At 36.5% G+C, this 144179-nt stretch overlaps 3 protein-coding genes across 6 annotated transcripts in view; all 3 read left to right on the top strand.

The window, feature by feature from the left end:
* The first annotated feature begins 30373 nt into the window (after positions 1 to 30373).
* Positions 30374 to 78007, top strand: LOC149817857 (endonuclease/exonuclease/phosphatase family protein). Its single transcript, XM_089983946.1, has 11 exons — positions 30374 to 30606; positions 31327 to 31707; positions 33012 to 33126; positions 33375 to 33614; positions 33902 to 33987; positions 60126 to 60241; positions 63652 to 63732; positions 72347 to 72547; positions 72630 to 72781; positions 75855 to 76570; positions 77701 to 78007. Exons 2-11 carry the CDS (start codon positions 31600 to 31602, stop codon positions 77776 to 77778), a joined length of 1893 nt encoding a protein of 630 aa, XP_089840072.1. The 5' UTR covers positions 30374 to 30606; positions 31327 to 31599; the 3' UTR covers positions 77779 to 78007.
* Positions 78008 to 84246: 6239 nt separating this feature from the next.
* LOC149817858 (E3 ubiquitin-protein ligase Os03g0188200-like) lies at positions 84247 to 84672 on the top strand. The gene has a single exon (XM_089986102.1). It carries the CDS (start codon positions 84247 to 84249, stop codon positions 84670 to 84672), a length of 426 nt encoding a protein of 141 aa, XP_089842228.1.
* Positions 84673 to 141625: 56953 nt separating this feature from the next.
* Positions 141626 to 144179, top strand: part of LOC149817859 (translocase of chloroplast 120, chloroplastic-like) — a 5497-nt gene continuing 2943 nt past the window's right edge. For 2 of the 4 annotated variants that reach the window (XR_016426955.1, XM_089983968.1), the window contains exons 1-3: positions 141626 to 141724; positions 141987 to 142484; positions 142589 to 144179. The exon at positions 142589 to 144179 is cut by the window's right edge. Coding sequence is in view for 1 of the 4 variants with exons in the window: in XM_089983968.1 (XP_089840094.1) it covers positions 142025 to 142484; positions 142589 to 144179 (2051 nt within the window). In the remaining 3 variants the exon portion in view is untranslated. Of the gene's footprint in view, positions 141725 to 141912; positions 142485 to 142588 lie in introns of those variants that run through there. The other 2 variants (XR_016426957.1, XR_016426956.1) reach the window with 2 other exon arrangements.

Below are 144179 nucleotides of genomic sequence, written 5' to 3' on the forward strand. Positions count from 1 at the left end.
TTTTAAAAACCTTTATTCTAACCTCTTTAAAAACCAAATGTGGGGCCCACCTGAGTGGCGCCACATTTGTAAGTTTCCAAACTTCCTTAGGATTTTAATTAATGTTAAAGTCAAAACTCTTTTCAATTAGAACTCTATAAGGGGGTCGACCTCTCTAGAGTTATCCTTTTTAGAGTTCCGACCAAAATGGAACTCTATAAACCAAAAGACCAAAAATATTATAAATACCTACCTCTAGGGATGACCCCCTCATCTCTCTCAACTCCTTCATCTCTCTCAAATCCAACAGCTCCTTCCTCCATTAAATCTCCAAGGTAAGGTCTTCTTCTTCTTCTTTTTATTTTATTTAGTTTTATTAATTAATACATTAATTCCTCGATTGCCGCCCCCTTATAGCAAGCTTTTCTTTCTTTTTACATTCAAGAATTCATATGCAGGCTTCAAGAAGACGATCAACTGAGCCTTGATCAATCTTTTTATAATTTTATTCCATGGATCATGCTTATATTTCGTTTATTTTGTTAATGCCCACATAAAGAAGGTGATTCAACCTTCTATAGGTCGAATCCTCTAGATGGCTAAATCAAATTCTTAACCCATGCTCCAGCAAATTTTTATTTATTTTTTTATGTTGTGTTTACGTTATTTTCATCGTCTACATGTTTAAGCATGATCAAGAACCCTTGATCTCACGTTTTTATGATTTTCGCATGCATAAATTAGAATAGATCATGATTAGGGTTTTATTTCTGAGGCATTCAATCTTGGACATTTTATAATGATGTAGTTTCTCCTATTTTTATTTATTATTAAAAGCTGAATTTTTTATGATATAATCACGCATCTGTCTATGGGTTTCCAGTAAAAAAAGCAGATTTTTTTCAGTTTTGTAACCCTGTTTTCAAAAATCAAAGCCAAACCTGTTTTCTGCACCGTCAAAACATTGTGCAGAATCAGGAGCGACTTGTCAGAGTCGTATTTCCCTAACAAGAGATCGTATTTCACATCCGTAAAAAGTGGCATCTTTGTTTACATGTCCAGTTTAATATGTGAAATTTTTATAATTTATATGGTTGTTTACTATTTTATTTTCATCCGACATCAGAACCTGTGTTTCTTAAACCGACAGGAACAATTCAAATCCAGGTTCATCTTGCTGAAATGATATTTTCCTAACTAGAGATTGTATTTCCGATTCGAAAAAAGTGATTGATTTGTCTGTGTGTCTACTTTCTGTGGTGTGATTTTTGTGATTTTTTACTATTGTTTTCTATTTTCTTGAAACTTGGAATCAGATTCTATGTTTCTTGAATTGTCTCGCATGATTTGAACCCTAGGTCATATTGCCGAAATGAATTCTCCCTCACCGAAGATCATATTTTTGATCCGTAAAATAGGTTTTTCTCGTCGTTATATCTTGTTTGTTTTTGAAAAAAATTATAAATTTTGATGACTATTTACTATTTTTTCTTAAACCCAAAACCGGGTATGTCTTTATTGCATCGTTATGCGTTGACCAGACTCAAGTGTGTTTTGTCAGAGTCGTATCTCTCTAACCGGAGATTGTATTATTGATCTGTAAAAAAAGTTGTTTTTATTGATTTGTTCAGTTTCTTTTTATTAAATTTCGTAAATTTTTATTTCTGTTTGATATGTGATTCTGGTCTGACACCGTGATAGGTACAGAACAACAGGTAAAATAGCATATTTTCTTTTTTTATTTAATATTTATATCTAGAATAATCATAAAAATTTATTTTTTTATTGCATATTATTTTTAGGGTTGTTAGCAGTGTTCATGTCGATTTTTATGATTTTTGGAAGTCATTTTATATGTTACTTAGTTATTTCATAAAAACAGGATGCACGTAGGGTCCTCATTCAACTGAAATACGGGCAAAAATCAATATTTTTCTATTATTTCATCTTTTTCATGAAAAGTTTTATATTTTTAGGATTTGGTCATCTTCGTAATCATATCAAGGTGTTCTTCACCCGATTTGGCATTGTTTTGGATTCGTTTGGTCTTCGGATTAAGCATATTACAAAATTCTTTTCTGAAAAAACCTCTTTTTAACCTTGTTTTGCAAATAATATCAATTTTCAATGGTATTTTATTCATTTTTCCTCAATTCTGAATTTCTAATTTATTTATTTTTATTATTTATTTAGTCATACATCATTCTTTATTTTATTTATTTTATTTTATTTTACAAAAGTATAGGAAAAGGCTTATATCCGGATAAATCCCTCAATTTCTAGATATTGTTGGATAAATCCAGAAAAGCCTACATATTTTTACTAATATGTTTGCTAATTTTGTAGGAAAGCTAAAGATTAGATTTTCTTTTATTCCTCCTTTTTCTTTTATTTATTTTATTTTAATTATTGATGTAAATTGTAATTGTAATATTAGAATAAGAATTTTTCCTTTATGCATATATTAGGGCTGCATTTGTATATAGTTTATTTTTAATAATTAACTGTTATGGATAATGATTCATATGCATATTTCAAATTCCATAATGGTCAACACGAATGGCACGTGCACCTGCTTCTAGGGAATTGACAAACTCAGTAGATTTCGTATTTGTGGCCATAGTCAAAATACGAATGATACTCAGATTTATCATCTTCTTTTAAGTTACAAACGGCCTACACTCTTAGGCTATCTTCAGAAATCATTGCATATTTTCAAAAGCTTTTCCAAGTATCTTTCTTTTTAAAATCAAATGAGATATATTCAATACATATTCGTGGCCATAGTCAGGGATATGCAGTGAATCTATCTTATCTAAATTCTATAAGGCACAGAAATTGTTTTACAAATAATTTCTCTCAAATCCTTCAAAAAATATTTTCACAAACTACATCCATGCATCATCTAGGTTTAGATTGCATCATGAAAGAGTTCATAGGGCCACATGCCCATCCCTCTTGATTTATTTTAGAGTTCAATTTCAGAAAAATTGATTTTCTCAAAGTTACTCGGGTTTTCTTCAAAAATCGATCTGGATTTCTTATCTTCAAAAATCAATTTTCTCATAATACAATATTCTAAGTTTGACTCACGATTTTCCCAATTCTCTTTTTCAAATATTTCTCTAAATCTAATTCATAATTTTCCTAAGTTCTCCTTTCTTCAAAGTGTTTTCCAAATATTTTTCAAATATTCAAAGCATACATCATGTTTTCAATCTGCATGTTTCCAAGCCATAACACATGTCTGCTTCTTTGTGCATTTAGGAATAGAATAATGATTTAGATAGTTGAGCAAAGCACAAGATTGATCCTTGGTTCGATTACCTCCGGTTATGGCATAAGAAATGGTTAAACCTCGTACCGACAGGTGAGTCTCATTCTACAAAAATTTTCTGCATTTTCAAAATGGAGGCGAGTTTTTCTTAATTTTTTTTCAAATGTCAGTTTGACTTGCAAAAGTAAATTTTTGCATGATAACAGGTTTGACGACCGAGATGGGACCTATCTTCGCATGATCAATCATGTGTCTTGCTTTGTTCAATTCTCAAAATTGTTATTCTAATCAATGTCAGCTCTATTTCATGTGAACCTATGACCCTATAATCAAGCTCAGCTGACATGGAAAGCATGTAGACTTAGGCATGGTTTGGTAGGACCAATGGAGGAGGCATTATTCATGCTCACATAGTCTTAAGTCACATACAACCCTCCTCAATCTAGGATCTGATTGAAAACATTTTTTGCTTCTCATAATTTTTCAAAATTCTACTTCTTTAGGTCATTAGAGTCTTATGTTTTCTTGCATGCTGATCATATTTCAAAAACAATCTCACCTATTTTTACCTGGCTACCACGTTGCTGGGCTTTCTTCCAAAACCATAGTTTGGATCAAAGCCTCAACAACTGGGCCACCTATTTGGGTCGACCCCTCTACCATGTACCGAGGGACATAGTCCAAAGTATATCGGCAGGCGCTCAAGGATGTTGAAAAACATGAGCCTAGAACCAGAGAAAATATTTTTTATGCCACGTATATCGACCCTTAGCTTGAGTATATCGACATAGCATGATTGAATACAGATGATCTAAGCCTAGAGTTAGGATTATGGTCCTACAACTATCAAAACTTGTGCATTTAGAGTCAACCTTTTAGGGAGTGTTGTATGCGTATTCTTGTTTATGCAGGATGTGTGAATGTATCTCTGCTATTTTCCCTTTATTTCTCCCTTATTACCTTATATTCTCTTTTATTTTCAAATCTTGTATGATTTTTCAAATACTCTATTTTTCTTCAAAACTCCAGGCGATTTTTTATCCTTCCTTTTTCTTGAATCTTGAATTTTCGACCTTATTTGATCTTGCCTGCTATTTTCCTTAAGAAAATCGTGTATTTTTCTCCTAAATTTTGATCCTTTAATTTCAATCTTGTAATCTGTTTTCAAGATTCGTCTTCTTCATATTTTCCAACGATTTTTCTCTATTGTTACAGTGAAAATTTGTCTGCCTACCTTCCTTTTGCTCTCTTTTTATTCCAAAAAAAAATCTTTCATGAATCATCTCGTCAAGAGACATCCCTTTTCAAAAATAGCATTCTTTCATGGTTGAAGACCTCGCCTAGGTAACAAGGCATATTCTTGTTGTTTATTTCCTCTCACGAAATAACAACGTAATTATCACAATTCTAGCAACGACCCAATCTTTGGTAATGGGATATTCTTCTAATTGTCAGCCAAATTTTCAATTGTTTTGGAAACAATATTTTCATCTTCATCAGAGTTGACGACCTTGCCTGGGTAACAAGGCTTACCTTAGTTGTTTATTTCTTTCAGAGTAACAACGCAATTGTCACAATTCCAACAACGACCCAATCACTGGTATGGGATATCTTTTCAAAATTGTCAACCTGATCTCATCATTTTTCTTTTACCCTTTTCATCAAAATTGTTGCCCTCAAAAATTTTTCCATCATTCTGATCATCTCGTTTGTCCTACAGAGAGTACTCGCATTGTTGAATGGTTCAGACGAGATCCAGAAAAAAAGCATTACCACTTCAGTACAACATCAGTAGCAGCAAGCAAGAGAAGATGAGTTCCCCATGTTTGACCAAAGGACAGAGCCAACACAACATCGATGACATCGATCCTGCCATGTATGAGTTATTCCAGAAAATGATGGCCAAGATGCAATCAGAGCAAGCCGGGGTAGGCTCAGAAAAGGTGTCATCCCAAAAAAAATCCAAGGGCAATCTCGTAAAGAAGCACATCAAAATCGCCCAGAGGAAGGTTCAGCATGACAGTGAGTCAAAAGAGGCAGATTCAGCAGAAGAGGTCTCAGATGAAGAGCAAGAGGCGTATCTCCAAACTTCTCCCCTGTTTCAAAAGCATAACTCTATCGATCAGTCAAAACCTCCGCTAGCATTCAAGGATCCGATCCAGCTGCAACTCAAGGAGATGACTTGCATGGTCAAAGACCTGCAGGCCCGTGACAAGGGAAAGAAGGTCTACACCAGTGAGGATTTCTATGATGGCCTCGAAGGGAACGATAGTCTGGAAGATCTTCCTCGGAAACTCATCAAATTCGACAGAACTGGTGACCCCAAGGCTCATTTGTCCATGTTCTTTGCATAGTGTAACCGATTTAAAAAGGACAACAGGGCCCTTTTCAGATGTTTTCTTCGCAGTCTAGAAGGCACAACAACAAAATGGTATGCAACATCAATCCAATCGAATTGCGGGAGTTTGACAAGGTTGTCAACTTGTTCATTGAACATTTTCTCTTTAACACTGAAGCTTTATCAACATTGAACCACCTCTACAACCTCAAGCAGAACGAAGACGAAAAGGCCAGGGACTTCATTCACAGATGGAGATCCACCTGCAACAAAATGAGGAATCCAATATCAGAAGAATATGCATTGTCAATCATTCTGAACAATTTTTTTCAACCTATGAGGGACCTTATTTCTACCTCTCCATTGTGATCTTTCATTGAATTAACAGAATGAGCAGAATGACTAGAAATGGGGATGGAAAATGGTGTGTATGAGAGCCTCATGCTCTCAAAGAGCTGTCAAGACACCAAGAAGAAGGCACCTGTCACCTTCTCCATGAACACCACTAGAGGCAACAACGATGACAATAGAGGTGGTAGCAGCACAGGAGGTTCTAAGCCTGGTAGAAGCAACAATGAAAGCAGAAAGGGCAACATCTTCAAGCAGAACGATGAGCCTTTCCAGTCAAGCTCTCATCAGAAATTAGAAACTCAAGAAAAGTGGAAGCACGACAACTGGAGTTTTAACTGTGACTTTACTCTCCTAGATCAACCGCATGAAGAAGTCTTTGAGTATATGTTGGCCAAGGAGACAATTAAGCTCCTAAAAGTCACTGATCCTTCTGTCTTTAGGAGAAGGTTTAATGATCAATTCTGCAAGTTTCATCAGGCAATGAGGCATGATACTGAGCATTGCTTCATTCTCGAGAATATCATTCAAGACTACATTGATAAAAATCTTCTTGTGGAAGGCAAGGAAGAGGACCAACCGGCCAGCTCATCAACGCCTTAAGAGCAACATGACCAATGCTCTCTCATTCCTTCCGTTTTGCTTTTGTCATTTTGTAGGGACAATGTAGTCTCAGTTCCTTTTATGCTCTTTGGCATTTTAGCCCCCAATCATTTGTTATCTTTATCCATCAATAAAGTGTTAGTTTTCTTCATATGCAGGGTGTCTAACATCCCTTTCCTTTGCTACACTGGGGCATCTTTATTATGAAACTTTGTTTTCACCCATAATATATTGTGGTCAAGCAGGATCGAGAGATTTTTCATCATCAATTTTTGAGATATCATGATCAATTTATTTTTTTTCCCATTCAGGATAAGGGACAATCTTGAGATCATTCATAAGAGCGATAGGACTACCTATAGGGGTCTGTCCAAAATTGTGAACCTTTTCAAATCAACTCTAGGGTTGAACAGTCAATCAAAAATCTATTTTTTACTAGTCGAACTTCTCCAAATCTAGTTTTACACTGGTCAAGCTTTCCAAATCCAGTTTCACGTTGGTCGAACTTCCAAAATCCAGTCTTCGCACTAGTCGAACTTTCAAAATTCAGCTTTTGAGTCAATAACAATCTTTTCAAGGTCCAATCTTTAGTCATGGATTTATCAATTTGATATCAAGCAATTCTTTCACAAAGGATCACAAAATTTATTGCCAATTTGTTACAAAAAATATTTGTTGATTTCAATTTATTGCACAAAAAATTCACCCCAAACTACCTTCTGTATTCTCTTTAAGAGGGTGAAACTTTTGCGCGATAAGAAGAAAAATTCAAGCTTTGTTTCTATTGGTCAACCAAAAGGATGAAGGAAAGATCCTCAATATAGTCGGCAGAGGAAAATTCAATAAGGTTGAAAAGCCATAAGTGAACGGATATTAATCATAGCTATGACATATTTTTAAAGACTATTCTTCTGGTAATAAGACAGTGGAAATATCTCGCACGATAAAAAGAATCCACTTAATCTCCTCAATCAATCAAACTACAATTAACTATATGCAAAAGTGACCTCTCAATCATCGTCAAGTTGAAGACTGATGGATGAGTTAGACCCCCGGGGCCAAAGAAGACTCGGATCATCTCCAAGTTGAAGGAGTATGTGATGTGTTCTTTCAGGGAAAATTTAAATTATTGTCAAGTTGAAGGTTGATGCGATGAACTTCCCGCCAATCCCTAAAAGATATTCAATCATCAAGAGATTTTAATCAAAGAGACAATATTATCAATATGATTCATAGGACCAAAGAAGACTCGGATCATCTCCAAGTTGAAGGAGTATGTGATGTGTCCTTCCAGAGAAAATCATAACATCACCAAGTTGAAGGCTGATGTGATGAAATTCTCCCCAAACCTCAAGAAAAACTCAATTTTCATGTCTTAAAAGAGTGCAAAAAGATCATCATAGGTAACCCCAGATATCAAATTTCCCAAACTACCAAGAATTATCTTTATTCATATAAAATTCTTTTATCAATATCCTTTCATATGTCGCTTTTATGATACTAAGAGAAAATTCCTTTCTTTTCGTATTAAGGAAATTGATAGCTTCCTTGAAGAAACCCAATAACAATAATTTGAACTTGATTCTTGATTTCACGGAGTTAACCCAATTGGAGGTAATACTCTAGGTAGAAAAAAGGAATAATTTTTTCACATACGTGCACACATTTTCAATCATTTTGAATCAACTGCAACTTTTACCTTATTGGCAATGTTTTTCAACTATCTTGACATGAAGTGAGAACTTGATGTCTATTTTGATATATCTTGGCATTGTTTTATACCTCATTAGGACTTGATAACAAGAGTTTTCAAGATCCTTCCATTCTTTTTAATCTGAGTGACCAGGCTCTCAGATTCGCACACTTCCCTGTGTCCCCCACTGTCCTGTCATAGACAGTTCATTTTTTGTTCAAGGTCGAGCCAACATCTATATTTTCAGCAAAAGGTCACCTTAAAAGTTATTTAGTCTCAGCAATAAGGTACCCAAGATCGATCCATTTTCAAAGCTTTAGGGAACCCCATTTTCTTCCTTTTGCAAACCCCTCTCGGATTCTTTATGCGAAATCTGAAGGTTCCATCATGGTTTCTTTATTCAAGAATTTCATTTTGCCTTTCCATTTAGGTTAAGAGTTAAGCTTGAGCCTCATTTCATGAGGTGTTTTTCTTCCCATTCAGGTTAAGGGTCAAGCTTGAGCCTCATTCCGATGAGGTGAATCTTTTTCTCCATTCTCTATTCCACAACTACGATTATCACCAGAGCCAATTCCTTCATACCCAGACAGATTTTCTTAACTGAAACATTTTTATAGCCCAAATTTGGTGTATTTTTCTTTGCCACTAAGCTCAGCTTTCAACCGAGTTATCAGCAAAAGGGGACATCTCTAAACACCCTAAATTTTTTAGGTCCATTCCAGATACCCCTCTTTCACAGATGCCAACCCTGTAGATCAGTGTAGGAGTCTAACCCTAGGTATGTCCCAATATAGGTATCACTTCACCCCATTTTATCAACAAAAATTACCATTTTACCCCTAGGTCACCTTAGATCCTCGTCAGTCATACTCAACCAAGCTCATTTTAGGTTCATAAGAGTTAGAATGCCAGTCATTTCTAGCTCACCTGAGCTCGCAATGAGAAGACCCTATTCATTTCTGATTATTTCAGCTAAAATCGATTCATTTCTCGAAAAATGAACTCATTTTTATCTCAAATTCAAGCCAATTATCTCTGAGTCAGTTAATTCTAATTGACTTGATTTCCTTGAGTCTAACTTGAGCTCACCAGGAGTTCAAGCAATCTAGTTTCAGTTCAAATTTTTTTCCTATATTGCTGGAGTTTACTTTAGTCCATTTCAGCTCATTTTAGCTGAAATTGAGCTAAGTTCAGTCAGTCCAACTAGTGTTTAAGCTCTAGATTTAGTTCATCTCAGTATAACTGATCTTCATTTCAACTCAAACCCAGTACTTTTTTGTGATCCACGTCACTCTGGTGTTCATTTCTCACCATTTTCCTGAGAATGATGTCATTTCTCGATCATCCAGTCAAGGAGTTTAGTTAAGTCAGTGTCTTTTTAGTTCATCTGAGTTTAGAAACCCTGGAATCCAGTTCAATTCAGTTTAAACCAGTTCAAACCTCATTTTCCAGTGTCACTCTTTGCTCTGTAGGGGAAAAATCATTTCTCAGGTCATTTTTTTTCAGAACATCAATTCTATCATTTTCCAAGCCGGTATCATTTTTCAATTTGGGCTTGGATCAATTTATTTTCTGAAATTTTAGCTATATTCGAGATCTAATTCATATTTGGATCGGATCCAATATCAGATCTGATATCCAATACCCAATTTATATCCTCAGATGAGATTTCTCAATTCCTTGTCTCTGCCAGGGGTGTGGGACTTCAAATCCCTCATCCAGGGTTTGCATTTCGCATGTCATTTTATCGTATTCCATGTCATTGCATATTATTTTTGAGATCCAGCATTCTTGTTTTCAAAATATCAAATTCAGACTCGATTTTAAAACCTTTCTTTCGAAATTGATTTCAAAAACCTAGGTTTTCGAACCAATTTTTGCCATTTGGCCAACCCCCAGGGCTTTATATCCCCTTATTTCAAAGCATTTTCCTTAGAAAAGTGATCTGCGTTCGTTTTAAATTTGATTCCTAAATCGATTTCCAATTTTTACCAATTTTCTTCAAGTAGGGCCCATCCTACAGGGGATGCCAAACCCTAATCTCCATTTTCATTTAATTTCCATATTTTATTTATTTCAAAAATACAAAAAAAAATTACAAATATAGGTTTCTTTTAAAGTTTCTTGAAAATCTTATTTTTAACCCCTTTATTTTCACCTTTTTAAAGTTATTTTTTTGAAAAAACCAAGTGGACCCACATAGGTTGTGCCACATTTGAGAAGTCTTTTAAATTATTCTAACCCCTTTAAAAACCAAATATGGCGCCACCCAAATGTGGGGCCCATCTAGGTGGCGCCACATTTAGAAGTTTCCAAACTTCCTTAGGATTTTAATTAATGTTAAAGTCAAAACTCTTTTCAATTAGAACTCTATAGGGGGGTCGACCTCTCTAGAGTTATTCTTTTTAGAGTTCTGACTAAAATGGAACTCTCTAAACCAAAAGACCAAAAATATTATAAATACCTACATCTAGGGATGACCCCCTCATCTCTCTCAAATCCAGCAGCTCATTCCTCCATTGAATCTCCAAGGTAAGGTCTTCTTCTTCTTTTTATTTTATTTAGTTTTATTAATTAATACATTAATTCCTCCATTGTCGTCCCCTTGTAGCAAGCTTTTTCTTTCTTTTTACATTCAAAATTCGTATGCAGGCTTCAAGAAGATGATCAGTTGAGCCTTGATCAATCCTTTTATAATTTTACTCCATGGATCATGCTTATATTTTGTTTATTTTGTTAATGTCCACATAAAGAAGGTGATTTGACCTTCTATAGGTTGAATCCCTTGTATAGATGGCTAAATCAAATTCTTAACCCATGCTCCAGTAATATTTTTTTTTGTTTTTTTATGTTGTGTTTACGTTATTTTCATTATCTACATGTTTAAACATGATCAAGAACCCTTGATCTCACGCTTTTATGATTTTCGCATGCATAAATTAGAATAGATCATGATTAGAGTTTTATTTCTGAGGCATTCGATCCTGATAATGATACTGTTTCTCTTGTTTTTATTTATTATTAAAAGCTAAATTTTTATGGTAAAATCACGCATTTGTCTACGGTTTTCAGTACAAAAATCGTTTTTTTTTTTCCAGTTATGTAATCCTATTTTCAAAAATCAAAGCCGAAACTTGTTTTCTGCACCGTCAAAACATTGTGCATATAAAGAAGTGATTTGTCGGGGTTGTATCTCCCTAACCAGAGATTGTATTTCAAATCCATATCGGCGTCTTCGTCTACGTGTCTAGTTTAATCTGTGAATTTTTTATAATTTTATATGGTCGTTTACTATTTTATTTTCATCCGATATCAGAACCTGTGTTTCTTGAACCGACAGACATGGTTTAGATTCAGTTCATCTTGCCGAAACAATATCTTCCTAACTGAAGATCATATTTTTGATCCATAAAAAGTGACTGATCCGTCAGTGTGGCTACTTTCTGTAATGTGTTTTTTGTGATTTTCACCATCGTTTTCTATTTTCTTGAAACCCAAAATCAGAGTCTATATTTCTTGAATTGTCAGACATGAGTCGAACCCTGGGTCATATTGCCAGAATGATTTCTCCCTCACCGAAGATCGTATTTCTGATCCGTAAAATGAGTTTTTTTCTTCGTTATATCTAGTTTATCTCTTGAACAATTTATGAATTTTGATGACTATTTGCTATTTTTTCTTAAACCCGAAACTGGGTTTGTCTTTCTTGCATTGTTATGCATGAGCCAAACTCAAGTGCGTTTTACCAGAGCCGTATCTCCCTAATCGGAGATCGTATTCTCAATCTGTAAAAAAGGTTATTTTCATTGATCTGTCTAGTTTTTCTCTATTAAATTTCATAAATTTTTATTTTTGTTTGATATGTTTTTCTGGTCTGAGACCGTGATAGATATAGAATAATAGGTAAAATAGCATATTTTCCCTTTTTATTTAATATTTATATTCAGAATAATCATAAAAATTTATTTTTTTATTGCATGTTATTTTTAGGGTTGTTATTAGTGTTCATGTCAATTTTTATGATTTTTTAAAGCCATTTGATATGTTACTTAGTTATTTCATAAAAACAGGATGCCCGTAGAGTCCTGATTCAACTGAAATACGAGCAAAAATCAATTATTTTCTATCATTTCATCCTTTTCATGAAAATTTTTATATTTTGAGGATTTGATCATCTTCATAATCATATCAAGGTTCTCTCCACCCGATTTGGCATCATTTTGAATTTGTTTGGTTTTCAGATTAAGCGTATTATAAATTTCTTTTCTAAAAAACCTTATTTTATATATAATATCAATTTTTAAGGATATTTTGGCCATTTTCCCTCAATTCCAAATTTTTAATTTATTTATTTTTATTATTTTTTTAGTCATCATCATTTTTTATTTTATTTTATTTATTTTATTTTACAGAAGCATGGGGAAAAGGCTTATATCTGGATAAATCTCTCAATTTCTAGATATTGTTGGATAAATCCAGAAAAGCCTACATATTTTTACTAACATGTTTGCAAATTTTGCAGGAAAACTCAAGATTAGATTTTATTTTATTCTCCCTTTTTTTTTTATTTCAATTATTGATGTAAATTGTAATTGTAATATTGGAATAAGAATTTTTGCTTTTTACATATATTAGGGTTACATTTGCATATAGTTTATTTTCAATAATTAACTGTTATGGATGATAATTCATATGTATATTTCAAATTCCACAATGGTCAACACGAATTGCATGTGCACCTGCTTCTAGGGAGTTGATAAACTCAGTGGATTTTGTATTTGTGGTCATAGTCGAAATACGAATGATACTTAGATTTATCATCTTCTTTTAAGCTACAAACGGTCTACACTCGTAGGCTATCTTCAGAAATCATTGCATATTTTCAAAAGCTTTTCCATGTATCTTCTCTTTTAGAATCAAATGAGATATATTCAATACATATTCATGACCATAGTAAGGGATATGTGGTGAATCTATCTTATCTAAATTCTATAAGGCACAAAAATCCTTTTACAAATAATTTCTCTCAAATCCTTAAGAAAATATTTTCACAAATTGCATCCATGCATCATCTAGGTTTAAATTGCATCATGCAAGACTTCATAGAGCCATACACTCATCCCTCTTGATTTATTTCAGAGTTCAATTTAAAAAAATTTGATTTTCTCAAAGTTACTCGGGTTTTCTTTAAAAATCGATCAAGATTTTCTATCTTCAAAAATCGATTTTCTCAGAATACAATATTCTAAGTCTGACTCACGATTTTCCCAATTCTCTTTTCTAAATATTTCTCTAAATCTAATTCACAATTTTCTTAAGTTCTCATTTCTTCATACATCATGTTTTCAATCTGCATGTTTTCAAGTCATAGAACATGCCTTTTTCTTTGTGCATTTAAGAATAAAATAACGATTTATATAGTTGAGCAAAGCAAAGCACATGATTGATCCTTAGTTTGATTACCCCTGGTTATGACATCAAAAACGGTTGAACCTCGTACCGACAGACGAGTCCCATTCTACAGAATTTTTCTGCATTTTCAAAACGGAGGCGAGTTTTTCTTAAATCTTTTTCAAAGATCAGTTTGACTTGTAAAAGTAAAATTTTGCATGATAACAACTTCAAGTTGTAGGTGGGAACTGGCAATTTGGATCTTTGTGATCCAAAATCTGAGGGGTTTGGGTCTCAAATAGGGGCTCTAGGGTCTACCTAGGGATGTGTGCAGAGACAAAGCCACGTTAAGCCAAGGGTGAGCACATGCCCACCTTGACCCGCCAAAACTCCCCAAGAGGGTATGGGTCAGGGTGAGCAGTGTCCATTGGTACCCTGCCCTACAACCATAAGTTTGGGACACCCCTCCTCTTTAAGTTTTCCCTAAACTCTCTCTCTCTCTCTCTCTCCAAGACCCTCCACAACTCTGCCCTCCCCGCAACCTCATTGTGGTCCCCTCCTTGCCATGACCCCACATCCAGGCAACCCAGACCCCCACTCTCTTCTGATTTTGGGGCTCTACCCTCCCCGCACCCTAGGTTATGGACCTATGGCCCCCTCTTCGCAGCTTTGCACCTTCCCGTGAGGGCGCGACCCCATACTCAGGCCCCCACTCAACCACTTTACCTCTCTTTATTAGCTCTTGGCCTTTGCTCTCCCTGCGATCCCACATGTGGTTGTGACCCCCTTTTTTATGGCTTCGCCGTTGCTTGCTATCTCACAACCAGATCTTCACTTGCCCTCTCTTTCTCTCTTGTTCCCTCCTCACGATCCCACCTATGGACTCCTCTCTCTCGCTCTTTACAATTTTGCCCTTGTCTGTGTCCTCACAAGCCACAGGTTTACAGTAGCAAGCTGACCCCCCACCTCACTCTCTCTCTCTCTCCCCTTTTTGAGTTTCTCTGTAGTGCCCTCCTCTCGGTGGCATAGTCGTTCAGCGCACCGTGCATGCTGTTGTTGTAGCATGCACGAGGTCTACTCTCTCTCTTTTATATTTAGGGAATAAATGTGTAATTGATTATATAAGAATTAATGTTTCGATTAACATTTATGCTTAGGGTCTTTTGTATTTTTTTATTAGCATTTAGGTTTTTAATGTGATAAATATTAATTAATTAATTAATTAATTTTTTAAATCAATATTATACATGATCTATATACTTGATTTTAGTTAAAAAATTAGGGGTTTTATTATTTTTTGTTTCAATTAGTTTATATATGAAAACTATGAATGATGTTTACTAGGATTGAGGTTTTTATTTAGTTTTTTTTCATGAATATTTAATTGGGTTTTAAAGTTTTTTGTATTTTTAATAATATTTAGAGTTTTATTTTGTTTTTAAATAAGACAAATATTTAATTTATGCATTTATTGTGTTTTTAATTAACATTAAACATGATTATGCATGCTGGATTAACGTAAGTGTATAAGTGATGATGTAAGAATTAGGGTTTTGATTAACATTTAGGTTTAGCGCTTTGCACCACTTTGCCCCCAAAGTGGGAGAGACCACGACCTAACTGATTAGTCGTTCCACCCAAATCAAGTATGTAAACTTTGTCCTTGCCAAACACCTTGGTCATATATTCCATCATTACCGCCAAGAAGTCTCACTTGATGAGCTCTTTGCTTTTAAGCCATTGGACTTTGAGTACTATAAGAATTTCAATTATAGGTGCTTTGCATATCAATAAGCATGTCTACCTCATGGCTTTGCACCTTGCCATAGATCTGCACTAAATTTGGTGATAACAGCCTGTGAGAGCGTGATAGGGGAGGTCATGAGGTGATTCCACCTCAACGTCCTCATTACTAGACTGGCAATTTCAACTCACTACCATATTCTCAAACATGAATTGGTGGTTGGTTTGGCCTCTGAATAGCTAACACCTTTTGTTGTTTTTCTTTGCACAACTTTACTAGCATGTAGGCCTCCTCTAGCCTATGTACACCTGCTGTGAAGGCCTCAATTTAGAGATCTTCCCCATCACTGACCTGACTAATGGTCTATTCAGCAAACACACGACATATGGTGCTTTGACGATTTTCCGAACAAGGTAAGCTTTCCTTAGGATAGATCCCTTTATAATTTTCTCATGCTTCCCTCATGCGAATTCTGTATCTGCATAATCTAGACGTGGATAACTTGCACCCCCAAATTAGTATATTGAACACACTCTTATGCACATGCTGAGCCGCATCATTAAGACGTCTTAGGACGTTAGTAGCTTGCATGTTCATCTCTTCGGCTAGATGTTCCCTAATTACTACATCAACACAAGGACCCACCTCTATTACAGTGTTCATCGTCATCGTAGACAATTTTCACTTCAATGCTTTCATATTTAACTCTAGGCATGTAAGATCAAGATTCCATTCAGTATAAAAATGATAAAGGTCACAATTTTTCATGACTAAAGATGGGTTTTCTAAGAGAAACATGTCAGTCACAATCAAGAGAAATTAGGTTGCGGTGAAAAAATATATCTCAAGATTTTGACCATAATAAATTATGAAATTTGTTTAGTATTTGGCCAACAAATATACAAGCTCACACACCAAATTTCATGCTAAAACTCCCAAGTGTTGGGGCTCAGTGATTTTTTTTTTAAATTGGGGGTCATTATCAAGACTAGGCCCAAACATTAGATCTAATTGGGTTTGGGTATTGGAATTTTGTAGGGCAAACAATGCTAGATCTTGGCCAAATTTTTTGATAGCATATCCTCACCACGTGGGGGAGATAGAAAATATTTTTTGGGGATTTTTTATTGCACTCATCCGATCAAACTTTTAGGAATTTAAGCAAGTGTCTAGACTTGAACCGAAATCTAATCTCCTACCGAAAATCTAGGCTTGACTTGCGAGGGGTCTAGCAAGGTCGATACAACTCCGATTTGAGAGAAATAAAATTCTAAATTGATGATCAGAATGCGCAAAATCTGTACAAAAATCTCATAGACAATAGACTCCTTTGTAGGACATGACAACTGAAACAAATTGAGTTGTTGGGAACACCATGATGAAACATGGTCTATCGGCTATGGATATGATCTTTGATGGCCAGATCTCTCTTGTCGTCCCTAGATCTGGGTGTTGACAGTTGTAATATATCATGAAATTTCTCAGGTTTCACTTTGATACTACTTGTTGCATCCCAAATTTCAGGCACACAATTTTGATCCTAGAACCTATGTGTTATGGGTCGTGTGCACAAGTTGACTACAAGATGTAAGTGAAAACCGACAATTTGGATCTTCATGGTAAAAAAATCTGAGGGGTTTGGGTCTGAACCAAGAGCTCTATGGTCTACCTAGGATGTGTGTATAGGCTTAGAAGAGTCAGTTATGGTCTGAAACATGTGAAAAAGCTAGAAAAGGTGCAGAACAATCACACAATCCAAATAAGACCAAACAACTAAATTAGGTAGACCTGTTTTAAGTAGTTGGATTCTATGAGTGAAATGTTGAGTCAATGGCTCAACCACAACTTGGTTGAGTTAAGGGAGGTTTTAGGGTCATTGAAGAAGGTTTAAAGAGCGGTTGAGATGTTGGGATAGGTGCAGGTCAGTTTCAGAAGTCAAAACTATCTCGATACGCGAACAACCTCATTCATTAGGTATGATTTTGAGTTGTTCTAGTAGTTTTGAGTTATGGAACAATTCAAAGAGGCTCTAAAAGTTGTGTCAAGTTAGGTATACCTCTAAAAATATTAGCAAATGACTGAACTAGCAGCACTAAGTTGGATACCAGAATGAACAACACCTCTAGATGATGTCTAGGAGTTAGAAGTGCTTGGACTCTTACAAGGACTCAAGAGGAATGACAACCAGCTTAGGGGGGTCCGTCTTCATGTAGATCACAAAGAGGAGAGAGAAAACATGAGAGAGGAGAGAGATAAGAAAGAGATTTAAGAATCAATTTCTAATTCAATTATTCAATAATGCATAAGGGGATTCTCAAGCTTCTATTTAGAGATTTTGGGGCCTTAGGTAGAATTCAATTCTAATTTCTAAACTAAAAATAACCCATAAACCCAAAACATCCTCTAGTTGCCAAAAAAAAAAGTCCTACTTGACAACAAAAACTAAAATAAAAAACAGACTCTTGTGTATTTTCTTAAAGGAACTCTCTATTAAGCCTAGTTTCTTAAAATAATAAAAAATAATAAAATAAGAATAATTAGAATCTACGAATCCTTTTCTTCTTGAAAGGAGGGCGATGCTTCTAGAGGCAGGGAGATGCCGCCCTTGTGGGTCTTGTTGGCTTGCTCTCCTTCGCTATGATGTTGAAACATAACATGTACTAGATATGCCATCTCAATTTCAAAAACTTCATAGGAAGCTGACACTTGTCTTGAGTAGGGCCCACTCTTGATCTGCCATATCAGCATATGTGGCTCTTATACAGTTTGGGTTGTCCATCTCAGCATTGGATTTGGGGCACCATCCAGATCTGGATCATTGGTTGAATCTGAATATTATCTTGAGTCAGAAGCTTTAGTTTGATTTGGGTTAGGGACAACTATTGGACCTTGATCCGTATAGACTTGACCCAATTATTTAAAATTTAATGGGTCAAATACTAACATCTAAACCCCAAAACCCGCTACACCCGATTGATTGGATCAAGAAATCAAGACATTAAATCTCACTAAAATCAAAAGAACACAAAAGTAAATTGAGGTTGATTATGAACCCTAACACACCAAAGAAATTATGCTTGGCTCGCCCTTGCAGTTAATGTGTGCTGTTACTCGGAGAATTTGATAGAGTTGGAATAATTTCTAAATTACTCTTTGTGGCAGGAAAATTGTTGGCCGAATTTAGCATAACCAGGTTCCAATTCCACCTAATTCCATGAATCCAAACACACCGTAAAGGTGGAAATTTTGCAGCAAGCAATTCATAACTATCGACGACAACTTAATTCTTAGAAACAAAGATGTCTAACTAGAGGGGTGGGTTCGCCAAAAGAGTGCAAACTTAGTTTTCTCTTTGGCTAGGAATTCTTGAATCTTGACAAGGAGCCATACTTGCCAGTCTCGTTCTCAAGAGTTTCTTGGCAAGGAAATTCTTGTGAAATCATGAAAAATGTTCATTTTGAGAAAAGACCAGATCTTATTAAATCTAAAATAAAAAGGAAATATGAAACTGCGTAAATAAAACGCATAAAAACTCCGGAAACATTAGGCTAAAATCACAAAATTGTGATATTTTAAACTCAATAATTTAAGTTTGTTACCATTTTAACATGATCTGATATTTCCTGAATTTAGTGATTCACCATGATAAATTCAAACTACTACCTGAGTTTGTGACCATTATAGTATAAGTTGTTGGCTCCAAGAGGTTGATGATACCACTCCCTCATCTGAGATGTCCATTAATGTGTAGAAGATGCATCTGGTGCCATTGCCAACCCCATGCAGCTTTGATGATTCTCGATGATGATAATGATGCTCATGGTGCCATTTGCACATTGTTTCCATCCATTGTGACAAATATAGCCAGAAATATACATTTCTCACGAACAAATCACGATATATTCATTAAAAGATAAAACTGTATTTTAGGCTACATTTTGTATTTCTTGCAAAATTAACTTTTTTTGACAAAAATACCACGTTATTTTTTTGATAAATAGAAAATCTCACGAAAATAACAGAATACCTTTTGTTTTGTTTTGGTTTTTTCACCCAACGATTTTTTTTTTAACTTCTGCATATTTTAGTTCCCAACTTTAATTCATTATATTTTTACTGATTCTCTTTTATCAAAATGTAAAAAATGAATGCCTATTGAAAAAAAATGTCAAAAAATGAAAACGGCAATTTCTCGTGAGAATTTAGCTGCCACTGTTTTCCCGTTTTAGACTTATCACTTTGCATATGTATAAATAAACTCACTTAGTAGACTTTATTTATTTTTGCATGTAAATTTTAATTGTATAATTAGTTTCTTTTATTTGTTTTTAAAATTTTTTGAGAATTTTTTTCCCGAGAATTTATCATTATAAACTAGCTAAATATTTTTTGAAAAACTCAAGAGAAATTCATAGTCCATAAATTGCCATTTTAAACTTTTGTCACTATGTTTCCATCTATATGGAGATTTGCCATTTGTAGTTTTTTTTTATATTTACATAAAGAAACCGCCTCCCAGGACTAGAGACCTAGCCACACCGACTTTGCCTGCCATACTTATAGTCGTTGTCCTTACAACTCTGTGGACTTACCCGTTGCCTCCATGGAATCGCCACGCTTCGGCTTGCCTATGGGATTTGAACCTAGACCACCAGCCTAGCAACCTAGGTCCCATCCCCAAACCCCTTTGGGGTTTCTTTTCTAGTTATATTGTAAATTTTTCCTTTTCTAACCTTTGGATCTAATATCCAAAACCAAAATTTAACCTTTGGATCATGTTTAGTGTGCTTTGTTTACTATTTTCATGTGATAAAGTTGACTCCAAAATGATATTTTATATCGGGTTTAACCCTCCCTTACATTCATGAATTTTAATCCCTTTGATTGTTCGGTCTCAGAAGCCGATATTGTGGTATATCAGACATGATTCAACCTCCTAACATAATATATGAACCATCTTAAACATATCTCTACAGCTCTACGGCTAGATTCATACAAACAAGACTGTATACTATATGCTATCATAATACAAACCACCATATATTTTCTCATGTATATACACTTGTAAAGGTTTATAATCTATCTAAATTGAAATTCCACTAGAGGGGGGGTGAATAGTGAAATATGATTATGATCGATAAAATAAAATAACTAAGTAATAAGGCACAACACATAAAACACAGAAGTTATACTGGTTCGGTCAATATCCAGACCTACATCCAGTCCCCAAGCAAACCACTTGAGATTTCCACTATAACATCCGAGTCACCGGATAAATAGTACAACACCCTCTTCCCAAGAGGTCTTCTTCTCTCAACAGAGAAGGGGCACACCCTCTTCCCAAGAGGTCTTCTTCTCTCAACAGAGAAGGGCAACACCCTCTTTCACAGAGGTCTACTTCTTTAAACAAAGAAGGAATACAGTGGATAAACAGAGTTATAATACTTCCTATAGAACCTTCAGAATGATATGAATGCACGAATGAAGGATTCTAAGAATGTTCTGTTTGTCACTCAGAGGATACTCTTTGTCAAAGAGCTGGACTTGACTTTTTCTCTTTTCTTTCTTTTTCTTTTTCTCTTTCTTTTTCAAGGCTCTCTTTTCAAATCACGAATAGAAAATTTTTCTCTTTGTAAGCTCACACGTCTATTTCATTCCATTACTTGAATAGTTTATTTGTGTGTGTTTATATAGCTTATAAAAAGTAGTCGTTACATTTTGGGATTGTAACTTTTTGAAATGTGAAATGTTATGTCATTTCAAAAATATCTTTTAGAGAAGATCGAGAATGCATTTTTCCATAAGAGTAAAATAGAGGGTACACTAGTCGTTGTATTGTTTTAGGTAATACATATTTTATGTAAAAAGTCCATTTCTTACAATAGTACATTGAACGTTGGGTTGTAGTTTTGTCTTTATTCTAATTAATGATTTGAGGTACATTAGTACTTCTTTGCTTTAAATAAGTGTAAGTACTATGAGTGTTTTGAGATATTTATTTGTACATAGTCATGTCAAGTGTTTTCTTTATGTTGTGTTTTTCAAAGTCTTCAGAGAGAATAAGGACCAAAAGAAGGTCGACATTCTTTGAGAAGGATATTTAACAAGGATTTGTTACAGAAGGCATTTAATGCTTTGTAGAGAGAATGATGACTTCAAGTAAGTCGACATTCTATGGTTATAAAAAATGTAACTAGAAAGAATGATGACTTCAAGTAAGTCGATATTCTATGGTTATAAAAAGGTAACTAGAGTTCTTTTAAAAACATATTTTATTTGTTTTTCTCATGTGTAGCCGATTTATGTTTTTGTCTTCTTCTTGTATTAAGAAACATTTCATTAAATAAGATAACTAAAGTCTTTTCAACAACATATTTTATTTGTTTTTCTCATGTGTAGCCGATTTATGTTTTTGTCTTCTTCTTGTATTAAGAAACATTTCATTAAAGAAGATAACTAAAGTCTTTTCAAAAATATATTTTATTTGTTTTCTCCATGTAGTCGATGTTATGTTTTTGTCTTTTTCCTACATTCCTTTTTTTTATGTTGTCTTGTATATAGTGTAAGGTACAATGACAAAATGTCTTTTTCATAAAAGGTTGTAAGAAGGTACAATTATTATATGACAAAATATCTTTTTCATAAAAGGTTGTAAGAAGGTATAATTATTATATGACAAAATATCTTTTTCATAAAAGGTTGTAAGAAGGTACACTTATTGGTTTTCAAAAATGAGATTTTTGAAACTATCGTATACTTTTATGATATAGTGTTTATGAATGAGTATGTAATATGCAATATGCAAGTTCCTGAAGGTTCTGTTACATATGATTCTAAAGAAGAAAAAATCTTCATCTTGAGGTAGCCGATCTCTTCATTTGAACTTTAGGAAAGCATGGCTCATCAAGCTTTTTCTTCAAGGAGTATGATTGCACCATAGTTGTACTTGAACAGGAAGTCTCCATCCTTATTGGGTGAGATATCCTTGCATCAAATACTCGTTAGATTTATGACAAAACATATTCAGTCATAATATAACATTATTTCAAGAGAACATATTATCATATCATATAAAATCAAATGAGACAGTGTATCATATTATGTGACATCAAAACCGAGTTTCTCAACATTCTCCCCCTTTTTGATGATGACAAAATATGCTCCCCCTGTCAAAAAGACATGATGCATAGAAATAATAATATGATAAAAAAGTGAAATATTGTTTAAAGAGAGAATATTTCTCCAATAATGGAGACAGGTTTTCTCCCCCTTTGTCATGAACAAAAAGGAGGGATCAGAGTAAGAAAGTTATTACAGACCAAAAAGTAATTTAAAAGTTATTACAGACCAAATATAATAAAAAATGAGTTTATCTCGAAGGAGGAGAAGGTGAAGGTGTCCGGTTGGCACGATTCCGCTTGCGAGTCTGCTGCAACAGGGCTTGATTACGAAGAATTCGATCCTGAGTTTGCTCGATATCCATCATAGCAGAAAAGTAATTGAAGGAGGACATTGGATCCGCTTCATCAGAGCCGGGCATGTGCAGGGACCTTAGATTGAAGGTGGTACCATCGAGGACGTGAGAGGGACGGAGGATGACTTCGTTGTGAAGTGGTACTCGGAAGTATTTGAGAATGGGAGTTATAAAACACCCAAAAAGAAGAGGCTCAAATTTCTGATAACGAATAAAGAGGTCGAAAATAATGGATGACCAATTTATCGGAAGAGAAGAAAGGATTGCGTAGATAAGAAGAGAGATTTTTCGAGGAACTAATCCCTGGCGGGGATGCTTGGGATAGATGTTGTGGAGAAGAATCTGGGCAAGTAGCTGAGCATGAGGGTTGAGATTCCTCATGTGCCACGGAAGTTGGTAGCAGTTGGTGCAGAGAAGTATTTTTTGAAGTACCGATCGGTCGATTGGTACTATGGTGTTAAGGTCGGTACCGGTGGAAGGTAGATTTAGAATTCTACCTAGGTCGAAAGCATCGAAAATCATCAGTTGTCCTCGGACTTTGCTGGTGATTGAGGTTTGTTCATGATCAGAAGAGAAGTTGGTGTAAAACAGTCGGACTAGTTCGGGATAGTAGGCAGCTGGAGATGAAGATCCTATGAGAGGTTTGAGTTCAGGGAGATAGGTGTCTAAGTCGAAGAACTTGAAGTCGTCAAAGTTGATCAATTTTCCTTCATGAATGGGGCGAGAGCAGAGTGAGTTGTAGGTGTGAAACAAATCAGGATACCTTAGATCGGCGGAGGTGATCAGATTGGTAGAGGAGGAAGCCATTATCGAATGCCTTGAAAATAAATCACTAGGAGAGAAAGGAGCTAGAACCAAGAGAAAGTTTGTATAAGGATAGAAAAGTTCGAATGGAATGGTAAGAGATGAACCAATTGATTAAATAGAAGGAAGAAAATAATTGTTGATATGAAATGAATGACATTGGAAGTGAGTAACTTTTAGATTTTAGTCACATAAGGAAATCCGTGAGGAGTAAGTTAAGAGACTTGTGAATGACGAATCAAATCAATGTTTGAGGATAGTGTATTATATTAGATTGAGGAGGACATAGTTATTGAGATATATAGATTTTACTATGGATGAGTTTATCGACTAGTGGGGGAAGCCATTAATAGAGTATGGGGTGTCATGTTTTTACAAAAATGATTGATCTTTTAAAAATAATGGCCTAACAAGACAAACAACTTGTTACTCTATGTGAAGGGATTCTAAATTCGTGAATGGAGAGTTAAAGACATAAAAAGGTGATGTGGATATCTAGAGAGGAGAGAAAGAAAATAAAGGACAACATTTACTTGATTTAGATATGACATAAAGTAGAGATAGAATAAATAAAGGTTTGCTTGGAGGCAAAACTTTAAAGGTTCTCGATTTTAGAGAGATATATAATAAGAGAGAGACAAGGTCACGGATGGAAAGAAAGGTCATAGGGTGATCATGTGATGTGTACTTTGAAAGATATGACATTTTAAAGAAAAGAGTGCCCAAAAAAATGTTTCATGATTAATATTTGTAATTTTTTAAGAGTATACGTGGATATGAGAAGGACATATTTTGACTTAGACTAGTGGTGAGAGAGATGATGAGACCAAAAGGAGAAAGAGTTAAAAATATATAAGAATTTAAATAAGAATAGACATGGAGTTATGATTGATATGAATTATTATTTATATTCTTAAAGAAACTCGACAAGGTTAAGTTTTAAATAAGAGTAGACAAAAAACGGAGGCTTAATTTGTATACAAAAGAGATGATAATAGATAGTTTGTTGGGCTATGATATAATAGATGATATAGTAAAAAAAATTACGTGTGAGTATATCAACTAGATCTTTTAAAGGAACTAAATAGTCATTCGATTTTAACTAATGAAGAGTATGAGTTCTCATAAACTAAGTAGGACCATTTATCGTAAGAAAAGTTTTTATAAAAGGACAAAACTAATAAAGGAGTTGAGTGATGTGAACAATGTTATGATGGCTTTTAATATAATTAGTTTTTATATGAACAGATTGATCAATAGATTCACAAAAACTAACATGCATAGATTCTTTAATAGTATTATGACTCTTATTGAAAACTCTGTATGCTTTACTATGACTTGAATATCCTAAGAATATGCCTTCAACAGATTTAGCATCAAACTTATCCAGGCTATCTTTTGTGTTTAGGATAAAGCATTTACATCCAAAGACTTTGAAATAGTTTATTCTTGGAGTTCTGTCATAGAATAGTTCATAGGGAGTTTTATTTAATAAGGGTCTAATGAGAACTCTATTTGTTATGTAGCATGCAGTATTAACAGCTTCTGCCCAAAAAGATTTTGCAAGATTATTGTGTTGGAGCATAGTCCTGGCAGATTTCTGAAGGGTTCTATTCTTTCTTTCTACTACACCATTTTGAGGTGCAGCTCTAGGAAAGGCAAAGTTATGAGAAATACCATGCAAGTTACAAAAATTTTCAAAGAGTTCATTTTCAAATTCTCCTCCATGGTCACTACGGATTTTAACAATAGAACATGATTTTTCGTTTTGTAATTTTTTACATAAGATTTCAAACTGACAAAACGTGTCACTTTTGTTGTTCAAAAATATTACCCAAGTAAATCTTGAGTAATCATCTACAATGACAAAAGCATATCTATTATGATTAAGGCTAGCTACCCTAGAAGGACCAAAAAGGTCCAGGTGGAGGAGCTCTAAGGGTCTTTTACTTGAAATGACATTCTTTGATTTGAAAGAAGATTTTGACAATTTTCCTAATTGACATGCATCACAAAAATAATCCTTTTTAAAAGATATGTTGGGTAACCCACGTACTAACTTATCTTTAGCTAGTTTAGACATGTATTTAGAATTGACATGGCCCATTCTCATGTGCCATAGATGTTGAGTGTCATTATTAGCTATGAGGCAATGTTCTGTGATGTTTTCTAGGTATAGTTCATATATATTATTCTTTCTTATACCTTTTAAGATGATGTTTTCATTTGTGTCAGCTATGAGGCATGCATCATGATTAAAGCTAACATTATAATCTGTGTCACACATTTGACTGATACTTAGTAGGTTATGTTTTAAGCCTTTAACAAGGAGAACGTCTTTGATAAGAGGTTTGTCTATGTTACCAATATTTCCAATACCAATTATCAAACCTTTGTTGTTATCTCCAAAGGTGACGGTTTCTCCTTCTTTATGATGAAGAACAGCAAAAAGGTCTGGATGTCCTGTCATGTGCTTTGAACATCCACTATCTAATATTCATCTGCTCTTCTTCTTTGGAGCCTGCAAAACATTAAGTAAATCTCTTTTTTGGTACCCAATCGGGTCCTTTTTTGTTAGACTTTGGAACCCATATCCATTTGGATTTGGGTTTGTCTATCTCTTTAGAGAAGTTAAAAAGATTAACATTGTAATACTCCTTATTTAGTTCAGATGAACTTTTCACAAACGTGGTCTTTTGATTTATACAAGAAGGTTTTTTGAAATGAGAGTAGCCAATACCATTCTTGTAAAAAGAGACCTTCTGAGATGATAAGAGTTTATCCAAGTTCTCTTTACCTTTAGTAAACTCGAAAACCGTTTTCGTGAGGTTCTCAGTTTTATTTTTTAGCTCTGAAATCTCTACTTGCATATTTTTAGTTTTGGAGCTAGTAGAAGAAATTTCAGACATAAGCAAAAGATTTTTCTTTTTCAACTCAGAATTTTCACTGTTGAGTTTTTTATTTTCTTGAGAAAGCTTTAAATTTTCAGATTTTAAAACTTTATTTTTGAAACTCAATTTTCTAGATTCTTCAAATAGATCTTGAAAAGCATCTAGAAGTTCTTCAAAGGAAAAATCAGAGATTTCACTTACCGAACTTTCGTTTGCCATGAAGCACATATTTGCAGTTTCGGCTTCATCATCACTTGACTCTTCACTAGTGGATGGTTCTGAATCATCCCATTGAGCATGCAGAGCCTTTTTCTTGAAGAACCTCTTCTTTGGTTCCTCAGTTTTGGACTTTCTTTTGAGAAGTGGACAGTCACGTTTTAATTGGCCTGGCTTATTACACTGAAAGCACATGGGATCTTCTTTAAGATCTTTTCTTTCCTTGTGCCTGTTTGGAAGACGGTTCCTTCTCATGAAGCGCTGGAATTTTCTGGTAAGTAGCGCAATTTCTGATTCTTTATCTGAGTCTTCATTCTCAGATAGGGCTGGGAAAGCTAGAGTTTTCTTTACTGGTTGCTCTTTTTCCCTTCTTTTTTTCATGTGGACTTCATAGGCCATAAGATTGCCTATTAAGTCGTCCAATGTAAGTTTAGATAGATCTTGAGCTTCTTCAATAGCAGTAGTCTTTTTTTCCCAATCAGTTGTGAGAGATCTCAAGATTTTCTTCACCTTTTCAGTCTGGGAATATGTTACACCCAGAGATTTCAGATCATTGGTGATGTTGGTGAATCTGGTAAACATCTCTGTGATGGGTTCATTTTTGTTCATTTTGAACAACTCATATTTTCTAACAAGAGATGATATTTTGGCTTCTTTTACTTTGTTGGTTCCTTCATGAATAACCTCCAAAGAATGCCAAATGTCATATGCAGATTCACATATAGATATTCTGTTGAATTCATTCTGATCAATGGCACAATATAAGGCATTCATAGCCTTTGCATTTAGGTTTGTCATTTTCTTTTCTTCATCAGACCATAAGTTATAGTCTGCGGATGGAGATGTGTATGGATGCTCAATAATTTTCCATACAATAAAGTCTATGGATTTGAGAAAGATAGCCATTCTGCACTTTCAATATCCATAGTTGGAGCCATTGAAGAAGGGAGGACGAGATGCGTGTTGACCTTCAATATCACGAGCATAAGAGGTAGATGCCATTTGTGCTGGAAGACTTATTATGTCGAAACCAGCAAACCTGCTCTGATACCAAATGAAATTCCACTAGAGGGGGGGTGAATAGTGAAATATGATTATGATCGATAAAATAAAATAACTAAGTAATAAGGCACAACACATAAAACACAGAAGTTATACTAGTTCGGTCAATATCCAGACCTACATCCAGTCCCCAAGCAAACCACTTGAGATTTCCACTATAACATCCGAGTCACCGGATAAATAGTACAACACCCTCTTCCCAAGAGGTCTTCTTCTCTCAACAGAGAAGGGGCACACCCTCTTCCCAAGAGGTCTTCTTCTCTCAACAGAGAAGGGCAACACCCTCTTTCACAGAGGTCTACTTCTTTAAACAAAGAAGGAATACAGTGGATAAACAGAGTTACAATACTTCCTATAGAACCTTCAGAATGATATGAATGCACGAATGAAGGATTCTAAGAATGTTCTGTTTGTCACTCAGAGGATACTCTTTGTCAAAGAGCTGGACTTGACTTTTTCTCTTTTCTTTCTTTTTCTTTTTCTCTTTCTTTTTCAAGGCTCTCTTTTCAAATCACGAATAGAAAATTTTTCTCTTTGTAAGCTCACATGTCTATTTCATTCCATTACTTGAATAGTTTATTTGTGTGTGTTTATATAGCTTATAAAAAGTAGTCGTTACATTTTGGGATTGTAACTTTTTGAAATGTGAAATGTTATGTCATTTCAAAAATATCTTTTAGAGAAGATCGAGAATGCATTTTTCCATAAGAGTAAAATAGAGGGTACACTAGTCGTTGTATTGTTTTAGGTAATACATATTTTATGTAAAAAGTCCATTTCTTACAATAGTACATTGAACGTTGGGTTGTAGTTTTGTCTTTATTCTAATTAATGATTTGAGGTACATTAGTACTTCTTTGCTTTAAATAAGTGTAAGTACTATGAGTGTTTTGAGATATTTATTTGTACATAGTCATGTCAAGTGTTTTCTTTATGTTGTGTTTTTCAAAGTCTTCAGAGAGAATAAGGACCAAAAGAAGGTCGACATTCTTTGAGAAGGATATTTAACAAGGATTTGTTACAGAAGGCATTTAATGCTTTGTAGAGAGAATGATGACTTCAAGTAAGTCGACATTCTATGGTTATAAAAAATGTAACTAGAAAGAATGATGACTTCAAGTAAGTCGATATTCTATGGTTATAAAAAGGTAACTAGAGTTCTTTTAAAAACATATTTTATTTGTTTTTCTCATGTGTAGCCGATTTATGTTTTTGTCTTCTTCTTGTATTAAGAAACATTTCATTAAATAAGATAACTAAAGTCTTTTCAACAACATATTTTATTTGTTTTTCTCATGTGTAGCCGATTTATGTTTTTGTCTTCTTCTTGTATTAAGAAACATTTCATTAAAGAAGATAACTAAAGTCTTTTCAAAAACATATTTTATTTGTTTTCTCCATGTAGTCGATGTTATGTTTTTGTCTTTTTCCTACATTCCTTTTTTTTATGTTGTCTTGTATATAGTGTAAGGTACAATGACAAAATGTCTTTTTCATAAAAGGTTGTAAGAAGGTACAATTATTATATGACAAAATATTTTTTTCATAAAAGGTTGTAAGAAGGTATAATTATTATATGACAAAATATCTTTTTCATAAAAGGTTGTAAGAAGGTACACTTATTGGTTTTCAAAAATGAGATTTTTGAAACTATCGTATACTTTTATGATATAGTGTTTATGAATGAGTATGTAATATGCAATATGCAAGTTCCTGAAGGTTCTGTTACATATGATTCTAAAGAAGAAAAAATCTTCATCTTGAGGTAGCCGATCTCTTCATTTGAACTTTAGGAAAGCATGGCTCATCAAGCTTTTTCTTCAAGGAGTATGATTGCACCATAGTTGTACTTGAACAGGAAGTCTCCATCCTTATTGGGTGAGATATCCTTGCATCAAATACTCGTTAGATTTATGACAAAACATATTCAGTCATAATATAACATTATTTCAAGAGAACATATTATCATATCATATAAAATCAAATGAGACAGTGTATCATATTATGTGACATCAAAACCGAGTTTCTCAATATAAATCTGATACATTACCTTCGGAAGTAGATCTTAAAGCAGACAGAACCCAGATGTGTTTAAAGACTGGGTTCGTATGGATGGACTCTTTTGGATTTGTATATGGGTTCGTGTCAATATTTTCTATCAGATACGTATGCGGGTCCAAATCAAATCCACACATTTGGTACCTTTTACGTACAAAATACATGCTTTCGACCTATTTATGTTGAACCTTGCAGCACGAGAACTATATCCGGGTCCAAATCTTGACTTCATGGGAGCTGTTTGTAAGTCGGACTTACGGCTTAAATTTTGGATTCGGACTCGGGTCAATCATAATTTGGCCTTTTCCGATCCATGTGCACCACTGAAGGCACTATATTTTCGGCATTACGCAAAGCTTTATATTTTGTGACGTTTTCATGAGTTTCCCTCAAACAAAGAAAAATATATCAATTTATCGCGACCCGAAAAATTCCCGATGCCGAGATTTGTGACATCAGAATCGTTTTTCATATCTTGCTTCTTTCGTGGTAACTGTTTAGGTCGAACGATCAAAGACTGAATTTGGGATCCCTTCATTTCTAATTTTTCGCTCTTTTTCTATATGATTCTTGTTTTTGGAATCCCAAATCCGACAAGTTCTTGAATCCTATATCCTTGATGGTAGAGAGCGTTGAATCAATTAGGGTTTGGATGAGCTAGACTTGCTTCAAATGTTGGAAGGGTATAGTCCATTGGTGCGCTTGTTGGTGCAGTTGTGATTTGAATGGTATCTTTTCCATCCTTGACATTGTTACTCCAAGTTTTTTTCTCTTCTTGGTAATATAAAAGGAAGTTACTTGCCCCTTCTTTTGTATTCTCTTCTTTCATAAGAACTCCTGTTCTTGCCCCCCAAAACGGGGCAAAACACATTCAAGAAAGAACTACTGCAATGAGAAAGTTATTTCAACCCGTCGAACAAACATGGGCATATTCACAAACAATGGGTGAAGAAGTCATGCAGGTCCAAACCATTGTCTTAGAATTAGTAAAATTTTGAGAAAATGGAATTTGGCAGCTGTTTGGGATTATTTAAGAGGGAATTTTTTAGTGCATGTTGTTTGATAGAGATCTAAGTTTTAAGGATCCATCACTTTTATTTAATGTTACATGATAAGATGCTTACCATGACATGCCATGGATGGTAAACCTCTGTTTCACTATACATGCATCAATTTCTGTGTATAGATTTCTCACATATGCACTGAATCAAAATTTCAAGTATTCAATTATCATATACACATTGTTTTTTTTTTCCTGGTACCTTGTTCTATGTTATATGTGGTCTAGCCCATGTTCTTCGCTGTTTCTTTATCCTCTTGTCTTAAGCTTTTAAGTATTATCTCTGTTGTTGGGACTTTGACTTCTTAGGAGGCACGTTGTTAAGTAGTAATATCTGCTCATTTGTTATTATTCAGTCCTAATTAGTTGTTTTTCTCTTGAAACGTAGATTATGACCACCATTTTTGACAACCGAAAGAGCTGCTCATAGTCCAAAGAAACTGATCTGTAAGTGTCTAATGCTGAATGGAGGTGACTGTTGGCAAAAGAAGGAAAAGAAGATAATTTGTCCTTGATTAAAGATTTGAAACCGCCAGCACTTTATTTCTGTTTCATGGGAGCTTAATTATATGAGAATTCCAGATTTCTTGGGAAAGAAGAGTATCCATGTTCTCGCATTATCTTCTACTTAGAGAAACCATGTTCTAATCAGAAAGTGGATATGAAGATTGTTACTTATAATGTGAACGGACTTAGGCCACGTATCTCTCAACATGGCACGCTTGGTAACCTGCTAAACTGTCTTGATGCTGATATCATTTGCTTCCAGGTATGGATATCTGTCTTGATGCTGATAACATAAAAGATGTTCTTGAAGAGAAGATGAGAGTCATCTGTTACCAATTCTAATATCCTTTCTCAAGTTGTGCTTGGTCCTTCACCATGGGCAACTTGGATTTTATTACCAAACCTGAATTTGTGCTAGACCTTTAGAAAAACAAAAACCCAGCAATGTGTTACAACAGATTTTTCTTGCAAGTCCTAACCTTCAATTATTTGTCTTTTGAATTGATGATCTATCTTAATAGGTTTCATACTCCCACGATGATTATGATTTGAAGAGATATTAAACATACTTTGACTAGCACAAAATAATATCAATTTTGTCTTCTCTCTTTCAATGCATTAAGAATGTGTCAATTCCATGTAAAATATGATGTAATTGTTGCCATGGTTTTTTTCTTTCTTTTTTTTATTCAGTGCTTGAGATGTACAGTAACCTCCTGGAAATGCACTTTTACTTGATATACATCTCTTTCATATGAGTCTCTTGCCTAATATGCTTCTGAGAAGGCCATTAAAGTAAGCATGTCTTTGTTTGGTAATGTTCTCCAATATGTCAATTCATTACTTATTGTGCCTTTCAGATATCTTAAGATTATTTTTATTGCATTCGTTTTTTTGTCCATGGCTCATGCCTAACTACAATACCTAGTTCATCACAGAGTGTCTATAAGGCTTTGTGAATGTAAGATATTGGTGGAACCTAGTAGACTTCAATACTTAGTTGCACATTCATACAACTTGCCTTGCAAAGTACTTACCTAATTGGACTTGGAGTGTCTGCTAGTTACAGTCTTTCATGTCACATCTCATCATCAAATTCATCATATATTTGTGAGTAAAAAAAAAGATTCTTTTAATATGGTAAAACATTTCAATTTTTCTAGGCCCTTCATTTGGAAATCTACTGCTTAGAAGTCTTTAATTTTAAATTTCTGATAAGTATGATATCATCAACACAAATAACAGTGTTGTTCCATGTTTACTAATGTAAATAAAAATGTGTATACTAGTTCACATCTTTGAAAACTATGTACTTGAGCTTCTTGTCAAAAAAACTCTCAAACAAAAACTTGATGCATGCTTAATTCAATGACTTTTTTAGTTTGCATTACATGTGTTCTAGTATTACTGTCACTATATCTTAGCTGTTGTCCGTTTGTGCTTGTTTCTTGAAGCTACCATGTCAAGAAGTCCAGTTGGTGAAGATCCCACCATGATATACAACAAGAACTATTCTTTGTGTGGATTTATGTCATGCCTAATATGAAAATGTATGGTGGGTTACAGGAGACTAAATTGTCAAGACAAGAACTTTCGGCTGATTTAGTCATGACTCAAGGATATGAAGCATTTTTCTCATGTACTCGTACTTCAAATAAGGGTCGCCCTATTGGATACTCTGGTAAGCTACCAAAATAGATGATATTTTCCTGTCCTTAGTATGTGCTGCTCTTTCTATATATATACAATTGTCAGGCTGCAAGTAATCAAGTTTTTTTGAATTTGTATGAGGCATATAAAAGAAAATAACTCTATCAATTTATATGTTATTATAAACATGCATGCATACATATAAATACAACCATAAAGTTCAGAGGTTTGACATACATACATTTATATATTAGTTTCAATATTTTGTTTTTGTCACAGGTGTCATAACATTTTGCCGTGTTAAGTCAGCATTTTCCAGCAATGAAGTTGCATTACCACTTTCAGCAGAGGAAGGTTTTACAGGTCTTCTAGATCAGTCTAGGGCCAGAGACCAAAACATGAATGCTTCCCTGCTAGAAATGCCATTGTATGTAGAGGATTCAGAGCTCATAACAGAGAAAGACCTTCTCAAAGTTGATAGTGAAGGACGATGTGTAGTCACAGATCATGGACACTTTGGTGAGTCATGCAGTAAAATGAATCATGGCTAATGGTTCATCTTTTGTTTTGGAAGTAATATAGATGGTTTCACACTTCAATATTTCATAGAGAGGTATTTTAAGTTTCATGTGTATGTGCAATTTTGATGACGTTTCTAGTTTTCACCATCTTTATTGTCTTGGTCTCATGAATATTACTTTTGAGATTAACAGAATGTTGCGACTATTTTTCACTGTTCAAACTCACTGAATAATCTTCAATTTTCAAGGTGCTCATTTTAAGTAACTGATTTTACTTTTTAACAGTTCTATTCAATTTGTATGGTCCTCGCGCTGATAGTGATAATCCAGAAAGGATTCGTTTTAAGATGGTATTCTACACGGCTTTACAGGTATAAATATTTGAAACTAATTGGAAGTTAAAGATCTTGTTCTTCTTGTATCATAAATATGCTCACAAGCAAATGTAACATCACAATGAAAAATATATCCACAGTAAGTGCAACTTTGCATAAACTTATCTGAACTTCCAGTTCTTCTGATGTTTTCTCAAAATGATTAGATTTTAGGAATGATTGGAAGAGTCTCAGTTGTATTCCATTTAAGATACATGCCTGTTTAGAGAGAAAGCTTTTAAAATTTGAGTAGCACAAAGTTGTTACCCATGTTTCCCAGTGACTTGACCAAACTTCCAAATATCTGGCATTTCTTGTCTCCAAGCTGCTATATATTTTGTTTATAGAAACTTTATGAGACTGCAAGTTGGTTCAAATATGCAAAAGCATAATGATAGAAACTGATTTATACTGGAACTGACTGAACTTTTAAATCTTTAATTGTTTGTCCAACAGCTTAATTGGCTTTCATTTTCATGTTTTTCCAACTGTTAATGCTTTTTAGAGATTTTACTAAAATTGAGATATGCATGTTTTGCAGCCAGAGCAGGTTGGTCTGCTACACCGCAGAGCAACCAAATCTTGTGTTATTTTTTGGGTTTCTGGATTTTTATTTAAAAAAAAATGAAAAAGCCACAGATTTTCACGAATGGTTCAATTTCATGAAGTTTCAAGAAATTTCTGCCATATTTTCATGAGAAAAGAGTCTTTGAACAAAATTCCAGTTTTACATATCAAATTTGATTGTTTCTGCTTTTTAGGAATATTGCTCACATTTTCACATGAAAGCACCACGCTTTCTTTACTTCATGTCTGCCTGGAAAAAGAATTGCTGATGTTGTCATTAGTTTGTTGTTTGTGGCTCTTTAGGTGGAATAATAGCAATGTCTTTGACTTTGTTAAGTTATTATAAAATCTTTTAGCTGACTATTCTTTGAGATTTATTATGATACCTCAGGCTTTTTTTTTTGAACTTTTGATGTGAAAATCAAGTTCTTCAACATTTTAAATTAAGGTGTAAACATTTTGTTGTCTCACCATGCAAATGAAGGTATTGTAGTTTCCACATACAAGAGAGGAAGAAGAAAAAAGGAACAAAGAGGGGTGAAGAGAGAATTTCATTAGCTTCAAAAGCAAGCAAAATGCAGCCTTGTAGGGATGTCCCCTTTTCCTACACTACTGGACAAAAAGGATTGACTTTAAGGGTAATATTACATGAACAAGAATACCCTTGATAAGAGTGTAATGTACAAATAAATACATGAGAAAAAAGGGGTAGCACACAAGTAATAATACACTATTGTACAAACTCTTAACACTCCCCCCTCAAACTTGGGGTGATGCAATCTATGTAGTCAAAAGCGCTAGGGCAGTGCCTAGTCGGTAGACCCCTAAAAAGACTAGTCGAGGACTAGATGGGACTAGTCGGTACCCCAATTAAAATATAAAAAAGTACACAAAATATACATAAAAATATGTTTAATTCTTTTACTAATAAGATGTTTTCATTACATAAGTACAAAATTACACATGTTTTCACAAAATATATTAATGTACATTATCAGAATATACATTTAAATAATTGTACACACACACACACATATATATATTCAATTATTCATAACATATTCAGTGTAATCAACAAAATATGCTTTCAACCTTTCACAAAAGCACAATAACACATACATATATAAATAACATATTACATAATTCATAATACTAAACATGTTTTCAGGCTTTTATAGAAAAATTCATCAGAAACAAAGTAACACACTCATATATAGAAAACATAATCAATTAAAATTAACGGTGCATGCTTTCAATGTTTCATAGAAAAAATCCCAAAAGCAAAGTAGTTCACACACACACACACACACACACACATATATATATATATATATATATATATATATATATATAATAACTAAGCATGTTTTCATGATTTTCAGAACAGATCACACAAACATATGCACATATATATAATTATATATAGGTACAATAACAAATGACTAAACCACCCTCATGCTTAAGCGGAGGCAGCTTAGTTGCCGACTAGGTGCCTTAGTCAGTGCCTAGTGGGCGCCTAGTAAGCAAAATTGGTACCTTTTAAGGTACCCACCTAGGAATTGTAAAGCCCAAGCATTTTACTTACGCCTAGACCAACTAGGTAAACTAGTCAGTGCCTAGTCGTGGCTTTTGACTATATAGGATGCAATGGAATTATCCCAAGTTTGAAAAGGAATGTGTTGAAATGCGAAAGAACAAGACTCTTTGTGAATACATATGCAATTTGATCCTTATAGCTCATATGCTCTACAACAATGACACCATCTTCATAGGCCTTTCTTGTATAGTGACAATCTATCTCAATGTGCTCGGTTCTCTCATAAAATTCCAAATTCTTTGTTATATGAATAACACTCATATTGTCAGGGACGACTCTTGATTGTTTCTTACTTTTCAAAGAAATAAGAGTTTCCAAGAAAGATACATAATCCAGTGGTAGAATGGCAATCCCTAGTAGAGCCTTCAAAATCATCATTACAAAAAGCTCATAAAACTATAACCGATGATTCCATAGGAGAGTTAACCTTCCTTGAGTCATTTGCCTTTAATACCAAATTTGTTGCATACATGTTGAGACAAGTACAATCCCTACGTGAATATGCTATCTCCAAATCAAGAACATACTTTAGATGCCTGAAGTCTTTCATCTCAAACATGCCAGCTAAATTCTTCTTAGTACCTCCATTCTCTCTAAGTCATTGGAGTGTTGATTTTTTTAACACTCAAAGTGAGATATGAAAATTTGAAACTTTATTTCGGGATCTCTTCACCTTTATAGTAGCCTTTTGATTCTCAGAGCTTAGATTACAAGAAGAAAAAGAAAAGAGAGAGAGATAAAGGGAGAAGAAGATGAGGGCTTGTGAGTCGATCGGATCCTCGTGTCTTCTTGGGCTTCCTTGAATTCACTGTCACTTTAGCAATTTGCTTTTTCCTTTTCTTTATCTCCCTTTTTTCTGCCTTTCTCCCCCCTCGAACTTACGTAACTTCTTTTATAGAGTTGTTTCCTTAACTTTAGCGTCCCATGATGGAAGTTATTCTATCATGGATACATTTTTTTTGTTGAATGGATGTCATTTGTACTTGGAACCCCCCATCCTCCTTGCTTTTCTACTTTATGGGTACCAGCCACGACATGGGTAGATGCTTGGGAGTTAGGGTGATACGTGACTTATTTACTCCAACCAGCACAAGTTACCCTCCTTTACAGTAACCAACACAAATTACCCTATTTTACTGTAACCTGCAAGGATGATTATCGTAACCAGCACAGGTTACCCTCTTTTACCGTAACCAGCACAGGTTACCCTCTTTTACTGTAACCTGCAAGGGTGATTATCGTAACCAACACAAGTTACCCTCTTTTACTGTAACCTGAAAGGGTGGTTATCATAACCAGCACAAGTTACCCTCTTTTATCGTAACCGGCACATGTTACCCTCTTGTACCTACAAGGGTGGTTATCGTAACCAACACATGTTACCTTCTTTTATCGTAACCAACAAGCACATTAAGAGATGTTTACTATAACTTGCGTATGTATCTTATCATGTGTAAATGAATGTATATTTAATAATTTTGATACACTTGCACATGTATATATATATGTATATATATATAATGTGCAAACAATTTGCCCCTCGATTTCTTTATGTTTGAATGTAATTTCAAATGTAAAAAAACCGCCTTCATTTATTTAGCCCTTATTTTTTTTTGTTAAATAAATTTTATTCATTGGGATCTATCATTCAAAAGTATGGAGAAATTGATGGCGATGTAAATCATAGGATAAAGGTTGGGTGGATGAAATGGAAAAGTGCAACTGGAGTGTTGTGTGATCGTAGAATGCCATTGCGGTTGAAGGAAAAGTTTTATAGGACGACTATTAGGCCCGCTTTACTATATGATACAGAATGTTGGGCTGCCAAGAGACATCATATTCAAAAAATGAGTGTAGCTGAGATGCGTATGCTTAGATGGATGTGTGAAAATACAATAAAAGATAAGATTCAGAACGAGGAGATACGTAAGAAGGTAGGCGTTGCACCCATTGAAATTAAGATGAGAGAGAATCGTTTACGGTGGTTTGGACATATTCGGCGAAGGCCTAATGATGCTCCAGTTAGAAGGATGGAGAAATGGGAAAATATATTAGTTAAAAGAGGTCGGGGTAGGCCTAGGAAGACTTGGATGGAGATGATAGGAAAGGATATGAATGCTTTGAACCTCACCGAGGACATGGCATTGGATAGAAATGATTGGAGGAGAATGATTTTCTTTTTTGGTTCATATCGCCGACCCCAATTGTGTTGGGATGAAGGCGTAGTTGTTGTTGGATCATGAAGTTGACACATGATCCATTCAGATTTAAATTTTCATTTTATTTGGGTTTGAATTTTGATCCATAATTTGTTGGATCTGGGTTCGTAATTTTGTTTTTTTACTATGCTGAATCAACTCTCACTTTTTGGACTCTTCTCTTTTTTTATGAGAAATCTCTAACATTTTATAGGATTCATACCCTTTTTTTTTACGTGTCTTTTCTTATTTTTTAGGGCTTCTTTTAGTGCCCAACATTTTGTATTTTTTGTATTTATTTATTTATTTCTAATTATATGTTTATGAACCAATATGAGAATTTTGTTGGGGCGTTCCCTACTGAGCGACACATTGTACTCTATAGGCCTGGAGGCAGTGATAAATGGGCAAGGGTTGCTAGGTCGTCGCCCAGAAGCGACGCGTCACACCGGTGCCCGGGTGTGGTGTCAAATAGGCAAGGGTTCCCTCACTTTGTTGGACGGGTGGGGGTAAAGAAGATAGTTCAAGACCATAAAATTAGGTTAGCCACTTGGAACATAGGGTTTTTAATTGGTAAGTTGGTAGAGTTAGTAGATGTTATGTGTAGGAGAAAGATGGATATTTTATGTCTAAAAGAGACCAAATGGTAGGTGAGAAAGCAAAAGTGATAGAACCGTGGGGATATAAGATTTGGTATACAGGAATAAACAGGAATAAAAATGGAGTAGGGATTGTTATTAGTCGTGAGTTTATAGATAATGTAGTTGAGGCCCGTAGGAAGGGTGATAGGATTTTACTTATTAAATTAGTATTAGGTACGAATATTATTAATATTATTAGTGTTTATGCACCTCAAGTAGGTTTAGATGATTCCATTAAGTGTTAATTTTGGGAAGATTTAGATGGAGTAGTACAAGGGATATCTTATGGAGAAAAGCTTTTCATCGGCGGTGACATTAATGGACATGCAAGCATTAGTAGGGATGGATTTGAGAGTATCCATGGAGGCTATGGTATAGGAGAAAGAAACGAAAGTGGAGAAAGGATTTTAGATTTTGGTTTGTCCTATGATATGATCTTAGCAAACACTTGGTTTAGGAAGAGGGAATCTTACCTAGTAACATTTAAAAGTGGGGTTAATACGCGTCAGATAGATTTTTTCCTATTTAGAAAGAGAGGTAGGGGTTGTTGCATCGATTGTAAGGTTATACCGGGAGAAAGTGTAGGTACACACCATAGAGTTTTAATTTTAAATCTTAGAATTAGAAAATGCCGCAAAAGGGATAGACATAGGATAGATCCTAGAATTAAGCGGTGGTCACTAAAATGAGCTAAACAAGGAATGTTTGTAGAGCAGGTAGTTAAGGAAGTTGATTGGTGTCTCGAGGAGGATTTATAATCAATGTGGAATAAGATAGCGGGTGGCATGAGAAAGGTGGCTAAAGAGGTATTGGGTGAGTTTAATGGCGGTGCACCGCTAGGTAAGGATATATCAGGGTGGAACGAGGATGTCAAATTAGCTATTAAGGTTAAAAGAGAGTGTTATAGAAATCTAAGTAAGAGTTGTGATAATGAGAATTTGGAGAAGTATATGATAGCAAAGAAGGAAGCTAAAAAAGTAGTTCAAAACGCGAGGGATAAGGTATGTAAGGAGGTTTATGACAAGTTGGATACCAAATATGACGAGAAGGATATTTATAGGCTCTCAAAGATGAGAGATAGGAAATCGAGTGATCGGGGTATGGTTAGATGTATCAAAGATGAAACGCAAATGATTTTAGTCAAAGATGAGGAGATTAAGGAGAGATGGAAAAATTATTTTGATAAGCTATTTAATGAAAGTCATGCTCAGGATCTTGGAGACTTCTCCATTCCTTTTCATGAGATGAATCGTGACTTCATGCGTAAGATTCAAAAGAAAGAAATTGCAGAGGCTTTGAAGAAAATGAAATCAAGAAGGCCAGTTGTCCTAGATGATATACCTATCGAGGCTTGAAAATGCTTGAGTGAGAAAGGTTTAGAATGGTTGACAAATCTTTTTAACAAGATTTGACAGACAAATAAGATGCCTAATGAGTGGAGGAAGAATACTTTGGTGCCTCTATATAAGAATAAGGGTGATATACAAGATTGCACAAACTATCGTGGTATAAAACTCATGAGTCATACTATGAAACTTTAGGAGAGGGTGATTGAGTATAAGTTGATGAAGGTTGTCATGATATCGGAGAATCAATTTGGTTTTATGCCTGGAAGATCAACTATGGAAGTTATACATCTTTTTAGACAACTTATTGAGAGATATAGAGGGAGGAACAAAGATTTGCATATGGTTTTTATTGATTTGGAGAAGGCATACGATAGAGTACCTAGGGATGTTCTCTGGTGGACAATGATGAAGAAAGGTGTTTCTCTAAAGTACATTAGTATAATTAAAGATATGTACGAAGGAGTAGTAACCAATGTCCGCACTTGTGGAGGGGTGACAACCAATTTTCCGATAACGGTTGGGTTACATCAAGGATCTGCTTTAAGCCCTTTCCTATTTGCGATAGTGATGGATGAGCTTACGAGATCAATTCAAGAAAATGTACCGTGGTGTATGTTGTTTGCTGATGATATTGTTTTGATTGATGAGTCTAGAGCTGGGGTTAATGCTAAGTTAGAATTATGGAGACAGACATTGGAAGCTAGAGGTTTTAAGTTGAGTAAGAGTAAGACTGAATATATGGAATGTCGGTTTAGTAAGCAACGAAGTAGTGATGGGAGTGTAGTGAAGCTTGGTGAGCAAGAAATACCGGTGAATGACTATTTCAAATATTTGGGATCTATCATTCAAAAGTATGGAGAAATTGATGGAGATGTAAATCATAGGATAAAGGTTGGGTGGATGAAATGGAAAAGCGCAACTGGAGTGTTGTGCGATCGTAGAATGCCATTGCGGTTGAAGGGAAAGTTTTATAGGACGACAATTAGGCCCGCTTTACTATATGGTACGGAATGTTGGGCTGCCAAGAGACATCATATTAAAAAATGAGTATAGTTGAGATGTGTATGCTTAGATGGATGTGTGGAAATACAATAAAAGATAAGATTCGAAACGAGGAGATATGTAAGAAGGTAGGCGTTGCATCCATTGAAAATAAGATGAGAGAGACTCGTTTACGGTGGTTTGGACATATTCGGTGAAGGCCTAATGATGCTCCAGTTAGAAGGATGGAGAAATGAGAAAATATATTAGTTAAAAGAGGTTAGGGTAGGCCTAAGAAGACTTGGATGGAGATGATAGGAAAGGATATGAATGCTTTGAACCTCATCGAGGACATGGCATTGAATAAAAATGATTGGAGGAGAAGGATTCATGTGGAAGACCTAGAATGATTTTCTTTTTTGGTTCATATCGCTGACCCCAATTGTTTTGGGATGAAGGCGTAGTTGTTGTTGTTTTTAGTTATATGTTTATCCATGACTTTGGTAATTTAGGTTACCAAGTTTAGGATTAGAAAACATGAGACACAACGTCTTTTTTTAAGGTTCTCATCTTTTGAGCTGGTTAGAAACCCAATTAATTGAGATTCCTTTCAGATTAACATTATCACAAGGGCTCTCTTACTTATCTCTTAGAAAGTCATTTATAAATAAGCATCCCTTAACACCAAATAGCAGAAGCCTTCCTTGAGTCAAATTTTGATTCATAATTCGAGGCTACGGTCCAGTGTTGAATTGATCGACGAATGACACCGGTCAGGCCCACTAGGTATGTATGGGAACCTTTTTTTTATTTCTTTTCTGTTTTTTTTTTCTTTCACAATTGTAGATATTGGTTGAGTAGCAGTCCCTATATCCACAAATTTTTTTTTCCGCGATTAAGTCACCCTCTTTGTTATCTTAGAGACCAGAAACTTGCGATCAAAAATTTCTTGGTTATAACCTTCGGTTTGGGATTGGCCATGATACTTAGATTGGATCTTTACCTATTTTCTGAAAGGGTGTAAGGTTTGGATCTATTTTACTTTTTGGACCCAAAACAACTTCAATAGGATCTTCACTCACTTTCCGAAAAGGAGTGAGGTTTGGATCTGTTTCTTTTCTTATTCAACCCGAAAGAGTCAGGGTTGGATCTTAAGTTACTTCTCGAAAGGGCATGAGGCTTGGTTCTATTTCTTTTCTTATTGGACGAGAAATGATTTGAGTTTGATCTTTACTCACTTCTCGAAAGGGCGTGAGGTTTGAATTTGTTTCTTTTCTTATTGGACCCGAAAGGGTCTGAGTTGGATCTTAACTTCTCGAAAGGGCGTGAGGTTTGAATCCGTTTCTTTTCTTATTAGACCCAAAAGGGTCTGAGTTGAATCTTAACTCACTTCTCGAAAGGGCATGAGGTTTGGATCCGTTTCTTTTCTTATTGGACCTGAAAGAGCCTTAGTTGGATCTTAACTCACTTCTCGAAAGGGCATGAGGTTTGGATCCATTTTTTTTATTGGACCCGAAAGGGCCTAGACTGGATCTTTACTCACTTCTCGAAAGGGCGTGAGTTTTCGATCACTTTATTTTTCTTATTGGACCTAAAAGAGCCTGAGTCAGATCTTTACTTACTTTCCAAAAGGGCATGAAGTTTGGATCTATTTTTTTTTAATGGACCCGAAAGAGCCTAGATTGAATTTTTACTCACTTCTCGAAAGCGCATGAGTTTTGGATCCCTTTACTTTTCTTATTGGACCCGAAAGGACCTGAGTTGGATCTTTACTTCTCGAAAGGGCCTGAGGTTTAGATTTGTTTTTTTTATTGGACCCCAAAGGGCTTGAGTTGAATCTTAACTCACTTCTCAAAAGGGCATGAGGTTTGAATTCATTTCTTTTCTTTAGATTCAGTGTTGACAAATCATGGATCTAGACTCGATCCTCAAAAGGGTTCAAGCTGGATTCAAACCTAAACGTGTGTGGACATGGATCTGGGCTCATACCTTATAAGCGTTGCATACTTTAGTCGGGTCCATGAACAATATCAAACTAGTAAATCCAATTTCAATGAGTCAGAATTTTAACTTTATTAGCATCCAGTGAATTTGTATTATCCACCAAGAAGAGAAGCTTCGTAAAGAGCACATTAGTATTTTTATGAGATGTTTAGCTTATAGCTAATGTCGTCATCCACATCGAAGCCAAATTATTCAAGCTATGAATAATTGTTTTTTTCCTTTCTTTTCTTTTTTTATTTTGTATGGAGAATTGATATTTGCATAAATTTTGGAGTGCTTTAATTTCTTTCTTCAAAGCCTCTGCAATTTCTTTTTTTTGAATCTTGCGCATGAAGTCACGATTCATCTTGTGAAAAGGAATGGAGAAGTCTTCAAGATCCTGAGCATGACTTCCATTAAATAGCTTATCAAAATAATCTTTCCATTTCTCCTTAATCTCCTCATCTTTGACTAAAACCCAGAGTTACCAGTCAAGGAAGCGGAAGCGATACGGGAAGCGGGAGCGGGAAGCGGGAAGCGAGGCACTTTCAAAAATTTAGGAAGCGGGGAAGCGTGGGACCACTTAGAAGAAAATTCCGAACCGTCTCGGAAACGACCTAGGAAGCGAACCAGAAGCGAACCGGAAGCGAGGGGAAGTGGAAAAAAATGAAAAAATGGGGAAGCGAGGGGGAAGCGTGGGGGGAAACGTGGGGGAAGCGTGGGGGAAGCGCGCTTCCCATTTATGGGAAGCGCGTTTCCCATAAAAGGGAAGCGCGCTTCCCAAAAAAGGGGGACGCTTCCCCTCACGCTTTGGAAGCGCGACGTTTCGCGCTTCCGAAGCGCGCTTCAGGGAAGCGCGCTTCCCCTTTTGCCTAGGCGCTTCCGGTAACTCTGCTAAAACCTATGTCACATGGGTGCGGGTGCGGGTGCGACACGGGTGCGGCGCAATTTCAAAAATTTTGGACACGGGGACTTGGCTATATATATATATATATATATATATAAGACTCGGTCAAAGTTGTGCCCATTAGGGGACAGGTGATGAGTTGTGAAGGCATTCTGTACACTTTCTTCATACAGGAATAATTCACTTTTGGGCACTTTCTTCATACACTGTAATAATTCACTTTCTTCGTACAGGAAAAAACCACAAAAACTTGAGTTGTGCCCATTCTGTACTTAAAACTTGAAAGTGTACAGTTTTTTTAGTTGTGATGGGTTTTTTTCCTTACAGCTGTAGCCCAGAAAATTAAAAAAAAAAAAAATTCAATTTTTTTTTTCAAAAAAATGGACCAAAATGACCCTGGGTGCGTTGACCACACCCAGGGTCGGGTTGACCGAGTCCGAGCCGCACCCGTGTCGGTGCGTGTCGATGCGGGTGCGGCGACCTTGGAGCCGAGTCCGTGTGACATAGGCTAAAACCCTTTGCGTTTCATCTTTGATACATCTAACCATACCCAGATCCCTCGATTTCCTATCTCTCATCTTTGCAAGCTTATAAATATCCTTCTCGCCCTCTTTGATATCCAACTTGTCATAAACCTCTTTATATACCTTATCCCTCGCGTTTCAAACTACTTTTTTAGCTTCCTTCTTTGCTATCATATACTTCTCCAAATTCTTATTATCACGACTTTTACTTAGATTTCTATAACACTCTCTTTTAACCTTAATAGCTAATTTGACATCCTCGTTCCACCATGATGCATCCTTGCTTAGCGGTGCACTGCCTTTAGACTCACCCAATACCTCCTTAGCCACCTTTCTCATGCCACCGCTATCTTATTCCACATTGATTCTGAATCCTCCTCGAGACACCAATCAGCTTCCTTAACTACCTGCTCTACAAACATTCCTTATTTAGCTCATTTCAGTGCCCATCACTTAATTCTAGGATCTATCCTATGTCTATCCCTTTTGTGGCATTTTTTAATTCTAAGATCTAAAATTAAGACTCTATATTGTGTAGCTACACTTTCTTCCGGTATAACCTTACAATCAATGCAACAACCCCTACCTCTCTTTCTAAGTAGGAAAAAATCTATTTGACTCGTATTAACCCCACTTTTAAATGTTACTAGGTAAGATTCCCTCTTCCTAAACCAAGTGTTTGCTAAGATCATATCATAGGACAAACCAAAATCTAAAATCCTTTCTCCATTTTCGTTTCTTTCTCCTATACCATAACCTCCATGGATACTCTCAAATCCATCCCCACTAATGCCTGCATGTCCATTAATGTCACCGCCGATGAAAAGCTTTTCTCCATAAGATATCCTTTGTACTACTCCATCTAAATCTTCCCAAAATTAATGCTTAATGGAATCATCTAAACCTACTTGAGGTGCATAAACACTAATAATATTAATAATATCCGTACCTAATACTAATTTAATAAGTAAAATCCTATCACCCTTCCTACGGACCTCAACTACATTATCTATAAACTCACGACTAATAACAATCCCTACTCCATTTCTATTCCTATTTATTCCTGTATACTAAATCTTATATCCCCATGGTTCTATCACTTTTGCTTTCTCACCTACCCATTTGGTCTCTTGTAGACATAAAATATCCATCTTTCTCCTACACATAACATCTACTAACTCTACCAACTTACCAGTTAAAGACCCTATGTTCCAAGTGGCTAACCTAATTTTATGGTATTGAACTATCTTCTTTACCCCCACCCGTCCAACAAAGTGAGGGAACCCTTGCCTATTTGACACCACACCCGGGCGTCGGTGTGACGCGTCGCTTCTGGGCGATGACCTAGCAACCCTTGCCCATTTATCACTGCCTCCAGGCCTATAGAGTACAACACGTCACTCAGTAGGGAACGCCCCAACAAAATTCTCATATTGGTTCATATTCATAGGGTGTGACTAAGTTTTTATGCTGGCTGTCACTGGCCTACCACAACCCTTCTCCTTTATCCGGGCTTGGGACCGGCAATGTATAACTAAACAATTATACATAGGCGGAGTTATGATAAAAAAATACTGCATTAACCCTTATTCCTAATACATAATTACACCAATACTCTACATGAATATGTCAATTTGAGGAAAATTAAGAAGCAAAAGGTTGATTAAAGATGGCTATTCCACATATGACATGAAATATGCAAATCCTGACTCAGGATATTACCATGAACAAACTTTACCATGCTAACACCGTGCAATTTAACCATACTATTCATTTACTGATGCATAACTTTTCATTCTTCAAGAATTAATACAGACAATTTCAATGTGCTTGTTCTTTCCATGCTATATTAGAATGATGGAGATGTAACATAGCACGATTTTCATAATACAACAAAAACTGATGTGCTGATGGCGTGATACCCATCTACAGTACCTGCTGCTACAACATGTCACAGGGATACTCCAACTTAATCCCATATCATGTCCCCTTGTAATAGAAAATTTCATAAAAATGGTACCCTGGCAGCATAAAAACTCTAAGGGCTTACCACCGAGGTGGTATCCCATATGGTAAACGGGTCCTGTGCCAAGCTGAAAGCTGGAATCCCTATGCCTCGTGGGGCTTAAGAGATGGTTAGGGTCTGCGACTCTGCCTAACCCTAGCTTGCCTTAAAAAAAAAACAAAAGAAAAAAAAACTCTGAAGAGTCTGAACGAGTCGCCATGCTTGGCTTGTGAAGGGGTTGCAGTCGTGCGATGAGCCTGAGAGAAGAGATGGAGAGAGTGAGAGGAGAGCATACCTGAACATAAGGGGGGAGGGGGAAAAAATCGGAGTCGTGGGAGATGGAGAGAAGATATGGAGGAAAAATGGATACGCGTACCTGAATATCCCCATCGTCGGTCGGTGGAGGTCGCCGGACGTCGGAAAAGGTCGTCGGTCGGTGGCCAAAATCCTGAGAGAGAGGGAGGAAGAGATAGACTCGGAAGAGGCGTGAAAAAACCCCTAAAGCCTCTTTTATGTTTTTTTCGTGAGTTTTTTTAAAATTCCTATTTTGCCCTTAATAAAAAAACTTTCTTTTTTTAAAAAAGGGAAAAATAGTAATAAAGGTCACTCGTACCCCTTTAAAGGGATTCATGTACCCCTTTAAAGGGGTACGCGCTTCCTAATACTTAACTGCGCTTCCCCATGCATTTTGAAAGCGTTGCGTTTTGCGCTTTCGAAGCGTGTATCGGGGAAGCGCACTTTCCCTCAAGCATAGGCACTTCCGGTAACTCTGATTGCAACATTTGCATCTAATCCTGACATATCTTGATAAGACCACACAAACACATCTTGAAATTCCTTTAGTAATGCAATATATTGCTCCACTTTTGTTTCTGTTAAAGATGCACTTATAAAGGTAATATTTGGACCTTCTTTTGTATTAAGGTTTACTTGTAATTCATCAATTGTTGCATGTGTTCCATCTTCGATGCTAGGAGGTGCTAGTTCTTGAATAAATTCTCCATCCTCTTTTGTATCATCTGCACATATGTGATGTACTTCATATTTCTTTTTTAACATGATGGTTTGTTGGTACCTTATTCCCACTTTACTTTTTCGATTTAAGACTCCATCTTTGGCTAGGATCTCTTTTTCTTTAGGTCTAAGATAGGGCTCTAAAGGCTCAATTATTTCTCCAGCCTTTAAGCCTTGAGGGTTATCAAGGTCATATCCCATATTCTGCATCATCTTTCTAGCATTTTGACTATATTTTTTATTAGGGATTTTGACTTGCTGAAGCTCTTTTTCTTTTTAGGGGCATTGTATATTCCTTATTGCAGTATTTTTTTTCTTATAAGAAGCAAATTGCCTTATCTTTCTTTCTTCTTGGAAGGATCATTATGGCTGAAAACTGAACCATTTCTTGATTCATATCAGTCAATGGACAAACTGCTCTGCTTGCTTTTTTAGATAATGATGTTTCTTTTATCAATGGAGAGGCAATTTCATAGAACTTTGCATCAACGAAGTCTGCTTCAATTCCAAAAACTGGGTTAGGATCAGCCTTCTCTGTTTTCACGACTCCATTTTTAATGAATTCGAAACACCGATGTAGTGAAGATGCCACCACTCCATTATCATGTATCCATGGTCTTCCTAAAATGCATTGTATGATGTAGTAGCATCAATGACATGAAATTTAACCATTGACGAGAGCTCTCCAATGGTTAATTTAAGTTCAATAGCCCTAAGGGATTTTTGATCATCTTGATTAAACCATTGAATCATGAGTTTGGATCTCATCAGTTGCCCCCACAGAAAATCCAATATCTGATAAGGCTTTTAAAGAGAGGAGGTTTACTCCGGATCCGAAATCAATCATGAGTCGGGAAATTCTTTGTGATTCAACTGTTTCTGTGACAAACAGAGGTCGATTGTGGGGTTTCTTAACATTTTAGACATCTTTTTCAGAAAATGATGGGCAGGCATAACAACTTAATATCTCTCCAACAGGTTCGTCACCATTTTCCTTAATTTCTGTCATATAACACTCTGGTTGACTAAGTGCTTGTATTAACGATTGACGTATGGTAAGATCAATAAAAAGTCATGTTCTGGATATGGTTTAAAATAACTTTGAGAAGGTCCAAAAGTCATTCTTACCATAAATTACTCAAATTTTCTATTGAGCTCTTCTAGGAAGCTTTTCTCTGTAAGGAATGATCCTCCTCTGGATTGTGATACTGATGATGATTCATGATGAGGATTTGTTCCTTCTTTTTTCATCACTTTACTAAGAAACACATTTATTTCAAGTTATTTTTGTTCTAATTTTTTTCTGAGTAATGCCAATTGCTCTTCTGGGGTTAATACTTGTTCTGCTCCAGCCATCATAACGACACTGCCAATGGACTATTTGGAAGTGAATTAAATCTTCTTAAAATAGTGGGTTTGAATATTCAGATCTAGGAGTATTTTTCCAAAATCCTTTTTTACATGGCTAGTTAGCAGTAAAATAAGGCATGGGATGGTAACTTTTGCCAGTTAATGCAACCTTGCAAGGTACCTCCAGTTGTGTAGGCGTTGAGAGACTTTGGCAAGTAGGTGATGTCATCACTTTATACGTAAGTGTTGGAACACTTTGGCTGGTTGATGATGTCACCATTCTTTAGCCAAGAGTTGCTTGGCTTTGGCTGGTAGATGACATCATATTTCCAAGTGATGGTCTCATCTGTGCTGACATAGGTGCTGATGAAGTTTGGCTGGTTGGTGATGTCACTTTTTCTAGCACAAGTGCTGCAGAGCCTTTACTGGTTGGTGATGTCACCTTTGTTTTAGGTGATGTCACTTTTTCTAGTACAAGTATTGCAGAACTTTAGCTAGTTGGTGATGTCACTTTTTCTCCCGGACATCTTTGGTTCGTTGGTGATGTCACTTTTGTTTTGGGTGATGTTATTTTTCTTTTTGGAGAACTTTGGCTGGTTGGTAATGTCACATTTGCTTTGGGTGATGTCATTTGTCCTCTTAGAGAACCTTGGCTGATTGGTGATGTCACCTTTGCTTTAGATGATATCATTTTTTCTAGCATAAGTGTTGTAGATCCTTGGTTGGTTGGTGATGTGACCTTTGCTTTATGTGATGTCACTTTTTCTAGCATAAGTGCCGCAAAACCTTGGCTGATTAGTGATGTCACCTTTTCAGTCCATGATATTACATTTTTTTGTACGAGTAAGTTCTGGCTGGTTGGTGATATCATCTTTTCAACCTGTGATTCCCTCTGTGCTAGCACAGGTGTTAAAGGGGCTTGGCTGGTTGGTGATGTCACCTTTACCAAAGATGTTGGTTTTCCTTCTTGCGTAACACCAGATCTTAAGGAACATAATTTTTTGGGAACCACCAAAGTCTAACCATCTTCTTCTTTTATGTTAAAGGACTTTTATGTTAAAGGACTTTTATGTTTCTTTTCTTGAATGTAAGGTAAACCTTTCAATATCCCTTTCTTTGAAAACATGTAGGATCCCTTTGACATACACTTTGTAGGAGAGTCTTTTGACATCTCATTTTTTGATAAAAGAGAAGAGTCTTTCGACATCCTTTGCATAAGAGAGCCTTTTAGCATCTCATTTTTTGGTAAAAAATCAGAGCCTTTCAACATCCTTTGCGTAGGAAAGCCTTTCGCCATCTCGTTCTTTGGTGAAAAAGGGAAGCCTTTCGGCATCCTTTGCATAGGAAAGCCTTTCGGCTTCTCATTTTTCGCTGTCGTGAAAATACTTTTCAGCATTTTTCTCTTTGGAGATGCATCAAATTTCAAGGTTAAGCCTTCCAATCTATCGAAGGACGTCGATGTGGCTCTGGCTTTGCTTCTAGTAAAAGGGCCCCTTTATGCAGAAGTAGGCGAAGATTGGTGCCATCTAATTGGCTTGTGAGCACCAACTTGATTTTCGGACTCTTGTTTTTTCCCACCATTGTTGTATTTCTTAGAGGGGGATGAGAAGCAGGCAAAGGTCCCACCGGGCGTGCCAAACTGAAGTGTTGATTTTTTTAACACTCAAATTGAGATATAAAAAAATTGAAACTTTATTTCAGGATTTCTTCACCTTTACAATAGCCTCTGGTTCCCAGAGCTTAGATTACAAGTGAGAAAAAAAAGAAAAGAGAGAGCTACACCGGAACCCCCTCCCGCTCCTCGACTCTCTCTTTCCTCCCTCTTCTTCTTTTTCTTGTCGCCGACACACCTAGACCGATGTTGCCCCTCAGGTATGCTCTCTCTCTCTCTCTCTCGCGCGCGCGCAGGCTCACTGAGCCTCTCTCTCTCCCTCTCTCCTTCTCGCAGTCTCACCGAGCCTCTCCCTCTCTCTCTTCTTCCACCTTGGTTGCCCATGACAGCTAGGGCCCAACCCTTTTCCCCTCCCTGTGCTTTTTGTTGGTCGTCGACCACCTTCCCTCTTTTTTTTTACTCTCAGCAGGAGGGTATTGCCCTCCTGCCCCTCTCTTCTTCCTTGCTAGCTCGACAGCAAACCAGAGCCACCAGCGGTGGTGGCTCTGGCTTGTCAGGTGAGAGGGTGCCTAGCACCCCTTCCTTGACTTCTCATCTTTAGTTGTAGCCTTAGGCTGTTGCTGCCATTTTGGTGGGGCGGTTAGAAGGCGGTGGTTGAGGCCACTCCCCTATCGTCGCCCCCTTTTCTTCGTCTCTACCTTTATTGGAGGCAGAGCTTCTGGAGGGCACGGCTGGGCCACCCTGACGGTGGTGGCCGGTCTTCTCGAACCCTCTCGGCCACGCTACCAGTGGCGGGCAGTGGCCTTCGTCCCTGCTCCGCTCCTCTCCCCTGTTTTCTCAGAGGACAGCAGTTGCCGACTGTAATGAGATGGACTAAATCCAAGAACATCGCTCATGGACAAACAAGAACACACTTCAATCAAGTAGAATACTTATTGAATCATCCAAACCACCCTCACAAGGGTAAAAAATATATATATTATTGTGTGGAGGAACTCTCCAAAAGAGATAACAAATGCAAGGCCTTAATGGCCTATTTATACATGAGCAAGACACAGGGCAGCTCCAAGTGGCTGTTGGGACTACCCCAACGGTCACATTTGTGACTGTTGGGGGAAGCTCCAACAACTATTTGGAGTTGTCCCCTCAGTTTGAAAAAGCTAACAACAGCCAAAAAAATAAATACAAAAACCAAAGAAAATAGAAAAGGAGAATAGTCAGCCCAAGTCAGCCCCTAATGGGCTGACGCCTATTACAAGAAAAGATTGAAATACCCTTGATGGGTATTTCGATTTACATAGAATATAAATACATATATGTATATGTATATACATATACATATGCGTATATGTTTATCTTAACACCCCCCCTCAAACTCATGGTGGAACAACCGAGAGTTTGCCAAGTAGGAAGTGAAATCTAGGCGACGATTGCGCTTTGGTGAAGAAGTCCGCGAGTTGATACTCTGATGGAACATAAGGCAGTGTGATAGTCTTCCGCAGAAATTCTTCACGAACATAGTGACAATCTATTTGAATGTGTTATGTCCTTTTATGGAACATATGATTGCTTGCAATATATACAACGCTCTTGTTATCACAGCATAATCTGGAGGGTTTTGTTATGTGAATTCCCAAGTCCTCCAATAATTGTCGCAACCATACTAACTCAGACGTAATGGTTGTCATGGCGCGATACTCAACTTCAGTTGAGGAAAGGGACACCTTTTGTTGCTTCTTGTATCGCCATGAGATTAGGGAGTCACCTACAAAAACACATAAACTAGTAGTTGAGCGTCTATCATTCACATCCTTTCCCTAGTTAGAATCAGAGTATACAATGACTTCTAACGAAGAAGATGATGACAAAAACAATCCATGACTTATGAAATTCTTAATATATCTAATAATTCTCATTACAACACTCATATGGACTGTAGTGGGAGCATGCTGAAATTGACTGACAGAATGAATAGCATGAGAAATATTAGGACGAGTAATAGAAAGATAAGACAAAACTCCAATCATTTGTCTGGATGGGGTTGGATCTTGCAGAGATTCTCTATCATCTTTCTTCATTTTTGCATTTATGGCCTCTGGAGTGTCAACCCGTTTTTCATCTGAGAGTCCTGATCTCTCAATGATCTTTGCTACATACTTAGTCTGTGACAAAAAATAACCACGAGGTAAGTAAGCCACTTCAATTCCAAGAAAATATCGTAAAAAGCCAAGATTTGTCATATCAAAGTTGTCTTTAAGCACATCTTTGATATGATTTAATCCCTTCTTATCGCCTCCTATGATTATCATATCATCTACATAAAGCAGCAATATAACTATCATTGCATTGGAAGACTTAACAAACAACGCAGTGTCGGTAAAACAAGATTTAAAATGAAGCTGAGACATCACATTACTGAACCTATCATACCAAGCTTTGGGAGCTTGTTTTAAGCCATACAGGGCTTTTCGTACCCGAAGAGTTTTCCCATGTGCTAAATTCAAACCTAGTGGAGGATCCATATAGACCTCCTCATCTAGATTACCATTCAAAAAGGCTTTTTTTACATCCATTTGAAATATATGCTATTTTTTAATTGATGCTATAAAGATAAGAGTTCTAACAGTCGTCATTCGAGCAACTGAGGCAAAAGTTTCATCGTAGTCAATTTCATATTCTTGATTGTATCCCTTAGCAACCAATCTAGCTTTATATCATTCCAATGACCCATCACATTTAGTTTTTATTTTGTAGACCCATCTACATCCTATAGTTTTCTTTTCTTTAGGTAATGTTTGGATTTCTCAAGTTTTTGCCTTTTCTAAAGCTTCTAATTCATCATTCATCACTTTAATCCATTCTTAATGATTTTTAGCTTCATGGTAAGACGATGGTTCTGTACATGAGTGTATAGCCATATAAGACATGATCTATACCTAGGTTCAAAGGAATCATATGATACAAATATACTAGGGGCTTTTGAAATTCTTACCGATTTTCTAATACTAGTAGAATCTATATCTTGATTTTAAGAATATCTTTCTAAAGCACATGGTGAGTGATCTTCGGTACGTCGAGTATAAGTTTGAATGTTATTATGAAATAGGTCATCGTTTACATTCTCACTTGCATCATGAGTGTCTTCATTTTCACTCTCATGCTCATCATGAATGTTTTCACAACTTTCATGTTCGTTGACAAGGTAAAAAATAAATGAATAATCATAGTTCTCTTGGATTTTTTCTTTGCTAAAACCATTTTCATTTCAAGAAAAGTAACATTTTGTGAAACATATAATTTGTTTTGTTATATATCATAACACCTATATCCCTTTTGATTTTCGGCATATCCTAAAAAGACACAAGGGATTGCTTTTGGGGAAAGTTTGTCATTCTTATGAGTAAGAACAAAACATTTACATCCAAAGACTCTCAACCTGTTATAATCGAGAGATGTTCTAAACAATTTTTCAATAGAGGATATATTTTCCATATTCTTTGAAGGCATTCTATTTATCAAGTAAACATCCGTAAGAGCGGCTTCAGCCCAAAACACTTTTGGAACATTTCTTGATATAAGAAGTGTTCTAGTGGTCTCAACAATATCTTTATGCTTTCTTTCGGCTAGTCTATTTTGTTGAGGAGTGTATGTGAAAGATTTTTGATAAATAATCTCATTTAGATCAAGAAAGTTTTTGAATTCTTTTGATACAAATTCTCTCCTGGAATCAGATTTAAAAATTTGAATGTTGGTTTTGAATTGAGTCTTTACATAGTAATGAAACCTTTTAAAGCATTTAAATACTTCTTATTTTTGCTTAAGAAAAAGATCCAAGAATGTATATGATAGCAAAGAAGGAAGCTAAAAAAGTTGTTCGAAACGCGAGGGCTAAGGTATATAAGGAGGTTTATGACAAGTTGGATACCAAAGAAGGCGAGAAGGATATTTATAGGCTTGCAAAGATGAGAGATAGGAAATCGAAGGATTTGGGTATGGTTAGATGTATCAAAGATGAAACGCAAAGGGTTTTAGTCAAAGATGAGGAGATTAAGGAGAGATGGAAAGATTATTTTGATAAGCTATTTAATGATAGTCATGCTCAAGATCTTGGAGACTTCTCCATTCCTTTTCATGAGATAAATCGTGACTTCATGCGCAAGATTCAAAAGAAAGAAATTGCAGAGGCTTTGAAGAAAATGAAATCAAGAAGGGCAGTTGGCCCAGATGGTATACCTATCGAGGCTTGGAAATGCTTGGGAGAGAAAGGTTTAGAATGGTTGACAAATCTTTTTAACTTGATTTGGCGAACAAATAAGATGCCTAATGAGTGGAGGAAGAGTACTTTGGTGCCTTTATATAAGAATAAGGGTGATATACAAGATTGCACAAACTATCGTGGTATAAAACTCATGAGTCATACTATGAAACTTTGGGAGAGGGTGATTGAGTCTAGGTTGAGGAAGGTTGTCATGATATCGGAGAATCAATTTGGTTTTATGCCTGGAAGATCAACTATGGAAGCTATACATCTTCTTAGACAACTTATTGAAAGATATAGAGAAAGGAACAAAGATTTGCATATGGTTTTTATTGATTTAGAGAAGGCATACGATAGAGTACCTAGGGACGTTCTCTGGTGGACAATGTTGAAGAAAGGTGTTTCTCTCAAGTACATTAGTATAATTAAAGATATGTATGAAGGAGTAGTAACCAATGTCCGCACTTGTGGAGGGGTGACAACCAATTTTCCGATAACGGTTGGGTTACATCAAGGATCTGCTTTAAGCCCTTTCCTATTTGCGATAGTGATGGATGAGCTTACGAGATCAATTCAAGAAAATGTACCGTGGTGTATGTTGTTTGCTGATGATATTGTTTTGATTGATGAGTCTAGAGCTGGGGTTAATGCTAAGTTAGAATTATGGAGACAGACATTGGAAGCTAGAGGTTTTAAGTTGAGTAAGAGTAAGACTGAATATATGGAATGTCGGTTTAGTAAGCAACGAAGTAGTGATGGGAGTGTAGTGAAGCTTGGTGAGCAAGATATACCGGTGAATGATTATTTCAAATATTTGGGATCCATCATTCAAAAGTATGGAGAAATTGATGGAGATGTAAATCATAGGATAAAGGTTGGGTGGATGAAATGGAAAAGTGCTACTGGAGTGCTGTGCGATCGTAGAATGCCATTGCGGTTGAAGGGAAAGTTTTATAGGACGACTATTAGACCCGCTTTACTTTATGGTACGGAATGTTGGGCTGCCAAGAGACATCATATTCAAAAAATGAGTGTAGCTGAGATGCGGATGCTTAGATGGATGTGTGGAAATACAATAAAAGATAAGATTCGGAACGAAGAGATACGTAAGAAGGTAGGTGTTGCACCCATTGAAAATAAGATGCGAGAGAATCGTTTACGGTGGTTTGGACATATTCGGCGAAGGCCTAATGATGCTCCAGTTAGAAGGTTGGAGAAATGGGAAAATATATTAGTTAAAAGAGGTCGGGGTAGGCCTAGGAAGACTTGGATGGAGATGATAGGAAAGGATATGAATGCTTTGAACCTCACCGAGGACATGGCGTTGGATAGAAATGATTGGAGGAAAAGGATTCATGTGGAAGACCCAAAATGAATTTCTTTTTTGGTTCATATCGCTGACCCCAATTGTTTTGGGATGAAGGCGTAGTTGTTGTTGTTGTTGTTGTAAAAAGATCCAAGAATGTCTACTATAGTCATGCACAAACACAACATAGTATGATACCCCGCCTTTGGATATAATAGGAGCCGATCCTCTTACATCCGAATATACTAACTCAAATGGATTTTTTTATATAAAGTGTCTTGGCCCAAAGGGTAAAGCCTTCATTTTACCAAAAATGCAATCTTCACGAAGCAAATATTTTTCTTTATAGCTAGTAAGAAATGGAAACAAATGTAATTTGGACACACTAGGATGCCCTAGTCTTTTGTGCCAATTTTCTATATATTTCTTTTCCACAAAATTACAAAAAGAATGTTTTGATAACTCAAGATTGTTCATTACATAGAGATCTCTTCTATGGCCTTGCCCAATCGGCTTCCCAGACTGGAGATCCTGTAGTAAACAATCATTAGGTGAAAATAATACTTTGCAACCATGATCCATAATTTGTAAAATAGATAAAAGATTTAAATTTAATTTTGACATAACTCTAATATTTGGTATGTGAAACTTTGGTTGTTTTTGAAAAAACCCAAAACTTTTGATTTTTAAAGATGTTCAATCGGTGGTTGAAACATAAAAATTATTTGGGTTAGAATGATATTCAGATAATATGGACTCGTTTGGAGTCATATGAAAAGAGGCACCGGAATCTAAAATCCAAGAAGTCTTATCAAGGTCACCATTTGTGGATACGACCGCTCCCGAGAAGGAAGAGGCTTGAGTTTTGAACATTGGTTGTAGTGCTTCCATTAGTTGAGCCAAGGATAGTGAGCCGATGCATTTGGAGTCGTCTACATCATTTCTTTCAACCGAAGCAACTCTCTTAAAAGAAAATGCAGGTTGATTAAAAGAAAATCACATAAATGGTGATGATTCGCCTTCACAGGCAAGTTGCTCGATTTGGTTTAAAAGACCAGAGCATGTACAATGAGTCGTCAGTTAAATTAGAACCTGACATACCCATTTGTCTCTTTGGTTTCGTCAAAAGATTGGATGACATGTTTCAAAAACTCTGATGGATAGGTTGTTAACAACTACGCTTCTCGAGTAGCAATGACTCGGTGTCCCCGGTTATCGAAGTTAGGAGACTGGGCTATCAAAAATTATCCTAGGTAGTAGGTCCCAATGACTTCTGCAGAAGTATGGATGCATCCCCTTTAACAAGTGGCCTCTGAAAATTTTTCTCTCGGTCATTAGTCGTCCCCTTTAGGGACGGACTTAGCTAGTTGTCCGAGGTATTAAAATACATGGGATAACAAACCCCCAAGCAATCTCGATTGTTTCTATATTTTTTCTGTGCATACCCTCAGGATAGGTAATTATCAAAACAAGATTATTATGCTCATTTTGCTTATTCTGAACTGCACATCACGAAAGGAACAATGTATATGTTATAACGTCTTGTTCTGAATTTTGATATCTATGCACCTATCAGATTTTTATAAGTTTCACCCATTTTATTGGGTACAAGTGATGATTAAGTCGGTACGACAGGTGATGGCATGATGATATTAAGATCCCACTATTTCTCTAATGTTTTGTTCCTGAGTACATTTTGAAATTTTGCATAAGGGTTTCTTTTGAAACCACTCTTTTGTATAAACTTTAATAATAAAAAACCTTGTTTTGAATCTATGTAGTTTCAATGCTTATATGAAGATACAAATCTATTGTGTAAATGAAAGTTCGATTGTAATGCGCCCAAAGTCTGTTGACTTATTATTTCAAACATTATTTTTTTGAGGAACTGCCATTTTGAATTCTGAAAAATGTTTGATTGCAAAGCATTTAAATTTCTCTTAAAAGATTACAAGTTTGGGGTTTTTGGGGTGTTACAACAATTTAGATGAATACTCTAAATTTGAATGGCCAGATTCAACTGACAACAGAATATAAATTGGGATTGGCCTCTTCACTTGCCACCTGTTTTCCATCCAGTGGATCTAAGAAAGGGATCTCAACAACGTTTTCATGCCTTTTTGAATAGGTTTGTCCAAACCTACCATCTCTTAGCCGAACCTGCTCTCCTTAAACCTTCACCCTTTCATTCACACCTTCTCTATCACAAAAAAGAACCAAGAAGGACAAATTAAACTCATCTCTTGACTTCTCTCCAACAAGGTTGTAGTATTTGTAACCTTCAAAACCAAGAAAACAAACACTTCATAGCTCGAGGAGACAATTTGTCTCTATATCTATCAGGAAAAAGTACAAAGCATGTGCATCCAAATTCTTTCATCATATCATAATTTAGAGTTCTTCTATACAATTTTTGAAACAAAGATGGCATGTAGTTCATCTGATAGATAGCCAACTGAACTGCTTCCACCCATTAAGTTTTGGGCATTTCACTTCCAAAGAAAAGAGTTTTTGTTGTCTTCAAAATATGTCTATCTTTCCTTTCAACCAGTCCATTTTGCTTAGGAATATTGGGACATGACTTTTGATGATCTATTCTTTTTTCCAGTAAAAACTTTTCAAATACAAAGTTGATATATTCACCATCAGGGTCAGTTCAAAGTTTCTTAATTTTAGTTGCAAACTGATTTTCAATCATAGCACAAAAGTTCTTAAAGATCTCAAAAAGTTCACTTCTATTTTTAATAAAATATAATCAAAGAAATCTTGTACAATAATCTATGAAACTAGCAAAATCTGAGAATTTCTCTTTTGATGAGACTAGTGAAGGACCCCACATATTAGAGTGTATAAGATAAAAAAGATTGAGACTCTATCACTAGTCCCAAATGGTAAGGCATGGCCCTTTACCAACCTACAACTTTGACAATCTCTAACATTTAACTAAGGCCCACCAATATTCTCTGGTGAGAACAACCCATTCTCTAGTGCCACCATACTCATCCATGACAGAAGCCCTAATCTGATTTCAAATCTCCTATGCGTCTTTATATCAAGCCAATCCAGGTAGTATAAGTGTCCTCTCCTATGGCCAGTCCCAATCTTCTTCCCAGACAACTGATCCTTGCACCATACAGTTAAAGGAAAAAAAAATAAAGAAAAAGTAATGGAGACGAAGAAGAAAAGGGAAGAAGTGAGCAAGAAGAAGAAAGAAGGAACAAAGAGAGGGATGAAGAGAGACTTCATTAGCTTCTAAAGCAAGCAAAATACAGCCTTATAGGGATGTCTCCTTTTCCTACACAAGACAAAAAGATTGACTTTTAGGGAAATATTACATGGACAAAAATGCCCCTGATAAGAATGTAATGTACAAATAAATACATGAGAAAAAAGGGTAGCACACAAGTAATAATACACTATTGTACAAACTCTTAATAGAAGGCAGTGTTAGCTAGTTCAAAATCTTATATTACCAAGACTTCCTTTTGATTCAAAGGAGTTTTAAGTTCTCTAACCTTTTGGCATCAAGTGTAAACATGTAATTCCGTCATGTTATCATCTTTTGCATAATGCCTTCTATTATTTTGCTTATGTTGGCATTTAATCTCATGCTGAGTTTTCATGAATCCTGATAATATTTGGCATGGAATCAATATCAAGTGGTATTGCAATTGTTCATATTGGATGACGGCTAAATATTGATTCCCTTTTGTTTTTATTTACACATTAGAGAAAGATGGAATTGTTTATGTTTGATACAAGAATGAGGTCATGATGCTACTTTGGTTTATGTTTATTTCTTTTATAGGTCAGCGAATTCTAATATTTCTTGCTTTACTGTAGAAAAGATGGGAAGCTTTGTTAAATCAAGGGAAAAGAGTTTTTGTGGTTGGAGATTTCAATATAGCACCTTTTGCTATAGACCGCTGTGATGCAGGGCCAGATTTTGAGGATGACAGGTAAAACATGATAGTTAATATGCAGTAGTAAAATATGAAACTTATTAATGTTTAGATACATTTTCATCCTTTATTTTGTCATGGATCATTGCAACATTAGCTGGTTGCTTGTTTCATTGCATGTTCATGATGTTGAAGATCTGTATTACTATCCAGCATGGTACCCCTCTCTTTAAGTGTCTTTAGTACATAGCTTTATTCTTAGGGGTATTCTTTTATGTTTTCCTTATGAAACAGGGGCAAATGTTTTTGTCCTTTTGTGTAGCCAAAGGGGGTCGACCCCTTGTATGTTGTATCGTTTCTTTCAAAGTAATGAAGTTTTCTTCTGGCTTTTGCCTCTTTCATCTTCTCTTGTGCTTATCTCTCCTTCATGCTCTAATATGGTATCAAAGCCATATTGAAGCTGAAAGAGGATTGTGGAAGGAGGTTCTGGAAAGAAGAGACATCATTCTGGGTTGCTGCAAATCTGCCTCAGGAATCATGCTAGTGACATCAGCATTGGGTGTACGGCTGACTTAGTGTCGATTGATTGAGGTAGGATTCTGCTTTGTTTCGATTTTAGATGTTTATCAAATAAAAAATCTGGATGACTGGTGGAGATTCAGATTTATAGTGTTTTTTTTTTTAGATTTTCTGGAAATAGCGTCTTCTAAGGAACTGATTTGGGTTTTCTGCTCATTCTGCGCTAATCAGTAGTTTTGGAGGATCATATACTGTTGCAATGAGGTCATTTTTGGGCCAGACACATTTTAGAAATGGTCTGGTTGTTTGTTTTGATATGTTGAAGGAGTTTTGAGGGTCTATTTGTGGTGGTAACTGGGTTCTTGCATGCTGGGTTATGGATTAAGTATCGGCTGTAATTTCTTGGTGCAGTATATTGTGGTTTTTGTTTTGTGAAGCCTATTTTGTGCTGCTGGTAGCAGTATTGGTGCAGTTTGCGTGGGTTTGGCTCAGTTCTTGGGTAGTTTCGACTCATATAGCTTATCTTAGCTGAAGGTGTGTTGTTCTTGGTGCCTATAGCTGAGAACTTTGTTTAGCCGAGTTGTTTTAGTATTGTGAACAGTACTAGTGCTCCTGTATTGTTGTTTTGCTATGCATATTGGTTATTTTCATGGCATTCAGCTTGTTTCCATGGAACCAAACGGGAAGAACTTGTCACGAGCTGAAGTATATGCCTTGGTGTGCCACTTATGGGCAAAAGAACACTTAGAGAAAATGGCCTCTTATGGGTCAATACATGAGAACACAAAAATGAGCCACCAAGGGCTTGAGAACACACATGAAAATAATGGATATTATTGGGGAATAATCCCTTTTAGAATACATTTAAGAGAAGAGGGGTCTCACCCCTTTATATACAAAAGAAAAGCTCTAGGGAGTCGTTTGGATGGCTAGAATTCTAGCCGTTGGGTAGGGTCCAACAACTCCCTACTCATTTCCCCAAAAGCCCTTCAAGGCTGGGAATAAATACAAAAAAGAAAAAGAATAAAAAATAAAAATACATTTATTTTGAATATACATGTAAAAAGACTAAAATGCCCCTGAACAATATGTGTATAGACCGCATATAAGCATATATATGTTTACATTATATATGTATGCATTAACAGAACTATGCCAATTGGGTTGATTTTATGTCAGCATTAATGGCTAGGAAAGGTCTTGGTGTCTATCTGGATGGTTCAAAGGCCAAACCAAAGACCACAAATCAAAATTATGCTACTCTATTGAATGAATGGGTGGTAAATAATGTGAAAGTGAAGGCATGGATATTGGGCTCGGTGGAGCAAAGAATAGCTATGAACCTAAGTTTTTTTTTTTTTTGAGCAAAAACAATGATGATTGGCATCAAAACAGAATGTTACAATGCAGTAGAAGGGGACGAGATGTCACCCTAATACCAATAAAGAAGCAGAAAAAGCTATAAGATAAACAAAAAATTGACCCATATTCATAGCTTACCGAAAACTTGGTAAATCTATCCAATTCAAGTCCGAGTCTGCCCATTTAAACTTGCAGCACTGCCGAAGTTCCCACTGAATCGTATCAAGAATGATCCTCATTTGTTTGAAGTGCCCGTTAAAAGTCCTTAGCCTCAATGCTAACATCATCCAGCAACGCCTCAAAAAAACCCATTTATGACCTTTTTGGCAAAATTCTTTTGCCAAGAGTAATTCCCTAAAAGAATAGTTGGATGCTATCGGTTGCAGCCCGAATCCCCCCACACCAAAAAATGTAAATCTCTTAAAAATTTACAATAATTAAAGAGATGGTTGGTTGTTTCCTCACCTACACCGCATATCTGATGCTTGCTAGATGAAAGTCCCTTGATTTCAAATTCAAATCAGTTTTGACCTTACCTTGTAAGATTAACCATGCAAATGGATTGGTAGCATACTGCGTCTGGACCTAATGCTCTATATCAAGATTATACCGAAAACTGACCGTCGGAAGAAAGCCTCCATGTGATTCGATCCTCCTGGTCCCAAAGATTTAGTTGGGAGGAAAGCTTGATACTCTCTAGTAGCTGCTGCTGAAATAGATCTACGGAAATCAAAACACCATCCTTCGTTTTCTGACCACATAGTAGCAACTGAACGACTTGAACCATTCATGTGAATTAAGTTAGGGAAGCAGACTGTCAAAGCTTAATCCTCCATCCAAATATGCCACCAAAAGCTCGTAGAACATCCATTCCCCAAGTCTACCTTGGTGAATTCCAAAAAAAATCGGTAAAACTGATGCGATGCCCTTCCAAAATCCCTATCCATTTGTCCATCTTGTGTCTTGAATCTATTGCCATGACAATAGACGACACTTCTCCTTGAGACACTTTGCCACCATACTATCCTCAGTGAATATCACCCACCACCATTTAAAGATAAAGGCCATATTAGCATGATAAAGATTCTTAATGCCCAAACCCCCAATTTCTGTGGGCAATGATACTGATTGCCAACTCACTAAACTACGTGAGTTTTCTTCTAACGGCTAGAATTCTGGTCATTGGAACAGCTAGAATTAGTCAACGTAGGTTGACTAAGATTATATATATATATATATATACATAGAAAAATACATCCATCTTAACATAAAACTCCTTGGGTATTCCCTCCGTGCCCAAGGAAGGTCTCCCCATGGCTTCGGTCTTAATGCAAGGTCTCCCCACTGGCGATGTCCTTCAGCTTGAATGTCTGGAGCCCTTGTGGGTGGCAAAGACTTATTTTTATGATGGTATCAGACTATTTATTTATTAATGATTTTTTCATGGAAGAGGCATATCATGCAAGTTGTCTGAGCTACAAATTTGAATGTAGCATTATGTATTTAGGAAAAAAAAGAAATGTGCATCTCTTTGTGTTTACATAAATTGCTGCATAGACTTATCAACATGTTTCACTCTTTTGTAGGTTCAGAAGATGGCTTAGAACTTTATTGAAGACTGGAGGGGGGCCTTTTATTGATGTTTTTCGGGGAATGCATCCAGAGCGGTATAATTGTCCTGCTAAATTGTCTAATTAGTGTTTTTTGGTCTGTGAACGATAAAAGGGAAAGCCATAGTTAATGCATTTTAGCTGTCTTTGAAAATCATGTGTTGCTGTCAATCATGGATTGAATGGCTCTTGTGATTTTTATATTTATGTGTTCATCATAGTTGCTAGGATGCAAAATGGATACAGGAAGTGATTTGCGAAGCAGAAGCGTGGAGTAGTTTAAAAGTGCGTGAAGCATGAAGCATTTAGGAAGCGTTAATGAATTAAAAGGAGAAGCACCATAGAAGCGGAAACAAAACATAAACAAAAACATGAAAGAAACAAAGCAGAAGCAAAGCAAAATAAATCTATAAAAGGTTAAAAACCATAACACAAAATTTAGCAAAAGCATGTACCACCAAAACAAAATTCAACAAAATCACCAAAATTATGACCCCTAGAAAACTTGATCCAAATGCAAATAGAGTAAAATAAAGAACCTATGAGGATCACTCCATAGAAGTGACTGTCATGAAAGCAAGAGAGACAAAAAGCTAACATAGGCAATACAATCAGCCACTATGGGACCCATGTCATGAAAACAAGAGAAATACAAAAGAGTATGGGCAATACAAAGCACCAAGTCACAAGAGCAAGAACAACAATTATAAAAATGATATGTATAAATATGTTGTTGCTAACCTGTCCAGAACGCGGACAACACACACACACACACACACACACACACACACACACACACACATATATATATATATATATATATATATATATATATATATATATTGCTGCAAACCTGTCCAGAATGCGGACAACACATATATATGTATATATGCTACTGCGAATCTCATAAAAAACGCAGCCAGCACATGTGTGTACACTACATGTGCTGTAAATCTATTCAAGAATGCAAAAATACATGGAATATACATGCAGAAATTTGTAGACACGTTTAGGAATGCAGAAAATTGAATTTAAGCATCAAGAACGATAAAACTATATATGATATGCATGCAGAAATTTTCAGACATGATTAGAGAGGTATAAATTTTGTTTTAAGCATCAAGAACAATAAAAATGTTCATGGTATATATGCAGAAATTTTCAAACATGATTAGATATGCATAAACTTGGATTTAAGCATCAAGAACGATAAAAATCTTTATGGTATATATGCAGAAATTTTCAAACATGATTAGATATGCATAAACTTGGATTTAAGCATCAAGAATGATAAAAGTCTTTATGATTTGCATGCAGAAATTTTCAGACATGATTAGAGATGCATAAACTTGGATTTAAGCATCAAGAACGATAAAAATCTTCATGGTATGCATGCAGAAATTTTCAGACATGATAAGGGATGCATAAACTTGGATTTAAGCATCAAGAACATAAAAAATACATAGTATATACATGCAGAAATTAGCAGTCATGTTCATGGATGCAAAAAATCAATTTTAGCATCAAGAACATAAAAAATACATAGTATATACATGTAAAAATTTGCAGACATGTTCAGGGATGCAGAAAGTCAATTTTAAGCATAAAAAATATAAAAAATACATAGCATATACATGCAGAAATTTGCAGACATGTTTAGGAATGATGAAAGTCAATTTTAAGCATCAAGAACATAAAAAATGCATAGTATTTACATTCCAAAATTTTCAGATATGATCAGCCTGTAAACCCATACGATTTAAGATATGCTAAACCCTCTTCTATCGAAAAAAGAGAGGAACCCGTACCTTGTTTTGCTAAAAATATGTGAAAAGAATAGAAGAAGAAAAAGAAAAAGATGATGTCCTTCCTTTCTTTTTTTTCTCTCTCCTTTTTCTCTCTTTTTCCTCTCCCTTCCTTTCTCTCTCTAGTTGACATTTTTTTTAGAGAGAGGCTTGGCCTCTCTATATAAGAAAAGAGGCTTCTAGGGGGTGATGCCCCCCCCCTTCTAGTACGTGTTATTTAGGGTAGAACTAGAGTTGTCAGTCAAGGAAGTGGGAGCGGAAAGCGATATAGGAAGCGGAAGCGGGAAGCGAGGCACTTTCAAAATTTTAGGAAGCGGGAAGTGTTGGACGACTTAGAAGTGAACCAGGAATCGTCTCGGAACTTACCTAAGAAGCGAACCAAAAGTAACCTAGGAAGCAAGAGGAAAGCGAAAAAAGAGAAAAAAAACTAAAAATACAAAAAAAAATGAAAAAGGGGGAAGTGAGCTTCCCTATTTTTTGGTGTGCTTCCCAGCACGTTTCGAAAGTGCGATGTTTCGCGCTTCGTGGAAGCGTGCTTCCCCTCTCTCAAGGGTGCTTCCAATAACTTTGGGTAGAACTCTACCCTATCATAACTATTTATTATATATATATAATGAAATGGTGATTTTCCACAAAAGTACAAAAGTTTATGACAGGTGTCTATGGGAGACACTACTATCACAACCCACAAAAAAGGTATAAATGGAAGAACACAAGATAAAAATAATAAACTTTATTTCACATGAAAATGCTTAAGAAACATTGATTACAAAGGAGAGGGAATCTTCCCTATATATACAAGAAGAGAGTGGGGGGAGAAGAGCTATTCTCAAAGAGTCGTTGGTGTTAGTCCAACAACTCTATTTATAGCTGTTGGACTAGCTCCAACGACTATAAATCTAGTCAAGATCTAAGTAGATCTTGACTAGATAAAAAGTCTAGTTCAAACTAAACTAGACAAAAAATAAAAAGGACAAAAAAGAAAAGAAATAATAATAATAAAATAAATAAATTATTATATTATATTACATATTTATATTTTTAACAATATACTTATATATACATATATGTTTCTTAAAGTTTTAAATTCTCTTTGTTTTAAAAAGTTATAAATGGATTATGAGTTTTGGTTGGACCCATAATCCAAATCCATATCCATATCCATTTGGATTTCAGCCCATTCATGGGCACTAGTCAATATGGATCCTAGACCAAGTCCAGAACCATATTGATGTCAACCTATATATATATATATATATATATATATATATAAATTCGGTCGACTCCGATCCAATTGAAAAAGACCCAAAATAGAGGTCGGTCTAATTTGAAAATGCATTTTCTGAACCATCCCATATCCAAAATTGCCAAATCGGATCTCCTACGAGTTCTACGACTCATAATAGATCTCACTAGAGTCCTTGCTTCACTTGAACTCTTGATTTTTGCCTTAATTTAACCTAATTTTAACTTGAATTTCGCTCTAATTTAAAAGTTAAAAATGAATAAAATTTACAGGTGTCACATATCATGTGTGGATCTCCTCAATGGGCCCTGGACCCTGTCCAGGCCCATATTGACGTCAGCCCATATTTATCATTTTTTAATTTTTTGACATTAAATATAATTATTTAATTAAAAATTGTATTTTCGAACTTTAAAATATCAGAAAAATTTATGAGATATTACACCAATCCTTTTTATGTTCCGTTTGGTCTGTGCTAGCACATCCTCTTCCTTGGACTGAGCTTTGAAATGTGAGGTCGTAGGAGTTCGTCTCCTAGTGGACTCTCCTGTGCTAGAGTTGTCTGTCTCGTAACCCGCATGAAGGACTTTAAGAGACTGATGAGGGTGTCGTTCTTCAGACCAAGCTTTGAAATGCAAGGGCTTGGAGATTCACCTTTTGGTGGACTCATCCGTGTTATAACTACCCGTCTTGTAACTTGTTTTGAGTACTTTATGAGATCGATGAGGGTACCGACGTGAGCTGGCCTTTTTCCTTTTTCGGTCGTCCTTAGACTCATCAAGGATGTTAGTATGAGTCATTTCTTCAGGATCCTCATCAAATATGATGTTTTGCATCATATGGGGTGGCATCTCCTACGTGGGATTCTCCATAGGTGATTGTTTTGGGATGGATTGAGTTTTAGATTTACGGGCTTTAGATTGGGTATACATTATACCCCAAGCAATTGATTCAAACAAGCCTAAATAAATAATCAAGAGATTTTCAAAACAATTGGTTTCCCTTGAAAGCTTTATCCACTGATCCACGTGGTCTCTTTGGGTTCTAAAGTTTTAGGGCTCCCTTTCGAGTTCACACCGATATACTCCAACTAACAATTGAAAGGTACTAGCGTGAAGAATCCGACTCCAATGATACTGTTTCCTATATACCCCAACAACTAAAAGGTACTAGTGGAGTGATCCGAGGATCCAAATGATAGGACACGAGATTTTCAAATTTTGTAATAAACTGAGGAGCTCTTTTTCTAAGAGAGAAGAAGATCAAAATGAGGAGCATACAATGAAACCAAACAATATCCCACACAAAGCCCTAACTTACTGGAGTTTGTGTTTTTTCTATCTTCTATGTGATCATGCAAATCTTCAGCAAAGGTTTTTAAAATGTGATATAGCCTAAAACCTAATGTTGATGCATGCAACTAATGCAAAGCAACCTATTCGTAAGATGAAAATTAAACGAACCAAAAAGAAGCAAAAGTCTGCAAGCAGGAGGATCTGTGGACGATAGAACCTGTAGATAGCCAAACGTAACTGGATAGCGCTGTCTGGCAGAAGACCGCCAACCGTGTAGATGCGGCGTCTGCGAACGACCATAAGTTGTCGGACGACGCTGTTTGGCAAACCTACCAGCAAACATTCTCAGATGGCTAAAGGCCGGCGGACAGCCAAACTAAAACTTTGCAGACACGCGGGTTTGCAAACAGTGATCAGCAGACGGTGTTGTCAGTGGACGGCCAAAGTTTGGTAGACGACAAAACAGGGATTGTCGTCCGACAAAGGCAGAAAACTCGAAAAACAATTTTTTTTTAAGATTTCCCCTTAATTCAATTCTAGCTATAAAAAGATTAAGAAAAAGTACGGTGTCCCACCGTGATCGCCAAAACAGTTTATAAATTTTTCTCTGAATGAGGAAGAACAAAACTTACCCGAATTACTCAAAATCCTTTGAAATTATGGGGACGTTGTATATGAGTCTGGATCATCCTTTGCCCGAGGTAAAGGTAAAGTCGAGACAAGTTTTCTCAATCTCCATAGCTTGGATCACGTCGCCGTGGATTCCTATATGCAATCAAAGGTAAAAAAATGTGTATAAATACCCAATCAAAAGGAGAAATAAGATTAAAAGAAATAGATTAGGGATCTGGAAAATACATTTTTCGGACTTACGCTCTATCGTTCAAGCTCATTCTTTTGTTCGTTATCACCTTCGTGTAGATAAGAGCGTTCGTCAATGGCGTTTCGACAACGCGTTGACAGCGTTGAGTAGACGTGCTCTTGTAGGGCCAACACTTAGGTATGAGATTTCCAACTCAAGGTATAGGGGTGAGTCCCTATTTATATAGTTCAACACACTCGTCTAGAAGAGTTTTTTCCTTACGAAAACTTGTCCAAAGAAGATTCCTTCCACCCTGGGAGATGTACCAGACGGTTGGAATCCGATAGGGATAAGCTCGAGCGTATCCACGCATCTTCGGTATAGCAGACGACGGACTAACTGTGCCATCCCCTAGCGAACGTCACTCCTTGTTCTGTTGTCCAGCAATGGTTCTGCCGTCCAATAATGGACGACAGTCTTGTTTTGTCGTCCAGTGAGAGGGGGCCCAATTCTTGTGCCTGCACACTTATTTTGAAGAGCATGTTAGCAATTGGACATCGTAAAATTTTGGTGTCTACAATGTTATATGGGATTAATTGTCTCATAGTAGACTTGTAATCTAGATTGAGCTATTTCTCTATATAGCTTACTTGTATTAATAATGCTTGTGGTTGCATCAATTGACATCTTGTTGTGCATATGATTGCACTATATTCAGTCTAAGTTTTTCATCTATCGTTATTGGATTTATTTGAAACTTTGTCTTTTCAAATCGTTGAACTCACTTATTTTGGAAAATGATTGTCATGAGTATTTATTGCCTTTTTATGACATTTGTTGTGTCCATCACAAAATTTTATATGATGCATCATTTCTCTTGACTTTGTTATTATTAAACCAGAGTTTGTTTGTGGGGGTGAATTGTGTGCACCTCGGTTATGTCAGTTTAGATTGTCAACTTATAGTTTGGCTTTACGAGTGTGTTGTGTCATTCATTTGTTTATTTGGCTATTATTATGTTTGATGCTCATAATTATGTTTATATGTGATAGCTAACTTTTTTTGAAGTCTTGGTGTTTCGAAAGATTGTATAAATTGATGGCATTAGTTTGTTTATATTACAAGCTTTCTTACATTGGATGTTTTCTCCTATTACGCCTCTTATCTAAATATCAATATATATAGACAAGAGATGTTTGTTCACACCTTCATGTGTGTTTTTAGCCTATTGTTGGCATTGTGATTATACTCTTGATCTAGTTGCTGATACACTTTATTTTTTATTGCGATTATATGTAGACAAGAGATGTTTGTTCACACATTTGTGTGTATCTTTAGCCCATTGTTGGCATTATGATTATATTCTTGATCTAGTCGCTAATACACTTGATTTCTTAGTGTCTTTATACGTAGACAAGAAATATTTATTCACCTTTGTTTGTGATTTTAGCCCATCGTTGGCATTGTGATTATGCTCTTGTTCTAGTCGTTGATACACTTGTTTTGAGTGTCGTTATATTTTAATAAGAAATGTTTATACACACATTCGTGTGTGTCTTTGGTCTTTTATTGGCATGGTGATTATGCTCTTGTTCTAGTCGCTTATACACTTGATTTATTAGGTTTGGAGGCCTAGTGAGGTAATTGCTTGCGGTGGTCAAACTGTTGTTGAAGTTTGCAAAATATCACTTCTTGATATTTGTGAGAATTTAAATCTCTTCATATTTTTTGCAAATTAGTATTGATTTACAAATATCATTCTCTTTGTTATGTGGGATTTTTTTAAAATTTCTCATTGAAATTTCTAAACTTTTACTACTTGTTTTTTCTTGTACGAAAGATGTTAATGGATAAAAATTTCAAGCATTTTTTGCATACTTGTGATGTTTAATAAAATCTTATTCTTTATATTGTGAGCCTTCTTACATGTGCTCCTTTGTGGGTGTTGAGTGTGTATTCCTTACGAAAACACTTGTGTTGTCCACTTGATATTGGTGGACGCTTTTGTTCGTAATTGAAGGCTATTTGATTCTTTACCTTAAAATCATGCATTTTATGTGTATGTTATTAAAAATAGTTATTTTTATTATCGTCTTATGTGCATTAAATATGCTTTAATTACATGTTGGATATATATGTGTGTTTTATATTGATTATTTTGTTCACATTGTTGTATGCATAAACTCAATTAGCTCCTCTTTTCTTGAGGTCTCCTTTTGACTTATTATATTTTCTATGCATGTTATTTGAAATGCTTAAGATATTGTTTATGTATAATTGTCTATCTCTTCTTAATGATTCATATGTCTTCTAATGATCAAATTTTCTTATGATCAATGTTATGTTTTTCTTGAAAAATATGTTGATTTTAAGATTATGGTATGATTTCATAAAAATTGATCCTCGAGGAATACTCCTCTTATCTTTCTTAATGATTATCTAACGTTTCTAAAAAGTATTCCTACTTTGTTTGAAAATTCTATTCTTGTTTTTAAAATATATTGGTTTTAAAATTTTTATAACTATTGAGCTAGGATATCTTCCTTGTGTAGTTGGAACCTTTTGGTTTGTTCTCTCTATAAGCTCTTAAAGATGCGATGGATTGAGAAATGATATCTTTGATGCAGACGGAGATAGCCAATGAAGGCGTTTGGGGATGATTACCAATAAAGACATTTGAAAACTTGTATTTTGCAAAATTCTCTATTTGATAAAGATGAAGATTTTCCTTGAAATCACTTGAAGACTTGAATCCTTTCCATTAAATCTTTGTTGTATTTCCAAAGTTTCGGTATATCACACCGTAAGTTTGAGGGGGAGTGTTAAGTTGTATATATATATATATATATATATGTTTCATATTGTACATAAATATTCATATATATGTGTGTATTTATATGTTATTTATATTGATGTAATAGATAATACCCTCTAGGGGTATTTTTATCTTTTTATAATAGATGTTGTCTATTATGGAGAGTTTTTATTTTTTTATTTTTCTTATTTTATTTTTATTTTTTCCTTTATTGTATTGTAAGGGCTTTATGGTCATTGAGACCATAGAGTCGTTGAGAGCCCAAACGGTCACATTTATGACCGTTGGGAGCTCCCAATGACTCCTATGGGAGCTCCCAAGCCTTGGGTCCTTTTGTATATATTGGCACTTGTGCCCATTTTTCTCAATGCTTTTCTTAAGCATTTATGCTCAATAAAGATCAATATTCTTATATTCCGTGCTTTCTATTTAGTTCCTAATGTCTTATATGCACTTAGTGCCTGTGTTGTTGCCTCTTGTTGGCTATTGTTTTGTTCTTTAGTGGACTTGTGCTTGTGTACATTGTGATTGTGATCTTGTAAGCCCTTAGTGACATTGGTTTGTGCTTATGCACTTTTGTGATTGTGATCTTGTAAAACCCTTAGTGACATTGTTTTTGTATTTTCTGCTATTTCGTTAAAGTATGTGAGTATAAAAGTTGTCCTCTTTTAAAATTTGATATTAAGATGTAGTTTGTATTATATGTAGGAAAGATGCATACACATGTTGGCCACAGCATATGGGTGCTGAAGAATTCAATTTTGGCTCGAGAATTGATCTCATTATTATTGCTGGACCATGCTTGCATCAGGATGCGGACCTGAGAGGACATGAATTATTTAAATGCCATGTGAAAGAATGTGACATAATGCCTCAATTTAAGCGATGCAAACCTGATAATATGGCAAGGTAGAGAAAGCAGTTATTCAATATCTATCCTTTTTTTTTCTAAATGACTGTTTGATAGTCATCTAGTTGCTCTCATTTTCAGGTGGAAGGGGGGGCGAAGTCTCAAACTGGATGGCTCAGATCATGTACCAGTTTATTTGAACATGTGCAGCATGCCTCTTCTACCACTGCATGACACTCCACCTCTAGCAGCTAGATATATTCCTGAAATCCGTGGATTACAGCAAACAATTGGTAGAGAATATTTTGGCTTGTATCTTTTTAATGTATACACAAGTTATGTTGCATCTTGTAATTCTTGTTGAGTGGTGCATCTTTTTCATGGCATTGAACCTAGTTAATTTACAATCTCTATAACAGAAGAACATAGGCCAGATGTATTTTCTTAGAGAAGTTATGAAAGTGATGATAGAATAAGATAATGATCAGTGAGGCACTCAGAGAAAATCAAAGATATCTTGACTTGACTTTGACTATACTATAGGCTTAAGAAAGTGAAATTTGAGAGGATATAGGTGTCCTTTGGTCAACTTTAAGTGTTGGTGATCTGTTGATTTGTGTTTGTTGTATACTTTATATTGGAAACATGGCACAAATAAGAGCTTGAATTGATAATGTCAAGTAAAAGGCAAAATATCAATTGGGTGTCTGAAATACCATGACACTCCACATCATTTGCCAAGATTAGAAACTCAACAATTGTAACGACTTATATAACTTTTGTTTTCGATAAACAGGCTAGGGGATTAAGTGCTCCTTCCTTTCATAGAGGCAATCAAGGATGTACAAGAGGTTCAGAAGTTACTCTTAAGATGTACATTTTGTACACACATGCACACATATATGTGTGTGTTTATACATACTTACGTATGTATATATATGTATATATACACATTATTTTATTCATTTAGAATAGGATTTTTTTATTCTTTCTTTTTTTTGTATTTTTGTAGTCAACATTGTGTTGGTTAGCCATTAGAGCTAGTCTAGCGTCTAGATAATATACTAGTCTAACGGCTAGTTGGCTGTTCCCTTGTGTATATAGAAATGGATTTTTCACATCTTGGTAGAGTATGTATTTTGTGTGCATTATTGTGATTAATAAAATATTATTTTTTAGTAGTGAGTGCTCTCTTGGTGTGTACCTATTGTGCCCTTAATGGCCTTTTGTGTGTGTGCCCATGGTGGCTCTTTGTGCTTGTGCCTTTGGTGGACCATCGTGTTCGGTTGGTGGTGTTGATTCTCATCTCTTTACAGTTACAAACCAGTCATGAGGTTTATTCTTCCAGGATTAATGCTCACCAACAATTATGTCATCAAATAAGAAAAATATCAATAGGGGAAGATTAGGCACTTTAGAAGTAACGCTGATCTAATACAGACAACAGCCTGGCTATCTCGGATCTAGTTGACTCCCATTCATCCATGCAATCAATCTGCATATGTTAGAATAGATTATTACCTGATGGGAACATAGATCGATCTGAGCCAATATATCCTCCAGAACTCTTCATTCTGTCCGAAGAACATCAACAAACTTATGTAAGGCTCCAATGACACGAAAATGTCCAGATCATTCCAAGTGCAGGCTATTTTTGTACATGATGGAAGCAAGACCACAGCAAACTCAAGGCCTAAAGCAAAAACGGTCACTTCGGAATCCTTGAATGGGAATTATACATGTTTTACCCAACAGTGAACCACAACCTGCATAGTTTCATCTACTGGGCATGCCACCGGCAGGTGGTGCTTGCTCCTTGTCATGCTCACAAAGGAAACACCAATTTCTGCAGCCAATTCTGGGCCAGTAATTTGTTTTCACATCCTAATTATACCACCCAAGCTGTTTGGGATACATGTTACTTGCACCAAACATGTTAATGCCAATGCTTTACAGCATACTTTGGCATTACTTCGTTCCACCTTACCTTTCTTGTGATACTGTTCACAGGATTGCCTTTCCAAAGAAGCTGATCAAGGTTGTGGCTGAAAGAAATGCATGGAGACATACCCAGCTAGGAAGAGTAGATGAAATATATGCCTGATCTTGATATTTGTGAGCAACCTCCTGAACCATGAGATGAAGATAATGAAAGATAACGCCATAGCTAACCCCATCATCAGGTCATTGATGATGGGCTGTTGACTCCATGGTCCAGTCCAAAACTTAATGGTCTGACCATGACCCAGCTGCCATGAAACAACTGATGAAATATATAACCAACCCCGAAGAATACCTCGCCAGGCCCATGAACCTTGAGAAGACTGTCTAAATAGGCAAAGGCTCTTTGACTTCAAATTCTTGCACCTCATGAAGAGTCCACTTGGTATTCTTGCTTTATTATGCATGCAGGAAATATGAGATTAGCCTTACTAATGTCTGAGATGATGTGAATGCCACCTTCCAGCTTGGGCCCGCAGAACTGCTGCCATTTACGTAAATGTAAACGAGAGTGGTCCTCAGCACCATTCCATAAGACAAGACTTGGGAAAAGAAATGGCAACCATAAAAGGGGAAGAAAATCAGAAAAAAGAAATGTTGTTGGTCTATGTACGAAAAATATATTAAACTCACGTATTCCTCAACCTTAACTAGAATTTAGTAAAACCTGCAAGAATTGTTCTCCTTAAAAGCCTAAGGCCAGTTTGTCTAAACCAATCTTGATTGTTTCATGTAAGATGTCGTTCATAGTAGTTCGAGAGGCCTAGATCTATGCCCCTTAATGAATTGAATGGCCCTTCGACCTTCATTTGATTCTGATGGCCGGCATAGATCTCATGAGATCTGCCCACTCTTACTACGAAAAAAAAATGTTCACTGTCAACATCCATAATACTGGATTAATTTTTACCTTATATCCTTGCTCAGAAAAAAAATTTAAGAACTAGCTTTTGTGCTATATCTATGACAATAAACTATGAAGGTAATATAGGTCTCAGTCTGAACTCTCTAAGCAACATATTGAATTGTCATTTGTACAGCTGTGAGGAGCCATAGATACTATATTTTATCTATTGTGGGAATATGTAATTTGGAGCATCTGAATGCAATATATGGTGAGTCTGGTTATTACTGAAAATTACACACAAAGCCTGCTGCATATGGAATATAACCCATTGGTACTATAAGTCTATAATAACTTCTTGGGTGTTACAGCTGTTTGTGGTCACTACCCACAGCTACTGTACTTACTTTTCTTTTCCCATTTCCTTATCGTGTTTTATGTCAAGTAGTTTTCTCTATACTGTAAATATGTTCTGTTGTTTTTATTTGTATATTAAATGAAATTTTGATTCGCATATGTAGTTTCACTGCTTCAGAAAAGACCAATAACAGCTGCAACAGTGGGATGGACACCACCACATGATTTTTCTGAGAGGATGGCAATGGAAAATCTCATGGACAATATGACGTCAGATAAGTGTGTCATGTCCAAATCACAAGTTTCAGACCGTTATTTGAGCTGCCACAGTGAGAGTGCGGTGCATCAGATTGCAGAAGAAAGAAGTTTACTTACATCAGAGAGTGAGAAAAGAACAAAGCAACCTCGCTTCTACAGAGAAGGAAAAGAAAAAACAAAAGATAGGGGATATTCTCAGCTCAAGTTACAGTCTTTTTTTCAGAAAAAAATCCCTAGGTCTAATGTGAATGTGTGTGATACTACTAATGATACTTTGGTTAGTCAAGGGGATCTTTCAGTAAGAGAACAAAATTCTTGCCTTGAAGACAAGGATATGGTTTTCCCTGGTGAGATACCCATGGATAGAGCTGAAGGGAATGGGTGCCAACACAATGACTTCGATACTAGCATGTCCAGAGTAGGCGATGCTGTCTCAGATTCCAGTCACTCTACTGGGAAGGGTAAGAATAGCAGTGCTACGGTAGAGTGGCAGAAGATACAAATGGTGATGCAAAATAGCGTTCCTCTTTGTAGGGGACATGGAGAACCATGTGTTGCACGATCTGTGAAGAAAGCAGGTCCAAATATAGGACGTGGATTTTATGTCTGTGCTCGCGCCAAGGTAGGACATGCTTTACTTCTATGCTATGCAATGCAATGTTCTCTTTTTCATTTTCCATTTTATTGGAAGATATTTTTTTTTTATATATTGCATGAGAAGATTTGTTATGATCATTTTCCCTTGAAGGACAAGCAAAATATGGCTGTATGATAATAGGCTTGTAGATTTGTTATGATCTTTTATGTACTTTCCGGTTGTGATCCTCAGTTGCACTATCATCCTCGGTACTGTTGTTCCAGGTCTTCATATGAGTGTCTATGAAAGTGGTTGTTACCAGTGTTGTCAGTATTGATGCGAAATCGGCCTGAATCGGCTGATTTGTATTTATCAGCCCAAAATGGATTCGATAAGGGCCAATTTGGCCCTCAGCCTATGTTTAATGTTTTAATATTTTTTAGAATGTTTGATCTTTTTAAATATTTCAATAATATTTTTTTAAATTTTTAATGAATTTTTACATTAAAATTTTAAAAATGGCTGATTCAGATCATTTCGGGTTCAACTCCGAATTGATTCAGTTCCGAAACTGATACCAATAACCTTGGTCGTTGAATTGTAGGATGTTTATGGTGTGCCTATTGTCCTTAGATTCCAATTTATGGAAGGCCTCTAGTAGTAATCTGAAATTGCTGTTCCTAGGATGTTACCAAAATGATTAGCTTCTGGAGTAACTGCTAGGAATATATCATAAATCTTTTAGTTTGTAAATTATGCACTTACATAATTTTTATTATGTAATTCCAAACAATTTGTACAAACATCATGAAGAATAAAACAAAGATTGGTTAATCATTTCTCTCTTCCTCTCTCGTGTTCTAGCTATCACTTTATTCAAGTGCAGGCTCATGCAGTGATAATGGTTCTCCATGTGTTTTAGAATTTATACTATCGCTGCTGTTGTCAAGAAAGATACTATCCTGAATTCAATGTTTGCTCTCATTAGTATTAAAGGCATGCAGTAATACTGTTGGTTAACCCTTTTAGGAACTTTTCCAAATTGAAGCAAGGGAATTGTATTGGCGATATTGTTGGTTACTGATTGAATATATTTGTTCTCCGGTTATGTATTTCAATTATCCTCTGATGATGTTGGTACTAAATTTGCCAACCGTTCTGTACATTTCTTTCAGGGGCCTGCATCCAATCCAGATGCAGGATGTGATCACTTTCAGTGGGCGACATCAAAATCGAGAAAGAAACAAAGATGATACTAATTTTCAACCCTTTTAACAATATTTTTTGTTGTGAAGAGGTAAGGGCATCTTTCAACTAAAATGGCCTTTATATACTTTTTTTTTAATGGTGAAGAACCTTCCTTGGGATGCATGGGCACGTTTGGAAGTGAAAAAGATGTAGGAAAAGTGAAGGTTGGAAGAAAAAATGTACCATTTTTTCAACCGTTTCAAATGAGAGAATTTTTCTGAGTTTTTCTAAAAAGTACAATCTTTTGATAGAAAACATTCCTCCACGTGAAGGAATGTTTTCTACCAAGGAAAATTTTCATCTCTCTCTCTCTCTTTCTCTCTCTCTCTCCACCGCTACAACCCCGTCTCACCACCACCACCCATCACCGTCGACTCAATCTTGACGACTTCATGCACGATCTGCTGCACCTTCGCCTCACTGAGCCGGTGGTTGAGCAAACTGTAGATTCGCCGGCCAGCGAATCCTTGTAATCAAGGACCTCGATGAGTTCTTCCCGACTCTTGGAATCAATAAAAGCTCCAGTCGCTGGAGGACGATAGGGGTGAGCCTCTTCTGCTTGCTGAATATGATGGATGGGATCTGGTCCTGTTGCAAGGAGCAGAGCATCGTGTTCACAATGGACAGCAAGGACGGGATCGATTTTGCAATCCTCCGGCTGGGAAGGCTTGACATGCATTCTACTTCCCGGCCTGCATCTTCCTGGTGTTCAAAACCCTCGCCTGCAACTACCTTGGTGTGGAGGACTACAAGCTCTTCACCCATGTCGAGGAGTACCTTCAAGTAGGGTCTTCTCTCACACCGGCCGAGATCGGAGAGATCATGATGGTCAATCGGAGCTCGCCTAGCCGGGCCTTGAGGTCAGTCATCAGTGCCCTGCAATCGAGCAACTGGCAGGTGAGGAAATATGGCTTCAGCGACAACAGCATTGCCAATGGGTTGTCGGATTCTGGCAGAATTTTTCGGCGGGAGATGTGGTAGAAAAGCTGCTCCGCCGCTACCCCCTCTCTCATTTTTCTAACATTTTTCGTTTTATTTTTCTCATGCTACAGTAAAAACTTTTCATTTAAAAAATTTATCATATCAAAACTTCTCATAGGAAAAAATTTCTTTTCCTATGAGAATTTCTCTCGCATCCAAACGTGCCCTTAATGGGCCTGTCTCCTTACAAAGTAAACTCCAAGTAGGCCACTGACCCTCATGCCTTACGGGTACTGACCAGAAAAGCGGTGGGGTACAGCCTTTTCTATACCTTTAATTGGAAGATTTTTTTATAAATTTTCTGTTGTCCGATACGATGCATATAAATAAATGCATAAATGGTATGGTTTTGATACCACAACAATATGTTGCTTTTACTTCTATTGCCATACTGTTGGAAACAATTTCGGTAGAAAGTAATCTGCTACCTTTTTTCTTTGCTATTATCAAATTCTTAGTTCAAACCATGTTGCAAATTCCATCCCAACCGCTTAATAGAATTGCCATCTTGATCTGTGGGCTCGTTTATGATAGCTGCCGTCCATCTGGACGATGAAGGGTCGACTTTCCATCCACTCCCTTATGGCAGGAAAGAGTACAAATGATGCAAATCTAGCTTGTGATTTTTCGAGTTATGCAGCTGCCAATCATCGATTGCAGAAATATCACAAACAAAACCAAAGTTAATTAAAGGGTAAATTTACATATAACTGCCAGACTTATTCTTATTTTACATTTAACCTCCTGGACTATAATAAATTCAAATAAACACCTGATTTTTAAAATTGCTCAAATAGCACACAAATTGGAGCATGTTTAGTTTGCAGACATAAGAATGTTGAGTACACAATTAAGATTATAAATTTATAATTTTTACCTTCTATAAAATAATTTACTATGTTTCCAAATAGAGCATTTTTTGGCTGCAAGCCTGCAATCACAATCAAAATGATTAAGGTTAGGAGAATGCATGGCTTGGCCCAACCGAGCACCCATTTTAGTTATCCACGTCCAACCTATTGAGTGGAGCTGGATCAAGTGGGTGGGGTGAAGGTCTAGGCTGTTGGACCTGCCTGTGTCGAACCCAGCCAGACCCGGCTTAGCTCATTTTTAATCGGCCCAACTACCAAACTGATAATAGCAAGCAGGGTCAGGTTCACGCTAGGGAGACAGTTCACCATTCTTGGGAATCCTACAAGATCAATTACTGATATCGAGAGTTACCAAGATTTTCTGAGCATGGTGTTAGCAGTTTGTGAGAATGTCCAGGGCATATTCCATATTCCTCAGTCAATCTATATCAGCTGCTGCTTTTTAGTACCCATCAACCCCATCTCTCAGTTGCCAATCCCTAGAATAGGCCCCCGGGGCAGAGGTCCTAGCCTTGGAGTTTTATGCGCGATGATCGTAGGTATGGCAGGCTGAGCCAGCATGAACAGGTCTTCGGTTGTGGTTTCATAGAGTTACAAATTCAAAAAAAAAAAAACTCGGTTAAAACAAAACAACAGCATATCACAAGGTTATGTCCATGATTTGTGGTTTCCACTGTAAATTTGGAGGTTGCCCACTTGATTTTGTTTCTATGGCCATGAGACAGAGACAACTATAAGGACATATTTCCTGCTAACAGAACCCACGTAAATACTTTCCTTTCCCTCGCTAGTCGGTGGCTATGCCTTGATGATACTAGATTCGCAATTACCATAAATGAGCCATGGTTGTCAAAAGTACCGTCTATATCAGACTAAAACAAATGGAGAAATTTATTTTACTATCTACTCCTTCCATTTCACAGCCTCGATTTTCCCATTCCCCCTGCTGTATATTCATCCTTTGAACTACCTAGTTAACCTGTCTCTCTCAAACACATTCATGAGTACACCTGGTGTGGCGGAGCCACGGGTGGGCATGGGTGGGCGGTCGCCCACCCTAGAATTCAAAACCGAGTCGACTCGTGACTTGTGAAACCGAGTCGACTCGTGACTCGTGAAACCGAGTCAACTCGGGACCCGGGCTCTCGATGCGTCTAGAGCCTGTCGAAAGGGGCGAGGGGTAAAACCCTAGTCACTTTTTCTCTTTCCTATGTGCTCTGCCCTTCTGTTCCGGCGTTCCGTCACCGACAACCCCATTCGCCGTCTCTCCTCCCCTGTCCTCTGCATCCACCGGCGAATGTCGCCGGCCTCCCTTCGGTGAACCCGTGGTGCCCCCCAAGCTCTGATGACGCGAGGCACCGGTGTAGCAGTCAGACCTTCCTCCTCGTTCGCCGACGACCATCGCTAGCCGGCGTAGCCGCCGACCGTCGCACTGTCGCAGGTAACCTCCCCTCTCTCTTGCTTTTCTAGTTGATCGGCAGACAGACACGATAACCCTGCTTTTGAAAACACGATAACCCTGTTTGCGATTTCTGAGAAACCGAAGCCTTCGATTTCTCAGAAACCGCAAAGCGTCAGACGACCCATGTCGCCGACCGAAAGACCTGCCAGCGACGACTGCCAGCATGACGCCCAGCGAACTTCGGCGAACATCTGATCCCCTGTACTTTCCGGCGATGGCAGCTGGATGGCCGGCCAAAGCTTAAAAGTTAAAACCCCCTTGACCTTACAGAGAAGTCGTTAAATTTCCGGTGAAAACGGTGACGCTCGGCGATAGAAACCATTGTTGGCTCCCCGATGACGATCCATGGTCGGAATCCCTTTGAAAGAAACTCATCCAACGATGGTTTCAGGATTCTGGCCAACTCAGTGGTCTGGTGATGGCTGTGAGTCTGTGATGTCGGCGATGAAACAGGGATGTCGGCGGCGCCGGAGAGGCCGTTGGTGATTGAAGCTTCTCAGGGCCTCAACTCCTCGGCGAGCATCAACAGGTAATCAGAAAATCGGCAGCTGATCATGGCTATTGGTCACTGACCGAGGTAGCTGACCCTCACCGGTGGAAGCAAAAAGGGGAAAAACCCTGCTGATGTAAAACAAAGTCTATCTGCCAAAATATTTCTTTATACTAAAAAATCTGAAACATTTCCCGCATCGAATGAGAACAGATTTTGTCATGGTTTGAAATTCATCACAAATTTGACTTTTATCAAGAGCTTAATTTTCTCTGACTTTTGAGTTTGCTTGATTTTGGTAAGCTGAGATATATTTCAGTATCTTTGCTTTTACATGTAATACATCTTTTGAAGTTTTATGCCTAGCCGATTTGTTCAGAATGCATGCTTGTCTTCTAGTTAATCAATTAAAACAATTTTTTTGTTTTCATTATTATAGGATGTTAAGGGCATCTGAATATGGGTACGTAGAATGGTTGTTTCCTTTGCATGTTGATTCTTCGCTCTAATGCTTTGCTTTAGTTATATATACTTGCAGATCAGACAATAAAGCATATCTTTTCATTTATTTGCTGTTGTTTATGATTTCTTTCCCCATGTGTTTTATCATGAATTTATTGTTACCACTTGACCTCTCTTTCCATTCTGGTTCTTGGCCATCTACTTAGATGGTCTATTATTTTGGATGCAAAATCCACAATGGATCAGTTCTTTTGGCTTTTGTAGATCAATTGGACCCTTTTATAGTTCACACTTCTGTTGCAGTTTCTATGCTCATAAAGTATAGGACTACAATTCTCTGAGACTTCTGCTAGGTACTATTTGTGGTGTCAATGTTTTGCTTGGGGATTAGGTTGGTCAGTGTGAATGCTTTCTGCTTGGTTGTGCTATCTGAGTAGGAAGATGTATAAGATTTATCTTGTCAGGTCATTGAATGGAAATGGTAGTTCATACATCATATGGGTCGCTTGACTTTCCCAACTTGTGTTTTTTCGGTGGGGGGCTTCACCCCCTTTGCCTCTGCGAGCCCTTCCCGACAGGGGGCTTTGCCCTCTGTCCCTCGATTATCGGTTGGGGCTTTGCTTCTGATTGCCACTTCATGCAAGAGATCTGAGCTTATTCGAGAAGCAGAATTTATGCGAATTGTTGAAGCACTTGCATTGGGTGAACTTGAAACAAGACGAGGATTAAATCAAGAAATAAGTTCCAAATGACCTGGTGATACTCGGTGGGGTTCTCATTACGATGCTTTGGTTAATTTACTCAGTATGTATTCTTCTGTTATTCAAGTGTTAGATTTCATTGCAGAAGATACATATTCAGAAAAAAGCTCAAATGCAATTATTTTATATCATCAGTTGCAAGATTTTGAATTTGTTTTTTGCTTACATTTGATGTGTAAAGTTTTGGGAATAACTGATGATCTTTCACAAGCACTTCAGCGAAAAGATCAAGACATTGTGAATGCTATGAGTTTAGTCACTATATCAAAACAGTGCCTTCAAGGTCTGAGAGACAATGGATGGGACTCTCTTATAAACAAAGTGTTCATGTTTTATAAGAGATTTGATATTTTGATTCCTGGTCTAGAGGACTCACATACACCTCAAGGACGACCAAGACGTAAGGTTGAAAAGATCACCACATTGCATCATTATCATATTGATGTGTTTTATGCTATTATTGATTTACAACTTCAAGAGTTGAATGATCGTTTCACTGAAGCAAATACAGAGCTCCTCCTTTCAATGGCATGCTTGAGTCCAAAGAATTCTTTTTCTGCTTTTGATAAAGATAAGTTGATTCGTCTTGCTGAGCTTTACCCCAAGGACTTTTCTACAGTAAACATAATTAGACTTGAAAATCAATTTGATATATATATTGCAGACATGCGAAACAGTGATCAGTTTTCAAGTTTAAAATCTTTAGCAGAGCTAGCAGAGATGATGGTAGCAACTCAAAAGCACATTGTATTTTCTTATGTGTATCTATTGATTAAGTTGGCATTAACTTTGTCAGTTGCAACAACAAGTGTTGAAAGAGCATTTTCAACTATGAACAATATCAAAAGTCGTCTACGTAATAGAGTGAGAGATGAATGAATCAATGATGCTTTGGTTACTTACATAGAGAAGGAGACATTTGATACCATCAATGATGATGCAATTATGAATTGTTTTCAAAATATGAAAAATAGAAGATGTCAATTGTAAAATTTTCATGAATTTAGTTGTTTGTATTTCTTAAGTGAACAATCTTTATTTTAGTTTAAAAATACAATTTAAGGTTTTATCTTATTATGTTCATAAATTTAGTTGTTTGTGTTTGTAACAATTGTATTTTAATTCAAAGGCTTATTTAAGTTTTATCTCTCCACGAACGGTTGTTCCTCCAGCGAAATTTTTTGGCTCCGCAACTAGTCCATAAATGGATCGTCCTTCAAGACCATAGCATTGTCCCCGAGACCCGAAGTCTGCCCACCCAAGGAAAAACTTCTGGCTCCGCCACTGGTACACCATCTTACGTTTCAGCAGAGAACAGGAGATTTCTGAGGCAATTTCAATCACCATCTCCTTCACCACCACAATCGTTTCCTCCTCCCACTTCTTGCCATGCTTCTGATACGGCGAAATCGCTCAGCATAGGCTTCGCTGCTGCGCTGCTCGCCATGATGCTCTACCTTCTCATGCGCTCCTTCTCCAACTGCCTCAGGAGGTGCAACGAGACGCCCAGGAGCGGTACCAACGTCACTGCTGCGCCGAACCGTCAGGCCCGAGACCTCTGCTTCATCCCCACGAGGGTGGTGCACGGCAGCAGCTGCGACTCGGCGACGAAGGAAGACTGCGCCATCTGCCTGGCGCGGTTCTGCGATGCGGAGGCGGTCGGTGTGCTGCCGAGGTGCGGGCACGCGTTTCACAGGGAGTGCTTTGGTTCGTGGTTGCTGTCCAAGTGCAGCGCCGCGCCGTCGTGCCCCATCTGCAGGGGTCCTGTGATCGAGCTGCTGGAGGCTGAACGGACGAAGGTGGTGAGGCCGAGTGATGGAGTGCAAAGTGAGGGCATCGCTCCTTTGGCTCTGGGCATGGGCTTTATCTAGACAGATAGATTAGCCTGCTCTGCTGCTGTGCTGTTCTGTTTTTGCTTTCTCTCTGTAAAGCGCGTGCTTGGAGGCACATGAATCGTGTTTTTTTATTCTTTTCGAGTTTTTTGGTAACATTGAGGTGAGTTTTTAATTGATTAGGCAGATTGAGTTCAGATACTGTGTGTGTGTGTGTGTTTGATTGTGAAATCAACCATCATTCGTTTGTAATCGTCCAGGTCTGTTCTACATGGAACCGAGAGAGGTCTTATATCCAAGTCCAACCCATTCAAATAGGGGGATGGAACCACCAATGAAGTGTCTGTCACATCCAACAAATGTTTGGGCCACGTTTTTTTTTCTCAGCTTCCTGTGATTGCAATCCACAATACCATTTATCACAGCACTTTCTTAGGTTTAGTTGAAACATGAGAAAGTGCAACTGTGATTGTGATTCTCACTTGAGAAGGTTTGGCCTTTGAATCCCATGAAAATTGGTTATAAAACTGACCTTGTGACCAACAATCATGGCTTTTGGATTCTCAGCTGTAATTGTTCATCCCACCTGTGACCAAAGCGAACACGTAAGTTTGTCACTCAAGTCCTATTAATCATAAAGCAGTAGGAATGTATACGATAGAAATGATAGGAAATTGGATTATCAATAAATAATTTTGTCTTGAGGATTTTAGAAGTATTCAAACTCAATAATGAGCTTTTCAAATGGTAATTATGGTCTCCATGAAAAAGTAAGCCTAATAAGATGGATTGAAAATTGAAATTAGCAACGGAAAAATGTTCATGTGCTGCACTAGTGAATAGTTTCTACATGGAATTTAGTAGTGTTAAGTTGTATTTATGTGCTATCTATTTACAGAATATAATGGGATAAATTACAAATTGACAATCAATGTGCCACTTTGCTAGGAACGATACCCTATCTTGTCACCTGAAAGATTCTTGCTCATCTCAAATTGGCTGCTCATGCTCATCAGACTGTTGCAGCTACCGAAAAGGTTGCAGTGGCATTTCACATCAATCCAAGCTGATCTTGGTCACTTGTTTGCAGATGGAAATACTCCATGGATGACATCCCAGACTTGATGTTGAAGCCAGTTAAGCCCCAATCAGATTCTGTTGATAACAAAGAAGTTTTTTTCAGTTGGCGCTGCCAGTCCGCATCAAATCATTCTTCTACCTTCACCAACCGTATAAGATGAAATTGAAGCACCATCCATTGAAAAAGGCTTCAAATTTTAAACATGTTAAATATTTTACGGATTTTCTGAACTGGCTAAAAATCTGGTGGCTACTGGCCAGGCCAGAGAATAGCGGGGTTCTAAGTTTTTCTCCAGGAGAGCGAGAGAGAGAGAGAGAGCTGACAATTGGTGAGATCTGGTTCAGGTCTAAGTGAGCAATATGCATGATGACGAGCTTTTCTAGGATGAACCAAGACCAAATGCATTCTGGCTGGTTCATGTTTTGAGAAACCTGAGGTTTGAAAAAATCTGTTTTCCTTTTTCTACAATTAAGTTGCGGGTTAAGCATTCTTTTATTAGTTTTCTTTAAAAAAAAAAAAAAACTAACTCATACACCGAGTTCATGAGCATAAAACCCGAAACAGGTTATATGTTCCACCCCCCGGCCGTTAGCTACAGTGCGTGTTCGGGGGTCTCAATGAGCACCACGTATATAAGCTCGTGGAGATTGTATCCCCATGTGTGTCAGCATCACTTAGTATCATAATCCGGTGTGTTTGCAAAGACTTAAGTACCCTTTCCCGCTATTCTTGTCATGAAACAACGGTTCAAGAAAATGACAAAAATATCCTCTATTCAAAAAAAGGAAAACGATGACTCAAGATCCTCCATCTAGAAAAAGTGAAACGCCGGTTCGAGAATGATGTTAACTCTTTAAAGTCCAAACGTTTTGTTTTCGCCCTAAACAGTAAACTTTTGTACCATCTGTTGTAACATGAGCTCCCTTTGATGACACACCCTTTGTCGTTGTTTGTTGCCATCAGACCCTCCTTTGCTATCGTCTGCTGCCGCCAGAGCATTCTTTGTTGTCGTCTGCGTTGGAGCACCTTTTGTCGTCGCCGGAGCACCCTTTGTCGTCATCTACTGTCGTCGAATTACCCTTTTTCATCGTTTGCTGCCGTCAGAGTATCCTTTGTTGTCGTCTGCGTAGTGACAACATTGTTGCCACCATCAGCTGCGTCTACCTTCTGGGTGTTTCTCCTCCACTGTCAGATTACCAAGGTTTCATTATGCAAACAAATTGATTTGTAAATCTGAATGCTAAATCTTACAACTGGTTTTACTATTCATGCTAAATAACACTTATTTTCATATTAAAACAAATCGATTTGTACTTATCTACCTTCTAGGTGTCAAAAAATAGTTAATACGATTTGTTCTTATGAAGGCTAAACATTTCAACGATATGTACTTATGAAGGCTAAATTTCTATAACGATTTGTACGTTTGAAGCATGAACAATTTATATATTTAAATCAATAGTGATTTGTACGTTCAATGCAACAATGATTTATACATTTGAAACAATAACGATTTAATGAAACTACCACGATTTGTACTTAAGTTTAATAAATCGTACAACAATGTTTATGTATGAAGTCAAACATTACCACGATATGTACTTATGAAGGTTGTGATTTATACAACGATTTATAAGTTTGAAGCAACAACAATTTATACATTTAAAGTACTAGCGATGTGTATTTATGATATTACCTCAATTTGTACTTAAGTTTGCTAAATTTTACAATGATGTTTACTTATGAAGCCAAATATTGCGACGATTTATAATGTTGGTGATTGTGTAATGAATGGGTTAATTTGTATTATTATATATACTTGGGGAGGCAGTTGTAACATATAATGATACAGTTAAATTTATGTGTTGTGCAGGTTAGCAATATCTAAAGCTTGTCAGACAAGAAATCCCCTGCCATTCTATGGGATGATTATTAGAGAAGTTATCCGCTAGTCCCATCTATATGAGCGTTATGAAAGGTATCAAAATATAATGAAGATTGATAATGATAAAGACAGAGACAAAGCGTTGAAATTGTATTATGCGGAGGATTATCCATCAGATATTGAGGCTAAAGAGCAAAGAAAGAATGATGAAGAAATAAAGATGAAGAAGAAGAAGAGAGATGACAAAGAGAAGAAAAAGCAAAGGAAGAAAGAGAATGAAAAGCAAAGGCAAAGGAAGAAGGCGGAGGAGAGGGAAATGCAAAGGAAGAAGAAGGAGGAGGAGAATGAAAAGCAACGGAAAAAAAGGCAAATGAAAGAGGAGGAGGAGGAGATGGAAAGGCAAAAAAAGAATAAGGAGGAGGAGAGGGAAAGGCAATTGAAGAAGAATGAGAAGGAGAAAGAGAAAGAAAGACAAATTATGAAACAGGAATATTTTAAAAAGCAAAGGAGGATAAGGCAAATGAAGGAGGTGTAGAAAGGGAAAGGCAAAAAAAGAATAAGGAGGAGGAGGAGAGGGAAAGACAATTAAAGAAGAAGAAAGAGAATGAAGAGAAGGAAAGGAAAATGATGAAGATGGAAGAGGAAATGTAAAGAAAGAAGCATCATGATGAGAAAGAGAAAGAAAGGCAAATGAAGGAGGACGAGGAAGAGAAGGAAAGGCAAAGAAATGAGAAGGAGGACGAGAAAGATAAGGAAAGAGAAAGGAAGAAGCAGGAGGAGGAAGAGAAGAAAAGAGAAATGAAGAAGCAGGAGGAGGAAGAGAAGAAAAGAGAAATGAAGAAGCAGGAGGAGGAAGAGAAGGAAAGAGAAAGAAAAAAGCAGGAGAAGGAAGAGAAGAAAAGGGAAAGAAAGGAAGAAATTGAAAAGCATAGGAGGGAGGCGAAGGAGCGAAGGAAGGAAGAAGTAGAAAAATAGTAGGAGGTGGCGGATCAACAAGAAAGGCAGAGGATGGAGGGAGAGAATGAAGAGAAGAAAAGTGTGACCTAGGTACGTAAATCGATCATGTCTATCATGATTTACTATGATAGGTACTACTGTGATAGCGATTACTATGTATAACAATGATTGTGATAGCGATTACTGTGAACGATTTACTATGATAGGTATTACTATGTATAACGATTACTGTAATAGCGATTACTATGTATAGCGATTACTATGATAAAAAGGTGTGATAGCGTTTACTGTGTGCAACGATTATTATTTATAGTGATTATTGTGTACAACGAAGTGTAGAAGTACAAATATGACTGATTTACAATTGATACGAATAATATGCTATTTTGTGTTACAGAGAGGTCAGAAGAGAAGTAGAGCACCAGGTGAAAAGCTCGGAGGGCGGTGTCAGTGGCCTATAGTTATGTCGTGGTATGGACAACTGAGTGAATATTAGAAGGATCGATTACGAAATATGCACTTTGACGGCCTCCTGGACCAACATTATTTTGAAACGTGCTGGAACACCATGACCCACCTGATAAATAAGTAAAATCATCAGACAAACACATTCCAATTTTATTCTTTTGAGATCACCATGACCCTAGAAGATGTGACACAAATTACTAGCCTTAAGTGTCATGGATTATTGGCCTTAAGTGCCATGTAATACAAGAGAAAAGTGCACAACCCTTCTAGGAATGTCGATGGATGACTGAAATCAATGTATTTTTGGTGGAAGCAATTCTACATAGATGAAAGTTTTTTCTTTTCGTAATAAATGGGAAGGTCGATCCGCTACATGTGCATCTGAAAGAGCTGAACAAGAGTTGCGCGACTTCCTTTTTTATTTTTTTGGACTTACTTTATTTTTCGATTGTTCTGGTTCGAGAATAAGTTACTTGTGGCTGCAGTTCCTGGAAGACTTAGATGAAGTCGACAACTGGGCATGGGGTGTTGCTATGCTCGCATACTTGTACAATCAACTTTACCGTGCGAGTAAGGGCACAAAAACCATCGATGGATTTTGGTCATTTGTTCAGGTATTTGTTTATTATATATTTAGTATGTATAGACTAAGCTCGTTGAAGGTTGTAGTGTTACTAATATATTGTTTTTGTATGCCTGGGCATGGGAGCATATTGTCGCGTTGCGTCCTCAGTGTGGCCCTGCGATTTATAGTTTTCCAAAGATCGGTCGATGGGCTATAATAAATGTCAAGGAGGATAATGCTAAGTTCATTTTAGATGGTTTGTAATTAAATAAGGTAAATGGTTTAAAATTATTTACAATCGTTTCAATATTTATCATTTATTAGTATAAATTGTTGAAATGTTTAGCATTCTTAAGTAATCATTGTTGCAAGATTTTGTCTTCATTAGTATAAATCGTTATCTCTTTAGCATTTATCTTTTACTATTGTAAATCGTTGTAATCGTATGCATTCTTAAGTAATGATCGTTGCAAAATTTTGTATTCCTTAGTACAAATCGTTATCCCTTGAGCTTTTAACTTTCGTTAGTGTAAGTCATTGTAATCATTAGCATTCTTAGTAACGGTCGTTGTAATATATTTAGCACTCGTTATTATAAATAATTTTAATATTTAGCATTCATTAGCATGAATAATTGTCTATACCTAAACCATAATCTTCAATATACAGGTTGTGTGAAGACCGTATGGAGATGAGGATGATGAGGACTAAGAGCGTGTTGCTGAGGGTGCGAGACTGTTTGACCGCGATATTTGGCTGTTTAACAATTATGAAGCCGAGTTGCAGCATGGTAGTCGAGTTCTCCTACAATCTGACTTGGGACAGTCTATCCCAAAGAAGCCTGTGGAAGTGAGAAGGAAGATGAATAGTGGTGGGGCCAGTAACGTGAATTGACACGAACGCTACAAGAAATAATTGGATAGTTAAAACAAAGAGGTGTTCGTGCCATAGCGTATACTTATAAAGAACGATAATATGATCCCAACTATTTTCAAAAATATTGAGAACCCATGCGTTGAAATTTGGAGATTGAGAATATTGGAAACCCATGCGTTGAAATTTGGAGATTGAGAATATTGGAAACCCATGCCTCTCTCTTGTCCTCCATCATGTCACATCTCAGCTTAGAAAACACATTCATCGTTTCCCTCCGGCTACAACAATGATTACCTCAGTAACAGTACATGATGAGAAGCGAACACAACTCACAAAAGAGAAGGTAGTCTTTGACATAAGGTTACAAATGTTGGAGATGAAGAATAAGGACTTACGGAAGGAGGTGAGGAATTTAGGGAGACAAATGCGGTCAATGGTAGAGATGATGACCAATGTTTATAATAAGATTGAGAGAACCAAGAGGCCACTGAGGATAGAGAGTCCACCAAGAAAAAGAAAGAGACGATTTGTATGTCGTCATAGTCCATCTGAGTCATCAAGTGCCACTGAATAAACGATAGCGATTCTTTTTATCCCGATAATTATTTGTTGTAATTCTATAATTCTTTGTTGTAATTCTATAATTATTTTTTTGTAATGTGATATTCTTTAATTATTTAATTCTTTTTTTAATAAGTGTAACACACAAGTGTCACTGAACAAATCGTTGTAATGTTCGGCCTTCATAAATAAAAGTGATCACATTTGTTTTTTATAAGAGATCGTGATTGGCTTGCAACCAGTTGTATATAAGAGATCACAATTTGTTTTTTATAGAAGGTGTTCTATCATGATTTGTACAACCATCCCACCTAAACCCATCAAATAATCGAACCAAATTTGTTTGAATATCCTATTGCGATTTTCTTTCACGAGCTTTGTCCTAGAGAACGATACGTTTCATCGCGATTTACACAATGACATTAAAAAATGTCTGAAAAGAAAAATTAAACAAATCGACACGATGTTTAGACTTAGTAAAGAACAAATCAAGTTAACTTCATTGATACAGACATCATTGTGTATATCGCTCTGGGATAATATCTGATATAATGATTCATATACAATATATGTACAACGATTTGTCTTATCGCGATTTACACAATGACTGATAAAAAGCGAAAAGTAGAAAGAAAAAACAAATCAACATGATGTTTATTGGTGAAGTCCAAATCTAGGTAACTTGATAAATACAAATTGAGTTAACTTCAACAATACATTACAACCACATTCATTTACATGAGTATTTAGTTACAATATATTTGTCATGAAGTATATCGAAGATTAGATATATATTTTTCTAACTGCAAAGTATGGTTTGTGAACGATTGAGGGTTCGACAGTAGGAATAGATCAAATAGATGGTCATCAGCATCTTCCTGTCTATCATGCAAAATATATGTGCTTGCTCCGATATGACGGCAAATATTGAGAATGATTATGGTCGTTACATTCTACGTAAGCTTCAATATATTTTATGAAAAAAATGTCACAGTCGTATGTGTCATAAATATATTGATTTATCCATAGAAGATAACCACTATAATCATCATCAAAGATTATACAGATCTTTTCTCATGGCATGAAACAACTACAGTATCAGCATCAAACCCCATCCATTAAGCACAGGTAGAAGAAACATAGAAGAACAAAGAAGAAAGAAAAATACAAGGAAGAAGAAGAAGACGAAAGTGGAGGAGAAAAAAGAAGAAGAAGTTGCTCTGCCATGTAAAAGAAAGAGAAAGAGAGGTTAAATTGACTAGAGTTTTAGACATGGACAACAGGTCAGGTCGGGTCACTCCCCCACCTAAACTCATCACATAAATCGAGATGTTGTTCAAACTAGATAAAGTAAAAATCGAGGTAACTTCATAAATACAAATCGATTTATAAATCGCCACGATGTTTATTGGTAAACTACAAATCTAGGCAACTTAATAAATATAAATCAACTTACAACCATAATACTTTAAGTTTCATAATTTAACAATATTTGTCCTATTACGATTTGTTGTTACGAGCTTAATTTGTCAATGTCAATGATATGTCCTATCATGATTTACATAATAACTGATTCATAAATGGCATAAAAGAAAAACAATAAACAAATCAAGATAATGTTCAGACTAGATAAAGTAAAATTGAGGTAACTTCATAAATACAAATCATTTTATAACTTGATACCGATTTAAGTAAGAGTTGTGAATCGATTTATGCCATTGTGATTTGCGTTGACAAGCTTTGTCTGTGTGAATGATTTATCCTATCGTGATTTACATAATTATAGATTCATAAAATTCAAGAAAGAAAAACATCGTTTAAACAAATAGACACGATGTTTAGACTTAATAAAGTACAAATGGAGACTTAGTTGCAAATCAATTTCACTGTAACAATAAGTGCTATCGCGATTTGCTTGATACGTCTTATCGCATTGACTAATTTTGTAAAAGGTAGATGAAACAATATTTTTCATTTAATTAATGCACAATACAATTAATTTGTGCACGGTTTTTTAAAATGGTGGTAGGTGAAATGACATTTCTTTTATATATGAATGACACGTCGCACAACTTCAGAAGGGTGTCACTTCGCTTTACTTCGTGATTAAGGAACAAATGAACTGGTGTTTCTTTTAGAAACGACGTGTTCGTGAAACAAATATATAACCTGCTTTATCGCAAAGGGGGTATTGATGTCGAGGAAGGAGATGACGATAGCTACACGGCCAGTGATGTCGAGCAAGGAGACGATGACAGTTACACAACCAGCGATGGTGACGAAGGAGACGATTACAACTACACGACGAAAGAGACGACGTAAGTTTCTATCTATAAGTGTATTGTATCTTTTACGGTGGCCCAGATTTTACTTGATTCTGTTGAGAAACCATATTTTGATGACACACAATATGATACACTGTCATATATGATTTAATATGATATGATAATATGTCTTCATGAATAATGTTATATTATGACTGGATATGATTTGTCATGTATCTAACGAGTATTTGATGCAAGGATATTTCACCCAAAAAGGATGGAGACCTCCTGATCAAGTACAACATTTGGTGCAATCATTCTCTCTGAAGAAAAAGCTTGATGGGCCATTCATTCTTAAAGATCATCTAAAGAGATCGGCTACTTCAAGATGAAGATTTTTTTCTTCTTTAGAGTCATATGTAACAGAACCTTCAGAAGCTTGCATATTGCATAGAGAATGATTGATCATACAAGCCACTCATTCACAAAAGCTATGTTTCATAAAAGCATACGATATTTCAAAAAGCACCTTTTTGAAAACTAATCATTGTACCTTCTTACAAACTTTTGTTAAAAATGTATTTTGACAAGATATAATAGCTCATGATTTCAAAAGCATTAATTGTACCTTCTAACATGCATTTATGAATAAGACAACTTGAAAAGAAATAAAAAGTAATGATTTCAAGTATGTAAGGAAAAGACAAACATAAAAAAATCGTCTAGTTGAACTAACAAAGAAACTAATATTACTATAATATGTTTAGAAAAGACTTTAGTTACTTTATACAACTCAATAATGTCAACTTACTTAAAGTCATCATTCTTTTTGTAAAACATTAAATACCACCTCAAAACTTTTTAGAAATGACTATTTAAACCCCACTCAAGAATGTTGGCTTGCTTAAAGTCTCCATTTTTTCTGTAGACATTAAATAACACATCATGAAATATTTTGAGATATGACCATTTACAAATAAAGAACTCAACAAAGCATTTATTGTACTTACATACATTTAAGTCAAGAAGTGACGATTTTTAATAAAAATACTAATGTACTACAAATCATTAAATTGAATAAAGACAAAATTGCATGATAATTTACAAACCAACGTTCAATGTACTACAAATCATTTATTATAAGAATAGACTTTTTACAAAATATATCACACCTAAAACACTACAACGAATAGTCTACTCCAAATTATTACACTTATAGAAAGAAGACCTTTTCGAAAAAGCATTATAGTACACAAAGGTGTTTTTTGAAATGACTTGACATCTCAAAAGGACAATCATTCCAAAAAGCAATGACTATTTTTCTAAAGTTATATATACACTAACAAAATTATATTTCAAAAGGAGATGTGAGCATACAACGAGAAAAATTCTTATTCGATATTTTTGAAAGAGGGCCTAGAAAAAGAAAGAGAAAAAGTCAAGAATATCTCTTTGACAAAGAGTATTATCTGAGTGAAAAGAATAGAACATTCTGAGAATCCTTCATTCGTGCATTCATATCATTCTGAAGGTTTTATAGGAAATATTGTAACTTTCTGTTATTCACTGTATTCCTTCTTTGTTGAAAAAAGAAGACCTCTGTGAAAGAGGGTGTGTTCCTTCTCTGTTGAGAGAAGAAGACCTCTGAGGAAGAGGGTGTTATACTATTTATCCGGTAACTCGGATGTTATAATGAAAGGCTTAAGTGTTTTGCTTGGGGACTGGATGTAGGTCAGTGACTTGACCGAACCAGTATAAATCCTGTGTTTTATGTGTTGTGCCTTATTGCATTTAATTTTTAAATTATCAATCTATTTTATATTTTACTATTCACTCCTCCTCTAATGGAATTTCATTTGGTATCAAAGCAGGTTTGCTGGTTTCGACATAACGAGTCTTCCAGCACTTATGGCATCAACCTCTTATGCTCGTGATATTGAAGGTCAACACACATCTCGTCCTCCTTTCTTCAACGGCTCCAACTATGGATACTGGAAATGCAGAATGGCTATATTTCTAAAGTCCATAGATTTTGCTGTATGAAAAATTGTTGAGCATCCATACACATCTCCATCCTCAGACTATAGCTTATGGTCTCATAAAGAAAAGAAGATGGCCAATCTAAATGCAAAGGCTATGAATGCTTTGTATTGTGTCATTGATCAAAATGAATTCAACAAAATATCTATTTGTGAATCTGCTCATGATATTTGGCACTCTCTGGAGGTTATTCATGAAGGAACCAGCAAAGTGAAAGAAGCCAAAATCTCATCTCTAGTTCGAAAATATGAGTTGTTAAAAATGAACAAAGATGAACCCATCACAGAGATGTTTACAAGATTCACCAACATCACCAACGACCTGAAATCTCTGGAAGAAAGTTATTCCCAGACAGAAAAGGTGAAAAAAATCTTGAGATCTCTCACAACTGATTGGGAAAAAAAGACAACAGCAATTGAAGAAGCTCAAGATTTATCCAAGCTTACCCTGGATGACTTAATAGGCAATCTTATGGTCTATGAAGTCCATATGAAGGAAAGAAGAAAAGAGGAACAACCTACAAAGAAAACTCTAGCCTTCCCAGTTTTTTCTGAGAATGAGGACTCAGAAAAAGAATCTGAAATTGTGCTACTCACCAGAAAATTTCAGCGCTTCATAAGAAAGAACCGGCTTCCAAATAAGCACAAGAAAAGAAAAGACTCTAAGGAAGATTCCATGTGCTATCAGTGTAATAAGCCAGGTCACATGAGACGTGACTGTCCTCTTCTAAAAAGAAAATCCAAAACCGAGGAACCAAAGAAAAGGTTCTTCAAGAAAAAGGCTCTGCATGCTCAATGGGATGATTCAGAACCATCCACAAGTGAAGAGTCAAGTGATGATAAAGCTGAAACCGCCAACATGTGCTTCATGGCAGAAAGCTCTGTAAGTGAATCTCTCGATTTTTCTTTCGAAGATCTTCAAAATGCTTTTCAAGAACTTTTGAGGAATCAAGAAAAACGATTCTCAAAAATAAAAATTTGAAATCTGAAAATCTAGAGCTTGTGCAGAAAAATGAAAAACTCAGTATTGAAATTTCTGAGTTGAAAAAGAAAAATTTTATGATTACTTCTGAAATCTCCTCTACTAGCTCCAAGACTAAAAATCTTCAAGTAGAAATTTCAGAATTAAAAAGTAAAACTGAAAACCTTATGAAAACGGTTTTCAAGTTTACCAAAGGAAAAAATAACCTGGATAAACTTCTATCCTCTCAAAAATTCTCTTTTTACAAGAATGGTATTGGTTATTCTCACATGAATAAACCTTCTTGTATAAATAAAAAGATTGTTTTCATCAAAGGTTCTGCTGAACCTAAGCAGAAGCATTACAACTTTCATACTTTGTACTCCTCTAAAGTTATAGACAAACCCAAATCAAAATGAATATGGGTTCCTAAGTCTAACAAAAAGGGACCCGATTGCGTACCACAAAGAATTTTTACCTAATATTTTATAGGCTCCAAAGAAGAAGAACAGATGGATACTAGACAGTGGATGTTCAAAATATATGACAGAACATCCAGATCTTTTTGTTGTTCTTCATCATAAAGAAGGAGGAACTGTCACCTTTGGAGATAACAACAAAGGTTTGATAATTAGTATTGGTAATATCGATAAACCTCTTATCAAAGATGTTCTCCTTGTTAAAGGCTTAAAACATAACCTTTTAAGTATAAGTCAAATGTGTGACACAGGTTATAATGTTAGCTTTAAACATGATGTATGTCTTATAGCAGACACCAACAAAAATATCATTTTAAAAGGTATAAGAAGAAATAATTTATATGAATTATACCTAGAAAACATTACTGAACATTGCCTTATAGCTAATAATGACACTCAAAATTTATGACACATGAGAATGGGTCATGTCAACTCAAAATACATGTCTAAATTAGCTAAAAACAATTTAGTGCATGGGTTACCTAAGATGACATTTAAAAATAATTATTTTTGTGATGCATGTCAACTAGGAAAATTGTCAAAATCATCTTTCAAGTCAAAAAATATTGTTTCAAGTAAAAGACCTTTAGAGCTTCTCCACCTGGATCTTTTTGGTCCTTCTAGAGTAGCTAGTCTTAATCATAATAAATATGCTCTTGTCATTGTAGATGATTACTCAAGATTTACTTGGGTAATATTTTTGAAAAACAAAAGTGATACGTTTTGTGAATTTGATAATGATCTTTTTGTAATTTTTTTTAACTTGCATGGTATTTCTCATAATTTTGCCTTTCCTAGAGTTGCACCTCAAAATGGTGTAGTAGAAAGAAAGAATAGGACCCTTCAGGAATCTGCTAGAACTATGTTCCAACATAATAACCTTGCTAAATATTTTTGGGCATAAGTTGTTAATACTGCATGCTATATATTAAATAGAGTTCTTATTAGGCCCTTATTAAATAAAACTCCTTATAAATTATTCTATGACAGAACTCCAAGAATAGACTACTTTAAAGTCTTTGGGTGTAAATGCTTTATCCTTAACACAAAAGATAGCCTTGATAAATTTGATGCTAAATCTGTTGAAGGCATATTCTTAGGATATTCAAGTCATAGTAAAGCATACAGAGTATTTAATAAGAGTTTAAATACTATTGAAGAATTTATGCATGTCAGTTTCTGTGAATCTATTGATCAATCTATTCATAAGCAGACTAACGATGATGATGTTGAAAGTACAGATTTATTCTTAGATAACACAACTAAACCCAATGAAGATTATCTTCAAAGAACATTTGCCGAAATCAGAGATCATCCTCAAAAGAATATTTTGGGAGACCTGACTAGAACGGATTGCAAACATGGCATTCATTTCTCAACTTGAACCAAAGAAGATTGATGAAGCCATCATCGATGAGTTCTGGATGCTAGCCATGACTGAAGAACTGAATCAATTCCAAAGAAATAATGTTTGGGATCTTGTACCAAGACCAAAAGATCATCAGATCATTGGGACAAGATGGATCTTCAGAAACAAGCTAGATGAAACATATAATGTTATAAGAAACAACGCAAGACTAGTAGCTCAAGGATACAACCAGGAGGAAGGTATTGATTTTGATGAAACATTTGCTCCTGTTGCTAGACTTGAATCCATTAGAATGTTTTTAGCATATGCAAGCTATATGGATTTCAAATTATATCAAATGGATGTTAAAAGTGCATTTCTAAATGATTTTATAAGTGAAGAAGTATATGTAAAACAACCTTCAGACTTTGAAAATGAACAATTTCCAGATCATGTTTTCAAACTAAAACGTGCCTTATATGGATTAAAACAAGCACCTCGTGATTGGTATGACAGACTTAATTTTTTTTTATTAAAAACTAGTTTTTCTGTAGGGAAAGCAGATTCTACTCTATTTGTGAAAATAGTGAATAATCATACCTTAATCGTTCAAATTTATGTGGACGATATCATCTTTGAATCTACTAACAACACTCTCTGTGAAGATTTTTCTAAGTCCATGCAGAAAGAATTCGAAATGAGTATGATGGGAGAACTCACCTACTTTCTTAGACTGCATATTAAGCAAACCAAGGATGAAGTCTTCATCAACCAATCTAAATATGCTCATGAACTTCTGAAGAGGTTCAACATGAACTCAACTGCTTCAAAAACTACTCCTATGAGCACAACTACTGTATTGGACAAAGATGAAGATAGTAAAACTGTGGATACAAAGTTATACAGAGGTATGATAGGATCACTACTTTATTTAACTGCTAGCCGTCCAGATATCATGTTCAGTGTTTGCTTGTGTGCTAGATTTCAGTCAAATCCAAAAGAATCACATCTTAAAGCTGTAAAAAGAATAATGAGATATCTAAAAGGCACAATTGATTTTGGGTTATTTTATTCAAAATCATCTACATTTGATTTAATCTCATACAGTGATGTTGACTTTTCTGGAAGTAAATCTGACAGAAAAAGCATAAGTGGAACATGTCATATGCTAGGGCACTCACTAGTTTCATGGTTCAGTAAGAAACAAAACTGTGCATCATTATCAACTACTCAAGCTGAATACATAGCTGCTAGCCTAGCATATACACAGGTCATCTGGATGAAACAAACTTTGAAAGATTTTGGTTTGAAATTCGAAAATACAACTATTTTATGTGATAACACAAGTGTTATAAATTTATCTAAAAATCCTATTTTACACTCTCGAACTAAACACACTCAAATTAGACACCACTTTTTAAGATAACAAGTCCTAAACAATATAATCAAACTGGAATTTATAACCACTAATAAACAACTAGCAGACATTTTTACTAAACCTTTAAAAAATGAAGACTTTATAAGAATTAGAAGAGAATTAAGAATATATAAATTAAGTGATTTATAAAAATTAGTCCACTCAAATTCACAATATTAAAATATAATCCTCATTTAACAAAATTCATCATAACCAAAGATTAACAAGTAAGAATAATAAAAATACTTTATGTGAAATCTTGTCTTCTTTTACAAATTATTTTTTATCATAATCGAGTGTTTGTATTTCTTATTCATCCCTTATACCACCTTTCTCAAAGAAGTCTTCTCTAAGAGTCCCGTACATCACAAGTTGCCTTAAAATCAAAGACTTTATGTCAAAGTACAATCTACTTTTTGTCCTATCATCTTTCACACTTTTCTATAAAAAATTATTTTCATAAAAATAGTCCTTCTCGACAACTTGTCTTTCCTTTTTTAACTATTATATGTTCTTTTCATTAGTACCATTAGTATCATCCTTTTCTCTCTCTCTCTCTCTCTCATACAAATTGAGCCTCCATCCGTGACTTTGACTCCTTTACATGTTTTAATTAATCTTTTTCAAAAACTATGAACTCCCTCCAATCGAGTTTCTCTAAAAACCATGTCCTTTAAACAAACATCAATTCATGTCAATCATGACATTGCTTTATGTCATTCATCTCATATCAAGCATCAATTGTTTTTTGTCCTTTTTTGTCCACTCTTATCTCACTCTAAATTCGTATATGGCATCACCCTTTCTTTATGTCTACTCTTACTCCTTCCACACATATCCATAAAAATACTTCTTATATAAGAAATCATTACTCCTCACTCATGTATTTTTGTCTTCTTCTAAATTCATCTTTCACGAATTTAAAATATATTCTCATAAAGTAAAAAGATTATTTAAAGTTGTTTGTTTTATTAGGCCATTGTTCATCTCACATGATATGGCTCTATGACACTCTTACACCTTCCTTTCACGGATCACTTTTACTCCTCACATCTCATCACATCTTCACATAAAAATCTTTAAAAACCATGGATCATAATTCACATCGTAAAACACACCGCTTTGACTCTATTTTTCTATTCTTTATCACACTTCACAATTCGATGGATTCTCCTCTATCAAAAATCTCCTTATATAGATTTTTTTTTAACTATGTTCTTGTCATATACTCTCATCAACACTATCCTCCAAAGAATGATTTGATCTATCATTCACAAGAACCCTTAAGTTACAACTCACGCATTCTTCTTTCAACTAAAATCTAAAATTCAAGTGTCACTCACTTCTTATCATAATAATTTTCTTCTCTTTATTTAATGAATTGATTCATCCCTTACCAATTCACTTGAAAATCTCTATCATTCTTCAAGCATTTACTCTCTCCAAGTACTCACCTTTGTTTCTCAAAGTTTCCATTATCTCAAGACCTTTGGAAATGGCATACTCTTCACGATCATCCGATATCAACATGATTAAAGCATGGGATTTGAGATATCCAGATCTCATTTACCTTTTTCATTCCATTAACTCCATGCCCATCCAAACCGGTAAGTTAGTACACCTTAAAACTTTTCCATCATTCGACCTACAAACTTCCCTTTCAGAATTTATTCATGTTCTAGCATCACCCCAATCTATAACCATTTATCTACATCTTATCGAAATTTTCTACACAAATCTTTCAGTCGACCATGACCAGTCCACTATCAATTCCATGGTTCATGGAAAAATCATCGCTTTTAACATTTCTCAGTTAGGTCGCATTCTCAATATCTCTTCTTACGGCATTGATCTCCCCAACATAGTTCCAATAGATCAGACTGTGTTTAAGAAGATCCACCTCTCCACAAGTTCAACTCATTTCCCGTGGCATACAAGCAACTTGAAGCTTCATGCTCTGTTATTGTCACAGATTCTCTCATCCAACGTAGTCCCTAAATGACCATCAAAGGGATTCATTGCTAATGAAATCTCTCTTCTTCTCTATGCAATTTTTTGTGCCTTTCCCATAAACTGGTCCAGTGTTATCTTTAACAACATGATTAACTTTCGTTCTTTTCGCTCTCTTCCTTTTGGGTACTTCATCACTCTTATTCTTCAATACTTCCAAATACCTCTTGAAACCGATGTCGTCTACTACTCCAACCACACTTTTGATGACTCCTCCCTCCTTGAGAAAGAGTCCCCTCAAATCAACTCTGACGACAAAGGCCATGAAGAAGCAACTCCTGCAGCAACTTCTGAACTAGACATCTTCTCAGCTATTGTCGATGTCCAGAACATCCAGGATCTTCTTCTGAAGAGTCAAGCCTCTCTGCATCAAGCCTTCGAATCCTTGAAAATCAGCCAAGATGCTTTGCTTCAGAAGTTTCAACCATCCGACTCGGAATGAACTTTTTATTCATTGGTCTATAATAACTTTTTATACTCTGATCCTCTCCTTTTTGTTCATGACAAAAGGGGAGAAAAATCTGTCTCCAATATTGGAGAAAAATACTCTGACAATTTCTATATTTTTTTATGCATTTTTATGATATTATTATTACTATGCATAATGGCTTTTTGACAGGGGGAGCATATTTTGTCATCATCAAAGAGGGGAAGAATGTTGAGAAACCATATTTTGTTGACACACAATATGATACACTGTCATATATGATTTAATATGATATGATAATATGCCTTCATGAATAATGTTATATTATGACTGGATATGATTTGTCATGTATCTAACGAGTATTTGATGCAAGGATATTTCACCCAAAAAGGATGAAGACCAACTGATCAAGTACAACCTTTGGTGCAATCATTCTCTCTGAAGAAAAAGCTTGATGGGCCATTCATTCTTAAAGATCATCTAAAGAGATCGGCTACTTCAAGATGAAATTTTTCTTCTTCTTTAGAGTCATATGTAACAGAACCTTCAGAAGCATGCATATTGCATATTACATGCTTTATCATACAAGCCACTCATTCACAAAAGCTATGTTTCATAAAAGCATACGATATTTCAAAAAACACCTTTTTGAAAACTAATCATTGTACCTTCTTAGAAACTTTTATGAAAAAGGTATTTTGACAAGATATAATAGCTCATGATTTCAAAAGCATTAATTGTACCTTCTAACATGCATTTATGAATAAGACAACTTGAAAAAAAATAAAAAGTAATGATTTCAAGTATGTAAGGAAAAGACAAACATAAAAAAATCGTCTAGTTAAACTAACAAAGAAAACTAATATTACTATAATATGTTTAGAAAAGACTTTAGTTACTTTATACAACTCAAGAATGTCGACTTACTTAAAGTCATCATTCTTTTTGTAAAACATTAAATACCACCTCAAAACTTTTTAGAAATGACTATTTAAACCCCACTCAAGAATGTCGACTTGCTTAAAGTCTCCATTCTTTCTGTAGACATTAAATAACACATCATGAAATATTTTGAGATATGACCATTTACAAATAAAGAACTCAACAAAGCATTTATTGTACTTACATACATTTAAGTCAAGAAGTGACGATTTCTAATAAAAATACTAATGTACTACAAATCATTAAATTGAATAAAGACAAAATTGCACGATGATTTACAAACCAACGTTCAATGTACTACAAATCATTTATTATAAGAATAGACTTCTTACAAAATATATCACACCTAAAACACTACAACGAATAGTCTACTGCAAAGTATTACACTTATAAAAAGAAGACCTTTTCGATAAAGCACTATAGTATACAAAGGTGTTTTTTGAAATGACTTGACATCTCAAAAGGACAATCATTTCAAAAAGCAACGACTATTTTTCTAAAGCTATATATACACTAACAAAATTATATTTCAAAAGGAGATGTGAGCATACAACGAGAAAAATTCCTATTCGATATTTTTGAAAGAGAGCCTAGAAAAAGAAAGAAAAAAAGAAGTTAAGAATAGCTCTTTGACAAGAGTATTATCTGAGTGAAAAGAACAGAACATTCTGAGAATCCTTCATTCGTGCATTCATATCATTCTGAAGGTTCTATAGGAGGTATTATAACTTTTTGTTATTCACTGTATCCCTTCTTTGTTGAAAGAAGAAGACCTCTGTGAAAGAGGGTGTTGTCCTTCTCTGTTGAGAGAAGAAGACTTCTGTGAAAGATGGTGTTGTCCTTCTCTGTTGAGAGAAGAAGACCTCTGTGAAAGAGGGTGTTGTCCTTCTTTGTTGAAAGAAGAAGACCTCTGTGAAAGAGGGTGTGTTCCTTCTCTGTTGAGAGAAAAAGACCTCTGAGGAAGAGGGTGTTGTACTATTTATCTGGTAACTCAGATGTTATAGTGAAAGGCTCAAGTGTTTTGCTTGGGGACTGGATGTAGGTCAGTGACTTGACTGAACCAGTATAAATCCTGTGTTTTATGTGTTGTGCCTTATTGCATTTAATTTTTAAATTATCGATCTATTTCATATTTCACTATTCACCCCCCCCCCCTCTAGTGGAATTTCAGATTCTGCATTAACCACAGGAGGGATTCCTCAACTACATTTTGGGTGTCGACATTGGCGAGTGAAGCTTGCTATGTGTAGGCTATTCTCCTTTATAAAATAATGGCATCGATTATGGTGTATTTATAATGAAGTATATTGAAGCAATATATAGTAGACGAGAACCTGATTTTGACATTGTATGCTCTTTATTATCCTCTATTATTAGGAAGTCAATTTATATATTGGTATCACATTACATTTTTTATTACAGGATGATATACCTGGATTCCGCACAGAACTATGCCAAAAATTGACTGAGTTTCTAATTGCAGAAGAGAAAAAAAATTCAAACGGCAAGAATACTTACAAGGCAATGAATGACGCGACCCCTTAGGATTAATATGATGTACAAAAATTTTTAACAGATTTTGTAGACTATGTACACCAAATTTTGTATACAAATTTTGTAAGACTATATACAAATTATGTAAATCTCTTTGGGTTGAAATAAAATTTCAATTTTACTAAACATGCGAATAAGTTGGTCTCTTATTTGTCACATCTATAAACGACTACTCTCTGCACATGTATCTCTACTTATAATTTGAGAAATCTGAAGTCCTTAAGGTTTTTAAGGACTTCAATAAAAAACTATAGAAAGATATTGGTAAAGTTATAAAAGTAGTCAGGCCTGATAAAGGTAGAGAATACTATGGGCATTTTACTAAGATGGGACAAAAGAAGGGCCATTAGTGTGGTTTCTAAAAGAAGAAGGCATTATGCCTCAGTCTACCATGCATAGGTTGTCTCCGACATAGACGTCATTTTGCAAATAGTATTTATCCTATTACGATTTGCTTTTGCAAATTTTGTCTATGTGAACAAATCGTTGTAATGTTCTCCCTTTGTAAATGAAAATCGTAAAAGGGATTAGCGATGTGTACAATGAACAAATCAGTGTAAATGTTCGCCCTTCGTTAATGAAAATCGTAAAAGCGATTAGCATTGTGTATTGTTAACAAATGGTTGTAATGTTCACCCCCCGTAAATAAAATTTGTAAAGCGATTACCGTTGTATATAGTGAACAAAGCCTTGTAATGTTTTCCGTTTGTAAATAAAAATTCTAAAAGCGATTAGCGTTGTGTACAATGGAAACGAGTTGTTTTTTATAACGTGACATTCTATAAGTGTAGCACACAAATGTCACTGAAAAAATCGTTGTAATGATCGGCTTTCGTAAATTAAAATCGAACAAGAATTTATATAAGTTTGAAAAGATTTTCACAAACATTCATAAACGACTTAAACAATTTGCACAAACATTGACTGTGCACTTTTACAGCGATTTGTACTCATGCACAAACATTCATAAGTAGTTTAGGGTTTAGGGTTTAAGGTTAGGGTTTAGGTTTTAGGATTTAGGGTTTAGGGTTTAGGTTTTAGGATTTAGGGTTTAGGTTTTAGGATTTAGGGTTTAGGTTTTAGGATTTAAGATTTAGGGTTTAGGGTTTAGGGTTTAGGGTTTAGGTAGTAGGGTTTAGGGTTTAAGGTTTTTGGGATTAGGTTGTAGTGTTTAGGGTTTAGGGTTTTCAGTTTAGGTTGTAGGGTTTAGTGTTTAGGGGTTATGGTTTAGGTTGTAGGGTTTAGGGTTTAGGGTTTAGAGTTTTTGGGATTAGGGTTTAGAGTTTTGGGGATTAGGGTTTAGGGTTTAAGAAGCTATCACAACAACAATATATTTTTGTTTGTCTTTGTGAACAATATCGATATATAATATAACGATTGACGAGCTTTGTGTTTTAGGTTTATGAGTTTTTGGTTTAGGAATTTGGGTTTAGGGTTTAGGGTGACGGGCTTTGTCTCTGTGAATGATATATCCTATCACAATTTAAAACTTGATACTGATTTAAGTCATAGTTGCAAATCGATTTCGCTGCAACGATTTGTCCTATCGCGATTTATTTTGACAAGCTTTGTCTAAGTTAACAATTTTCCTATTGCGATTTACACAATGACAGATAAAAGACGAAAAAGAGGATGAAAAACAAATCGACACGAGACGTGCTATCGTGATTTGACTAATACATCCTATCACGTTGACTAGTTTTGTAAAAGGTAGATGAAATGACATTTTTTAATTTAATTAATACGCAATGCAATTTATTTGCTCGTGCTTTTTAAAAACTGATGGTATTTTTTTGAAAATGGGTGGTTTGTGAAACAATGTTTCCTTTATATATGAATGACATGTCGCACAAGTTATGGACAGTGTAGCTTCACTTTGGTTCATGAACAAGGAACAAACAAACCGACAGTTTCTTTATAAACAATGTATTCGTGAATCAAATATATAACCTACTTCATCGCAAAGAGAGTATCAATATCAAGGAAGAAGAAGATGACAGCTACACGACCATCGATGGTGAATCAGGCGTATATTGTCTAAACATCTTATCGATTTTCTTTGAATTTTGTCTCTTTTGTGGCGTATATTCGATTTGTGTTGTGTACTATAGAACAGAATTTTAATATTGTTTCTTGAATATTCTGCTAATGTCAGTGGAACATCCACAAAAGGTGGTCCCCAAAAACTCAGCAAAGAGCTCCAAGATAACATCAAACGGATGCAAAGCGAATTCGTAGAAGGGAACACTATCAGTAATTTTATACGTATGAAACCACTATCAGCTATATATTTACGTATGTCATGGGTATGTATGTTAACAAGTTCATATTTGTTGCAAACAGACTATATTTGATTTCGTCATGTATATTCAAAGCAACGCAACAACCAATACTAGACGCATCGTCAGCCCTTATTTCATGGTATATTGTTCTCTTATATGTTTTTTTCTTTTTTTATTTACTCTTGTTGCTTCATGTTTTAACATTACTATTATCACTGTTTTGTTCAATAGAGTATTGTCCGGCAATTGCCATACTCCATTGGATTTCAAGATGGACTATCATATTGGGGTAACGATGATCATTGTGGAGACTTTTGGTCAAGTGAAAAGGTAAGTGAAGAAACCTTTTGTCCAAGGTTTAGACATAATAGTCCTAACACGATTTGTACTATCGATTTACAGATATTGATTCCTACACTCTGACAAACTGAGAAGCATTAGGTCGTATACGTGATGGATTTACAGGAAAAACAACTATAGTGCTAAAATTCATTAAACTTACACAGTGGTGTACATCATGACATTTTGCATTTGGTAAGTTTCCATCTATAAGGGTATTGTATCATGTACAGTGGCCAGGAATTTACTTTCTTCTGCATTAACCACAGGTGGGATTTGTCAAAGATGTTTTGGGTGTCGACATTGGTGAGTGGAGGTTTCGCTCACCACACAATGCTTCTTTATAAAATAATGGCATCGATTGTGGCATATTTATAATAAAGTATATTGAAGCAATATACAATGGACAAAAACCTGATTTCAACGTTGTATGCATTTTATTATCCTCTATTATTGAGGACTCAATTTATATATTGGTGTCACATTACATTTTTATTGTAGGATGATATACCTGGATTCCACATAGAACTATGCAAAACATTGACAGAGTTTCTAATTGCGGAAGAGAAAAAAAATCAGCCAGCAAGAATACCTAGAAGGCAACGAACGACACGACCCCCTCAGGAGTAATATGATGTACATCAACTTTTAACAGATTTTATAGATTGTACAACCAAATTTTGTAAGACTATGTATACAAATTATGTAAATATATCTTGGTTGAAATAAATAATATTTCAATTTTACTAAACACGCCAATAAGTTGGATTGTTATATAGTAAAAGCAAATCGTTGTTATGTTCGCCCTTCATAATTGAAAATCGTAAAAGCGATTAACATTGTGTAAAGTGAAAATAAGTTGTTTTCTTTAACATGACTTTCTATAAGTGTATAAATCTATTTTAATTAGTGTAGCACACAAATGTCACTAAACAAATCATTGTAATGATCGACCTTCATAAATTAAAATCGAACAAGCATTTATATAAGGCTGAAACAATTTGCACAAACATTCATAAACGGTGATCATGATTTGCACAAACATTGATCGTGCACTTTTACGACGATTTGTACTTATACAGAGTGTGATTTTCATCCAGTTGTGGCCGACATAGATGTCATTGTGTAAATCGTTATACCATCGTGATTTACACAATGACGTCTGTCTTTTAGACAATGAGCTTTGTCTAAGTGAATGATATGTACCATCGCGATTTACACAATGATGTATGAAGGCTACGTGCTGTCGTGATTTGCTTTTACGAGCTATGTCTATGTCAACGATATTTTCTAATCGCTTTTACCGGCGATTGGGGTTGATGGTTTAAGGATTTTGGGTTTTACTTCAACGATACAAAATGAGTTAAATTCTTAAATACAAATCGATTTTGTTTGCAAACATAAACAAAGATATATTGTTTTTGTTGTAACTTCGTAACTATAAATCCACATGATTTACATGATTTATAACCACATTCATATAGAAAAATTATTAGTATTTAGTTACAATATCTATGGGAGGACATTTCTATCAAACCCAGATCTATCTTTTAGAGACTCCCATTTTTATAGAAGAGATCACCAAAACATCTGTAATGTTCATCGTCGTGTCCTTCTATGCTACAAAGTGATTCTATGTGTAATTGAGGATACATCCTCTCCAAGAAAATGAGCTCATTAGTAATGGCAGCCCACTACATCATTTTCCTCGGACTGAGGTTGATTCTTAGAGACTTTAGCATTGGTGCGCTCTTGACAATAAGCTTCACAACTTAAGCTCAAGCACCGTCCCCTTGAAGAAGCCGAGAGGCTACATAATAAATTGATTTTACGTATTTGTCATGAAGTATATCGAAGATTAGGCATATATTTTTCCAACTGTGAAGTATGGTTTGCAAACAATAGAGGGTCTGACAGTAGGAATAGATCAAATAGATGGACATCTACATCACCCCCTGTCTATCATGCAGATAACCACCATAATCATCATCGAAGATTATACAAATCTTTCCTCACGGTGTGAAACAACTACGTTATCAGCATCAAACTCCATCTATCAAGCACAAGTAGAAGAAACACAGAAGAACAAAGAAGAAAGAAAAATACAAGGAAGAAGAAGAAGAAGAAGGCGGGGAGAAAAAAGAAGAAAAAGAAGTTGTGCTGTCGTAGAAAAGAAAGAGGAAGAGAGGTTAAATAGATCAGAGTTTTAGACATATACAACGGGTCAGGTCGGGTAGGGTTTTATACATAGATCTATATTAGGGTTTTACATTTTGCAGGGTTTTACGCACGTGCACAACAATCGACACGATGTTTAGACTTAGTAAAGTACAAATCAATTTAAGTAACAGTTGCAAAACGTTATGAGTAAATCGCTATATTACATATCGATATCGTTCACATAGACAAACAAAGACATATTGTTGTCGCAGTTACTTCATAAATACAATTAGACATCCTGTTAATTACCTACTGGTGATGATATTTATTTTTTTGATAATGATGGTCATGTATTTTATCTAAGCCAAACCATTATGGTCAGGTAAAAAAGATTAGGTTTTTTCGTAAATGATTGTTGATGTAAATCACATCTATTTGTAGTTTTAAAGTTACCGCGACAATGATATATCTTTGTTAGTCTTTGTGAACGAAATTGATTTGTATTTATAAAGTTACCGCGACAACAATATGTCTTTGTTAGTCTTTATAAACGAAATCGATTTATATTTATAAAGTTACCGTAATTTGTATCGTTGAATTATTATCGATTTGTTCTTTACTAAGTCTATACATCATATAACTTTGTTTATTGTTTTTCTTTTCAGTCATTTATTAATCAGTCATTTCAGTTATTGGTCATGATGTATTATAAATAGATACTAATATGTAAGAAGCTACCACGACAACGATATATCTTTGTTTGTCTTTGTGAACGATATCGATATATAATATCGTGATTTACTCATCGATTTGCAATTGTTACTAAAATATTGTTTATGTATAAAATGTAAATCGGTATCATGCTGTAAATCACTTCGAATTTACCTCAATTTTTTCGTTGAATTTCACATTGATTTATAGACGAGACAATGATTTGTCTGTGCACTTTTATCACGATTTGTACTCATGCACATTATGATTTTCATCGAGTTGTAATAATTGTTATACACATGGCAGAATATATTACAAAAATCAATACAAAAATGCAGCATAATAACTTAAAAATGATATTAACAAACAAAACAATATCTCACAAATCGGTATTATGTTACTACAACAGCGATTTGTGATTTGTGATACATTGCATATACTGAGTGAATGGATAATACTAGATGGTATAGAAGCCCTTCCATATAATATGGATGATACAATATATGTATAACGATTTGTATATGTGAAGGCTAGTTGAGACAATGATTTTCACTAATTATATAAGCACTGAGCAACGATGATTTACTTACGACATCAAAATTGTAGCTCTGTATGCTAGATGAGACAATGATTTATACATGTGAATGATACATATTACAATGATTTATACATGTGAAAGATACATTATTAAACAGAGTTCACACGCGATTCCTTTGTTCCATAGCTTTTTGGATAAAGCCATTTTTATGAACGGTGATCCACAAAATATTAACAATTCTATTTTTGTGGCTCACGATTCATGAAAATGACTTAATCCAAAAACTCTTTCTTAATAAGACCATCTAGTGTATAAGCATATTCACCTCATGTTTTGTTAAACTCTTAACAAATCCGACAATATGGAAATTGGGTCATGCAAAGAGGCATGACAACTAACTTTATGGTAAGACTTAAACAGAATTCACACGCGATTCCTGTGTTTCATAACTCGCTTTCGAATTGATCTGAGTCTGTCATGAAACAAAACAATATAAGACACTATATTAAGTTTCACAAGAAATGCAAACATTCTCCCAACATTGATTACATACCAAAAGACTTGTAAAACTGAAGCTATCATTCTAGAAAAACTGGTCGGGAGGATTGAAGGTTGCAACGTTGGAAATTACGTCTATAGGGTATTGTTGCATGTTAAAAATTACACAAGTTAGATATTGAAAAGTTACACGTAATGCAATTTATATGAGAAGCAATATAATATCTTACATACTTGTTCATGTGAAAGGCTTGGTTGCTTTTGCTTAGAGGTTGATTGTTTCTTAGATATTTTCTTGTCAACCATGTCTAGTGCACCCTTTGTCCTCCAATGACTGCAATCAGAGGTAGGTTTTCTTTTGATACCCTTTACTTGGTGATTTTTTCTATCATAATCTACAACGTTCACTCCTGACTTGTTGAAGATGATGTTTACGCTTCGACGCAACTTCTCATGAGTGTCAAGAAAAGCATGATTTTCACCTCTGTTGTTCGCTTTTATTTTCTTAGACTGGTCTTCATGAGCTGCAACAGATTGATGGTAAATTAACTGCACATTTTTAAGTAACTCCTTTAACGCTTTTCTCATGCATACATAGGCTTCTTTACTTTTCGATGCCAAATCTGCAACATGCATAAATGACCTACACAGTTGTTGGTAATGGGAGGCTATGTGACACTTCTGATCAACACGAGATTGACTAACATTATCTGTATCCAGCAGTTCAATCTTTGCTTGTCTTCTCCATCTTCGCATTAAATGTGACTCATGTATTTTTTGTATCTTCTCTTGATTAAGTGTCTTTAATGCATGACGACATAAAATACCTTTGAATTCATACTTTTTGCATGTACATTCAACTGTTCTGTTGTCAACATTATACATGACATGTGCTTCTTGCCTTTTCTGATGCTTTTCGCCCTCCCATCCAATATGATATTTGTGCATATTATCGGTTTGCATGAGTCCTTCTATGTTGCAATTCATGACCTGTATAACCTTCTTCTTAATCTATTTAAATACAGTTAGTGTACACAGATCTGCAGGTCGCATCAATATTTTCATGCCCAAAGTTACAAGGCGTGTATTTAAGCATTTCACATCTTGTTCAAACTCATTTTGTCTAAGATCGTCTATAAATAATTCATATTATTTCATGAAGTGAAACATTCTTAAACATCAATGCATGGTTTTCTTTAGTGTGACATGCATAGATTCAACTCTTTGTGTGCTTTTCATACCTGCACAAAAGTATTATTTTCCATATGCCAATGCCCACTTCTTTTTTTCTGCATATAAATTTTGTAATCATAGACAGTCTTCAAGGTCGTATAGCTGAATCATTGCCTCCCAATCAGACATAAATGTGACCTTGTCTACACTCTCAAGTACATGCCTTGTAAACTTTTTGTCAAACCCTGTCTTCTGATTAAATATGTGTCCTATGTTCTTTGCTGGATTTTGAAAGATATGCCACAAACATAGGTGATGATGTGCACCTAGCCACACATAAGTCACTGCAGTCGTAATTGCGTGATCATCATCTGTAAGTACAACTTCAGGTTGCTTCTCATTCATTGCCTGTGTAAATACTCTAAACAACCACTCAAAGCTTTCCTTGGTCTGGTCATACATAAAAGTGTCGCCTAATATACAACTCTGTGAGTGATGGTTCACTCTGACAAACTGCCTAAATGGCCACTGTTCAGTATTAATCATCATTGTGATAAGCACATCATTGAAGCATTCATAATCTACTCTTGACTTTGAATATGCCCAAAACATATTCACAGCATATCCATCTTCATCCAGTTGCATTGCACTAAAGAAACCAAGGTCAATGTTTGACTTTTTCTATAAGTAATCAACCAAAGAACATATTTCTTCATTCTTCATATTATCTGTTCTCTTCCTTCTCAAGTGGTTTTTTAGATCCATAGATGTGAATGGCACATTCTCGCGACCATCATCTATGTGCGTGAACAAATTATATGTCTTCCTTGGTGCAATGCCGATGTTATCAACTATTTCAGCAATTGCAGCATGCGCTTCAGTTACTTTACGATGTGACCTTAATATAGGAGTCATAAATGAAGCAGATAAGTCATGGTTATGATCACTGATTAAAGTACGAACTACATATTTTTCATTCAGAAGTCTTCTTAACATCATTCTCGTTGGACATCTACATCTTGATTCTGGCTTGCTCCTTGTTGGATTTCTACTTGACTTCTTCCAACCTTCCTTAAAACAAACATGTCTTTCTCACCATGACACCATGTGCATTTTTTGACCAAGAATACCTTCCAACACTGAAGCCAAATTTTAAGGCATAATGTGGCGCCCCAAACCCCAACCTTGGAAAAAAAACAAGAAAATTTCTAGGAATCTTTTTTTTTTTAAATGGTTTTACGAAAACAACGAAAAGCAAGGGGAAAAAGGGGTAACAATGCCGCAAGCCTGAGCGGGCCACAGGTAAGTAAAACATACATGTATCATACAAAACAAGTACAAATCTCCAGTTTAAAGAGGCATACAACCCATCAGTTTAAAAATTTACAAAATGAGACAAAGTACTACAAGTTTGTCAAAATATAGGGAAAACATCCCCTCAAAACCCTAAACCAAACAGGAGCAAAATGTACACCTAAGTGTGGGTCCCCAAGCCTCCACCGTGTGCCATCGCATCACTGATGTACCTATTCATCACATGCATTCGCATAAAACAGGGTCAGTCCTCTTGCGAGGTGGTGAAGAATCAATAACAATGTATCTCATCTCTATAAGGAAAAACAAGAAGCATAACATGAAACAACATATATATGTGTCTATGTCAGGTAAGTGCATAAGTGATAAGTGCTAACCAAGAGAAGCAGGTAACCGAACTGAACAACTGTTAAACAACTAACTAAGAGCAATAAAGGAACGTAACAAGAACTGAAACAAGAGAGCAAGTAAAGTAACAACTACAATATGTCAATTGTGATTGGTTAGTCTTTAAGTTCTTCTTATTACTCCTTCGGATACGCAAAGGAACCTCGTATTCTGTGAGACATGCACCCGGCGTCTGTTATTCAATTTCTAATGTGGTAACCGGGGATGCTACAGACCGAGTAAACCTTATGTGAGCAGCACACAGCTGAGAGAAACTCTCGCATAGGTAAGGATTGCAATCCATTCTACTGTAGTAGTGAAGTCCTAAAAAGGTAACCTCGACCTCCCTGACTCTGAGTGACTGGAGGTCCAAGGATGTTACAACTCCTATCAAAACACGTGTCATAGTAACGACAAGTCACTCAGGATTGTACCATCCACCTTCTCTAAGGTGAACCGTCTGTGAATGGGGCGAAGCAGGGTTTATCTTTCTTAGGCTCATAATTCAGTCTTACCTTCAATCGAGGAGTTGGTGCCGCGTGGTCTCCGCAGGGTACGCAAACAAAGACTTAGCCTGCCCATCCACGTGCTTAACCTCACACGATGAACAAGAGCACATCACTCATGAAAGCGATCATAACACCATATTATTTTCTTTCATCATTTGGGTATAGTCACAAGCGAGTTCTCTTACGAACAAGGGCCATCGCCCAGAGACTTCAACAGAGTCCAAAACACAACAGTACTACTCATACCCTATGGTGTTCAAGTTTTGTGTATCAATCTTTTCATACATGAATCAGGTGCACTTCGTGCACTCATCAATGTCTCAAGCACGAATCTCGCAATGTATCAGTCGAGGTACGCACTACACAATACGAGTGTCAGGATGTGCTACGTGCGAAGTACAACTAGGTACCACATGATTTTACGTCAATTGCACAACATAAGGAACAGATGCATGATACAACTGCATAATCTAAGAAACATAATGCAATTACATGATAATGTGCGTGTGAGTGTACAATTCTTCAATTCTCAGTGGCATGCACATTCTATGAACATATTTGCAAATTTATTAAGTCTGGAAATAAATGTCGTGAATCCTTGAGTTCATCTTTTAAGTAGTTGTAACTATAATATTAAGATTTGGCAATTCTTACGCCGAGGCACTCACTTCAAAAGGATCTATGATCTTGGTCCTTTCAAGTGTTAGGATGAAAATCTAAGTGAGTTCTCATATGTGTGTGACTCATATCATCTTTATACGGTGTGTCACTGTTCTGACAGGTGAACCAAAGCATTTAAAATCACTAAAGATATGTATAAGTATTTCATCTACGAAGTTCGACACACTTACGTGTCAAGAATGGAGTCTAGGATATTCCCAACTTATGGGAATAACATTAGCATTTCCACGGATTGGGTGCCGCGCCTGCGGACCCAAAACAAGGATATGGAACATCGTCCACGACTTGTATTCATTGTAGGCTTATACACGTGGGGTTCGCAACAATGCTCACACACACACACACACACACATATATATATATATATATATATATATATATATATATATATATTAAACAGTTGGAACTGGAATCAAGAAAAAGTATGAGATTCACTACGGCTCATAGTCAATTTTGGGCATCCGACTCGATGGCCACAAGGTAAAACACTTATGTGGCACAACGCACATCAGAGTGTAAAGGTTATCGTGGGAACACTTGGACGAAGCACGAGAGTGCCATGTGTCCGACTAGTTTCCCATAAGGAATCGGCCCGCATCGTCCAACCCTAATATATATATATATATATATATATATATATTTACAGATTACACATGTACATGCATCCCTATACATGTGTGTGCAAGCTGACTATTCGCAACCGCGATCACACCTTCCTAAACCCTAACTAGTTTGAAAAAATGGTGTGGGGCAAAAGGGGAAATTCGGGTCTGGTCATTTGGACCAGACCAAAGCTGCGGTTTGGCCACACTCGAAGGCTCTAATCTGGTCAAGTAGTCACCGAAGGTGACATCCGTCTAATAGGGTGTCTAAACCACCAAAAGGACCCGGGTGTAGTTGGCACCCGGTAGCCTATTGCAAACCCTACTGCAATGGGCCATGTGTGTGTGGGTCTGGTCCTCCGGACCAGACCGCTAGGTCTAATAAGAGTCCTGGTCTGAACCCATGATTCAGACCAGACTCTACAACGGGTTGGGTTAGCTCGAATCGGGCTACCAAGATGGCTAGCACCCAGAGGCGTCGTGGTGCCAAAAAAGGGGAAAAAATTTTGTCATAGGTCTGGTTCTCTGGACCAGACCATGCCGTGTGCTGGGAGGGAAGGTCTGAACCCACGGTTCAGACCAGTCCCCAAGGAGGTACAATGGGGCTCCAACGAAAGAAATTTCTGGAGCAGCCCGCACCTAGGCGGCTGCCTTGAGGTCAAGGCAGGGCCAACCATGCCGTGACTCAGGTTTGGCCCCTGGGACCGGACTAAGGGTCACAACATTGGTTCTGGTATGACCAAAGGTCCAGACCAAACCCCCAAAGAGTTTGGCCAACCCGGATGCCCTCGGCTCTGGGTGACCCGACGCGCCAAGCGAAAACAGATGGGCCGAGAGCCCATCTCCCAGACGGGACCCAGGCCACTCCGTGGCCCTGATCATGGCGTTAAGAGAGGCTGTGCCAGTCCCAAATCTCTTGGGACTGGGTCTGAACCCAGCACATCGAAGCCACCTGCTAAGGTGGTTGATGGTTGCAACTAGCAACCAGACCCGCGCCAAGAGGGAGCGTCGAAGGTCTGGGTGCACCTGGACGAGCCCAGCTTGGTCCAGGGTGTACCCAGCAGTGCTATCACGCACAGGGGCGAGCCACCATGCCCAACAACAAGGGACAAAGATCGACATCAAGAAGGAAAATCATACAGCGGCTAAAAATCTGAGAAACGAAGAAAAATATAGGTGATTTAATTACAATGCGAACAATGTAAGCTAACGAAAAAAAAAGAACACGCAAAACTTTCATCTATAGCACATAACCTAAATGCAACCAAGAGATAAAGAAGAGAGTGGTAGAGACTTAAAACCAATAACGAGACGCACAAGGTAACAACCCATTCGTTGGTTGTACCTCCTTATCCCATGCATCTAGAGTAAAAAAAAAAACACTTGCCAAATGGAAATATTACGTTGAAAGAAGGCTAACACTACTAAATCCACCGGTGGAGCATGCATACATGGATGTCTTGACTCCACGGCTTCATGGTTTACTTGTAAAAAAAAATAAACGAGACACTCGTATTGAACCTTCACCTTAGAAGTTCGAAAGAGGAAGGATGTCACGGCTGCAAGGGTCTTCCTCCAACAATGGCTGAACCATACCCCCATGGCTGGAGAGTGTGATAGAAGAGAGAATGGGAGAGAGTGTCTTAAGGAAAAATCACCCCTTTTTGGAGCTCTCGATTTTTTCAAAGAGGGTCTTAAAGGTGGGTAGGTGAGATGGACGGTGGGGATTCACCTACTAGGATGAAGAGCTGGGAGTGGGTCATGACTTCCCACAGCCGCCCAGCTCTTCCACTAGAAAAACCGGATTTGAAAAGGCCTTTAAAATTTTACAAGGGTGTCATGGGGCTGCCGCCCCATTCACCCAATGAGGTGGGTTTAATCCTCATTATGACCTTTCCCTTGGGAAGTGTCATTGGGATTCTCTTGAATCCCAAGAGAAAAGGCTCCTCCAACGTCATTATGGTGGCCTCCACGCACCCTCCAAGGAGGAAAAGTCGACCACACTAATTCCATTTCTTTTTTTCTTTTTTTTTTTGGGGGGGGGGGGGGGGGGGGGCAGGGCCAATCGTGGCCCTCCCTAGAATTTTGCCCCTTTCATATTACAATTTTGCCATCATTCCAGCTGGTCAACGTGACTAGCTGGTCTCATGTCCAAGGTCGTCCCAAAGACATCCTACGTAGACGATCATAAACTTGGTCGACCCTTGACCAACAAGAGAAGAACAATCTTTTTATTAAATGAATTGTAATTGTTCTACATCATATATATATATATATATATATATATATATATATATATATATATATATATATATTATATTTTTAATGCAATTAGCAATTCAAAGGTTAACCAAGAGAAAAAAATCTACTCTACATACGAAATAGTTCTTGTTTAGGCCCTCGCTAATTCTCTAAGCGATCTCCCATAAATCACATGCACTGATAGGTTTTTTCCGTCGTTCGGACCTCAAATTTATGGACAACCCAAATATACGCATTATAAACTTGCCCTAAAAATTTCGGAGGCTAATTCGTCACAGATCTCTCTCAATTACTATTTATTTTAAACTTACGGGATTTTCGACCCGTATCTTCATGAAGGCACAAAAATGAAAAGCTCGCGAATCAAACGAGAAGTTTCTATTCACAGCAATACTTCGCATAACATTACCTCAAAATTATCATGGACCTTACACATAATCATTATAAAATTTATATGTAGCATCCTCGTTATTAAACTGCATTTCTTCTACGAGAACAGGGTCAGGTGTACTATCATGTACATTCTCAGTGCTTGCACCTTTATCAAGTGTACTGTCACGATCGTCTACCTCATTATCGAATTGCATTTCTTCTGCTGGAACATTCAAGTCAAGAGTGAATCCAATGCTTGCACCCTTCTTATCATGTGCATCATTAGTGCACATGTTCACTTCTTCAGGTACATCATTAGTTCAGATGTTTACTTCTCCATAACTTTTTAATGATTGAGATAGATCATCTTCATTACAACCAGATGATAAGTTCACCATTGTTATAAGCAAGATATCAATTTGTGTTAGCCAGCCCATACATTTACTACAATTTATTCAAGATGCATATAACAACGGACACCGATAAGGTTAAGTAAGTCAAAGAAATGATTGAATGAATCATAGTATAAAAGCAACAATGATTTGTTACTTGCTTATACTATGCATCGAGTTGTTATTTACCATGTCAATAAAAGAAATGATTTGTCGTATATGTGTGTTGATGATAGTGATTCACGTGACAACGATTTAATTATATCTACGACACTGTGAAGCAATTTCAATAGAGATCGCTAAATGAGCAGCGATTTGAATACGAAAATCATCATTATAAGTGCACAACAATGTATTTTTGCACACACACATTTTTTAATTCTTTCTACAAATATCTTAGAAATCAATACTAGAAAACACATAATATCTTACAAATTGATATACATATCACATAATATATTACAAATCGATACGTCAATTCAGTATAATAGCTTACAAATCGATATTAACAAACAAAACAATCTCACAAATTGGTAGTATGTTACTATAACCGCGATTTGCGATACATTGCATATACTGAGTGAATGGACGATACCGGATGGGGTAGAGGTCCTTCATCGCATCTGTAAAAAAGCATTCTTGTCAACAAGTTCCAGCGTCTTACAAATATCGTTAAGTTTCCAATCATCGAAAGGACAAGTCCACCCGCAATAACAAAACAACGCTTTAATGGCATTCACGCTGACATACGTTCTACTACAATAGCATGATGAAATGGAAAGGTACTCACGACGCCTTAATGATACTTGTTGGAATGTTTGTGCGTCATTGCCTTCTTCCATACTGCCTAACGACAACGAAAAAGAAGAGAAGACTGTAAAAATCTATGGCCGACAAATGCCCCTATGACGCCCACCAATGATCGAACCAGTCGATCGCGAACCCGAGAATGTTTTTTAACACAAGGCAGGAACGAGAAGGCGGCAATGTGTTGTAACACAAGCTAAAAACCAAGGTGGAAACCTGGACTCGAGACGATGACAAAGGCCACTCTGGTGGCAGTAGACGACGGCAAAGTTTGTGTTGTCAAAGGGAGCTCCTGTTACAGCAGATGATGCAAAAGTTTACTGCTTAAGGCAAAAACGGAACGTTTGGACTTTGAAGAGTTAACATCATCCTCGGCTTTCTGGATGCACATTTTTATCTTTTTCTCGAATCATCGTTTCGCTTTTTTTGAATGGAAGATATTTTTGTCCTTTTATCGAACCGTTGTTTCATGGTGAGAATAGCAAAAAAGGGTACTTAAGTCTTTGCAACCGCACCAGATTCCAATGCAAGTGATGCTGATACACATGGGAATATGAGCCCCACATAGTACTCAATCAAACCCCGAACATGCACTGTAGCACAGTGTGTCCTCGGGGGAGAACACACAACACCCTCCCCATAAAACCCCCAGATCCCCTCGCTCACCAAGGAGTACACCCAAGTTAAGTTTTGCAGCGAGAAACCTACATCTGTGGACGTGTGATGTCCGGTCAACTTGGTGATTTTCAGGTCACCCCTTGCCAGATGAGTGAAACCTCACGGGCAACCCCTCATAAGGATCTTTTTATTCATTTGTTGGTATGATCTGAGAATTTTTCCAAATGATTGTTATGGAAGGATGACTTCCAAAGCATGTCAATCCAACGACTGATGATCGTGCCGTGCCGTATGGGAAACACCATTTCATCTCCACAAACTCATTCCTATCTGCATCACCAGGGTACATGTGCTCATGGGAGCTCCGCTCGGTGCACGTCACCTTGTGGTGGAACGTTGTAGGTTCAAAACCCAATGGTATGTTGAATAACTGGTGGGGGTCTGCCTAACCCCAGCTTGCCTATCTAAAAAAAGTATATGTGCCCATTATTTCAAACTCATTCCTGCCCACATCACCAGGTATATGTTTAACATTAGATGCTATAAAACATAGGTCAGACACAGGGATGTAAATGATTTCGAATTCAGATCAAAAGTGGCAAATACCATATTCGACTAAACGGATGTTGGTTATACAGATTATGAACTAGGATTAAGATTTAGATGGTCACAAGCTCATACCAGATCTGTTTTTTACATGTAAACCAATTCAGATATCTGTCAAATTTGGATAATTCTCAGATTTGGTAGCAAAAAGTCAAACCCATATCCACATTCGATTATAATGGGATATTGTTTTGGCTTATAAAAAACTAAACAAAATCGAATTTGGTCCGATATCGAATAAAATCTGGTTCATTGGACACAGTTAATAAGGTTTAAGCCTACCCAGCTCCAAATCCGAGCAATTGATATGGATATGGATTTGTTTTATGTTTTCTCTCTATACTCCAATAATGTGAGAGAGATTTCAATCGGGCCTAACACGTGAGATGAGGGAGGATCAGGTGCAATGTAATTGCACATTTTAGTGTGCTGCTTCACCTGATCATTACTTAAGAATCAACAGGACCAAATTTTGATATTAGACAAAATAAATTTCATGGTAGTGAATACCTTCTATCATAAATTTCGAAATGAATGAATCCTATCAAATCTTTTCATGTTTTCTCGTGAAATATTGAAGCACGATTATTGCTACGAGGCGGTCCGGAAAAGTAAGAAAAAGCAAAGCCTTGAGAATCAAACAAACCAAAAAGAAGCAAAACTTTGCCCTCAAGTCAGCAATTACCTCAACAAATCAACTTAGAGAGATAAAGAAGAAGCCTGAAAGGCTAAAACCAGCAGTTAGCCGAGAAAACCAAGAACGTAACAAAGAGTAAATTCTCATAGGTGTCAGCCTTGAAAATTACCATCTATGATATTCATATAAATTTTTTAGTTACCGAAAAATCAGCAAATCCCTCCACGTTTCCATCCTTTCCTGCATGTACCATTTCCAATTCTCCGCGTCTCCCAACTTTCTATATTTATTAGGGGCGGACCACAAACTCACACCGCCTCTCTCTCTCTCTCTCAGACCAAACTCTCTCTCTCTCAAATATCAAACAAAACCAAGCAAAGAAAAGCTCATGAATACAGCATCTTCAGTTTCATTCAAGCATGGAAGATTTCTGAAACAACCCCACTTCAAAACCGTCCTGCTAAGAACCACCCCACCTCCTGCACCACCTTCCACCCCACCAACATCATCGTGCCTTCCACGCCCTCGCTTTGGCATGTACTTGGGCATCCCATTAGCCTTGATTCTGGTGGGGATCATGCTCTACCTCCTCATAAACTCCATCAAGAACTGCTTCAGGCGATGCGAACCACCACAGGAAAGCTGCAGATCGACGACTTCCAGAGTGGATGATCTTGGCTTCATTCCAACAAGAGTCTTGCATGGTAACGGAGTGTTGTCATCCAATGAAGATTGTGTCATCTGTCTATCTGAGTTTTCCATGGGGGACACGATCAGAGACCTGCCGAGATGCGGGCACGGTTTCCACAAGGATTGCTTGGACCGGTGGTTGCACTCTAATTGCGCCTCCGCGCCGTTGTGCCCGATTTGCAGGACTCGGGTGATCCAGTGTGATGAAGGGCACGAGACAGGGTTGCAGCAGAGAGATGGAGCGGAAGAAGGTGGTGTCTCTTTGATCATGCTTACCAACTATAGGCAACTTGTCCTGATGTGAATTCCTCTTTCCTTTTTCATAATCAGGAGGAAGGCGACGTTTTTGGTGTGGCTTTTGATTTCTTTTTTACCTCCTTCAGATGATCTCTTCGAGGGACTCTGATTCGGCATATTGCACTTTTGTCCATGTTGGGTACATATACATGAACCCCAAAAACACCATTATATTGTACAATCACCTCAACCATCCAAGACACAATCCAAACGATGCACTTTTGTTCAAAATTTCCAACTGAGAATGAAGTAATTTTTCAACTCTTTGTTAGGTTGGGAATCCAAAGGAACTATTTTTATGGTTGTAACGAATTTGATTCAGTTGGGAAGAGGTGGAAAGAGACCAAAAAAAAAAACAGAGATGAAGCTAGGAGGGTAGATTTGAATGCAGCATGTACCTCAACTATAATTGAAGGATACGATGGGATAACTCTGGAACCTGCTCGGTCAATCTTTAAACTTCTTCAAAACTTTGTCATGGGCTCATGATGGTTATGCGTTCCTGCACATTAAAATCCTATGACCAGGAGGATGCTCCATCTCCATCTAAACAGAAATGAACACGCCAACGAAATCAAGCATCATTGGGAAAGAACGCCCATGCAATGATACAGACCAAGGCCCACTGTGGTCTATAGGGTTTGTGGTTCCCAAATGGGATAGAAGTCTACAAGCTTCGGAATCATAACTTAGTTTTCATGACCATGGTGCTCTCTCTCTCTCTCTCTCTCTCTCTCTCTCTCTCTCTCATTTTTAATTAATTAGCATCCAAGAGATATTTCGTCACATGTTAACAAGCTTAGAAACTATTTCAAGTTTTTTATCACTTTAGCTCATGTGAAAGGATTACAGGCTAGTACAAATGTTCAACTGGATCAGTGAAAGTACCAAACCCAAAGAGAGTGATACAAATAGTAACATGTTATTGTAGTTATATAACCTGATTACAATGCACCATTACTTTTATCTGTTCTATATACCACAAACTTTATAACATATAAACTTTATAACATATAATAAGTTGTTCTATCAACCGCTGATTAGGGATGGCAGTGGAGCGGGGGAAAACAGGGCCCCACCCCGCCCCATTTGGACCAGGGATGAAGGACATGAAAAATGGAGGCGGGGATGAAGGTTAAAATCCATCTCTGTGCGGGGATGGACTTATGATTTTCCCCATCCCATCCCCAATCCTTTTAAGGGATGACAATAGGCCCCACCCCGACTTGCCCATCGGGAATGGAGGACATGAAACGGAGATAGAGGCGGGGGTGGAGGTTAAAATCCATTCTCGTGCAGGGATGAAGGTTCGAGTTTTGAGACGGGGCAGGGGTGCAGACCCTGTCCCTCATTCCACTGCCATCCCTACCGCTAATATAAGCACATTCATTCTTTTGGTTTAATTACCAATAAATTTGGTGTAATATGCATGTCCTCTTTTAACTCAAGCAAGCTAACTCAATGTGTAAGTATTGTACAGTACAATATGTATCATAACTATGACTTAATCATATTGCGATACGAATGCATATTATATCTATATTGGTTGTATCATTCAATACAATCATGTAATATTGTATCATATGATACGTGTGTAACGCACTTTAAAATAATTGAAACTTAACCTTTTAATTTTGAGTTTCAAAGACATTCGTAAGGCCGATTCTCTCATTTGTATAAAGACCTTGTTTACAAGAAAACCCACGCACCCTAAAAGGCATGAGAGCCATTTGAGTACCAATTCGTGCACAAAGGAAATTGCTTTTGAAGATTTCTCACTTAAAACTTAGTTATTTGACATTTAAGTGTTCATAAACTTAGTTATTTTGTTTTTATTTATAATAATATAAAAGCATGGGTCTCATGACATATTCTTAATTGCATTCGAAGATGTCTTGTGCAGCTCATAGAGACATAAATGTTTCATATTTCATATGTGATTTTATGGTTGTATTTTGTACAATTCATGATGGTTTCATAATATAATTTTTTTGATTTTTTTAATTCTTTTTTTTATTTTTATTGATTTTTTATGATGAGCTACAATACTTATCCAACTTTGAGCCCGACTGATACAGGTAACAATATGCTACTTACAACCTTGAGCTAACTTGATGAGGTGTGTCCACTAACAGCCTATCTCTGGGAATTGTGCATAAGTACATTGTCTTGCCACTGGTTGTGGAAGCCGAGAGGGGAAGATGGTTAATTCAGGACAGCATATAAAGCTGGATATCTTACAAAGTCGTTCCTCTTAACACTAAGAAGACAGGATTATAGGAACAATCAGGGGAAGCAGTGAATTTAAGTTGTAGTTATGAGAGGAGCCTACTCTTTCATTGTCAGGAAATCAAAACACGGCTACAGCGATTAGGGTGACATTGCCCGACAGCAGCGCTCAAAGGGCTTCAGAACTTAAAGTTTTGTGACCTGCAGAAGAGTAACTTTTCTGATAGGGGCAGTTAGCACAGAATGGCAGGGCAAGATTGTCAGAAAGAACCGTCTTGGCTGCAGAAGTATGGTTCACAGCTTCCAAAGAGATACTCGCTCCGTGTCATTTCACTGAAAATTTATCTCTCAAAAATTCTTCCATTTTGATGAAGATGGGTGAGAAAGAGCCTGCAAAGAGAAATCACAGAGAACTTGGCAATAGAACAGCCAACATAGACATCTCTAACTTGAAAACAAAAATAAAACACAAAAGAAAATCCTAACAAATGTGGATACCTGAATTAGGCAGAAAGATGGAAGCCATTATATGGAGGTTTAAAGCCTTAAAACTTTCCAGAAAAGGGAAAAAAACAAAGACCCATGTCGATGCACAACTGAGTTCATATTGTTACCAGTACCTCTTTGTCAAATATCATGACTAAAATTTCTTGCTATTCTTAGACGAGTGTGTTATTCTATGATAATAATTAACTATCTGGATAACCCCAATCCCAAATTTTGACACTTATATGATTGTGCATGCATAATCTCTTAATCAAAAGTTTTACATCTACATGGTCATAAACTGAAAAACTATAATCTCTCTTTAGGAAACACAAAACGATAAGCCATGGCATATCCACATGTAAAGGCGATTTACTTGGGATCAATGTTGAGAAAATTGCTCAGGCTTAGCGAGGCACTCCACCAAAAACTGAGGGGAGGCTTAAAGCGTAAGCCTCAATTTTTTTTTAAAACTTAAAAATATTGTTTAAAAATACAAATAAATAAAAAATGCTTTATTGATGAAGCAACACCAATAAGAAATAAAAAATCTCAAATAAATACTAAAAAATATGAGATTAACACAGAGTTACCGGAAACGCATATGCATAAGGGGAAGTGCACTTCCAAAATGCATAGGGAAGCGCACATAAAAAAGAAGAAACGTGTCCCCCTTTAAAGAAGGACACACTTCTCTTTATAGGGGGATGCGTCCCCCTTTAAAGGGGGACGTGTTTCCCTTTAAAGGGGGACGTGTCCCCCTTTAAAGGGGGACGCGTTTGCGAAATACCAATTTTACCTTTTTTCAAAACGAAATTGACACGTGAAAAACAAGAAACTAAAAAAAAAAATTTGAATAAGGGCAAAACAGATATTTAAAAAAAATCGTGAAAACTTAAGAACGAAGGCTCAGGGTTTTGCTTTTTCACCTCTCTCTCTCTCTCTCTCTCTCTCTCTCTCTCTCTCTCTCTCTCTCTCTCTCGGCCACTGACGACCGGCGACCTCTGACGATCTGCGACCTCCAACGATCGACGACCTCCGACGATCGGCGACCTCCGACGATCGGCGACCTCCAACGATCGACGATCGGCGACCTCCGACGATCTGCGACCTCCGACGATCGGCGACCTCCGACGACCGGCGACCTCCTCCTTTGTTGACATCCGAAGACCTCGATCGACGTTGGCAATGTCTCTGTTCAGGTATGTTCCTCTCTCTTCCACTGACGTCCGGCGACCTCTCTCTTTTGATTCGCTCGAGGTCTCATCCACTATTCATTCTTGTGTTCAGACTGTTGATCCATCAAAGTGATAGTGATATTCATACATCTGTGAATGGTTTGTTTCGTGAGTAGCAAGTTGTAGGGATTCAGTGCAGTGGCGTAGCTAGGATTCATGTGGGGGGGCAAACAGGAGTGTAGCAAAAAAAATTTGTGTGAGAGTCGGGGGTTCAGGGGCAGCGTCCCTGAAAAAAAAATTTCAGGGCTGGGTAGGACTGAGCTGGGCTACAAAAATGGATAAAAATCAATTTCATATGGAATCAGGGCTGGGCTAGGACTGGGCTTTTAAATAAATAAATAAATAAATGTTACGGGAGCCTCCCGAAACAGTTATTTATTTTTTAAAAGCCCAGTCCTGATTCCATATGAAATAGATTTTTATCCATTTTTGTAGCCCAGCCCAACCCTGACTGCAGCAAATAGTTCGATTTGTCCATATGAAATAGACTTTTATTAATAATTGTAGCCATTTTTTATTTTATCTCAAAAAAAAATTTGGCTGATTCACAAATTTTGCTATATGCATTGAGTCTTGGACTCTTGGCTGATTCATGTACTGATTCGTTAAATTTGATTTGATGGGCATATTCTGATAAGAATAAATAGAACTAGTCTGCCATTCTTTTTAGATTGGATTTATCAAGCTTCTACCTATTTGTGATTTCCTGGGTTAAATTAAATCTGTGGTGTTTCAAGTTTCAACTGTCATGTTTGTTTGAGATTTAGTTTGATTAAACTTGAATTTTAAGGCTTGATGCTTTCCTCTGTATTCATTACGGGTGTTAGTGCTATTAGAAAAAGGAAATCTGATTGGTTTCATAGTTCTGAAATTTAGATTGTGACTGCGAAGCTGTGTGATACATATTGTCTAGATTATTTTAAGAAATAAGCATGATTAGTTTATGTGCGCTGACACTGAAGTTGTTTAGTAAACCCCACGGTATTTTACGGGAATTCGATTGCAAGGGGCGTTCATAGTTCACTTTGAGTCTTTTTTATCCTTTTGTTTTCGCATTCCACTCTCCATCTTTTGTTATTAATAATAGTTTTTTTAAAGTGTTCTAAAATGATTCCTATACTTTTATGATGCAGGTATATTTGCCTGTTTTTTGCTTCATTAATGACCATCACAAGCTATGATCACGATAATTATGATGACGATGATGATTCTTTGTACAATTTGGAGCATGAATCGTCTAGTGGTGTTGGGAAGGACAATGCAAGAAAAAGCAAGACCAAAAGGTCTTTTGATTGTCCATATGAGTTTGAGGACAGAAATGAAAATTGTTTTGATGAGGAAGATAAAGAAGAATATGACTATTATTCTGAAGATAACAAAGATGATGAACCACCTAGCATGCATAAAACAACAGTGCTATGGCGTCATGTATTGAAACAAAAGAAGAGTGGGCAAGGAAAGCAAGGTGGAACCCAGGTTTTTATGTGCAGGCACTGCAAAAATATTTATCATGAGTCGTATACTCGAGTTTTTGCATATCTCATGAGATCTTTAAAGGGACAAAGTGTTGGGATTGCCTTTTGCCCTGTAGTTGCAAAAAATGCAGAATTGGCAAAAAAAATTAAGAGGCAAGTTCGCAGAGTGGAGGTTTTATCAAGTGCATTTGAGTTGAGGAGATCAAGAATTGCTAATCCGAAGAAGCCTATTAGTATGACTACATCATCTAGTGGAAGCCGAAAAACAGTTGATATTCGTGATACCTTTAAAAATGTAGAAAGAGATGATGTAGATCACAAAATTATCAGATTTTTGTGTGCAAATGGCATACCTTTCAATGTGCTTCGATCACCATATTGGGAAAAGATGATATCTGCAGTTAGTAAAGTGCCTGAATATAAACCCCCATCATATGAAAAAGCACGAACAACGTTGCTTAACAATGAGAAAGAGTGCTCACAGAGAGTTAAATGAATTTCGAGAAAAGTTTGAGGAGTTTGGAGTTTCCATTGTCTCAGATGGTTGGACAAATATCAAGAACAAACACTTTATAAATATACTTGCCTCAAATTGTTTTGACTTTATGTTTTTATATGCAAGCAATTTTTCTAATATGCAACAGTCAGCTGCAATCATTGCCGACTTTTTGAAGATGGGATTTAGACTGGTGGGGCCTTCTAATGTAGTGCAAGTGATTACAGACAATGCATCAAATTGCAAGTTAGCAGGTGAAAAGTTAAAACAAACGTATAAATATATTTTTTGGTCACCTTGTGTTGTGCACACACTTAATTTGATCTTTAAGGATTTGGCACATGAGTTTCATTGGTTGGGGGAAACATATTTGCAAAGTAAAGAAATTGTGAAGTATATTACAAATCATTCAAAGGCACAAGCAATCTTTAGAAGCAACGAAAAATTAGAGTTAATAAATATTGCAAAAACAAGGTTTGCTTCACATTATACTACTTTGAAGTGCTTGCTTGATGTGAGGTAGAGCTTGAGGCTCACAGTAATTTCAGATAGATGGAGTGAGTGGAAGCAGTCATGCACGGATGAAACTATGAAAAAAAGGGTTGTTACAACAGAAACAACTGTTCTTGATGAAGAATATTGGGATTCTGTATGTTTAGCATTATTGATTACAAAACCCATATATAAGATGATTAAATTTTGTGATCAGGAAGGCCCTATAATTGGTAAAGTGTATGAAGGCATGGACAACATGTTGGGGGAAATAAAAAACAATCTAAAAGGACAACCAGATTTGTATGAAAAGATTCATAAGATTGTCTCAAATAGATGTGATAGAATGAATGTGCATCTCCATAGTCTAGCCCACATGCTTACTCCAAAATATTACGAGTCAGTGTATCTCAAGATCCCAGCAGCAGGAGGGGTCAAACGAGTTTCTCTTGGTAAAAATTTTATTCTATCTATTTAATAAAGTTTAACGATTTAATTATTTAATTATTTTATTATTTTATTTGCATTTTCTTGTTATAGTTATTAAACATTTTTTTTTTGCAGAAAAGGATAATGATATCTTAGACGGTGTAATGTTCGCGCTTGAAGTGATATCTATTGGAAATGAAGAGCTATCTACACTTTATAGGTCACAACTTATGGCTTTTGCATCAAGAAGTGGAAGATTTAGCCGAAATGCAGCAAGAATAGATGCACTGAATCCTACAATGTCGATGCTTAATTGGTGGCGTTTTTATGGTGGTGATACACCTGAGTTGAAAGCATTAGCCATTAAAGTTTTATCTCAACCTATTAGCACATCTTCTGCAGAAAGAGTGTGGAACACCTATAGTTATATTCACAATGCTAAAAGAAATAGGCTCAATGAAGATCGTGCTGATACCTTAGTGTATATTCATTACAATCTTTGATTGATTAACAGGTATAATTAAATTATGTTGTACTTTTGTTTTCGCATTTTTTTTCTTTTTTCTATCATTGATTATTTATTATCATTCATATTTTATATTCTTGTTATAAAAAGGTGCAACAATCGCTACAAAGAAGGTCCTAGTCGAAAATGGGATATCAATCCAGAACTTCCTATTGTAGAAGAAAATACATTGAGATTAAAGGACATGCGTTGGAGAGATTTGGATGATAGTGCACAACAATTGAGCATTATTTCCAAATTGAAACCCAAAGATGCACAAACAAGAGCTTCATTACCTCCAATAATCATACGTACAAATGAAGTTGAAGAGGATACAAATCAATCCAACAGAACTAATAGAACTGCAAATATACAAGAGCGACCATCAGTTCCTCATGGTCGGATTGATCGTTTCTTTAGGAGGAGACCTAGCAAGGTATGTTGATATTGTGTTTTTTATATTTTAAATTATGATTTTTGAACATTTTATTTTTTTAACGTATTCATTATAGAAAATGAAAGAAGAAGCAGAAGACATGGTCCTGGAGGACAAGACACACGTGATGATGCAGAAAGTTCGCGATCTATTGCTGACTTGAAGGGGAAGAGAAAGATGATAGATTAATGAACTCTTGAATTATTAATTATTTTTTTGATGATGTAGTTGGAGTAATCCAACTTAAAAACTTTTATGTTACTTTTTTGTCATGGTCTTGTAATATTTTGTTGGTTTGATATGTACTTTTATTTTGAATCTTGCATGATGAAGTGAAGTAGTAGATTATGTTAATTTTAATTTTAGAGTTTAGAACTTTGTAGCTTATAATTTATAGTTTAAAAATTTATAAATTAAAAATTTAACCATATCTCTATGTAATCTTTGAGTTTATTGATTTCTCATTTTCTATGTTGTAGAGATGACAAGATTTACAACAATCACACCATCAAATAACAAGTCATTTGATTCTTTCATTGAAAAATGTATACTTTTTGATCAAATTTAATTGTTTTCTTAATGCATTATTTAGTGTTTGCATGCATTTGTTAAATGGTTGCAACAAGAATGCGAATTATGATCTTCTCTTGATGTATGATTTTTTAAATGCTTGACAGTTGCAATATGATGCATTTGTTAGATAATTACAACTTATATTATTTATTGTCTTAGATACATGTTTTATTTTGTTAATGATGACATAAATCTTATTTTTTGATAAAATAAAATATATAATATTATAATTATATTTTCGCTTCTCTTTCGATTCTTATTCGCTTCTCACTCGAATCTTATGTCGTTTTCTTTTTCGCTTCCTAGGTCGCTTCCGAGACGCTTCCTAGGTCGCTTCCGAGACGCTTCTTCGATCGCTTCTAAGTCGTCCTGCGCTTCCCGCTTCCTAAAATTTTAGAAGTGCCTCGCTTCCTGCTCCCGCTTCCTCGACTGGCAACTCTGGATTAACATGTAAAAATAACTAAGAAACTGATTATATAATTGAGAAAGTAATTATATAACTTACAAACAAATTATATATAGCTGTGTAAAAAACTACAACATAACAGGATTAAACAAACCTATAAAAAAGTAACTAAAAACCTGATTATATAATTGAGAAACTAATTATATAACTTAGAAACAAATTATATACCTTTGAAAAAAACTAGAAACTAATTATATAACTTAGAAACAAATTATATAGCTTTGAGAAAGAAATTATATAACTTAGAAACAAATTATATAGCTGTGAAAAAAATTACACAGCATAACATGATTAAAAAAAACTATAAAAAAGTAACTAAAAAACTGATTATATAACTGAGAAACTAATTATATTATTGAGAAACTAATTATATAACTTAGAAACAAATTATATACTTTTGAAGAAAACTAGAAACTAATTATATAACTTAGAAACAAATTATATAGCTTTGAAAAAAAAAAACTCCATAGCCTTCTTCACCTTAAGCTGGCGCCTTGAGGTGTAGAGGGCCTCGCCTCAAGGCGAGGCACGCCTTTTGTGCCTCAAGGCTCGCTTTTAACAACATTGCTTGGGATAAATTCTCAATGACATAAATGTTGTTCCTTTATTTCTGAAAGCATAATGGTTTCATGTCATTTTTCTCTACAAAAAATAGATTATTGCAAAAATATAATGCCTAGCTGTAACTTTATTATTTGTATACATAACTTCTTGGTCTATCATTTTCTCTACATAAAACTTTATTATTTGTATACATAACTTCTTGGTCTATCATTTTCTCTGCATAAACTAGTATAACGCAAGTTGCTTTAGAACACTTTCACCTTTCTCAGACCAAAACAGTTAACGTTCTAGAACTCTTTCACCTTTCTTAGACCAAAACAGTTAAAAACATCCACCAACTGGAGTTCAGAAGACGTAACTGATACCAGTAAAGGAAATCTCAACCATTCATATCTTAAGTCCCCATCCACAAACTTTAAATCATACTAACATCGTAAATTTCATGATTAGTTAATAGAGGAACTTATTAGCCACGAAATATGATTGCTGTACTTGCCTGCCAGTGCCAGAGAACTCACTTTTTTCACTAGTGATCCTCTAATTAAAAGTGTTCCTGGAATTTGCTCAAACACCTGGAAGGATGAAATCATAATGACATTTACCATTAAAGAAAAACCTTAAAATACCTAAGATAAATAAAGAGCAAAATTCACCAAGATGTGGAAGGATAGCTCATTCGATGGATGACATGAACAGATAGAGCCATTAAGTCCATCAGCTTCAACTTGATCCGCAGTTCTTCAAGCAGAGTCATCACAGCTTTCACCAAGAAGTGCTTTACAATGTTCACTTGAGGCCGTGACCTGCAGAAATAGATGTCACTTTGGTATCATAAATCAAAATTTAAAAGCTCGAAGATTTGGCCTTAAGCCTGTCCTAGTCCATCAAGAGAATCACCAAGTCTAGGCAATTTAACTTCACTAACTTGGAGCCAAGTGGACAGGTGCACCACCAACTACCAGCCAAGTCATTGGACTTATCAAGAGGTTCATCACCCATTAATAATAACATATCATATGTGAAATCTCTTGCGACCATGCAAGATAAACTTATAACAATAATAGAAAACCATTTAACTTTTCAAAGGTGCATAGCTTACATCAACGAAAAAGGATGAGAAGTTAGCTTTGCAAGATGCACCACATGCTCTGTAGAAAGGTTCCACTGATTGCAACACTTGTACAGCACCAAAATGACGTTGGAGACCCTAAACCCCAATAAGATTAGCAGAGTGAGAATGAAATTGAGCAGCAACAAAAATTTATTTGGATGCACAGTAATTAACAATCACTCCGCAAGAGAGCATAAAAAAATCCTAATTTCTTGAATTTAACATGGTTTTGCAGCATAAGAAAAACATAATTTCTTGATTTTTATATCTTCTCAACCAAATCTTAAGATCATAATGTCACAATAAATAAATAGTACGATAAGTTTATCTCAAAACCAAGAATATTACCACACTAAAATGTTGATATAATGTAGCATAACATCATCTAAACATGTCCTAGTGGTAGAAATAATAACATGATAATGGCAAACAATAGAACAAGGATCAAGTACGTTAATGTCATTTGAAAATAAACTAATATATTACAGGACACTTTAACGCAATTGACTATGAAAACCTATTAGCTATTTAAAGTGCTTGACAGAAATTTGTCATGAAATCATAATCATATAGAACTCCATCGAGAGTTCATGAAGAGTCAACAAGATGAAGATCAGGGGCATGGCAAAGTAATAACCACCATAAAGATAACATTGCAACAAAAATTGAGCACAGGAAAGGAGAAAAACAAAGAAAGTTAATAGAAGTGTCACCAAAAGGTTCTCTTGGATGATGAAAAGAAATCAATGAAATAACATCTCATTCATCATGAGAGCATCTAGCATGTTAACAAGCTATTTTAGAAGGAATGAATGTCCAAGGACATTTCTAGATAACATGATCTGTAAATGATGTCATGTATACAGGGCATCAAGCAGGCATGCTCTTTGATACATATATCTATTTGCTCAACTGACAAGGCCAACCTTCTATGAAATTGGAGGTTAAGTTTACTTCTTCTTTTTTTGCAGTTAAGGTTTAAAGTTTAAACTGTAAGTTCTAATGAATAGAAAATCACTATGTTTTAGAAACTTGGAAAAAAAAAAACTAATAAAAAGCCATCAAGATTGATGTTAATTTCTATGTTTTTTCTTCTGAAAATGCTTCATCACTAACAATTGATACTGTTCTTCCTATCAGCACATCGTCAAAAGCAGGTACATCACCTATGATACACAATACAATGATTTTCAAGTATAGTTTTGGGGTCAGTTCTTTTTATTGAACCAGAAATTCATGGATATTTCAAAAGACTTCCATAAATGAATGTACTGCTACAAACCTAAATGTCAGATTATATTCCCAGTCATAATATGAGTATAAGCATCCTAGTTTAAGCTTGCAAACACCATAAGGATATCTCTGGAAGCAATCTTGGTTTCTTTCCCATAAATAAGTTGACTAATAGGATGTATAGCTACTAAGAAACAAAGCAGAAAAAAGTGATAAATGAGAAACCTCAAAACACAAGAACCTAAGTCCTAAATACAAGTTGACCAGCATGTGGTGAAAAACCCAAGGGCAAATACAGACCTCAAGCATGAAAGATTGATGAGTCCTCTCCGACAATTGTGATGTTGGTATCTTCCTGGTTGGAGAAACAAATGCCCACGCAAGACCCCATCTAAACGTCTGACCTTGGACAAACTCTGTAGTCTGTACCGTAGACACTCCAACCTTCCAAAGCTTTGATGTCAGAATTTTTAAGTTCACTTTTCTTCCAATCATCGAAGTAAACCACCTATTTTCACATCATGGGTACATAAATAAATAGGGCTGGTGCTTGCATACTTCCACACAAAGTAGATGAGAAAGATTCATTCATGTATAAAGAAAGAAGAATTCACCGTAAAGAATCTTTCAGTTTGATGCTGTCTTCAATGATACGAGTGATGAAAGCCAGCTCTCCACCAGGACAAACCATTTCTTCTGAGGTACCGCCACATGAAGTTTTTGGATTTGCACCTGCTTCCTCCATGCTCTCGAAAAATGGCGGATTACACATGCAAAAGTCGAATTTCTCACCATCCTTAACAACTCCAACAAGCATGGGTGGCCCATAATATTTCTTATCCGTATCGGATGAACCCCACTCCAATGAAGACGAAGAAGGCAAAGGCGCACCTTCACCTTGTCTAACAATAGCCTCCACCTCCAATGTACTTCCTTCTACCAGCAAATCTTCCTTCACGGGATCACCAACATCACCTTATGGTGATAACACAACTCCACTAACAACCGATTTACCAACTTGTGTTTTCTCTTCCAATAATGTCTCGTTGGTCAACCGAAATCCTTCCCCGAATCCCAGTGCATTTCTTATCTCAATCAATTCAGCAATGTGGGGATTATTCTCAACATTCCATTTCGCCCATTCAAGAGCAACATCCGTAAAATCTGCAACGAAGCTTCCTATCACTATACAAGTTCCTCAAACACTGAGAAACACCAGATGAGAAAAATCCATAACGATGATGCCTGCAATTCAGATAACAATAGAGAAAGAAAACCTGCAAACACCTACAAAACACACAAGAAGAGCGACAGAGCGAAATTATTCACGCTAGACATTTCCCATAATTCTGAAATTTTCCAACTTCCTGGAAAAGGATTCGTGCAATGCTAACGCAACAAATAGTATTACGAAACAAGATGATAAGCCTCGCCAATTAATGGTACAAAATCTCTGCAATACATTGTGCACAACCAACAGAAGCACCAGAACCAACCGGGCGATCCCGAGAATTCGCAAAGCAAGGCGAACACACACCTGTTCCAACAAAGCTCCACCCGAAAAGCGACGCGCCGATAAGCGGATATATGCAGTTTGCGCCGGTGCCGATGTCGAACCCCCTGATTCGATCTCCGGCCGCCGGCCTCGCGACGACGTCCGACGACAGCAAGTCTTCGATCCAGTGTATGTAATTCGACCGGGTGGGCACCGTGGGGCAGAGCTGGACATCAGGAATCCACCTGAGCCGCGATGAAAAAAATCCTAAAAACCCAGAATCCCCGTTTGGTGGGAGGGCAGAAGAAAACGAGAAGCGAAGAGAAAGAAAAGGTTCAGGTGTCGTGGTGGGGTTGGTTTACAATTGGACGCCGTGGTCGTGGTGGAGGAGAACCCTGGTGATCTCCCTGGTGGCGTTGAAGTCGGTCCAGTCGATCAAAGGGTTAGCGTTGTTGGGGGAGTAGAAGACCAAGGGGCGGAAGGAAGTGTAGAGAGACGCTAGCCGCCGGAAATCAAGGAGCCGCTCAGAGTACTTGCTGCGCGGGTGGCCTCTCGGCGTGTCCACCCTCCTGCGTTTGCTCGGCATCGCCGGAGACGGGAGCTTCCCGCCGCTGCTCAGGCGTCTTTCCGACTACTCTTCTTCTTCTCGTCGATCCTTTGCTTAACTGATCTGACCCACGGGTGTCAATGGGTCGAGACCCGTACCAGACCCTATAGGGTTAGGGTTTGGTGATAAATAACCAGGTCAGACTCAAAGGTTCAATTAATATATAAAGTCGGGTATGATTTGTATCCCCGACCCAAATTCCAACTAAGACCGTAAAGTTTCAATGTAAAAAAAAAGTAAATTAATATTATTTTACTAGTCTGATTTATGTAATCTTTATAGGATCCCGATATAATTTTTATTTATGATAGGTCCTAGTGAATCTGGATCGGAACTTAATGCCAGCATCTCAAATCAAATATGGGTTCGGTTTCACCCTAGTCCCAACCAAACCTGACCCGTTGACAACAATGGCGGATCCAAGATTTTGGTTAAAGGTGTAAAAAAAAATTATAATAAAATAAAATATAAACCAATGTTATCAGTATCGGCCTGTCGGCAGAAATTCGATACGCTGAAGGCCTGGATTGGCTATTTTTTGATAATTTAAAAAAAATACCAAAAAAAGCTTACACTTTTTTGGTATTAGTGACATTTAAATTGAATCTGAACCGTTTGCCTCACTACCAAAAAGTGATAGTTTTTTAATTCTGCCAAATTCTTTAACTCTTCTCTTCGACTCCCACGTAGAGCTTGGGGTTGGATTGGAGATGAGAAGGGTGATGTAAGTGGAAATAAAAATGGATGATAGGAGTAGAGTTGTCAACTGCATCTAGGCCCTGTTTGGAAACTAGTAGCTGGGATGGGAAGTGGCAGCTGCCAAATCATGGATTTGGCAGTTCCATGTTTTAGCGTGAATACGATGCCACTTTCCATCTCAAAAGCATTAACTCCCATCCCAGCTGCCACTTTCCAAACAGCCAAAAGGTGGTAGTTTGACCAAGTTTTTGCCAAATGTATCAACTCCTTTCCCAGTTCCTAGATTCCAAACATGCGCCTAAATGAAAGTGTAATTGAAATGGAGAGAGGGTCTCGAGCGTTTAATTTAAATGAGGAGACGAAAAGCCATTTCCACTCTGAAATCTCAAACCCGGGCTCCCAAAGAGCGATGGGGGTAAAGAATTCTACAAATCCTTACTTTCTCTCTCATCTTTTTGTCAAAATCCAACTCCTGAATAGATCTTTAGGCATTTGTAATTATGCCCTTTTTAATAAAAGAGGCTTTCTTTCATAGGAAAGATCCCTTTCCTAAGAGAGTGCTTATTTTAGATGTGACTAAGAGAAACACAAATTTCACTATATTTTTGTTTCACATGATAGTAAAATCATGTAAAAGTGTTTCTCAGGAAAATTACATGGTTTCATGTTAAATGAAAAACAAAAATTTGTGGGTTCTACATGAAAAAAAAAACACGAACATTTATGAACGAGCAACCTTCCCTGCCTGCTGAAGAAAAAAGTCAAAAGAGTGAACCCCACATGCAAAAAGTAGCCTTTTTTAATTTCATTTTAAAGGCACTTTTGGAAGCAAAGAAAGTTGCAGGAAAAGTGCTGCAAAATAAAATAATCAGTAAGGATTTTTAGACCCTTCCACAAGAGAGAATTTTTTTGTTGAGAGTTTTTTTTAAATGTACACTTTTTTGATAGGAAACATTCTTTCTATGAGAGGGTTGAAGGAATATTTCTTACCAAAAGAAAATTTATTTTTATGCTCTCCGCCACCTATCTCACCATCACCGTCACCCACCACCGCCCTCCTCTCTCTCATTTTCTTACACTGCTTTTTTCATGCTATTCTTTTCATATAAAAAACTCTGGTAAGCAAAAAAAAAAAATCCTATAAGAGTTTTTTTTTTACAAATATGCCCTAAGAAAATACTCACTATGAAAAAACTTGATAGGAAAACTCTTTTGAAATGTAGTAGGTAGGGTGTCAATAGGTCGGGTTTGACCCAAACCTGACCTATACAACTAAGCAAGCTCCAAGCTAGGAACTGACTGTCAAGCATACACAATGTCCCACGAAATAATAAATTGGGGTATTGTTTTTTAGATAATCAAGGGAAAACCCCTTCTATTATTGACCACACATTGGCTGACCTCCGGTTGAAAAACCCTTGAGGTCCTTACTGCCCATCAAAAAGTACACCTAGTTTCGACCTTGCATCAAGGGATGTCAACCCTGTAACGCCCCAAAATTTTTAACCAAAAAACATGAAATTTTAACTCTAGTTTTTTTTTTTATATAACACAACGAAAAGAGTTTGGGTTTTGAAAAGTCAGACAGTGATTATAGAAATGAGAATATAGATTTAAAACAGAGTTCCATCACAAACTATAAAGAGTAAAGATAATTTCATACGTTGTAAATAAATCAAAGTTTATACAATCTCAAAGGTTTAATAAAATATCCCACTAGAATGAGACATCTGACAGCTGATTTCAAGATCGAGAACGTGGTTAAAAAATGTTGGATCAGAGCTTTGCTGCACACCGAGCTCTCGCACCGCATCATCGTTTGTCACATGCTTTCAATGAAACAAGGTCAAACTCTTGCGACCAGATAAGCAAACTTAAGCATTATGATAAGTAATCAAACATCTATCATACTCTCAATTATGCAATATTAATATAATTGACATGATCATAAATATAAAAACATATAGCTGGGATGAGAAGTGGCAGCTGCCAAATCATGGATTTGGCTTTTCCGTGTTTCAGTGTTAATATAATGCCACTTTCCATCCCAAAAGCATTAACTCTCGTCCCAGCTGCCAATTTTTTGCCAAATGCATCAACTCCTTTCCTAAATGAAAGTGTAATTGAAATGGAGAGATGGTCTCGAGCGTTTAATTTAAATGAGGAGACAAAAAGCCATTTCCACTCTGAAATCTCAAACCCGGGCTCCCAAAGAGCGATGGGGGTAAAGAATTCTACAAATCCTTACTTTCTCTCTCATCTTTTTGTCAAAATCCAACTCTTGAATAGATCTTTAGGCATTCGTAATTGTAAATTTTTTATAAAAGAGGCTTTCTTTCATAGGAAAGATCTCTTTCGTAAGTGTTTATTTTAGATGTGACTAAGAGAAACACAAATCTCACTGTATGACCTATTCAATCAGGTTTATGTCATTAGTGCTACGGATGTGTGATGTGGAAAATGTTAGATTTTTGTTGGACACTGACAGGTGGATCTGGATCTAGGTCTGGGTCTAGGTTGAATCTAGGGTTTTGGCTATTGTAATATAGCTTAAGTGGGTCCGATTCCTGTCTCTGTCTTATAGACATGAGCAAAACCTGCTAATCAATTGAAACCTTTGATTGGTGAAAAAGTTACATGTAGACATGCAGGACCTTAGCTGAATCTCATTTATGGCATTGACAATGGATTGGGATTTGGTTCGGATATCCGGCCCATTGAATACTGTCCCTTCATGTCCGATTAGGTTGTGGGTTTTCACCTATAAATCCCCAAAAAACTTCCAAATCCCATGGACATCAAAAGGCAAGTAGGTGTGTATCCATATGGACCATATCATATTAGGGTAAAAGCCTAATCGGGTCTGCACTTAGTCAGGGCTCTCCATATCTATATCTGAATCCAAATCTCTACCCCTTTAGACTAGTGCCTACTTCCAACCTGACATGTCTTTCCTCCTCATTCGTGATCCATGTATAATTTAGAAATATCAAACCAGATCCAGGTTTAACTAACAATCTGATCTAGGGCTGTCAACGGGTCAGACAGGTGCCCGAGTCTCATTTGATATTTGACGTGCTCATACCGGGTCAGGGTCCATCCGGACTTGGCTTAGGCGATACCATATCTGGGCCTGCATTTGGTCAGTTTGAAATCAGACCTGCTAAAATATCTGGTTTTCAGATATTTTATATGTGAAATTTATGGAACTTATTTGAATCTCGGATCCAATATTGAACCTGGTTCCTAAATTTTCATAACCAACACCAGACACATATACTATTCGGATCTTGTAGTTCCTACGTGATTGGCTGTTCGATCCATCACATTAAAGCCGATACGATACCAGATCATGTCGGATCTAATGTGGATCGGTAACAAGTCATGCCCGATCTGTTGATAAAAGCAAACTGACAAAGTTTATTTAATCGTACTCATCATACCTTCTTAGGATGGTGAGACGAGTCCAGTATATTGTAAAAAAGGTTCGGGCCTGAGTGAAGCCTGACCCGAGTCACCCAACACAGATCCGGAGAGTCATGCGAATGGTTAGGTCAAGACTCTCCAAGACTACAAAGGGACGTGGTTAAGTTACATAATTGCCCCCGACCCCACTGGTGTTCGAAGGGACGTTTTCGTTCTTGTGAAGCGAACTCCCAAAGCGATGGAAAATAGTACGGAAAGTTTTTTTTTGTTTCTAAAAACTTTTCCGGAAAATATCGAAAAATGTAAATTAAAACAAATGAATGTAAAAATGACATTGAAGAAAAACCGAGTTGAATTAATTCTAGTAAATCTCAGGATAGGCTAAATGATTATATGAATAGAGCAGTTTTTTTCTCTATTAAAAAAAAAACAGAATCCAACCAGTTTACATATAAATACATATCCAATTTTCCTAAAAAAAAAGCACATCCAATTAAGGTATTTACAAATAAGATCCAAATTCAATATAGCTCTGTTTGAGGGATTGCAGTGGACCGGCGTGGGTGTGGGAGACAAACTCTCCACTCCTGTCCCGTCTCAAAATTTTGCCTTTCATTCTCGTGATGGGTTTTGATTTTTACCTTTATTTTTGGTTCATTCTTGAATTCATGTATTTTATTTTTGGTACCGGATTTGTTTTCCTTTCATATAAGATTTAAATATTTTTTTTTTAAAGCGGTTAGAGGAAAGAAAAAAGAAAATAAGGTTAAAATGTAAGAACTTACAACAATAACAACTATGCCTTCATCTCAAAACAATTGGGGTCGGCGATATGAACCAAAAAAGAAAATCCACATGAATCCTTCTCCTCCCATCATTTTTATCTTAAGAAGTAAGAACTTAAAAATAAATAAATAAATATATAAATATATATAATTTAAATATTATTTTATAATATAATAAAAATATATTAATAATTTCATTAACGAGAATAAGAGATGGAGGGCAAAAGTAAGTTAATCATTGCAGGAGTTTTGATTTTCGCCTTCATCCCCCCCCCGGTTCATTCTCGGTTTTATGTCCTCCATCCTTACCCCCAAATCAAACGAATTGGGGTTTTTCCCGGTCCACTGCCATCCCTAGATAGGGAACCTGATTATCCTTATATCCGACCCGAAAAAAAAAACAAATGAAAGAGGAAAGAATATGAAAAGAGTCCCATGCGATCTGCCACTAACAGCAATCGCAGCCGTCCGATCTCCAACACCGTTCCGTACCTCAGCATGGCCGAAGATAGAGATGAAGGATTGGCTGAGTCAAATCAACTCTTTTCTAGTGCTTCATCTCTTTCACAGGCACACACACACAGAGAGAGAGAGAGAGCCCTCTCTTTTCTTCGTCTCTTCGCCCTCACTGGATGAGGTAACAAGAAATCCATTTCCGTCCTCATTTTTTTTCTGTTTCGGATGCCTTGAGTGTGAATTTTTTTGAGTCTTCTCCTCTGTTTTTTTCTGTAAACTATTGTGGGCTGTTCGGTTTGGTTTTCACCTTTTCATGGTGGTGTTGGTTTTCTGAAAAAGAATGCTGTTTTTGTCTATTTTCAAACCGATTTTGGTTAGGGTTTTCTTGTTTTGATTTTTCCTTTCTTGCCGTTCTTTTCTTGGTTTCTTTAATGGGTAATTAGGGCTCGGTTTGGAACCTGAGGTGGAACTTGACTTAATCATGGCCGAGAATGGCGGTGGCGTCGTCGATAATTGTCGTGGTCCGGAGAAGTCGGGCGTAGCTGAGGAGGAGGTGGTGGAGAGATTGGATGGCGGTATGAAGGATCTGGATGGAGACGATGCGATTGAGGAAGCCGCGGAGGGGGAAGAATGTGGACGGTGCTTGGAAGAGGAAGAAAGAATGGCGGAAAATGGTGACGGGAAGGCGGAGAAACAGCCGCAGGAGTCTCTGGTGGTCCACGAATCGGAGAAATTCGAAGAACCGTCGGAACATCCTTCGCTAGAAGGGTATGGAGATGCTGGAGCGAGCGACCATCTCGAATGGTCGATCGCGCACGAGTCATCAATTGGTGGAGGCAGGCAACATGCGTCTGAAATTGCCGAAAATGGGGAGCCTGTGGTTGAAGATAGAGAAATCGACCGAGAGTGCGATTCTGCGGAAGCAATTCATCAACAAGCAGGTGGATTATCCCTTTTCACCGTGTTTTGGCTCTCTCAATGTTTTTACTTAGTAGTTTTCTATCAAGATTTTGTTTTTACTGAATCAATTATGCTGATTCTTTAGGCAATACTGAACCTAATCAGAATGAGTTCCCCATGGCTTATTCGAATGGTGCAGAAATTGATTCTGCAGAATCTATACCGCATACTGAAAACATTGATGGAGAGGCGAACGCTGTTTCGATGGATAGTGGATTGAAGGATTCCAAGTGTCGCAAAGAGGAATCCTGTGAAGAGAATGCTGTTGTTCAAGAGAAGTTTAAAGGTGTGGATGATCAGCGTATGCAAGTTTCTACCATTGTAACTCGCAATACCGACCATGATATTGATGAAAAAGGGAATGAGGCTCCAAATGAACCTCTTGAGGATGTTTCCACCGGGACAGGCAAGAAGAATCTGTCTGGCTCGGTTGAATCAGCTGTGGAAGGTGTCGAGACTGCTCAGCGTGGACACATTAATGGAGCCTTAGAAGAAGAAGATGATGATGATGAAGAAAAAGAAGTTGGCCTTAGGTCTGCTGGAGATGAGGATAAGCAGTTTAAATCAACTGATGAAGTGCAAATAAACAGTAAAGGGGAAGAAGAAGAATGCGCATTGAATGAGACTGCAGGATTTTCAATGTATCATGATGAGGAAACTTCTGATAACTCTTCTGAAACAGAACCGACAACATCTGTACTGTTGAGATCAATTGAAGAACTGAAGCATAAGCATGTAGTTCAATCAACCATAGCTATTGAGATATCTAGTGCAATGACAGCAACACTGATTAGTTCATCAGCTGAAAGTTCCAAAGAGTTGCATCTTCCCCCAGTTCGTCCTGCTGGCCTTGGGTCGTCTTCCCCTTTATTAGAGCCCGTTTCTCGTGCTCCGCAGCAAGCACCGACTAATGGAATTGAATCCCACTATTCGTCTCAAGTCGACGTTGAAATTAGTGACAATGGTTTGGAAGAAAAAGATAAGGTGCAAGAATCCATCTTGAATGGAAATGATCAGTCTGCAAGTAATGGTAATTCAACTGCTAGTAGACACGATGAAAGAAAAGCATCGCCATCCATGCAGTTGGATGCCTCAAGTCAAGTTGAAGTGCATGCAAAGCCAAGTGTGGCTACCCATAAATCTGGTATGAAATCCATGGGAGGTTCCTCGGTTGGAACTTCCAGTGATAGCCCTACTCCTCCACCTCGGCCTGCTGGGCTCGGATCATGTGCGTCCCCGTTAGAGCCAGTACCTCGTAACCAGCAGCAAGCACGGGCTAATGGAACTGTGCCTCCTGCTCGATCTCATGTCACTGACGAAACTTCCAATGGCGAAACAGATGAGGACAGTGAGACTCGTGAAAAGCTTCAGATGATTCGAGTGAAATTTTTGCGCCTGGCTCATAGGCTTGGGCAGACTCCGCATAATCCTGTGGTGGCTCAAGTTCTTTACAGGCTTGGTCTAGCAGAACAGCTTCGGGGGAGTAGAGCTGGGGCATTTAGCTTTGACAGAGCAAGTGCCCTAGCAGAGCAATTGGAAGCGGCAGGGCAGGATGCCCTCGATTTCTCTTGCACCATCATGGTACTTGGAAAAACAGGAGTAGGTAAAAGTGCCACCATCAATTCCATTTTTGATGAGGTCAAATTTAACACAGATGCATTTCAGATGGGCACAAA

This window comes from Nuphar pumila, chromosome 13 (genome assembly GCF_984573655.1).
Source record: "Nuphar pumila chromosome 13, dmNupPumi1.hap1.1, whole genome shotgun sequence".
NCBI classification, from domain to species: domain Eukaryota; kingdom Viridiplantae; phylum Streptophyta; class Magnoliopsida; order Nymphaeales; family Nymphaeaceae; genus Nuphar; species Nuphar pumila.

Excerpts from the sequence above, each read along its gene's own strand:
- LOC149817857 (XM_089983946.1), top strand. The coding sequence starts at position 31,600 with ATGAAGATTGTTACTTATAATGTGAACGGACTTAGGCCACGTATCTCT. Across the intron at positions 33,127-33,374 it reads TCGCCCTATTGGATACTCTG|GTGTCATAACATTTTGCCGT; the intron begins GTAAGCTACCAA and ends TTTTTGTCACAG. Across the intron at positions 72,782-75,854 it reads TGGATTACAGCAAACAATTG|TTTCACTGCTTCAGAAAAGA; the intron begins GTAGAGAATATT and ends TCGCATATGTAG.
- LOC149817858 (XM_089986102.1), top strand. The coding sequence starts at position 84,247 with ATGATGCTCTACCTTCTCATGCGCTCCTTCTCCAACTGCCTCAGGAGG.